General features: G+C 40.5%; 4 protein-coding genes across 8 annotated transcripts; 3 read left to right on the forward strand and 1 right to left on the reverse strand.

Moving 5' to 3' along the window:
• Nucleotides 1-4999: 4999 nt before the first annotated feature.
• Nucleotides 5000-82331, reverse strand: OSBPL1A (oxysterol binding protein like 1A). Of its 3 annotated transcripts, XM_066562467.1 has the most exons (29): nucleotides 82251-82331; nucleotides 81968-82147; nucleotides 76524-76646; nucleotides 71670-71755; nucleotides 69701-69775; nucleotides 68816-68927; nucleotides 67596-67681; nucleotides 64210-64354; nucleotides 63402-63469; nucleotides 63277-63321; nucleotides 61813-61886; nucleotides 61670-61733; nucleotides 60655-60756; nucleotides 59081-59203; nucleotides 57251-57332; nucleotides 54536-54642; nucleotides 34572-34734; nucleotides 27609-27765; nucleotides 22486-22561; nucleotides 20759-20893; nucleotides 17794-17891; nucleotides 16943-17125; nucleotides 16348-16455; nucleotides 16167-16256; nucleotides 15792-15918; nucleotides 12485-12601; nucleotides 11580-11703; nucleotides 9780-9870; nucleotides 5000-6159 (listed from the first exon to the last, which is right to left on the reverse strand). In XM_066562467.1, the coding sequence occupies exons 3-29, from the start codon at nucleotides 76642-76644 to the stop codon at nucleotides 6057-6059; spliced, it is 2862 nt and encodes a 953-aa protein (XP_066418564.1). In that variant the 5' UTR covers nucleotides 76645-76646; nucleotides 81968-82147; nucleotides 82251-82331; the 3' UTR covers nucleotides 5000-6056. The 3 variants fall into 3 exon arrangements, with proteins under 3 accessions (XP_066418564.1, XP_066418571.1, XP_066418576.1); XM_066562474.1 differs by lacking the exons at nucleotides 54536-54642; nucleotides 57251-57332; nucleotides 59081-59203; ... (11 more) ...; nucleotides 81968-82147; nucleotides 82251-82331 and adding an exon at nucleotides 51981-52073; XM_066562479.1 differs by lacking the exons at nucleotides 54536-54642; nucleotides 57251-57332; nucleotides 59081-59203; ... (11 more) ...; nucleotides 81968-82147; nucleotides 82251-82331 and adding an exon at nucleotides 39635-39741.
• A 6652-nt stretch (nucleotides 82332-88983) lies between these two features.
• Nucleotides 88984-102080, forward strand: IMPACT (impact RWD domain protein). 2 transcript variants are annotated; one of them, XM_066546471.1, is made up of 11 exons: nucleotides 88990-89089; nucleotides 89908-90036; nucleotides 90769-90821; nucleotides 91108-91170; nucleotides 93205-93290; nucleotides 94913-95041; nucleotides 95331-95425; nucleotides 97713-97786; nucleotides 99344-99434; nucleotides 101506-101640; nucleotides 101879-102080. In XM_066546471.1, exons 1-11 carry the CDS (start codon nucleotides 89054-89056, stop codon nucleotides 101948-101950), a joined length of 963 nt encoding a protein of 320 aa, XP_066402568.1. In that variant the 5' UTR covers nucleotides 88990-89053; the 3' UTR covers nucleotides 101951-102080. The 2 variants fall into 2 exon arrangements, with proteins under 2 accessions (XP_066402578.1, XP_066402568.1); XM_066546481.1 differs by lacking the exon at nucleotides 90769-90821 and having other exon boundaries at nucleotides 88984-89089.
• Nucleotides 102081-105088: 3008 nt separating this feature from the next.
• On the forward strand, nucleotides 105089-114372 carry LOC136564507 (histamine H3 receptor-like). The gene is made up of 3 exons (XM_066562516.1): nucleotides 105089-105571; nucleotides 108057-108223; nucleotides 110807-114372. Exons 1-3 carry the CDS (start codon nucleotides 105325-105327, stop codon nucleotides 111599-111601), a joined length of 1209 nt encoding a protein of 402 aa, XP_066418613.1. The 5' UTR covers nucleotides 105089-105324; the 3' UTR covers nucleotides 111602-114372.
• LOC136564497 (histamine H3 receptor-like) lies at nucleotides 111635-123857 on the forward strand. 2 transcript variants are annotated; one of them, XM_066562494.1, is made up of 4 exons: nucleotides 111635-113000; nucleotides 116927-117215; nucleotides 119822-119988; nucleotides 121795-123857. In XM_066562494.1, exons 1-4 carry the CDS (start codon nucleotides 112938-112940, stop codon nucleotides 122578-122580), a joined length of 1305 nt encoding a protein of 434 aa, XP_066418591.1. In that variant the 5' UTR covers nucleotides 111635-112937; the 3' UTR covers nucleotides 122581-123857. The 2 variants fall into 2 exon arrangements, with proteins under 2 accessions (XP_066418591.1, XP_066418600.1); XM_066562503.1 differs by having other exon boundaries at nucleotides 112919-113000; nucleotides 116872-117215.
• The last annotated feature ends 20322 nt before the right edge of the window (nucleotides 123858-144179 follow it).

Below are 144179 nucleotides of genomic sequence, written 5' to 3' on the forward strand. Positions count from 1 at the left end.
GTGTTGTCACTCTCCAGGACTGAAAAGATAATGTGAGAAGTTTTCTTGAGAAATTATGAAGGATTCAAGAAGCATTTTGTGGTGAGTATACATTAGCATACTTTCCTGTGAATGAACTGGAAAGTCATTCAAAATTAGCAGAGTTCTGCTGCAAGTATGTTACTTTTAAAAAGAAGCTGTTACAGATTTTCTAAATGCTTTAGCACCAGTGAGTTTGAAATCTTCAGTACTGCTGGAGTTCCCCTCAGGTTTGTGTAGAGATGCAGAAATCCAAGAATGTAAGAGCAGGTAGGTAGATGATGGTTTTCCATCTATAATGAAGGCTGATCTGCAGCAATGTTTGTGTTTAAAGTTTTTATCCCTCAGTAGACTCCTGATCATGCCTTGCCCCTGTGATCTTTCTGTCTTTACAGTCCTCCAAAATACAGTGGTAACCTTGAAAATACAGCACTACACAGTGACCTTTCTTGTGCTTGTTGTATTGGAACAGAAAATGATCTTCTGTGTACCTACTAATAATGTGTGCTGGGAAGCAAATGTCACCCACCCTGATCACCTGGGCAGGTGAGGTTTGTTTCAGGGTTTGCCCTTGCAATCATAAGATTCTGCAGTACAAACAAAGCCTTTATGAAGGAATAACCTGTTTTCTCTTGGGGTGTGGCTGAAGAAGTTACAGTCTCCAGCTGTGTCCTCTGAGCCCCTGCCAGAGGCCACCAAAGAACAATTAATTGCTTCTCAGGTGCCATATTTTGCAGTTTGTTCAAATCCCTTGGGTTTTGTATATCACCTGTGTTAAAAGGCCAGGCAGGAAGCAGGGGATGGTCTGTGCACCACAGGGGTGGGATGTGGCTGCAGCCTTTCTGCTTTCTGCAAGTTGCAGCATTAGATTGTGTGATGGCATCATAGCCTGAGGCTGAGGGGAAGAATTGCCCGGGAAGAAATGTCTAGTGAGGAAAACAGGTTTTGGCAAAGGCACTTGCTTAGAAGGGTTCTGCCTGTGCTGGGCATTAGGCAGGTCAGTGGCAGAAAGCAGGAGCAGGTTTCATGGTACTGTGGGGAGGGGGAAAAGGCAGCAGCTCATGGGAATGTGTGAATGCTGTGGGCAGGTGCAAGATCTTGCACTTGGCCTTGGCTGAACTTCATGAAGCTTGTTTGGGCCCAGTCCTCAAGCCTGTCCAGGTCCCTTTGGATGGCATCTCTTCCCTTTGGTAAATCAACTGCACCACACTCAGCTTGGTTGCATGTGCAAAAGTGCTGAGGGCACACTTGATCCTGCTGTCATTGAAGAGACAATAACAAGTCTGCTACAGACTTGTTACCAATAGTTTTGGTCCCAGTACAGACCTTTGAGGATCCACTTACTGCTGGTTTGTTTCCACCCTTCTAGCCACTTCCTTATCCATCAAACCCATGTATCTCCAATTTAGAAGCCAGAATGTTGGGAGGGACTGTTAAAGACCTTCCAGAAGTCCAGGTAGATGACATCTGTAGCTCATCCCTTGTCCACTAATGCAGTCACTCCATCATCCAAGGCCACTAGATCAGTCTGGTACTATTTGCCCTTGGAGAAGCTGCAGCTCGTGTTGGCTGTCCTTAACCACAACTCCATCTTCCATATGTTTTGATGTATCTTCTGGGATGATCTGTACCACAGCCTTACCAGGCACAGAGGTAAGGCTGATGGGCTGGTAGCTCCTACAGTCCTCACCACCTTTTTTAAAAAACAGATGTGATACTCCATTTTCTCCAGTCACTGGGGGCTTTGCCTGACTGCTGTGCCTTTTCAAATATGAGAAGAGAGTGGCTGCATAATTGAGAATTGTCACCTGAATGCCTGTGTTAAGGAAACATCCCTGTCCAGCCATTCAGGAGGCACCCAGGCAGTGACACTCACAGCACCTGGGCTGGCAGCAAGATTTCCTCTGGAGTCTCCCACCCACAGTGCCAGTATAGGATTTGGGACTCATGCTCCAGTAGGGAGCTAACTGGATTGCACAGCTGCAAGGCAGCCCTTCCTTTCTGTGGCATTGCCCAATAGTGACAGGTTATAAATGGGCCTGACTTGGCTTGGGCTGGCAGGGAGAATAATGTTTTTTCAGAGAGGATTTAGCTCTAATGCTTTGAATAATGTCTCTCATAATTTCTGATGTCATTCGGAAAGCAGCTCAGCGCTGAGCTGTGATGATGAATTGAAAGACTTGCCTTCTCCTCTGCTACTGTGCTGGTTTTACAGAGAATGATCACCTTTCACCTCCACCATCACCTGCTCCTAATGATCCATTACAGATTGCAGCTTTCTGCAGTGAAACCAAGGTTATCTCAACCTGTGAGGTTGTAGCATTGTGTTGGGATGATGAATTGATGATGGATGCAGAGATTCCATCTTTTATAGAGCAGGTTTCAGAGTAATTCTGTTTGTGGACCAAACAAATTATCTGTTAAAGATGAAGCAGCCATTAAATGCAGGCCAGGCCTCAAGTACTACAACCTTAGGTCCATCTGATGATGATTTATTTGGCATCCTGAGAGAGCAGAATCTACAGCACAACTGGAATCAAACTGAGTAAGTTTGTTTTGTCAGGTAAGAAAGTTTGGGCATTTATGTCACCTTCCCATTTCCAGCTTCCAGCTCTACAGCTTAGTGGTAAGTAAATGGAAGGTCACCTCTTGTCAGTGCAATGCAGGGTTATAGGTGACTTCTAAGAAACTACTGAACCAACACTGTCTATCTGGCCAAAATGCTTGTGTTACATTTCACTGCCTTTTGGTCCAAGAAATGGGACTCTGGCCAGGACTGTACTCCTGAGGGCAGGTAAGAGTGATGGCAAAGTGCCCATTAATGCAAAATGATCTTGCTGAAAACCTGTATTTTCTGAAGCAGGTGTTGGGGACCTTAGATGTAATCCCTGTGTCCTGTGGCTAAGGAGAGGAGCTAGTGGCCAGTTGGAGCCCTAGTTTTGATTCTCCTTGACTGAAAGATTGATTATTCCAGCAGTGACCTAAGTTTTTTCACTTAGAAAAAAAATGGTGGTGGTTGCCTGTGGTTGCTGGACTTGGTGAGTTTCTGCAGCCATCCTTCCACAAAGAGCAGGAGAGCTGGTGCCCATCTTTCTAGGTGAGGCTTTCACCAGCATCTCTTCCCTGTGGTGGCATGTGCCCAGCTCAGCCCTTGCCCAGCTGGAGAAATCCTCCAGCCTGGGGCTGTCCTGCCTCCCTTCTCCCTGGAACAGCAGAGCCTTTTGTAAAGGAGAGTTGAGCTTAGGTAGAGTTCTAGATTAACAGTTGCTTTTTGTAAAAAAACCTAAACTTTTAGGAAAGTTTGTCAAACTTCAGTTTCAGAAATACTGGACAAAATAGCCTCTGCTCTGACAACATTTTATTTTTTCATTTTTATTTTTTTAGGTTGCAGGTGTTTGTCACTCACATAACAAATGGTGTTTGCTGTCCCAGCTCCCTTCTGTATCATGCTTGCTTTCCCTAGGTCTAGGTGTGTTTGTTTAAGACATAAAGATTTACAATATGACTGGAACTAACTGCTCCTGATTCCCACAGCTGTTTGTGTCTTTTTAGCCTCAGGTGCCTGGGACATGCACACACTCTAATGTATGGACCTTCTGTTGTGTAACTTAGTTGAGACAAGGGGAAAATTACCATGAAGCCTTTGTCCTGCTGCAGGTGGGGGTCCTTATTCCTGGGCACTGCTCAGCTTTTCCAGGGGAGAAGATTAACAACATGGTCAGCTGTCACAAATACCTGCTCCAAATTATGTGATGCTAGAAAAATTAAGTCGGGAAATTCTCCACTTTTTGTTCAGGCCACCGTTAGATCAGACTCCATACCCAGAGCAGGGTACTGAAAAACAATGCTTACTTCCCACATAGGAACATGCTGCTGTTTGGATTTTGCTACTAGAAACTTAATTTATCCCTTTTCAAAATAAAATAGAGATGATTGCTTAAACTAGTTGTCCTATATAACACACCCACACTGCTTTCCTCTGCTTGTTATTGTTTCCAAGTCCTGCTCTGATTTTAGTCTCAAAGAACCACAATTTTAGCCTCATATTTATACATATCCTTTTGCCTGTAGCCTGAACTTTTAGTGTTTGTGTAATATTCAGAGTGGGGAAAAATACCCTCCCCTTGGAGTGCATTTAGGTAGCATCTAAAGTAGTTCTTCCACACTTACCTACTGAGTTAATGTTAATTTTTAAACAGGTAGAGAAGGGAGGCTGTTTGCACTTCAGGAAATGGTCAGGATGGATGGAGTTTACATTGCAATAAATCAAATAATGTTAAGCAAATGTTCAAAAAAAACCACCAGCAATTAGAACTGCATTCCCATGTTGAACATCCCCAGTGTTGGCCTTGTGTGAACTGTGCCCACTGCCACATCTGCTGGAGCTGTTCCAGTGAGGAGCCACCCAGCCTCTCACTGTGCTGACATGGGGAGCAGGCAGGAACTAAATGTTGTGCTTTCCTTGGCACTCAGTGTTCAGTGCTGTGTGACCTGCACTGGCCCAACAGCCAGGCTACTTCTCCAGATCTCAGACTCACACCTGGAAGCTGCACAGCAGTCCAGACATAAGCTCTGGCCCAAGTAGAGGCTTCCTGCAGATAGGTACTAAAATCCTGCATCTACTGGTCACTGTGAGAGTTGGCCCCTCACAGGAAAAGGTGCCAAGGAAAAAGCTTTCCCTTATCTATGCAAATATGTCTCAGCATCAGGACCTGGGTAATGTGAGAAGTGCCTAGAATAAAAATAGAAAGCATCTCATTGCCTTATTAACAGTTTCAGTAGTCCACTTAAAGCTCAAGCTGCAGGAAGCTCTCAGTTCCCCAGCCCTCCCCACCCCCTAGAAAGAGACTCTTCCTTGCTTATGGAGAAGAGAGGTCCATGGAGCACAGAGAAACAGTACCTGTCCTCACTACAGCAGGTTTTGGATGAAGCTTGCTCAGAAGGGGTCAGTACTGTTGAACACCACTCACTTTAGACTAGATGCAAGAAGTTTTGAAGCCTTTATTTAGTAGCAATTAAATTATTCAATTAACACTAACCTCCAGACAGCAGTTAAAATACTGTACAAAGAGCAGCTTGCCCTCTAGAAGCTCTGTACACAGTTCAGTATAAACAGACTAAGATTGAATGCACCCCACTGAAAAGGGGTAAAGCAGCTGTGCACAGGAGGCCTCACTGAGGTGCTGTACTACCTTTGAAATGCACAAGACTTCCTTGCAGGGAGTTTGCACAGTACAGACACAGTCCTGTCCCCCTGCCATATTCCACCAGGTCATTCCTGGACTGATTAGGTTCTTGCAGTGGTGCTGGGCACCGGAACTTCTAGTGCATGAAACAGATTCTTTTAAAACCTGTTACTAGTGTGCAGTTCAAATCAAATCTGTAGATATTTAAATGGCTCTTAATTCCTTAAATCATAAGGTTGGTAGCAAAACAGGAGAGCAAAATTCAAAACACACTGCACAAAACATTGAATAAATAACCTCTGAGTAATGTTTGAACAACTGCATTACTGCTCCAGAGATGGGAACACTTCTGGAATCTTCTGAGCAGAGCTCAGGCTTCAAGGGAATTAGTTTAGTAAAAGAAAAGTCACTTTATGAAAAATTACATCTTTACAGAAGTGACAGCCTTTTCTTCATTTAAGAATAGAATATTGCAATTACTTTGTGTGCTTTTTAAACATTCCCATGTCACAATAAATAAAACCAGTTTTACTTGTGCCAATGTTATCTACAAAATAAAGTATTCACAGAACAGCTGAAGGTGTTCTACTCCTCATACACCACAACCTAATATAGGTGTACTCAGGGCAGCTTGAAACCACAGCAACTTTGTCCAGGCAGGATCCACCATCAGCCAGAAAAGTTATTCCCCTACCTTTAGGACTGCAGATCATGTACCACCAGATTTATTGCAGAGATGCTTAATATTCTGTTTGATAACATGTCAGTATTTTCAGGAGATAAGTAGAACAAGGGAAAACATTAAAACAGATTAAGACTTATTTGTATCAGTCAGAGGCTCCTTACTGCATTTTAATAAATATCAGGTAAATTAAAGTAGTTTCTGTCCCAGTAGTTGCCAGAGTAAAGCCAGTCCTGTGTACCAGTGTGGGGATTGGGGCCTTGGTGGAACCATCTGCAAGGAAACACACAGCATGTTAGTGAAGCTATTAAGATTCACTTGTACAAGTTTAGAACTACTTTGCTGCATCTTCAGCAGATGGTATAAAATACACAGCACAAAATAATTGTTGCAGGAGTCCTCTTGGTTTTAAATTTGTGAGTTTAAAGTCATCTTCAGTGATTACATTTTCCCATTTGCAACACTACTTAAATGTCTCTGAGATGGAATTACTGACACCAGTGTTTTGCCATTTGAAGCTGCCAAGATTACTGCTTAAAAAAAAAAGGACAGATACAGCTTTATTTCAAAGCAGTTTTGAAAAACCATTCTGGCATGCACAAGGAGTAAGTTTTTGCAAGACATGTAAACACCACAAGCACTGCAGTCCTGAAAACAAATATTATATCCCTGGATCTAAATTACCCCTTGTTTTTTTAAAGCCTTGTTTTGCAATGCACTTCTTCATAGAATTGTAGAGTGACCTGGGCTGGAAAACACCTTAAAAACCATCACCATCTTTGACCTTTCTTTTCTGAATAACCTATATGTAGAAGCCCTTTGTGTTATTTTTTTTTTCAATGCTTTGCCAAGTTCCAGCTTTGCCTTGGCCTTCCTTACCCCATCCCTATATAACTCATCTCTGTTCTTCACAGGTGACTCGTCCTTGTTCCCACTGCCTGTGCATTAGCTTCCTCCCCTTCGGTTTGACCAGCAGGTAACTCAGAACAAGTGTGCCAGCTACCCTCAATGAGGATGAAACATCACCCACAGGCTGCAGGAGCAGTTCTGGATTATTACAAGTTAACTGTTGTGTTAACACTGTTGGCAGCAGGAGACTCAATCTCAATGCCCAGAAAGCTGATTCCATCTGCACGGAGCTACTTGCAGGCTTTTACTAAGCTTGTTATTAATAGAAACACTGATGTTGAGCACCTGCTTTCTTTCCTTTCTTCTCTCCTCCTGCTTAATCTGGAGGCACCATATAGAACACAGTGAATGCCACTTTCTGTTTGGCCCAGTTACTCAATCTTGTGCCTCAACAGCACACAGTACCAGACCTCAAGCATTTTGACTTCCTTCTGTATTTTGCCAAGCCACACTTATGGCATGAGCCAGCTTGGTAGAAGCTGTTTCTGTGGTAATGTGCTCCACAGCTTCCTTTCACCTCTCACTGACCACAGAAACCAGTTGTTTCTATGACTCACTATAGTGACCACACTCACTTAAGTAAATGATCTGTGTGCAAGGCAGCCTGTTTAACTCTGCTCTTCCCTTCTCCAGCAATGTTTCAGAAGAGTAAAAGCACATTTGAACCACATCTGACTTGATCTCTTTAAAAGGTAAAAACCCAAAGGCCACCAGTACTGCAGGGTTGTGTTACAAAGCAGGGCAGCTAACAGGCAAGTCTTGCTTGGCTCAAAGGATTTGAGAGAGCTGTGCTGGAAGAAATGCAACAAAAAAGTCAACAGAAGTCATTCACCCCTAGTACTGTACACAGATCACTCCTGCTTCTCCTCCCACAGGAGGAGTCAGCTATTCCCAAATAAGAAGTGTCTGGATTGGCTTAACTGTCCATTTCATTGGTGACAGCAGCTCATTCCAGAGCTAAAGCCAAACACTTGCCGTGAGACAGGGCTATAAGCACAGTGACCTCACCTCTCAGATTAAGAAATTCTACCAGCCCACAGCTCATTAGTGTGTCCTCAACACTTGCACAGGTCAGGACAGAGTGCCCCTCCTCCAGTATCCACCTACTTCAATAGGAAGGAGAAAGGCAGTGGGAAGAACTAAGCCTGAGAGACCTGTAAGACCTAAATCAGTCAGTGATGTGGGGAAGATGGGACAGGCTTCACCAAAATTAACAGACCACTGCTGTATTTCAAAACTGAATTAAATATTTTTACTCAAGACTTAAGATTACTGGTCAGCATCTAAAATAGTAAGTGTTCAACATTAATCACCTCTTGAGAAACACCAAGACTTCACTTGTAAAGTGGATTCAGAATAATAAAATTATATATTAAAAAAAAATTACTGTGCACTTTGGAGAATTGTCTTAGGAAGGAGGAATTCTACCAGACAAGGCAAGAAGCCTGTTTTTCTGTGGCAAGGAAATGGCAGCAGTTTAGATCTGAGCTCTGCTCATATGCACAGCAGAATAAGACCTACAGATGGGTAGGACACTTCTTCACAGCATGCACTTTTACCCCCATAGCACAACTCTCCTTAAACTTAACATTCATCCTTTATAGGCAGCCACACCTGGCATTCCTGCTAAAGAGATCAGACACCAGGAATTTTCTGCCAAAGCTTTAGAAACATCCTGGAAAGCAAAGAGTTCTTAAAGGATATCCCAGATTCGTGCTGAACAGGTTTACACAATCTGCACAACAGCAGTTGCAGAACCTTGTGAATGGCATCTGTGCTAATTATATAACCCAAAAACCACAGCTCCATGGGAATTCCCCAATTTCCAGCTTCAGGTGCTTTAAGCTATATTTAAGCTACTTCAGGCACCTGGAAGAATACTATGTAACTATCCCAGGTTTGAAAATACCTGGTGAGAGCTAGAAGCACTCTGAATTCAGGAAAGGAAGTGAAAGGTGCAAGGCTGTCCAGCACTTAGAAGCTTTACAAAGATGTTATTCTCCATCAGTCTCTATGCAAACAAACCCAAACACTTCAGGAGAGCAGGCATAGGAAAAAGACAAAGGCAGACATGTCCAAACCTGGGATTTTGGGATGATGGGTGACTTCATTTAAAAAAAAAAAGAAAAAAAAAAAAGAAAAACGTGATTTATTGTTACAAATATTTTAAAGATATTTAATCCAGAGTGTCTGACTGTATTAATAATACAGAAGAGAAGAACCTTGCTTATTTAAAGTTTAGCACTACTATTGTTTTTTCTGGGAGGATAATGCCAACTCACTACTATGCTTTTAAATAGACTTTGCCTGGTCAAACTTGATTCATCTGGTCACATTTTCACAATTTCTTCTTGCTTGTGTGCAAGAGCTCCCAGCTGACTCCTCATAGTTTAAAGAAAACCCCCAAAAAATCCCCAAAACATCCTGGCAGGTCCCTTGTATGCTAACTTCCCCTTAGCTCCTCTTTTGTAGTTAGGGGCCCCCTCCATAAGAAGGCAGGGTCTTGGATAACTGGGTGATAAACTGTGAGAACACAGCATTGTCAGCACAGAGCCACGGGGCTGAGAAGTCATGGGCAAGCTCACAAGGAGGGAGCATCTCCTCTTCTCTTTGGCCAGGCATGCAAATTTGAGGCAATTAAAACTAACCAGCAACAACAGTCCTTACCAGCAGCCGTCAGAGGTAACATCTTTGTCATGCCAGAAGCAAGAAGTGCTCAGAGAAGACAACAGTTTGTGTTTGCATATGGGTGTGCAAGCAGTGAGAGAAGGAACCAGAGCAAGCCTGGCGCTTCCCTCTGGAAGCGCTACATCCCGCTGGGAGCGAGTCTGCAAACACAACGGCAGCACTGCAGACCTGCTGCTGTCTGTCTGCTCTTCATGCTGGCACAACACTCACTGCATGTCACCAGTGGAGACTGTCACCTAGCTTGAATGTTCAAAGCCTTTATGTAACTACACACACACAGAGGCAAGGGCACCAACCTCGTCTTCCAGTCTTCCTCTGACTTGGAACGATTTTTGCGGGCAGTCCTCTGTTTTTCCTCTAGCCTCTTCTTTTCTTCACTAGCCAGATCTTGAAGGAATAAAAATACAGAAAAATACAGAAGATATTAAAGCATAATATATAAGACAGGGACATTACTTCATCTGACCCAGAAAATAAATAAGGGCAGTAGTAGAAAATGTCCATTTAAAAAGCCATCTACAGAACATGAAGGTTACTTTACTGGTTTTGTCTAAGAGCAAAGGCAAGCCAGCGTTTGCAAAGGATCAGCCAGTGGCATCCTGGTCTTTAAGACTGCTAAATATATATTTATCCATGGCCTGAGGACTATGGAAATATGTCTACATGATAGCAAATGTGAGCTAAGGGAGGTGGCATACGTAGAATTTATTTCAGTAGGAAAACTGAATATATGATCAATTTATTTCAGAAATCTGGCCACCTGCTTCTTGTTGAGTTTTGAGTTAAGTTGCTACTAGTGTCTAGTTCCTCATCACCAGAGGTATGGAATACTCATTTCCATATTAAAAAGAATTGTCTCTGCAGCATCCCTTCATTTTTTTTTGTAATGCACTAATGCAGCATCCCAAACAAGCAGAGCAGTTGCTTCTCTTTGCCAAGAAAGGATGATCAGAAGGTCTGAGGAGTAAGTCAGACTCAGAAGCAGATTAGATGAAAGTCAATCTCACTTTCCTGAATCCTCTAAAAGCATTTCATACACAAGTTTTCCAAGAATGATTTTCTTAACTATTTCTACCAGCCATTCCCTGTCAGCTACTAACCCACTGTGTATTACTAGCTGCAATTCAAACTTCATGCTGCTAGTCTATCATGAAGGAATATGGTCTGTTGCTAACAGCATAGTTATTTGCTCTTTAAATTTACACAGACAAATTACTGGGGATGCTCTGAACCAAATATATCCATCATCCTGGCCACAAAACAGTTGAGCAGGCAGGAGAGAGTGGTTGTGGGAATTCACTGATCTATTGTAAAAGACTCAAAGAAATGGTTATCAGCTTCTGAGTAAAAAGAAATAAAACTGCACAACTGCACTGTGTTACACCATGACACTGGTTTTTATTGCTAGATCTCAGACTACTTACCAGAAGTGTCATAGTTTTTGCCTTGTTATACAGCTGAAACCAAATCAGGATTTACCCAATCAATTAGCAAGCCAGAGAAAACATGAACCCCCATACTGTTAGTCTACAAAGCTTGCCATCCTGCTTTAATGTTAGTCTAAAAGCACACTGCTCCTATTCACTGAAAGTCCCATCATGTACTTCTAACTCACTCTTCTAGGACAGCAGAGTGTTCAACTCCCAGTGAAGTATAATTTTGTGTATTATCAAGTGTATTTTTTGGCATTGCAGTTTCACTTTAATAGTTTTGACTGGATTTCTCAGAACTGGCACAGCAAAACACTTCCTCTGCATCAGGCTGATGGAAACAGACAAACTGAAAAGTTCACGAGTATTTCCTTAACACTATGCAGATATTGTTAATCAACACTGCTTTGGTCACCAGTCTAAACCACAGCAGCAGATATGGGTGACTATGAAGAAGATCACCTCCATCCCAACCATCCCCTGTACAGGTGGGTGACACCCGAAGCTCAACACAGCCTGCAGAAGGTTGTGTTAAAGACTTACTGCCTGGCAGCATGGAGGAATGCATGGGGAGATACTTCCTCTGGCTGTTCATCTAACAACTGTTTTCTCAGTCCCTCAGTTTTAAGAAAAAACAAAACCCCCTTTGCCCATAACTGAAGTTACCTATTTCTCCATTTTCCATAGCTCTGATATCTGGTCGTAGCCGGCAGTCAGTTTTGGGAATGACACTCTCCATTTCTTTGTCCAACTCATTCAAAGCCATAGCAAAGCTTGTAAAATTATACATCTGAAATTCAGAGACAAAGATGAAAGGTGACCTTATGACACCTCTAGCTACTGTGTTAATACAAAAGGAAACTGCTGTCTAAAAACAAACATCCAAGTGCTTTTGTATTACTTAATCAGTCAATATAGGATTGCTCAAGATACCAACAAAACTGCACTGTTTTGGATCACCTACAGGCAGTGTAGGTGATCCTTGCTGTTTCTGCTTAAGGAGGCCAGCATCCAATTACTCAGTGCACTATTTCTCTCTTATCTTCTTTTTCCAGTCCTACTAGTATTTTCTCTATCTCCATAGAGAGATGTCCCCCTAGATTACTGCAGTGGGGGCATCTTTTCTGTACCAATTATTTGTCTTCTCAGCTGCACATAATATCCTTGTATTCTGCCTAGTGGTTCTCCAGCTTCACAGCCCTTCCCACACCAACTTGTGCCATGCAGGTCTGTCCTTGGAAATGTCTGGCCTCTAATAAAACCCTTCAGTGTGATTTCTTACAAGGCTGGTGCCTCAGTGGGGAAGCAGAGTGGAGAGAAGAGGTGGGGAAAGGCCCCATGCCACTATCTACATGAAGCATCCCATTTTCCAGAGAAATTCCACTGATCCTAGATTGATGTCTGTGGCAATTATCCTTCCAACCCCACATTAGAAAGTTACAGTTGTGGTGGGGAGGCTTGTTGCAATAAACAGGCAAATCCAAACAAAGTCAGCAAATGGATGTGCTGTGTGTAAACCATACAGAGTAACAGGATAGCACACACTTTCAATAAGGAGAAGCATAGCTGACCTGTGCTGAATTTGGAGGTCTTGGAGTTATCTTCCATAGCAAAACACTTCCAGGAATAACATACACACTCTCAGAGTCAGGCAATGGCATCTCATCTGATTCCTCGGTATTGCCCACCTAAAGGCAGCACACAAAGAAAAGAACGGTGCTTTGATGTCATGAACTATTTACACCCAATCATTCCAATACTGGAACTTACAGAAAATTATTTCCTTGACTAAAGGTGAGTAATTTCAGCAAAGAAACTTTTCTTGTCAAGGATTGAGGCATTAACATAGCACACATACTCCCAATTCCCTCCCAAAACTGTTGGTAGTTGAACACTACCAACAGTTTCTTGCATCAACATCTTTGTAGATGCAAGCTGGATGTTCAAGCGCTAAGAAATGTCAATTTCTCCGCCTCAGAGATGTCCTCTTTCCTCAAGTACAAGCATTTTCATGTCTGATACTTAACTTCACTTGTGCTTCATTAAAGGTGAAGAATGAAAGCCACATTTCTCATCCTTCCACAACAAAGAAACACCAGCACATAGTGCAGATGGTGCCCAGTTTGTGCACAACAAAAAGCCCTTTCTACTGCTCTGTGCCCAGCAGAAACTTCCTTTGCATTAACCACTGCAGCACTGAAATGGCAAACTGCAATGTGAAATTAATATCCTAAATTAGCTACAGCTTCTGGAAAGGGTATGAAGGGTGACACATACAACCTTGAGGCAGCTGTAGGCACAGGACTTTTCCCTGAAAGTAAAAAACTCCACAGAGGGTTACTGGGGCAGGAGAGTAATTGGTGATCCCAGTGTAGGTATGACCTGAACTAGATCTAAACCATTTCCCATTTTACACACAGCTTTAAAGCAGCTGGGCTCTGATGCTGCTGACATTAATTCCACCACAGAAGTGGATGCTGGAAGATCAAACTAAAGCCATGCTGGACAGTGAATAAGGCTCTCCCAAGAAAACCTGGTGTCACAATCACAGCTAAAAACAGCAGCATGTTTCAGAGATCATCGGAGATTAACACCAAACTTAAAGGCAACTAATGCTTTAAATGTTTGGCTACAGGCCAGCAGCTTTAATCCTGCTGCTAATAGGCTTTGCTAGGCCATGGTTGCATCAGATAATACTGAAAACATCCAGTACCCAACATGCACTCAGCTGTCCTCTGAGATGATTCACGTGTTGTACTTCCAAGAAAATCAGAAGTAGTAGTAAAGATTCTGCTTCACTGAGCTTTTAATAGTGAAAGTCAGGAGAACAATGTGCAGACCAGGTTCAGCCCCTCAGTTCTTAGGAAGACAAACAGGGCTTTTAGTTGACTGTATCTGAACTGTGCTGGCAACCCATCATTCTGTTCTTTAAATTATCCTGATCAATCCTTCAGAAATTGAGAATTTGAAGCAGAACACATCAGAAAATTATCCTTGTATCAAAACAAAGACAATTCAATATCACACTGCCAAACTCCAAGCCTTTTATAGAAAGGCTACAATACACAATGCAATTTCTGCCTTGTTGAATACAAGACTTTAAAATAGCTTAAGAGCTACAGAGAAATAGGTAAAATGTAGATTTTCATGTGCTCCTGCCACAATGATCCATGTTTTATGCTCAATGCTACTCAAGTATTCAGCATATTGCTGTGAGGATAGTTAACAGACCTGCCAAAGCAAAACCTCTAAAATGAGGTGTCTCTAAATGAGGCATGTATAAGGGCAATTGCTGTTGCCTACATTATTCTCTTCCATGTATTTGCATTGAAAATTCTGTATAAAATGCTTCATCTCAATTAAAAAAAGACTGCAGTTCATTCAGAGCAGAACCATCCTGGCCTAACTGTGGGTCTACTATAACTCTTCTGATGTTAGTAAAATATCACCTTTGCATACATGAAGGCTTTGTCTAGATCCCTGAAAAATTATTTTCCCCTCTGAACTCTCATCTGAGCAGGTTCCCTCAAGGAAGGCAGAAGCACTTCTTGATTGGTAGCAATGTAGCACTAAGTAGCAGAAGTAATATCTGGAAAACAACTACATAAATCTGGAAATTCTACTGAGAAGTTTAAAAAGCCATGTGCCTTCATGCCTGAATGAATCCTTCCCTACCATGAAGGGACAAACCACATCCAGACATTACACATGAGACTTGGCTCACCTAAATGCCCCAAAACCATAGAATATACCAGCTCCTCAGGCACAAGGGACAGTGGGAGTACATATTCAGCACAGACTACCTGGTTCATACCTAGCCCAGTTCATACAAACCCCTTTCTACATAGAAAGAGTTCTGGTAATTAAGTAGGAAAAGCATTTTCCTAGAGTCAGAGCAACACTGCAGCTTGAGCTTTATGCAACAGGATGCTGCATTTCAAAGTGAAAAGCAATGATCATCTTGAACATTGTTGGAAAATGCAAACAGGCAGCTGAACAAACACACAGGGTGTGTTTTTCTTTATTCCTTCTCCCTAGAGTTCTCCAGGTCAGACTCCCAGAGAAGCAGCAATCCCCAGTGCTTTACCACTCTCCTGATGACAAGCACTGGAGCAAGCTCAGATACAGCAACAATCTTAACCTGCACAGGCACAAGTGCTGTCAGAGTTCTCCATCTCTTTTCTTCATAAGTTTCTTCAAAAATTATCAACACCCAAACAAACAAAAAATAAAAAAAAAAAAAGGCTGCAGTGCTGCAGTCACCAAAGGGGAACAATCCCTGTTTAAACTACTATCCAAGTGACTGCTCTTCACCAGGTTGTGTGTTGTCACCATCACCATTCACCCTAAACAAAAAGCTTACTGCTAATTAGAAGTTTGGAAGAATTATGAATGAGGTTTTTCACAAGAGAAAAAAATCAATTGTGAAAAAAAAATTAAAAATTGCCAGCACTTTTACAGTTGTGAAAATTTAATAGAAAGCAATATAAAAATCCTTATAAAAGCTGGAAAATATGATCTTCCATCAAGTTAAGAAACTAATCTGTCCTGCTTCTAAGAATCAAAATTCTCCCACTAGAATATGGCCCAGAAATGGCCCAAGTAATGCATATGTTATTTCCTCCATGTAACTTTGGAGGAAGAAGCAGGTAATGAACTAGACAGTATTTCAATCATACCAAGTTTTGGGAAGTTTGAATATCAATTCAAGACAAAAAAAGCATTTCATCCCTTAATACTGGTACTTATCCAATCCATTTTGTATCCTGCCAGGAAAGAGAAGGTAAGTGAAGGAAATTGTAATGCTCTTAAATGCTACTAAAATATTTAGCTGTCTTATCATGCTTTTGAGATCTCAACTCTTAACATGATTAATACCTGTTTACTGCTTTTCTTCTCTTCTGTATTTTTCTTGTCATTTTTCTTGTAAGCTTCAAATGTAGCTGGGTCAACACTGTACAAACACTCAGTCCACTTCCCATACAATGCACAGAGTTTCTTTTTGCTGTCAAAAAAAGCAGACTAAGTTTACAAAGGAGCTTATAGAGATTTATTTCCTCATTTCAGACAAAAATATGTGAAAGAAGAACTTTTGAGGGGAACTTTAAAACTCCATTACTGGAAGTGCAGAATTCATAACCCTGCTGTTGCAGGTTCTTGCCCTTGACAGACTCTGTTAAAGGCATTCAATCCCACAGCTCCCCTCAGAACCAAGGGCAGTCATTTGTTTCCCATTTGGAATTAAGCTGTTACCTTTTGTCCTGAATGTAGCCTTCAACTTTGTGCAGTTCCTTCCCAAAGAGGCCACAGGGCTTGAAGCTTAGTACACATTTTTCACCAGTTCTAAAGGCAGAACAAGAGAGCACTAATTACTTCCAAATGCTTTTCCTTTTCAAACTTGCAGGAAGTGAAAGTCCTCACATTCCTAACTTACTTATGGTTAGTTATTTCCACATTTCCATACTGCTCAATCCAAAGTTTGCCCACAATAATGTTATGCACACAGCAAGTAGGGTTTGTCCATGTGTAGGCTTCGTTGTGCCTAAAGGAAGGGAATAAAAATTAAAATACTGTATCCGTGTACAGGATGTCTGTCCTTCAATAAGCCATCATCATTCCAAGTCTTGAAATGGGCATGGCAATAAATCAGTAAACCCAGGAAGTTTATTAACTACTATTGCTACTGATTTTACCAGCTCCTTAAAACAGTCATTTTGGTGCAATCACTGTTAACATGGAAAGATACGAGGAAAGCCAACAGGACTCAGGCATGCTGGCTTTAGCAGAACTGATGTCCAGGCACTTGGAGAACATCCAGGCCCAGGTCCCCACTGGTGCTATTAGCAGCATGCATGGGGAAACAACGGTAGTTCTTTTCATCTTCCCCTCCCCTCCTCCCCACAAAGTGATCTGCCCCCAGGCTTTAGGATGTGGGTACTGGACACCTCCATTCCTAAGCCTGAGACTAATTCATTCTAATCATCAAGGATGAGGCACTGTACCCCTTCAATTATTACTGATCCACTTACTCAAGAAGCTCCAAAGTCATCGTGCCTTTTGGTTCTGCTTCCACACTCTTGCCCCAGAATTTGAGTTTAGGATAAATTGATCCATGAAACACAAAATCATTATTTAAGCCTTCAGCATAGAAAGCACTTATTGGTGGATGATGGCTGACTTGCTCTGAGAGAAGTCTAAATCCAAGATCATCTCTGCAAAATAAAGATAACCAAACCATATACCTGCATATCAAGTTGTGGTTGGTTTTCCTGAGGTGAAAGGGATAGTTGGATCCATGCATAGTTGCTGTACTCAGTGCAAGACATAATTAAAAGCCTAGGTTAAACTGAAAAGATCAACTAAAACATAGAACATCCTCATCCTAAATAACTAAGGACTTAATATAAAAAAGAAACAAGAACTACCAGATCTGATGAGTCAATATAGCTACTTTTGATAATGATCTCTTTCTTAAATCTTCACCTAAACACAGGTCAAAACATTAATTGAAAGAAAAATCTGCCTTAGGTACAGCTACACAGTAATAGACTCATGCTGCTTATTAGGTACTCTGAACACTCCTGTACACTCTCTTATGTACCATGCACATTTTTCATTCATAAGATTTTGGGGGAAAATTAATTTTTGTAGCTAAAACTTGCTTTTAAACCTGGCAAATTTCATTTGCCTGCTCTGAATTGAAAAGTTAAGTAGTTTCTCTTCACTGAAAGGTCAATTGGTGAACATCAACACACAGTGCATGCACCTACAGCAGCTGTTGGAAGCTTACGAGCTGAAGTGCAGTCTGCAAGCCAGCTAACAGATCAATGAAACATCTCTGCCATGGAATACCCCCCTCCAGTGCAGCTCTGTTCATTACCTGATCAGTTCATAGGTCTCTCCAAGCAATGGGTTGAATGGCTTCCCAGTACGTTCCCATTGCGAGGCTACAGCAGACACAGCAAATGCAGCCACACACTGCTCAGAAGAGTAAGGTCACACAGTTAACCAACAGTAGCCATGGTCTTACAGAATATCAAAATACTTTCCTAGACTGGTGTCCTGGTTTCTGCTGGGATAGAGATGATTTTCTCCCTAGTAGCTGGTACAGTGCTGTTTTGGATTTAGAATGAGAATAATGCTGATAATTCACTGATGTTTTAATTGTTGCTAAGCAATGACTAGCAACAAAGCCAAGGACTTTTCAACTTATTATACCACCCCACCAGGCTGAGGGGAACAAGAAATTGTGAGGGGACACAGCTGGGAGAGCTGACACATTGACCAAGGGGATATTCCATGCCATATGACATCATGTTCAGTATATAAATAACCTAGAGGGGAAAGGAACCTGGCCAGGGGCTCCTGCTGCTTGAAAACTGCCTGGGCACTGGTCAGTGGGCAGTGCATGACTGCACTGTACATCACTTGTTTTTATTATTCAAATTATTATTTCTTCTCCTTCCCCCCCTTACCAGTTCTATCCCCCATCCCATGGAAGAGGTGGGGGGAATCAGGGTGAGTGAGGGGCTGTCTGGTATTGAAGCTGCCTGCTGGCTTAAACTGTGACAGTTCTGGTTCTGTACAAACTTCCACCACATGGGTCACATGCACCTGACTTACTGTGCACCTCTGGATACTTCTTGTCCAGGACTTACTGTGCACCTCTGCCCCTTCTTGTCCAGGGCATCATAAATCACCTCCAGCAGGGCTACTTCCCTCAGGTACTGATACCTTTCTCCAAGGTGCATCACTTGTCTGGGTGACGTATAACATCGCCCTTGAAGGAATATCTTCCCTTCACACCTGACATGAGTCACCTCCACAGTGACTTGTGTCACTTTTCCAATCCCTCTGCCACTGTCTCAGTTCCTAAAAAGGGATCCTACCTGATTGGCTTCCTTATCCTCCAGTTCCAGACTACTGGCTCTCTTATTACCCCAACACTGGAGCAGGCTGGTGACAGACAACGTGTTCACCTGGACGACAGCCGAAACCTTTTTGTGTATCTCACAGCTCACTCAGAGATAGGGATTGTGTGGTACTGCCTCATGTATGAATCCTTCATCTTCCTCCTCTCCAGTCAGCAGCTATCTCTCCTCTTTCTCCTGTTCTCTCATTACAGCCCTGTTTCAGAGTAGCCTGTTTTCTCTACATCTTTCTCCTGCTCCCTCTTGGAATAAACCCCTTTGTCCCTTACTAAATGAGCTGATTTTTGCTTCTGACACTTCCTCTTGTGTATAGGGGTGACTGACACCAGCACAGGTTGGTTCTTAGGTTCAGCAGTGGTGCCAGACACAGGAGTCGGAGTAGCTCCAGTGGCTCTTGTTTTATTGTCAGATCTGGAGGCCTTCTCTTCTCCTTGAGGGAACTGAATGTACTGAACAGAGCTCATTAGGCCAGGGCCAGGCCACAGCACCTTGCAGTGATTTCTATCACTATAGAATTGCCAGGGTGACAGCATACTTTTTCCAAACACTTTTTTAATTTCTCAGGATTCTGCACTTGCTTAGGAGTGAAATTTCAAGATGTTGGAATACCCACTATCCTAGTGCTTGCCCAGACTATCCCACACACCCTGCCACTCATAGCTTTCCAGCCCTGGGGCAGATCTCTGGGTCGTAACCCCAAATAGTTGTTTTACTGTAAACAAGACTGGAAACACATTCATGAGATACAGCAAAGGAACAAGTGGATTTGATATCCCGATGATATTGAAAATTCTCAAGAGTTAATTAGCCTGGAGGAGAAGAGGATGATGGAAGAAGCTATCTCCTACATGGATTGGCTCTCTGGCGAGAAAAGGCAAAAGGTGTAACTATGAATGGTTTCCTATAGATGGCTCCCAAGGTGTGGGAATGCTGGCAATGCTGAGTACTAGTGCCAGCTCAGACTCACCACCAGGAATCATAAGACAGTGTTACAAAGTACAACAAAATGCTAACCTTAACCCAGCCCCCAGAGGTGATAAAAACAGCGCAGCAGGGAACATATACAGCAAGTTAGATGTTGCATAACCCAGCTCCGAGAATATTCACAGCAGCAAATAAATCAACATTGCAACCGGAGACTACCAAACTAATATCATAAATGCTTATAACAAATTTGCTTTATTGTGCTCTGGTCAGATCCATTGTTATCTCAACCCTTCAAGCTCTGCTCCTTGTGGGGTGCCATTGTTGCAGTTTAACCCAACAGGATAAACACCACACATTTGCTCACTCAGCTTCTCCGTGGCACAAATGGGATGGGGGATAAAAAAGGTGAAATCAGTGGGTTAAGATAAAGGCAGCTTAATAGGGCAGAAAAGCAAGGGAAAACAATAATGATAAAATAATCACAACCATCACAAGTAATGCAGAGCACAATGGCTCACCACCCAGGGACTGATGGCCCATCAGATCCTGAGCAGCAGCCCCCTGACAGCTTTCCCTTAGTTTATGTCCTGAGCTTGACACCATATGGTATGGAATACCCCTCTGGACAGTTGGGGCCAGCTGTCCCAGCTCTGCCCCCATCCCTACTTCTTCTGTCCTTACTGGTGGGGCAGCACACAAGGAGCAGAAAGTCTTTAAATTACTGTAAACACAGCTTAGGCACAACTAAAACATCAGTGTGTTACCAGCATTATTCTCATTCTAAATCCAAAATAAAGCACCTTACCAGCTTCTATAAAGAAACTGAACTTTATCCCTGTGAAAACCAGGACAACAAACAAAACTAGTAAATGGATAAGAGAACTCAACATGCAGCAAGTTACAGGAGTTCCTCCTACAATGAGGCCAAGGAAGAAAAATCCCACAACACTGAGCAAGAGCTCACATGAACTAGCAAAGCCAACACACCTGCATCCTCTCGGTGGTGCTGGAAAGCGAGCTGGCTTTGTGGATGAGGTACGTGTGCTCCATGTACTCCGTGAGGCGCTGCAGGAAGCTCAGGGGCTCGTTGAATATAACCGGCATTGTGATCTTCGACAACTCCTGATGCACAAATGAAATTCCTGTTACAAACTGAATGATTAGATACCCTGACCAGCAGTAACCCAAGTGTAATTGGCTTATTACAAAAATAAATGATGCTCTTAGTGCTAATGCAATGTGCTTGACCTGGCTCTGCTAATACGGGAAAGGACAAAACCCTTATGAGCTCGATAAGCAGAGCTGTGCTGGCGTTAAGGCTACTTTTAAAACAAAAAGAAAACCAAGCATCAAACTTCCTATCAATGAAAGCATTAAGAAGGTGAGATGAAACAATGGAAAGAAGTATTAAGGACCCTTTTAAAGACTAAGTTATTTATTATTCCATAAATAGATACAGACCATAGGTCATCTAATTACTTAAACATATTATCTTTTTTTGGAGGCAGGTGGGCAACTGGGGGGAGGAGAATAAGAAAGAACAGGGAAACATGATGGTACAAGAGTAAAAAGAGGGATTTTGTATTCTGAAGAAAAAAGAGAGTTTGCAACAGGAATAAGAATTTAAAGGAAGCCCTACAGTTTGGATGCTGTCTGTTCTCTCTCTCCATTTTTAAAATGCTTGCCCTCCGAATGCATAACACAGCAATGGTTTAAACTGCCTGCAGCAGCAAATTTTTAAAAGGCTGTAAGTGTAACTGCTGGCCAAGGGTGAGGCAAACAGCACCGTCCTGAGCCATAACAGCAGCACCTGGCACCAGGAGCCCTGGAGAATGCTTTGGTACAAGCCACTACAAGTTCTGCTGCCCCCCACAACTACAACTTCTCTGCAGAATTTAGACCCTTTTTTCCTGCACATACCTTATGCAAGGCAGGCTTTCAATCTGTTCTTTGTATTTTGTAACACTTTTCCACTAAAGACACTGGGAGAAGCCTCAGACACTTCACATCAACTCGGGAGACTTGGAGCTGCTGATGCAGGCATTCCCCAGCATTTCCACACCTCATTGCTTGATGCTGCTCCTAACTACAACCAAGGGGAGGAGGAGAAAACAACAGCAACTAAACCCACAGACTTTCCCTTCTGTAGACTACTGTTAGAGACTGACAGAGGTTTATCAGCAGCAAGTATTTCCAGCCTATTGTAGGATCTAATGGAGAGAAGAGCTCCACTCAATTCACACCTAGCTGGAAGCAGATTAGGTGCCAACGAGCTAACTCTGATCTGGCCACCACCTGATCAGTAACACCATGGAAGGGGGAAGACTCAGATACTAAGGGGAAGGGACAAAAGCAAAATCAAAGTGGTTGTTTTTCTAGGGTTTTGTTTTTTCCACAGTCAAAATAAATTTTAAAAAAATCCAGCAAAGTACTTAAAAGGCTCAAGTCAAGACACTTTTACTGAAAGAATATTGCTCTGACTAGTTCCTACCTTCTTAAGTTAAGAAGGTAAAGCATAAAGCAAATTAAGCATAAATAAAGCAGCAAATTAATAAAGCATAAGCAGTAAGCAATTAAAAAAACAACCTAAAACAAACAAACCAACCATAAACAAACGAAAAACACATACAAAAGACCTCCCAAAAAAGTTTTCATTTGGACCTCAAAAAAAACAATCACTCCCCATTTTTTATCATAGCTTTCTGATTACCTACCATGCCAATGCATTTTCTTAAGATACTCCAGATACTGAAGTCATTTCTGGAAAACATTGGAGATGGTAAGCTTGTTCTGTGGAAAAGAAGAGTGGAAAAAAGCAGAAGTAAGAAAAGTTTTCCAATACTGACCATGACTAAGAAATGCAAATGCTAATTTATGAAAGTAACAGTTTCCCAATTTTTAAATTAAAATCCCTGGGGCAATGACAGTGCTACTTTGAAGCACTTAAACTGTTTTACCTGCAAAGAAACATGAATTTCTCCAAAACCAGAACCATGAATTTTGCATAACACCAACAGAAGAGAATGTCATCAAAACAGTTTTCACAATGGCACTACTAAGATATTTAGTTGTGTCTTTGTGAGAAAGTGGAAGTTAACTGAATAGGTACAAAAGTACATCCACTATATCTGAACAGATATGAGGGTTAAAACAGTGTGTTTGTTTTGGGGTTTTTCTGCTAGTCACCTTTACACTGACAATGAAGGACCACAACATTTATGGGCTATATTAAAACCAGCCCTCAGGAACAAGAGAAAAAAGCAGCATCATTAAAGTAGGGCAAATGGAGCAGCCTCTTTTACAGGGGGCTGACATATCCCAAAACAAGTCATAAGCACACTTTCAAGGACCAGCATTTAGGCTGAAAACACAGCGTGCGTTTCTCAGCCTCATGGGAAATCAAGCACGCAGTTTGTTCAGTTTTCTTACTGCTACTGACCAGCTCAACTGTTAATCCAATTTACTTCTGGAAAGGCATAAGTATTGGTCATAAGTCCTTTGTCCTTTGACAACACAAATCCATTTTTGGATCATGATGCTATTGCCAACAAGCAAAATTCACAATTTTTCTGTTCTTATCAATAAATAAAAATTACCTAGAGCTTACTCAAACTGCATGAACTATTGAAGTTTCAAAGTTTAGTTAACTCCAAATTATTGTGTTGCTATCCTAACCAAAGTTGTCTTGTCTCTGCTCAAGGTAGCTAAAGCAATCTTTTCAGAGAGTGTGAAGAGTCTGTACCTTCCTTCTCCACCCCACCTTTCTGATAAACAGAAACACCGCCTTTAGAAAAAAAAATACTCAGGCTATATTGTTTGTTTCAGTAACCCCACTTGCTGTGCTACCTCCCCTACTTATCTGCCACCGGAACACCTTTACCAGGGCTGATGCTTCAGTTTTCAGAAAGAACAAAACCAAGAAATGTTCCTTAAAATCAAACAAGCCCTATCCCATCAAAAACCCAGTTGTATGTCTGATCTCCTCATGGTAGCACACTACAGTGTTAGCAAGTAGCTACAAGCCCAACACCAACTTGTTTTACTCAGCTCCCCTGCAGAGGATGAGTGGGTAGGAGGATTTATTTTAATTGACCAACATACCACCACTCACTCTCCATTCTGACTTTTCACTGAGACACAAATGTTTTGTGAAAAAGATCATCCTGAATAATATTAAGTATAAAATACTTCTGTGGATGTTTTGATACATATGTCCAGGAGAGGACAGTGTCCACCAACTACTCAGTCTTATCTTCACCTGTAATGTTAACTTGTTTTTCCTGTGTATCCTTTAATGCAGGCACTCAGCAAAGTGGGTACTTGTGTTTTAGTAAGTCCTTCTGCATGTTAAAAACATTAACCCTTAGTTTGCTGAAGTATAAAAAGAAATTGCTTTCCTTACATACTAAAACTTGCATTTTCATTAAAGTTAACCTGCTTTTTTGTTCAATTTGAAGGTTGGCATTCAGTTTCAGCCACTTATCCATATTTGTTGCCTATATCAGTCAAATCTGCTGTGGGAGTCAGTTCTCTCCTCCCTCTAGAACACACACACACACACTGAAAGAACAAAGCAGTTTTAAGCCACCAAGGAAGATCCCAGGGACAAGTAAGGACATGTGGACAAATGACAGGCAGCCAAGACTTGAGGCCTACTAACCTTGACATACTCCCTGTGATTAAACAAATTATTTTTGAATACAAAAATTCCTCTCCAGATGTCAGTTTCAAAAACAACTCGGGAAGTTAATTTTAGCTTTAAGTGACAAAAACATCTGCTGGAATTTCTGTGCAGCAGACAGATGAGATTTATTTAGGATCCTTTACTTAAACAAAAAACACTTGCCCAAAGCATTAGCTATTACACATCAACTGCTACAGGAATCATCTTGTGGGGAAGGAAACATATGGAGTGAAAAAGGCACGTTTAGCTTGCTTTTCATGCCAACCTGAACAAACAGTCTCCTGGCTCCCATGAAACTGAACACCAACATGTTTGCATTCTGCAAGGCCCCCAGTGCAGGGACCAAAGGGAAAGCTGACAACAAAATTCAGCAACAAGAGGAAAACAGCAGTGACAAGTGGATATAAAATGTTGGCACTTTATACAGAACATTTTTATGCACTGGAGTTTTTGGGGGTTTGCTTGGACTTTTCTGAGGGGTGGAGGGTTTTTTGCCTTTTTTTTTTTTTTTTAAGTTTGGCTCAGATGAAAAAATTCCCCTCTTAAAAAGAAGTTATTTGCTTCCTGATTATTTACTGTACTACTCTGTCTCTCAAATCCTCTCCCAAGAAGTGTAACAAAAATTAGGTCTACTCTCAACTCTGTGAAAAATCAGCAGGACGCACACTACATAAAAAATTCAAACCAAACCAACAAACAAATAAAAAACCCCCACCAAAACAAAAAAAAAATCCCAAAACAACAACAACAAAAATAACTCCCTAGAATAAACATGCAGATTATATGTGGTACTGGCTTCACCTATTTGTAGATGTACTTCCCAACACTTTTAATTCCTTGGAACCAACAGATTTATTCCTACATTTCCAAACCTAAAGCATGTATGCTACCCCTGCCAAGCAAAAACCAACCTCCACTTCTTTGTGGAAAACTCTCAACTACTCAAATAATATTTAGGTGCACTTTAAAGCTCAGATTGTCTAGATGAAGACAGAAAATCTTATTTAAACTGTGGGCTGAACAGTGTCAGGTAATCTCATGTGCAACCTAAAGGCACAGATCCTCTACTCATCTGAGGGTATCAAGATTTTAAGCAAAAGAAATTAATATGGTCTATTTTCTAAGGGACTTGTTTCCATGTGGTTAACACAAATAGAAGTTAAAAAAAGTAAAAGTTATGAGCAAATTCAAGGGTGTAAGGATGGAATTAAGTGATGTTAAAACATTCTGAATCCCTCACTTTTCCTAGCATCAAGAGGTTACAGCTTTTGCTCTGAAATGGCCCCAGGTGGCAAAGCAGGCAGTGCCTATTTGACCACATGCACACAGTTAGAACCAGCCTCCTGACAAAACAGGCACAAATTGGAGCCAGCAGCTCCAGGCAGGTAACACAGCTCTGAGGTCACATGAAACAGATGCTGTACCAGGCCAAACGTGGCTACTACCAACAGCCTCAGAAAAGAGGCTAAAAATACCACACATCTCACAGCCCCTGAGAAGGTTCTCTTGGAGGTGAAGTTTAAATTGTCTGAGCTTCTGGGGAGAAAGAGTTTGGTGTCACACTGGGAGTTGTCCCCAAATATATTGATGCAAAGTGCCAGGTAAAAAAGCCTAACGTTACAGCTTAATCTATGATGTTGTTATAGTCATTTAATCCCATAAAATACAGCCATATAGTCTATAGCCATTTAGTCACATAAAATAAGGCCATACGTTCTTATCTAAATGCAAAATAGATTCAGAGAAGTTTCCACTTTTCTTTAGCAGTAAATTATTAGCAAATTTATGCACCCATTTTACTCCAACATCCTAGGCTCTCTTTACTACTAGAAGACAGGCAGCTCAGAGAAACAACTGAGGCACATGTATTTGTTTATTACTTTTCATTACTCTTCATAAAATCAGGAGCTCTGAAATGCTCCTCCAGTCACCTGTTCCCTGCAGTTCTGACAGCACTGTGCAGCATCACAAGAAGTTGCAAAGTAATTTTTTAAAGTAAATGGAAAAGTAATTCCTGTTTGAATTCCTCAATTCAATACAATACAACATGCACCATCATTTTCATGTTCATTATGTACTGCATCCTCTCTCCTCACAGTTTCCAAGGCAGTGAAGGCAATTCAGATGTCCACCTTCACCTACTGCTTCCTCCCCCACTCCCAAACTTCCTGCTCGGATTAGGGAAGGCACTTAGCCAGGGCCATAAATACCACATTGCAAACAGCACAAGAGCAAAACAGCATGCTTAGTCAGCTGGTTTATGTTATCTCTCCAAAACACTCATTACTCCACCCAAGCTCTCATTTACTTCAGTCTTTGTCTAGTATGAGACATGCACAGGTCAACCCTTGAAATATTAGGTCTGATGCTACCAACTCACTTCAATAGCAAGTTGAAGTGAAGTCTTAACTACCAAGACACCAAGTAACTAAAGCCGATCTAGCTGCCTTCTGTAAAATTAAATATTATTTTCCTGGTTTTACAGAAATGTGGTGTCCTCATCATCATCCTGTACATCCAAAACACTTCCAGAATAGTCTCTTTGAAACATGCTGAAGTCTGGCTTTATTTGTAGCACAAATGTTATATTGCCCTTTCACTGAAACTGGAGAATAGTGGTGTCTGTTACATCTCATTAACTCCAGACCTATTGTCCTCCTTTATCGGCAAGGAAACAAACAAAAATGGATCATTTGACAACGCAAAATAAGCACATAAAACATGGATGAGACTTTTAGAATAAGACTCCCTTTGTTCACATTTGAGTTTCTGATGCCAGGCTAGCAATATTTTTCATTCATTCCTGATACCAACAGAAGGATCAAATAACTCGAAATTAAAGAGGCAATAGAAGGTACAGGTCATTAAAGATAAATGAAGGAATTAAAATCCACATAGGTTTCAATAAGATCTAATAAAAAACAAGTGTGTCCATTTTTAAACAGCACATTATATTTTCTTTTTACTTATTTAGATTGGATCATTAAGATGCAAAGGAACACACCTTGGAAAAACAGTCTTTATAAAATCATAGCACAACCAATTACTTGTCAGTCATCCCTAACAAAGTTTTAAAATTAGTTTTTCAGAGAATCCTGTGGTCTCTCACCATTAATGAACATTATAGAACTTCAAGAATGGACAACATCCTACCTGTGTTTTTTGATTCCATTTGACAGCGACTCCCCACTGCCACACACCTTTTCTTCGGACATGCTTGAAGTTATTGTATCTTTTGAATCCATGCTGTCCTCTAAGGAGTAGGCTGCTGCTGTTTCAAACCCACTTAATGATTTTTCAGATTCTGAATCTGCAAAAGAGCAGGTGCATGTTAATGAATCTACCGCCTGTGCTAGGCTTCAGTCAGATCTCCCCGCCTTGTACAAAACTGAAACCTAAGTAGCCTACTGTGTCCTGATGACAGCATCCATTTGGTAAGTAACTAGTACTGCCAGAGACTGCTGCAGCCCAGCATCTAGACATAAAGAAATTGCACAATAAGCAAGACCACAGTACATTAAAAATCCTCTACCAAACTGAGCCAAAATCTGGCATATTTATTAAACTGAAGCTACTAGACCTTGCCTAGGACAAGTGCCAGTGCCATACAGATGCCAGTACCCTACTGAACAAACAGGTACCTTGAGTAGTGACTCCTTCTTCAGTTAGGTGTAAGTTCTTAAGACTGTCAGTGCTGTTCACCAACCTTCACTTCCCAACTCACTGAACAAGTATCAAAGAACAGAAGGATATATCATATAGATAACACCAACTACGTAGGTCCCAGCAAAGTCTAAGTGATAAGCTCACCAATCAACAAGATAAACTTCGTTCTGTGAAAGGCAGGTTAATAGTAAAATTTATATCACATCTCAAACTAAACCAAACATCAACAACAAAACCTTCTTTCCAACCAGTGTTTTGGTCAGGTAGTGTTTGTCCAGCTCTGGAGAACAGTCTTGCCCCAAATCAGAAGGTACAAATTTCCTGGCAAAGGCTGTATTTTTGGAATAGGTTTTCTTTCAAACCTGACAAGATTACCTAAGGCTTATCCAATTGCAAGTTCCAGGAAGTGAGGGAAAAACTTAAGACATCAACTTCTATCTCATTTGAAAAATTCTTTAGCAGAAATCAGGTACCGCACTGAATGGCAAACAGCTTAATGCAAGCCTCAATGTTCCTGAAAAATGTACACCCAATCTACAGTAGATGCTATTCCTGCTATCTACTGCTTCCAGCATATGCTGTTGCTCTTGGCTGCAAAACCCCAGAGAAATAATTGCAAAATTAGCCATTCTCTCACACACTCGTTCTAATTCAAAACCAGTAATCAAAATCTGCTGAAGTAGTACAGAGTCCAAAAGAATATCTCGCTCACAGCTGTCTACTGCCAGGTGCTTTCTTGTTTTGTCTTTAAAAAGCTATGCCAGTAGCTTCTCCAGAACATGTAAATTGTATATTGCTTTGCTGAAGAGTGTGTGTATATACATACATACATATAGATAGGGAGGACTTTCTACCACATCCAGATCACATAAGGGTCAGGAACAAGACAGAATCCTGATAAATGGATGGGCTGTGTCACAACGTCTCCATCTCTTCTAGAGAGAGAGATCTAGAAGCATAAATGAGATTTTTCACTTAAAACATCCATGCCTATCTTCATCAAGACAGTTCTGAAATTAAGCGAGTTGCTAGGGAATGAAAAGAACTGCCAGCTGGTGCTCAGGATATGTTAAAGAAGTGGACTGGCACTCCAGAGAATCTTCTCACAATTTTCCCCAAATTTGTCAGTCTAGTTCTGTGCCAAGTTATGACATAACATATCAAAGCATTAGTTTGGTGGGTACTATATTTAACAAGTAGGGTAAGGAAAAGCATTTTTACTTGAGACAAGTTTGTTACATAAAATACAGATTTGTCCAGGGATCCTAAACCCAGGTAACCAGGAAGACGGAGTTTTCCTGTACATCCAAATACTGCAGAGGAAGAGACTCTAGGAGTGTGACCCAAATGGGGCCTCAGCTTTCTGACCACACAACAAGCTATAAAGCTCCTTGAAGTATGTACTCCACCTCTCTTTTGAAAGAGCTGCTCAACAGTTATCATGACAAGAAAAGCATGAAGCCAACTCAGTAACATAAAGGAAAGTGCGGCTCCTGTAGGGTCCTTTCTTCTCTTGTACCATCCAGGACTGTCTTGCTTTCAGACTAGAGTCACAGTGTGCAAATTCCTTCAATCTGAGTCTCTGCAACAGACCCAGGACTCCAGAGCAGAAAGGCAAGAGCAGATAAGCTTCACCAGAACTGTCTGTCACTCTTGGATGTGATTCTCAGTATAACAAAGCTTTTTAAATACCATACACATTCAGTTCTCATGCTGACCTTATAGTGCCAAGAGAGGATTCTGCTGGACTGAGGTCTGCACCTGCAAACCTCTCCAGAGCTGTAGACACTGACCAGACAGCCTTCCCCAGGGCATGAGCCTTACCTAATGCAAGAATACCATGCTATACAAGAAGAAACAGTAGAAGAATGAAACACAGCTGTTATAAGAAACTGCTCCCTAGAGAAACCTCACCCATTTTCCTGAGAAACAGAGAAAGTACATCTACAACAGCTCCTGCCATCAAAGATCTCAGTCTCCAATCCCTTAACCTCAGCCACCTCCTTTAACCCAACAAATTTAGCAAGCCTTGAGAGATTGTTAGGGTGTCAGAGTGAACAAGCCTAGTACTGTACTGTGAGCACAGATCAACAGGCAACTCAAACTGAGCTTTTCCCTGTGCACTTGCAGCGAACTCTTTTCTGAATTAAGATTTGCATACTCCCCCGTCACTGCAAAAAAAGATTTATATTCACAAGTTTCTACAGAGCAGCTGTCAAACAGATGACTAGGAGAAAATGAAGGTTTTTTTTTTTAATTGAACTTAAGGGGTTGTGGGCTGAGGAGGGGGGAGAAGGAATAAGAGTCCCTGTACAGAAGCCAAAATTTTAAAGTGATCTCTGAGACAAGACCAGGCTGACTAGGAAGCTCTCCAGCTCACAAAACCTGAAAGAGTAACAGTCCAAACACCAGCTACATTTTGCAAAAGTGGGAGAGCACAGGGAAACAGCAGAAGCAATGACAGAAATTTAACTCAAGGGACTTCATTTCCTATTGCTACAACTGGTAAGTTTTCAGATGCAGATAGGAAAGTCTGGCCAATGTTTTTGATTAATAAATAAACCTGAGAAATATTGTGTTTAACCATTGGCACTGTTGGGTTTCAGTTCTGACCAGGTGTTTTCCATCCCTCTGAGATGCCCGAGTTCATTCTTTTAATTCTATTCAAGGCAAGAAGTGACAGGCAGCAGTGTTCTCACAGAGGCTGTGAAGTATTTTTGGTACACATTCAAAAAAAGCCACTTGACAAACTACTCTAAACATGGAAGGAAGGGCAAGAGGTTTGTTTGCTTTTTGTATCATTTTTACTTTTAAGTGATCTGATTACTGTAGACAAACTAGGAAACAACAAGGGATGTAGTCTGCTACTCATTGTACCATTTAGGACAGTTATTTATAAATACAGCACCCAGTAGTGCTAGATACCAGCAGAAGCTACAGTATGACAGATTAGCTTCAGTTTACCTAAATATTCCTTAGCTAAATAACTACTTTTATTGCAAGATTGCATCTATGCAAAGCCATCAGTAACCCTCTCAACACACACAAAAATCCTGTTTGCAAAAAAACCCCACTTCTCAGATAAAACCTGTTTAAAAGATAAAAACAAAGGAAGATCTACATTCTTCCCAAACTGGGTACACAATTTGCAAATGAGAAGGGTATCTTATCTGAAAGGCAAAAATCAAGTACCTTTACCCTTTAATTCTTGATGTGCTTAGCCATTTTTCAGCCTTGTGGATGATCTCAGCATTCCTATTCCATTTTCATATGCTCCTGGTCTGTATTAATCAAAGCTAATCGCTAATCACTTCTCCACCTCTTTAGGAGACGGCATTGGTCTTCTTGAATTTTGCTACTTGTTCAGTGCTCCTTCCCTTCCCAGAGCCCTCCTGTTCCACCCCACCCTGCTTTAAACATAGAAGAGTTTGACACATGTTAAGCATTCAATCCTGAAAGTGAGAGCGGCAGCACTCTGTGTGGTATCGAGTTTAATTACACATTTCCACCACGCCCATGATGAGTGGATCAGCGCACTGGGAAGCGCTGTTAACTGACCTATGGCTGTCAGAGTTCAGATTAATAACACCCTTAACTTTGCTCTTCTTAACACTGGATACTGTGCTTTGGTAAAACAAATAACTGGCATTTTCTCTAGGTTCTTCCTTTAATTTCTCTCTCTTTGGAGGGATTTAGGAATTACTGCAATAGTCAAAAAGTACTGACAACAGCATATCACTTAAAGATACAAAGAAAGGAGACTTCAGAAGATAAACTTCAACTCCAGCAAGCAATCTTACCACATTGCAAACATTTTCCTCACTCCAGTTTTGGAAAAGGAAGAGGATATTTCTGTAACTCTGGCCACAATTTCTACAAACAGAACCACACACCACAGACTTTAACAGTGAACAATTCAGTCTATGCCAACACTAGCAGGTAGCATGGCTCAGGCTGGAGCAGATTTGCAAGAGGAACAGATGGTGCTGAGGACTTGACAATCAAACCAGATACGTTTCTAGTGCTGTTCTCTTCAGATCTGCTCTTACTCTGCTGCCATGGACTGAGCTCCAATAGGAGCTGGACTGTATCTTCTGATTCAGCTTCATTCAAGAGCAATTGGAATTTTCTACAATGTGAACCAGAGCATGGCAAATGGGGACAAGTAGTTGCTGCACTGACTATAGCCTTTTTGATACACCTCTTCCTCAAAAACCTGCTTGAAAATTGCTCTGAATTGCCCCATTAGTGATACTTATGTTGAGAATAAACAAAAAATTATTTTTAAAAAATTAAAGAAAGAAAGAAATAAAGCAGCAGTGGCATCCTCTTTCAACCTGTCAAGTCAAAACTAACAATTCCTCAGCTCAAAGTGCAAGCCTACTTATGCAACACTCTCACTTCTAAACTTACTCCTACAGCAGGGATTTAAAAATTCATAGAACTGCAAGCAGAAAAAAGATGGCATCCTGACAGAAAAAATACTCTAAGTAGTGGCATTTTCCCACTGACAGACATTATAACTTGTTATATCACCCTGTTAAAATACATTGGTGTTTGCTCAATCTCCTATACTACTTAGAAAGGTAATTCATAAATATGGCTATTGGTCCAAAATCAATATAATTTGACACTATCAGTTTGCAAATCAGGTTAAGCAAAAGCTTTGCAGACAGATGCAGCAATTGAGATTTCCAGAAACACAAAAAACCTCTCCTCAAACCATACCAACAAAAAACTAATTCCATTCATGCCTAAAGTGAAAGTGGTAACATGTATTCAGCAGTCAGGAAAATACATCACATTTCCCTTTTTCTAGCCGCCTCCCTATCCCCGCCCCCTTCAGAAACAGAAAGGACCTTAATCTCTGCAAAGCACTAAATGTGAACAACCTAGAGAAGAGACTCTAACACCAGTCTGATTAAATTGACAGACAGCCAAGAAAGTAAGTCTGTCTCAGAAAATTATTTAAAATGCAATTAAAATGAATTATGTCACATAACTTCTCCCAAAGGAGAAAGAAATCATGTTTGGGTTTCTTTAGGTATGTTTGTATACATATGCACTCAGCAAGTTTCACAATTTTACAAATCCACTTAACACAATTTGTTTGTAGCTTGCAAGGACTAAACTACCACCTCTGAAAACAGGAGAGGTGGCTTTGAACCCTTTCATTCAACAGTATTTAGAGATCAGGTCAGTTATGAGATGTGTCAACTCGCAGCTCTTTAAAGCTTAATATTCTCTCATATGCACAAGGCAAGCCCAGCTGGAGAGACTACATTCCAACTGCATCAGATAAAGAACTGTTCTCTGCTTTGTTGACAATCAAAAAAGCCTGAGGTCTTTCAGAAGAATTGTTCCTTTGGTTCCAGAGGAAGAACCTGTTTTAGTGCTCCTCAGTCTCTTGTACTTGAAGGCTTGATAAATCTGCTGCTGGGCCAAACAGCAAAGTCTCCTTCACAAAGTTGATTCACTGTGTTCCTGTGCATAGACTTCCTTTGCCTGTTTTTTCACGGCTTAAGTTTCTCACTGCAGAACACCTACAAGGAGTCTGGGAACACTGCTTTTCTCATCTGTCAGAAGCATCAGACAGTTCAGTTCACAGAAAAAGTAACCCCATCCTTGCTAGTGAAGTTTGCCATCACAACCCAATTGTCTGCTACAGTTAGATTATGTTCACCCTCAAGCTTTTCCAGATCCTTTGTAGTTGTAGACAGGCGTGTGCTGCCGGATCACCCAGTTAGAGCTACTGCTGAGCTGCATGCACTATGTACAGCTTCTCTATACAAATGCATGTTGCAATCATTTCAGGCAGTTCAGAATCTTCCAAAACTACTATTGGCATGTCCTGCATATGAAATTATGAAAGATACTAAACTGAAGAACAAATAAGGAAAGAAAAGACATTTAAGAAATGCATGCGGGATTTTGATTCATCCTTTTCTTTCACGTTTAACACTTCAGGTATACAAAACTGAAATAGAACAAGCCTTTCTTAATACCATTATCCCTAAAAATTAGGGATTTTTATACTCTTAGTCTTAACAATATAACAAATGAAAAAGCACACACCACCACGGACAAAGCAAGTCAGAAGGCTATAAGATACAGTTATCCCTCCCAAAATAGGAGGCTTATGTTTTGCTATTTAAAAAAGGGGTGTAGACTCCCAAGCAATCAGACCTTTCATTTCTGTCCTGTGGTTTTCTAACCTTTGGTCACACTAAGGTGAAGCAATACAATTCTACAGGTGAGCTCTGGCAAATTTTTACAGCCCTGCTCATAAAACACACCAAGCTTACTTCTAAAATCAGGTCCGTGTTATAAAGGCAGAGATTTCACTTACAGTTAGACTGCTTCCACCTTCTTCCCCCACCCCACCTGCTCTCAAGGCATTCACTACACACATGTTGTCTACACACTCACATCCTGGACATCACCACTTACCTGAAACAGCATCATAGAACTGCTCTTCACTGAGGATGCTGAGAGGTGGAGATCCCTTAACCAGAGACTGCTCTAGTTCATGGTGCTCGGTAGCGAGTGTCTCTAATGCTTCTGACAAGATCTTGTTTTTCTCCTGCTCATGCTCCAGTTTCAAATTCCTCACCTATAAGTAGATACATGTATGAATAAAATCTCATCTCTCTGAAGAATGTGTAGCTGGAAGCTATTCAGAAAATAGACTCTAATGAATAAATAACTAGCAAACAGCTGGAACTGAAACCACATGGATTAATGAGAATATTACAGTACTTGTGTGATGACAATAAGATTGTTAGTCAGCATTTTTAGTAGCTGAAAAATCTGACACGTAAGATCTGACCTAAGTATCAATCACAATTCTGTAAGTGAATTCAAGCCAGATAACTATACCCTAAAACTGAGGGGAAATATTTACAGCTCTACTTGGATGACCTTAACTACGGAGTCAGTGATCAGTTTCTACACGCACCAAGCTCCTTCTACTAGTCTGCTCCAATTTAGGCCAAGCAGCATCATCTAAATTGAATTACAGAGCAAATGTGAATGCCAGCTACAAATAACTACAACTGAACTATGAGCTGAAAACATTTAACCCTGAAGATTACAGAAGGAGGTTAAGAAAGAGATTCCTCTGGTAACCGACTTAACGTTGATATAAGCAGCCCTCCCTCTGAACTCCCCAAACAGTTTACCAAGGAGCCAGAAGTTAACAAAAAGAGAAGTCCAGCCACCAGACAGTGGACCTTTTTTAAAACCCAAACATGCAATGGACTCCAGGGCAGATGATGTTATCCATGTTTTGAGTTCAGTACTACTAATGGGAAAGCAACATGTCCTTCCTATTTCCTTTTTTTTTTTTTGCTGGTGCCTCCCTGCCTTCTGTGCCTGCCAGCAGAGGGGAAAGGGCTGTGACTGAAGGCTCAGAAATGGCCACCTCTCCCAGCCCAACTAGGCTTCAGTGTGCTACCTCTCCTTCAGTCCCTAAACCATTGAGTCTTTCCCTTTCTCCCTTCCAGTCCCTTTTCAAAAGCATCCCCAACCTGTCTTGTCCTCTAGTTTACTCTCAAAGGTCAGTTTACAACACTAATTCCCCCTCCACTAAGAACATGCAAGGACATGACAATTAATCTCTTGGAACAGTTACAGGGACAACTTACACATATACCAACATTACCTTTTTGAATCTAATTTAAGAACTGTTCATATGTCCTCTCTGGTTACAGTTTACATTAAAGCTTTACTTTGGAGGCTTCAGCCCCCTCAGTTATAACCACTTCTCAAACAGTGGATTCAGAGCTGAGCACAAAAGGAGCTAGTAAGGAGATATTAAAAGAGATTTACCACTTCCAGAAAAGAGCTTCTATGCTGGTGGAAACATATCCTCTAGAGAAAGATTTATAGAAGAAATTTTCACCCTCTCAGTTGTGCCAAATACTAAATCAGCTGTTTTGGCTGCCAGGCTCTGAGTATAAGGGGGGAATCCAATTAAATGATAATTAAAAGAGTATAAAATTGGGTTGCTAATTGAAAGCAGAAAAAGCAGTAAGTCACTTACTGTCTAATAGTTTTACTCTGAACAAAATGAAAAAAGTCTGGACTAGTTACTGTCACTTTCATTTAAAGTTCACTCTGACAGTACCAATGAAGCCAATTACTACAATGTTTCATACAAATCAGACATGCCATTGCAAAAGATCTGTTATTAGGCAGTTTCTGCTAAATACATTTGGTATGCTGTCAAACAGTTATGGAACCACCAGCTTAGAGAAACAGCATCAGTATTTTGGTCTCCTGATTCAGGGAGGATAGAGGACTGAAAATAAAATGGTACTTTTCATTCTTATTAAACAGCAAAGTAAAATCAGTTATGAAAATGCTATTTGCAATAATACTGTATTTGTAGGATTGAATTAGATGCCATTATGCTATAATGCTTTGGTAAGGGATTTGAGTGATTTAAATCTTTATCTAAAACTTACAGCAAATTGAAGGAAAATTGAAACAATCTAAAAACCTGGACCCTTTCACCATCCTTTAGTCACAGTTGTGTGACTAAAGAAGCAACAACACACACAGGCCTGAGATCACACCTGCTCCAAAAAAGTATTTTCTTGACCTTAAGGTTCCTCTGTCCTATCATAATGTAGAGCTATTCAGAATTGCAGAAGGCGTACTACAAATAAATTCTCTTTCTGTAAAATCAATTTCCAGCTTTACAGTAAGGTTCACTTTTCTGTGTGCTCCCAGACCTCCTTGTTGCCAGAAACTCACTAGTACAACAAAAACCCAAACTTTTCATCTGTTCCATAAGCAATAGGGTGCTAGCCAGAAGCTAAGGAATAAAGAAAACCCACTTAATTTTATTGCTTGCAATTGTTGGGATGTTCATTCATAACTGAATAAACTGGATTTAAAGCAACCCTAATCAATATCTAGGGGCTTGAGATGGAAAGTTATAATATAGCATTTTTTTCAACAGTGTGGAGGTTATGGGATGGACACACACATTCAGACAGAGTCCAGAGATTGCCCTACCAATCTCTGCAGCCTGGCACCTCTACATTAGTCATTCCTTGAGGGCTGTTGTCAGGAAATACTGCAACAACACCACATCCTTAAGCACCAAAACAGTTTCACAGCATCAACATGAGAACGAAAAAAGATTTTAAAAATGGTTCTACTACCCTTATGTTATTGATTGTGCCTGTAGAGAAGCAATGCTGGGAGAGATAAAGCTAGCACAACCCTGACATACTCAACAACACAGGAGAAAGAACCTTGCTTGAAATAAGCAGATTTTTTTTTTAAACACCAAGCAGCTTTAGGAGACACTTCCATTTTGCCAATAATAAAAGTCAAAGTGACGAAGTTCACCTCCTAAAACCTACTTGCATAAATTGAATGTAAAGGGACGATGCTGTTTTGTTTTCTCAGAATTGCACACACTCTCTTCCCAGTTTAACATGAAACACTGCAGACAGATTGGTGCTGCTTTCAGAGCATAAGTTTATTGAACAATGTAATTGACCAACTGAGTGATAGGTTTTCCCAAAATGTAAGCAGCAGATTGCAATTTTGCATAATTTTGCCATGCTCTATTTCTCATTCACAGGACATGGTCAATGAACAGGATTCTGAGGTGAATTAGTCCCTCCACCTTGCTACCCCACCAACCACTTTTGGAGATGGCATTTCAGCTTTATCCCTTTTGCAGAAGCTGTTTCTTTCCCATTGTGTCTTTCTTCAGTGGCCCAAGACAAAAAAATCTGCAAGATTACAGAAGGAACTTACAGACTAGTTTTAAAAATTGTTTTTAACACAAAAAGTGTAGGATTCATGTAATAAGCAGGAAGAAGAGCATAAAACAAAGTTGAGAAGCATTTCAGTCTATTAAACTGGATGCAGAGAGACCAGTATTCTTCAGTGAAGTATCACCTGATTTTGTGAAGTTGCATCAGCTGAATACTAAATCATTTTATGAACTGACAGAAATATTCATGTAATGCAGTAAATATCACACCAAAATGATGCAGATACCTGTATACACACAGTTTTGGAAATCCAGCCTGAGTGAGAGGAAGTATTGGAAGAATCATTTCATTGACAGCTTGAATAAGGTACGGCTTGTAATACAGCCATGGTTTCTGTACCTTTCATGGTGGTGCCTGAGCTGAGAGACAGATGGCAAATCTTATTGGGTTCACCTCCTTATCTTCCAACCATGGAATGGCTGCCACCTATTAGACTCCTGTCACTGGTGCCCACAATTCCCATGCCACCAGCAGCATTATCAGCTTTCCTCTGAGCTTTATGCAGAAAGTGGCACTGAGTGCTCAAGTGAACCCAGCATGAGGCCAGCTGAGTTCCCAATGCCCAGCTGGCCAGGCCTTGTACCTTATCCCTGTCAGGAGCTGTTCTGAACAACAGCAAATAGTTATCAATAAAGCTGGGCTTGTACTCACACCGTTAGACAAGGACACTTTAGATCAGTCCTGCTTCCAACTCCAAAGAGAATGGTATTACAGTCAAACTTCAGATTTCCTATTTCTGATGGAAGCTATCTATCCTTGTCTCACAGAAGCAAACAATCACTCCATCATTATCCTTACAGCTATAGACACAGCTATAACCTCAGACTGAAATCTTGGTGGTTCTCTGTCAGTGTATCTAGGTCAGTGCAACAATTCACTTTTAAAAACATACTTCTCCAGCTGAAGATGTTTGATATCCACGGTCTGGTAACCAGTTTCACTTTTGGTTTAATTGAATAGAAATCTGCTTCCAACAGCTTCCTATATAACATTCCTGTAAACACTACAGTAAAATTTGCTGCTGTGAACACCACATTGCAAGTTTAAATGGTAGAAGTGAGTTATTTTAGCAATCAAACTGCCCTTTCTTTTGTTAAAGGAAAGTAACAAACTATTTGCAGATACTCCTATTGCCGTTCCATGTTATCTGAAATCCTGCTAAGCACAAGAGCAAAGTTTAGAAGTTAATTTCTTCATTGTGTACTACTGGCAGAAACTTCATATGCTTATTCCAAAATATCAAAAAGCTTATCTGTGTGTAACATACACCAGTCCCACTCCATTCTGTACCCTCAGTCTTACTTAGGTAGGTGGGAGACCAGTAACAAGCACCAAACCACTCTTTTTTATTCCCTTTTTTCTTTTTTAAAGGGTAAAGTCTTGAACTATATCAGCACAGCCTGTAACCAAGGCCTCTCTGTCCATCCTGAAGACATCTTAGTACAATACACAAAATACTTGCTTTGTTTGGTGCTGGATGCCTTTAATTTAAATTAATGCACAACAACAGTGGCACTTCTGTGGGGTTGGAAAGGATCACACCACTCTATGCTCAGCTAATAACTGATCATCTCAGCAACATGCTACTGCAGCTGCAAATAAGCACTAAACCAAACATACAGCGAGCAAGGCACAAAACAAATACAGACACCTCAATAATATGCAGTGCTACATGCTTTCAACATTCGAACAGTAAATTAAAAGACAGCATACCTTTAGATCCTACTTCTCCTGGATTGAGAAAAAAGACAGATTTCACAACACCGCAGTGTGATTTAGCTGAATTTTATTTTCAGGCACTCAACTTCAGTGCTAGGAGCAACTGCCCAAAACACAGACTTCAGAGTTGTGCTGAAAGGAAGTACCTCCTCTTTCACAGAGAAACCATGAGGGGATCTGAAGACAGACTCTGCTGGAATGTCAGAACACTGTGTACCAACCCTGCTCTGCAGTAAGCTGAGCACGGGAGAGCTGCCCGTGACACCGCCTCACCAACGGCTCTGATGCCTCAGAAGGGAGGGCTTGCTTTTCAAAATGAATGGCCTTGTCCAACTGCCACAGAAATTCCTTTCCCCCCAAAATGTCGTTTCTGATAGGATATTTGCCACAAAGCACAGAAATGAGGTGCAAGTTTCAGCTGGAGGGTAGGGGCTAGACTAACACCTGGCTGGAAATTAAGACATAACCAAGGAATTAGAAAAACACTGCTATAGTAGAACTAGCATTTTTATGTGAACATCTCCTGATGCTTTCTGTAATAAAGTAAAACAATTCAAACCTGCCATTTGTTTCACACTACATCTATTCATCTGAAGCTGATAGTTTCCAGGGTCAGCTTCTCCAACAGGACATACTATACTGAAAGACAGAACTTACAGAGCACTGCATTGTAACACATTGCACTACAGAAAACTCGTCACAGAAATCACTGGGAGTCCAAAGCAAGAACTCTGTCCCTTCTGTGATTTTCATACCAAACGAAAACCCCTACCAAAAATGTAAGGCAAAGAGTGGAAATCACAACCTCGATGCAGAGTTTGATATGTACACAGTTTGTCTATTCTAACAAGCACAATTGTAATTTTGCTGTTAGTACAATACAGTCCCTATTGCTAGTGCCTTCTTGCATTAGCCAGTCCTTTGTGATGTCCAGTTTGAACTAGTGCTGAGTAAATCTATTAATGTAGAATGAGAACTAAAAAGTTTTATAAAGAGCCAGGCCTGCCTTTCTAAAGGTAGAAATATGAAGACTGATTCTTTTCCTTGAGGTGTATCTGTTTAGAAATGGAACAGTTCTATATACTTTGCTAACTTCAAAGCATGCTACTGCAGCACTAGTTCTACAGGACAGACTTCTAAGAAAAGTGCTGTTAAGACTTTCTGCTACCTGGAATAGTACCAAATTGCTGCTTAAGCTGCTACTGAAGTGAAAACTGAAACCAGTTGTTCTCAAGGAGAACTCACTCCAAAAGTTCTCATAGTTTTAACCATAATTGAACTTCAATACTTCCCAGATGCTTCCCAGAAAGAAAACAAATTTTAGAAAAGGATTGATTTTTACCTCTTCTCATGGGACTTAACTCCAACTAAGCACACATCAGTATATGATATGAATATGTATAATCATGCTTTTCTCTTAATCTTCCACCCCAAAAAGCAGGAACAGTTCTAGTTTCAGAATGCTGCTTTGCAAGTATGCCTCAGGTGTTTGAGGCACTAGATAAAGGAATGAGTGACTTATGAATACTCCTATGGCACATCAAAAAACTGCAAGTGTGACAGCACACATTAAAGCAACAACAGAGTGTTCCCAAACAGATGCAATCAATTTCATGAAGACATCCCCAGATTCCTAAAGCATGTAAATATTTTACACAAACCTTTCAGAGTTCTGATCTGTTTATACACAAGCCCTTCTACAAAGAACCTCTTGCTGACTCACTACTCCCCAGCACCATCAAGCACAAGGGACTTGTGACAAATGTCTGCTATGTAAACATATGTTAAAGTCTTGCATCCTAACTCTTCATTTGCTGGAGTAAACCAGCTCCTATAAACTTCAACACAGCCTGGGCTTTTCCCAGGGAACAGAGGACTGATCCAAAATAGGTCATGATTTACTTTAGCCATTACTTCTTGCTCAGGTTTTCCCCCTCTCTGTGCCATAAGCCTGTCAGTTACCCAGCTTCAGAGATCTATCACACCTAAACCCAGTATAGATAGAAAGTGAAAGTGACTTAAACTACTGCTACTGCAACTACTGAAAAGCAAAACAAGATGTGATCACTTAATCAAGGAGGTAAGCTGAGCTCACTGGTGATAGGCAAATGGTTATTTACTGTATCACAAGACAGCATCAGTCTTCATCTCCAAAGTCCAGCCAGCTGACTCTACAGCATCAGAGTACCACATCTTACTGAAATCATCATATTCAAAAGAGAAAACACACCTGGAGGCAAACATAACAGCTGGCTTGCTTTCAGACCCATATACAGAAAACATCACCAATACAGTTTCTTTTTGTACAAAGGCTGAAAGACCCACATACTCACAACCAAACCCCATACATACCAATTTAAAGTCCTGGTAATCTGGTCTCTTACATCCCAACTCGAAGTCTATAGAGGAAAGCAAAGACTTTGTAGAACAAGTCATACGACTGCCTCAGTCATTCCCCAGATGAACACAAGAGTTCATTGTTAGTCAACCACGAACATTCACATCAAAGTTCAAGAGGACGAGTTTAGCAGGGCTGATTTGGAATGGTCATTTCATTCTTCTGAGCACACAGTTGTAGTATCTCCCTATACTTGATTTATTAATATAATTAAATTCTGCTGATGAAGGAAAGGATCAGGTATGATCATAAAACTTAGAAAAATACAGCAGAAGCACCAGTGGAAGCAAAAGTCATGCTATCCGCACAGAAGGAACTCTTACTTTGGCAGGATCATGTGAACTCAGGCAGACATTTAGGCTGTAAGAGAACTGATATTCAAGAGCAAAGCCAGAGATGCTGAGAGCACGCAGCAGCCTTCTCCCAGCATATATATCTAATATAAAAATTCATAATTCAAAACTGCTGGGAATAACAGTTTCTGAACTAGCCACATGCTAGGGACAAGGACTGTTTGCCTCCCACCTTTCCCTCCTAAGACGCTAACACTTCCTCCTCAACACGGACCTTGCTGCCTTCCTTCCCCTCTCCTGTTTCCACATTTGGCTATGTCAAAGTCTGTTTATTCAGAGGCTGCTGAAGCACTGCAATTTTAACCAGTGGAGAATGTCGCAGTTCCCAGCCAGGAACCTGTCTAAGAGCACATGAGCAAACTGCAGAGACTAATAGCTGATTGCAGATTAGAAGGCTGGTTTTGGCTTAAAATCTTGGATTTAAACTTTTCTATCAGAGAAACTGCTTTCTTCAAAGTGTTTCTGCACAGTCAAGACCTAAAAAAGCTCTTTCTGGCCTGTTTCTAAAGTGAGACTCAATGGCAATTCCAAGTCTTCCTCTCAAATGTATTTGTTTTTCCCATTTTACTTTAACGATTTAACTGTAATCTGATAAATGTCATGAGGTCTACTTAGGTTTGAGAGCTGCAGAAGTTGCCAGTCTCCAGAGCCCATTCTGTCCCTACTTGAGTTCCAGTACTATAATACTGATTAGTCAAATATCAGGACTTCAAAGAAAAAGCCTTCTGATTTTGTCATTTTCTGTGAAGTATTGTTTCTATTCTGAGTAATGCTGAAATTAAATATTGCTGCCATTCACTCTTGCCAGTACTAATGCCAAAACAAGCTGGGAGTCAATGACATCTGAGCGATGCACGCATTTGGGAAGCACACTTTGAGCTGCAGACTTACACGATTACCAAGAAAAACCACACCCCAAGGATATTTTGCTGCCCCAGTGAGTTTAAGTGAGTTTATGTTCTCAGAGGCATATGCCACAAGTAACTTTCCTCAAACTAAAGGCCTCATTGAAGCTGATCTATTATACTGATGCCAACAGAACCAGAACACCATACTGCTGCGTGCTTTCAGATCCAGTAGAGACAATTTTTTGTCTTCTCCTTTTGAAAGGCTGGACATCTTTGAAGTTTGCTTGTCTCACAGAGAGACCAGATTTTAAGATGTAAGTGCTCTTAAGAATGCATACAGGAAACATCTTCTTTTTATTCTTAAGGACTGTTTTGAAAATAGATCTTAAGGCAGTTTTGATCTAACTACTTCCCTTAAGTATTCTTCCATATACACCACTGATTACTTTGATCAACCCCTTTGTAATCTCTCCCCCACACTTCTTCCCAACTGGACTATGGCAAATGCATGCAATGTTTTCTCTTTTGAAGCAAATGTCACGTTTTTGCCATGTTTTTGTTGGCTCTTACTGGCTTACTAGTGCTGCTGGACTCAGTTGTTGACTCAGAGTGAAAACAGCTTCCTATTAAAAAAAAATTAACACTTTTGAAGCTGGCTGTCTGTTGTACAAGCTCTGCATTGGGAATCTTGTTAATTATTCGTCATTCATTAAGTCTAACTGACAGGTTTTTTAAGAAGAAATTCCAAAACAAACATGCATGCCTGTACAGTTGTTCTGCATTTCTGAAAAACTCAGATGTCTCACTTGCCAGTTTTTATTTTATTTTGGATACTAACCAAATTGATGTGAAAAAATGTTACATAGGCCAGAAATCAACAGTGAGTTTTACAATGCAATGCTGGAGTTCTTATCTCAAAATAAAATCCACCTTGGAAAGCATTCTTTGCTGTTTCTGCTATAGTCCAGAACACGTTCTTCCCACATTTCCAATATTAAATATCCAGACTTCAAAGACCAATACAGATGCAAAAATCCCACTTCTACTTCAGATTTTATAAGACTTGGAGCATTAAGAAGATTGCCCCTTCTAAGGAATGATTTTCCTCTGAGACACTGTTTTTGTCCTTACTCCTAAGCAGGCAACAGCCAGCAGACTTCAGCCAGGCCCTGGGTAGGTTAATAAGACATTTCCTGAAATTAGAGTAAGTCATGCAGACATTTGTCCAGCAGTTACAGCAGACAGATAAATATGCTCTGGAATACGGAAACTCAGTGCAGAACTAGATAATCCAAATGTTCTCATTAGTGGAACAGATCCTTTCTACTTATGAATGATCTCAAACACTTTTGCCCTTATGTGATAGAGACTTCATACTGTTGTTGTGTTTGAGTTTTTAAAAATTTTTTTCAAGAACATTGCAGCAAAGTTATTTACTGTTAAGTCTTCTATTTACTACTCTCCTATATGGAATCCAGTAGTATCTATAGTTCAGAGGAAGAAGTGACCCCAGATTAAACTTCTAAATTCTCCCCACTACAAACTGAAACAGAATCTGACAGTCTAGAATGACATATCATTTTTTAGATTCATTAAATTGCATGTGTAAACAAAGACAATCGTAGAAAAGCACTGACCACATATTTTCAGCTGATCTTGGACACATGGTTCCTTGAAATTTTCTAACACTACTGTACTGGACTGCCCCTTAAGTATTTGTATGTCAAAGGATTGTTCAAACTAGAGAAGAGGGGGCTCAGGGCAAATCTCATCTATATACATACCTGAAGGGAGGATGAGAAAACAGCTGAAGCCTGGCTCCTCTCAGTACTGCCCAGTGGCAGGAGAGAAAAAAAGTGAGCACAAGTTGAAAGGCAGGAAATCCTCTATGATTGTCAAAATGTCTTCTTTTCACTGTGATGGTGACAGAGCACTGACACAGGCTTCCCACAGAGGTTATAGAGCTTTTATTCTTGGAGATACTCAAAAGTCATCTGGACATGGTCCCGAGCAACCAGCTCCAGGTTGCCTTGATTGAGCAGGGGGGTGGACCAGAGGACCTCCAGAGGTCCCTTCCAACCTCAACCATTTCCATTTTGCTCTTCTGTGAAATTAGGGTTTAGGCCTTAGTCGAAAATGTCGCTTCAGAGGTGAAGGAGATTCAGGTCAGACAAAACTAGATTTCTGCTATCCGTAGGCACAGATGCCTGCTGTCTAAGGTTTCCAGCTGTCTAAAACAGCCAGCTCATTTTAACCTCAATTTGATTTGTCTGACCTTGCAGCAAGGTGTTTCACTGGAAAAACACACAATTCAATTTGGATGCATAGCACAGGACACATCCACAATTAATAATATTGGCATTTCCAGAAAGGTATAAACTACTGACAAACATGGATTACCACATTACCTAGAGGAGGTATACTACTATCTTGACAACTCAAGATTTGTCCTCACCACAATGATCAAAGCCTTGTTTATGGGTGTCCTATAAGTTTATGTCTATCAGGGGAAAACCATCAAGTTCCTGCAGATGCTTTTCTGCTGCTGCAGCCCTGCACAAGACCTGGAGGCTGATACTCTGACCACTTACACTGAATATTTCCAGAGAAGATTAGAGTAGTTTTGTTCTCTCACCATAGTTTTTCACTCAAAAAAAAGGGATGTGCAACAGCACCACTATTATATTTCAAGACTAACAAGAAGCCGTATTCCTATTTAAAGGTCAAACATATTTGAACAAGATTTTGTTGTGGAAGCTGTGTAGCTTTGGCAACATAAAACTCCTTGAAGCCGATGAAAAAGTTTGCAATCTACTTCTATGTTAAAAAGTACCCCTACATTATGAAGGTACACTGCAGACCCCTTCAAATAGGCATGCTCTAAAGCCATTCTCAAAGTCTCCTAGCACACCTAGGAGACTGTATCACAAGACAGCATCAGTCTTCATCTCCAAAGTCCAGCCAGCTGACTCTACAGCATCAGAGTACCACATCTTACTGAGATCATCACATTCAAAAGAGAAAACACACCTGGATCCAAGAGTTATTGCATTGATGTCCACATTTTAACATTGATAATGTAGCCCTGCCCTGACAAGCATGAGAGGAGGGAAAACATTCCTCCTGAGTCCATTTATCTTACAAATGGCTTAACATGAAGCTATGCAAGCCAGGTAAGCACATCACAGGTGTCACTCCCAAAGACAAGATGTTCAGATGAGGGCTGTGCTTAGAAAGCCAGGCATCATCTTTATACAGGACTCATCAGGATGTTCACAACAAATGGATACACTCTGTTTGTAAGAGGAGCTCTACCTTACCATTTATTTGCAGTAACATTCAGTTCCCTATAAATGGAGCATAATTTGTTTTGTGTGTGCTAGTCAACCAACCTGGAGAGCATAGGCCTGTATTTCCCATTTATACATAACACTGAAAGCATTTATTATTAAAGTGTATTATTGCTGCATTTCAAGGAGAATGACGTTAAGAACAATACAAACAATGTAGAGAAGGAGTTTACTAACATTCCTTTATGAACAAGCTTGGCATGTACCTTCAAGGAAAACTTCAACACCAGTGATTTATTTTCAGGGTGTAAATGCTTTCTAAACACAGTCCATTTACCAATTCTAGTGATATTGTCAGTGACTCAGCAGCTAGCATTATACTGAGGCATTTCATCAGTGGACAGCAGGGCAAGCAGAGATAACACACTTCTGAATACTAATATTAAAACAAATAAAGCTTTTAAAGTCACTGGCTTTCTAGGGGGGTGGGGAGAGGGAGGCCAACAAGTACACATTTGGACACAAGATAAAAAAAAACAGACAAGAGATCAAACTCCACAATTGCTTACCCTGATTATAAAAATGGTATCAGCTCTAATAAGTCAGAATAAAAAAAAAAGTGCAAAAAGCAGTTTTGGTTGAAATACCATGACTGTGACCTGGTGAAGTTTAGGTTATAAACAAAACACAATGGACAACACACCCTCCCCATAAATACTAATACTGTCTAAATGGAAATCATCCCTTTTTTATTTTTACTTCATAGCTAGAAGAGCCCTGTATTTCATGGAACCAAAGTGACTAAAATAAGCCAACTAAAAAAATGAGAAAGAACATCAGAAAAGTAAGTTTAGATTCAGTCAACCTCCTTTATGCAAGGACAGGCTACACATGGACAGCTTATTAGCCTATAAGGCAACAGATCTGGCATCACTGATGTTTAAGGAAACCAATAAAACTAAAATATACAAAAATCTCACTACATGACAAATTTAGGATGATGGAACAACTGTTAAGTGACACAAAGCCTTAAGTAACTTACGCTGCCCAGAAACACTGCTTTTAAAACAGCTTCACACACAATACATGCATAATAAAGTTAAATGTTCTGTCTCCCCCAAAAGCATGTGTTAATATCCAGTACTGGATAGACTACACGAAATTTGTTTTTCATATGTGTAGAAATTATTATTTTTAATTATTACTGTCACAAAATAGCTTTTCTCAGACTTACATAGAACAAGAGGCCTTATTTTCTTATATATTAATTTTTCATAAATCAAGTTTCAAGAAAGAGAGGTCAAGAAGAAAGATACATCTTCAGAGAATTAGTAAATGCATTTGACCACAGTTATCCAGTTTGGTGTTCTGATGTTTTATGCAGCTGAGACACAAAAACAGACCACTCAGCCAGATTGTGACTGCAGTCAATTAACTAACACACTTGCCAAGCAAAATCCCAGCAAACAAAGTTAACAGATATGCTGATATGGATAGAGGTTCAGCCTCCTGGGATTTTTTGGGGCCTAATTTTTTTCCTGAACTGTTACCAGTCCTTAACTGATAATACACTGGTTGGCTGGGAGCAAACAAGTTTTTAGAACTCTGCTCTTCAACCATTCTTCCAAAACACATCAGGTACAAATTAAACCAGATCATGGAAAACAAGCTGATCAGTTTTACATGCCATGATACATCACAATGACATCAGAGGAATAGAAGTGTGTACCCTTCTCACTCCAGTTTGTTTTCTAAGCAGGAGAAAAAAACAAACAATATTCTCATAGCATTAAGTAGTGAAAACACTTTGAGAAAATATCCATCTTATACATTTCTTTTTCTGTTTGTCTCCATTAGCTGGGAGACAAGGGCATAATTTCACAAATACATTCATAGAAAACAGAATTCCTAATTCATATTTGAGAAGCTTACTCTATCAAGAACTATTCCATTAAACTTGATTGCTGCTCAGTTTTTTCCCCCTGCAGCCTCAGCTAAGACTGTTTTCTCAGCATTAAAAATTAAGTACTCAAACAAGTGGTACACAAGACCTTAGAAGTAAACCTCAGAGCAGGAGCTGCAGAAGCACATTAAGGAGGAGTCTCATTTCAAACCAGTATGTTTTTACACTGTGTTTCCCCAGAGGCCCATGAATGGATTCCAAGTTAGTTTACACAAGGCTGCTTAACAACAAACGCCAACAAAAAACACATCTATGGGCCAAGCATTAACCACTGTGGGAAGTGCAAGAACAGCTTAGCAGTGGGCTTCCAGCTGGGCTACAAAGTGAGTAGCAGGGAATGCCTTCAGACAAGCTGTCTGACCAGCTTCCATGCAGACTCTTTGAGCTACAGGTCAGTAAGAGTCTCTGTGTCACTACAAGTCAGTATGTCACTCTGTACACTTCAAAGTCAACCTCCTTCTTGCAGGTGGTGATATGTTGTATCAGCAATCTTGAAGAAAACAAACTAATAAGAAAACAAAAAAAACCCCAAACCCACCAAAAAAGTCTCTAGAGTTGGGACCCTGCAGTATTAGAAAGACCAGAAGCACTTGCCTTTTACCCTATAGTAACATCTGAGCATCCTTTTGTGAGCCAGAACCATCTTTCACCCAGAAGCCTTTCCAATATAGCACTTGCCCAAGGATCTTACCAACTGCTTCAAAACCTATCAAATGCTTCAAAAAAAGCACTCTGTCAACACACATAATACCCTTTCATAAAAGAACAGCAGTAATATTTACTTATCTTTCCCCTGAATGGAGACTCAGTATTTCTTATTTTAAAAAGCTTCTGTCTAAGGCTGCTGCTTAGCTTCACTTCCCACTCTGGTGACCTATTGAATCTTGGCTGCTCTAGGGAAATCTCAGAAAAAAGAAGTTATGCTCTTTAACTCCCCCACCTCTGAGATACTTTGGACTTGCTAAACTCCTGCCTCTACTGGTAAGGACATTGTCTTCACAGATCTGTAGTTGGCTTTATACCTGCAAGGCTGCAGTACATTGGTAGAAAGTAATGCTTTCAAAGGAAGAACACTATGCCATTCACAAATATCTCACTATCAGGTTACTCCAACTTTAATATCTTCACAATAGAGCTTTAGCCCAGATGAAAAATGTGCATATAGAGAACCCAAAAATTAGTATAGCACAAATCAAAGAACTGTCAACATTCTAGCAGGAGAAAAAAACCAAATGACTTTCCTGTCAGTAGCTTTGTTCTCTTATACACCCTGCCTATACAGCATTCCCCAACATTTTATATCCTATGCTCCTTGCATAAGGGAAAAATACCATTCTTTACTAGGGACCCCATCTGAGCATAGAGAAGCTTCCAATGAACTTGTAACCTTCAAACAAGATTCAAGCTGCACTAGGTGCTCCTAGTACACTTCCACTCATTTGGAGGAGAAGGGAAGAAACAGGATCAAGTCAGTTACTGACCAAGAGCAAATAAAGGTTTTCTTGATGTAGGTACACCTTGATTCTCTCAACACCAAACAGCTCTTGCTGTGTTCAGTCCAATCATCAGCTGTCTGAAAACTGTTCTCCTTTCCACAAGCACACAACCTGAACAGCATTCCAGTTGCTCAGGGCATTGCCTACAGGCCTTGACACACTGAGGTTTTCCCTCGATCTCTGCTACTTTCAGCAAGAGCTGAACAGAATGGACAACATTAGTTCCTCTGTGCTCCAGTGATTGAAAGGAATAAAAATTAAAAAATAGGGCTAGCTACTTGTTTCAAAACACAAAGAGAAAAGATCAGAAAAACAAAGGCAATGGTTTTATCAGCTGAGGGAGTATGGATTCTATAGTTCTAGGTCTAGTTCAGAAGCCAACCAATACATGATACCCTTACTAGACCTAACTCAGAAATCTTATCATTAACCTTTTTTTTAGCTTCTCTGATTTTATTTCAGTCCCTCACCCCTCTTCATCTCTCCCTCCCACACACACCAGAGGCTCCCAAGACCTTATAGAGGTTAATGTAGCTGATGATATTGCCAGATGGAAGAAAAGGACTGCTGATGGATGCCAGGACTTCTCTAGCAGATTTGCACAGGGTGCCTTTATCAGCATTTCTCCCTTGACTGCAGGTTCTCATCACTGCTCTTCTCATCTGCACCCCCACAAAGAAACAGATAATAAAATTTCTCATTAAGGAGTCATCTGGACATAGCCTACAGGCACCTTCTTCATTCACAATACAGTAAGGTAGGAAGGAGGTTTAAGTGATAACAGCCATACTCATACCTGTCTCCCAGAAGACAAATCAGAAATATATTAAAGACAACTATTTATATGCCAAAGAGCGTGCAAGCATTCACTCACAAGAACACACACAGACACATCTAACATTCAATTATGTTTCCAAGAAATCTGAAATAAACTAAGGCAGTGCACTGATCTTCCAGAGACTGGTATTTACCAGTTGAACTGTGTGCACATTTTTTATTTACAGGATGTACATACAAGAGATAGCACATTACGCCATGGTAAAGATAACTAAGTTCAAGGACTATGACCCACAGTATATTGACATTAAAAAGTTTTTGTGGAAGTGACAAGCTTAATTTGTTATGGCAAATTCTTTATAGCTGAAATATACAACTCATTTAATGCAAAAAGTGAAGAAACCTTTCCTGTATTCCTTATCTCATCAGCTAAGGCTTTTCACCAGCTTGTAAACAAGTCCCCTTTTTAAGACAAAAACAAACTGGAAAGAATGACAACTGCAAAGGCTGAAGATCAAAGCCACAAACAGACTACAAATGAAACCAGCTTACAACTACTACACGTTCTACACTCATGCAGCTCTTAATTTACTGTTACATATAACCCTTGATGGTAAAAGTGAAACTTAAGAGTCAAGATACTCATCTACACACTTTACCTAAGCACTGGTTAGTGAAGAAGCAAGGCAAAAAAAGGAAAAGCCAATTTCTTTAAATAAATAATTTTTTTCTATCAATTTCACACTGCTTCAGTACAGGTAATTCAAGTACTAGAGATGAATTTTAAACTCATTCAGAAAATCTAGCAGAGAGAATACTGTGAAAAGAACCTTAAGTTCAACTCCTCCTACAACTACATAAAATAACTCAGGATGCAAAAACTACTAGAATCAAACTGCATGTGGTTTGTAGGTTCTGATATTTGCTAGAAATAGTCCAAGGCAAATCCTGATTTGAAACACTACTTACTAACCTTGTGCCAAAGTCACTGCAGAAAACGTTTCAAGTTGTGCAGGCTGGCTCCGACACCAACGCCCCAGTATGTACTCAGATTAAAGCAACCAAGTTACATTCCCTTTTCCCTTCGCATGTTTTAACTATTTGGCAAAAAGTATCTGTGCTCGCATTTGTTTGACACTGACGGGTTCATCCCAATGTCAAGAAGGAAACAGAGGCACAGAGATCAGCCCCCAGCCCATCACGAACGTGACATACCGCGGGACGATTCTGAGCAGCGCCGTTCCGAGGGAAGCCGCCCCGGCTGTAGCAGCAGCGGCGGCAGCACCTGCCGGGCGGGCACACGCCGCGGGCGGCCCCTTCACCTTGCACCACACGCCGCGGGCTCCGCGGCCGCCCCAGCGCGGCGCAGGGCGGGGCGGGGAAGTCGCGGCCGCCCCGCGCAGCCGGGGCGCGGCTCCGCTCAACGCCGCTCCCGCCGGGCTCCTCCGGGCGCGGGGCGGCGGCGCAGGAGGAGAAGGAGCAGGAAACCAGCCCCAAACGGCGGGGCGGCCACGCCGGCTCCCAGCCCGGCTAAAAATGGCCTGACAGAGGGAGCGCGCCCGCCCCTGCCGCGCCCCCGCCCCGCCGCCGGGCTCGGGCGCTGCCCGGCGCTCACCGCCGCGGCTCCCGGGGCGGCCCGGGGGCTGTGCGGGCTCCCGAGCCGTGCGGGGCCGCCCCGCACGGAGTCCCGCCGCAGTGGGTTATTTCTGGAAGCTCCCCCCGCCCCCCGCTCCCGGCTCTGCGGCGTCACAGCCGCTCCCGCCGTGCGGAGCGGGGAGGTCACGCCTTTCCCGGCGCGGGGCCCCCGCGGCCGCACGGAGCCCGCACCGCGCCGCGCTCCCCGCGGCCGCCCGGAGCGCCCCCGCCCCGCCGCGCACGCCGAGCCCCGCACGGCGGCACCGCGGGGAAGGAGAAGCGGCGGGCAGACGGAGCGATCGGAGATTCATGCACCATTTCTAGCGCAAGTGGAAGACGGCTGAAGCTAGCTGGTTTAGTGCTGCGTTAGCAGTTTCATCTGCAGACTGCGCGATTATGCTACAATTGCCAAAGCACAGTGATAAGTAACACTAAATAAAGTTTCCTCTAGAGAGCATAAAGTGCGTTCACTGTGGTTATCCTTACTGAAGTGAGGAGCCTCTCCTCCTAAGTCAAGCAGTAGCTTCTGGTATGCTGACAATTTAAATTAGAGGGAAAAAGAATTCTCCTTAAAGAGGAAAGATAGAAAGGCACCAGGCTTGAGAAAACATTAATTTTAGAGATAACTGGATTTCATGGGACATGCACAATACGACTGCAAGGTTATAAATATATTGCTTTTCAAATGCCAACAAAGCTACAGTCTTGAAATCAACCCTGAGCAGCAAAAAAACAGGGCCCTGACTTATAACGGACAACAAAGCCAAATGCTGTGGGTTTAAGAACAGTAATGATCAATGAGTGCAGCTTCTTGGAAAGCTGCAAGTCTTAGGAAGAGATTATGGCATTTTAAAAAGCCTGCACTATATTTCTGAACTTAGTAGTTTGAAGTTTAAAAATACCAAGAAAAAAAAATTCTCCAGGATCATATCTTCTCCCTGTCATGACCAACTGATTTCACTAGCTATGGTGGAAAAACAAGTTCACACCTCAGCCTATCCCTCTGTGCCCAAATCTATGTGCTTCCAGATTAAAATAAGGCCTCTATTACACCTACAGAGACTATTCAAGTTCAAGTAAGGTGACATTACAATTTCACCATATGTTTTGCCATACACCACTCTGGAAAGCTATTTTAGTCTGGCTTGAAGCAAGATGCCAACACAATTAAGGAATACTAACTAACACTATACACCCACTGTTGTAACAATTTCCCCCTCATCCGCAAGTGAAGCTGGCAACTTTAATATCAGACTTTCTTAAGGAAAAAACTCAATGTGAAAAAAAAAAGCAATGGTTGTTCCACTCTGCTAGAACTTAAGTAAGTCTAAAAGACTCGTGACTGGAAACAAAGGACTTGGAAAGGAATGAAAAAAAACCAAACCTAGACAATGGAGCCAGTGTTTGTAGCTCACTGTTAAATAACTGGAAGACAAGCAGCACCAACACAAACCTCATTCTGGAACACAGCTTACTGAAGTCAGTAGAGTAAGAGCCTAACCCAGGGATTACAGTTACCACAGTACAGGAAGACAAGCTTATTCCATGGTACTAGGGTATTGTCAAGAAGGAAGAAAAATACCAGCTCTCCTACTCTAGGAACTAGTGAATTTGACATATATTCCCAAATTGAAGTGTTTGCATTATGTTTAACACTATACAAGATATTTGTTACTGGGAAAGCCAGAAGTTCAACAAATAGCATTTGCACACCCACCAAGCACATGGTCTGAAAACAAATTCAGAAGCAATATTGTTCAACACTTCAGTTAGCTAGCAGAAACTAAAAAAAAAAATCCAAAACCTAATTTTCTCAATATTTTGACCTTCAAATCAGCAAAGCAACAGCTTTATTGAATTCAAGCATTCAGTTTGAACATTGCAAGCAATAGCTTGTAACCAAAATGTCTCTTTTCTGAACACCCAAATACTAAGACATCCTTTTGCAAAGGCATATACCTAGTCTTTCTCTAGAAGATTAATTTTTTGTCTCATTCAGTATGCAAAAGGACAGCTTATCAGCAACATGAAGTGGTATGGGTTTGTGTATTTATTTTTGTAACAGGTAAACAGGGAACTAGACAAATATGCTAAGCTGTTAAACCCTTTATAGCCCCAAGCAGCACAACACATACCCCTTCTTGCTTTGTGAACAGGTTAAGGCACTCAGCCAGAGCCTCACACGTTTCCTGGGATACTTCAGAGACCACATCAACTTTCTGCAGGAGGGGAGAAGATATTCCTGAAAGCACAAAAATATTAGTAATGTTAGAAGGACATTGTAAATGTCAGGATTCTTGTAATTATTTTTTCCTCTAAGTAATACAGACATAACATTCACATGTTACAGGAAGGCTGGTGCATTGCAAGATCTGTGGGAGGGTTTTTTTTGCATCCTTTCCCTAGTGGTATAAGAGGCACAAGAATAGATTGAGTTTCTCTTTCAGCATGGTTTAGAAAGTAGAGGCAGTAAGCCATGGCAGCAGGACAGTGGGAAAGGAACTAGCAACAAACTCCTTTTAACCACTTTCTACATTTTAAAGCTTCAGGTGACAGAATTTAAATAAAAAGGATTCTGCACTGGTTTACTATAAATAGAAGTGCAAAATGTAGATTTTTTTGCCTTCTGCCATGTATTACATAGAAGAGAAAGAGCTTACCACAGTGCTCAGTGCAGCTGAAAATTTAGGTTTGAGAAAAATAGATTGAATTGTAACTACAAGCACACTGAACAATTAAAGGGGAAGACTTTATTTTCATGGACTCGTGTAAGTAGTACAGCTTGTCATGTCACATCCTGACTTCTATGACCATTTACAGAAGGAACTGCATGTCTAGAACCAGCAGGAAATCATAACTCAATCAGCTGGTAGAAATGATTGGAGTCAATCTGTGAAGTTTTCTGATGTGCAGCAATTCCTTGGAAATCAAGTAAGTAATTTTCTCAGGAAGCATAGTTGTTGAAATTAAAATAATTGCAACATTTAGTGCCTGTCGACTCCAGGATCAGTTGACACCATTTAGTAACCCAGGTGCTTCAAGCTGATGTCACACCATTGAAGATTAAGAGGTCCATCAGTGACAGTACCTGAGTTTATTTTTCAACTTATACTGCTTATGCCGGACAAGATGCAGTACATTTCCACACACTAATTGTGGTCTCTGAAACCAGAGCTCACCACTGACTCAAACTGACTCTTCCAGCAGCTGCTAAGAACAGCTAGTGCCTCTAGAAGGAGGGGCAGCACACTGAGTGCAGAAGACATCTTTATTTGTAATATACAAGATGCATAAGTCTCAAAGATTCAGAATGGCATGCCCAGTCTCTGGACTCAGAATAGCATGTTGAAACAGGGAGAGAATTTCAAACACCAGGTGCCAACATAGCCATTTTTATATTACTCAAACCAATTTAGGGAAAACTCCACAAAGAAGGGTTTCTAACTCAGAAATTTGCATTCTTCTGGAGCCAGAGGATTCAAATACTTTAAAAATACCACAACAATGGGAGAACTAGAGCAGTTCTCTCTGCTGCAACCTACAGAAGTTGCACATGATTCCAGAAACAGTCCACTGACCTAGCAAGTTACAAACATCCCTTGGAAGGAAAACAGGAACTTATTACTGCTATTGGCCAAGACAAGTAGTTTCTAGGAATGGAATCTGCTTTTGCTTTACTATGGGTATTGGTTGTTTAAGTTGTGTATTTCCTTTAAAAAAATGTTTTTCTTCTTTAAAAAAGAACCTCACTTTTTCTACAGAGTCAGGGAAACTGCCTCTATAGCTACCAAAGGGAATTTATCCACCTTATACTAATTTTCAAACTGGGTTTTTTTGTGAAAAAATCTGTTTTACTGTAACAGTAATTACAAAAGCTTCACAATAAGACATATACATTATGAAATGTCCCTTTGCCTTGTGAAATAAAAATCTGGTAAAAATTCAGTTTATGAAAAAGACAGTGTAACATCACAGAGTAACTTACTTCATTAGCATGTGGAGAAAAAGCTGTATTTTTAGCCTTCTTTTGGAAAGGCACAGGGATGAAATACATTTTTAATTCTCAAAACTAGTATTCTACTACAGACTAGGGATCTGTATAGACAAACAACTGTTCTCTAATCTGAGCTACAAAATTTTACCCACAATATATAACTAGGACTCAGGTCCAAAGGACCAACAGTTAGATGTTCTTACAAAATTCATTTGTGTGTTTAATACATGAACAACTTCTCTACATGTTTAAGGCATTTAATAAAACAAGTACAAATCTCTAGCATCTTGATGCCCGTGATATATTTTAGCAGTTATGCTGCAAAAATCTAAGTACGTGTTAAGAATTATAACTTGAAATGAAACCTGAGAAGTTCAAATCTGGCATAAAAGTCATAGCAAAATCTGTGGAATATGTCCCATCATATCATGCCTCCAGTTCTCTGTATAGTTTTGTGATTTCACTGCTCTTTGTACCTGTGAAGAGACACTTATGCACTACAACAAGCTACCAACCACAAATTTAAAAAAAAAAAAACCCTTGAAAGCAGACCCCTGTGTTATATTTTTATGATACTATTCAATAAGGACTACAGCTAGAAGCAGTTTCACTGCATTTACAGCTGCTAATAAAATTTCTTTCAATCAGCATACTTCTTAGTTGTTTCTCCAAATCTGAAATCTTAATTGTTAGCAATTACTGTAATGCTACTTTATTTGAATCTTTTTTCATGGGGAAAATTGTCCTCCATTTTCAAGCTCCTGAAAATTTGATTTTGGGGAAATAAAAGCATCCTGTTAAAAAGAAAAAATTAGTTTCTTGGTAACAAACTACATTTTAAATTAATCAGCTTTACCTTTTGTAGCATCCAAAGATTTAACCATTGCAAGGAAGTCTGAAACCTCTTTACTGAGTCTTTGTTGGCACACTTGTGCTTTCTGAAAAAAACAAGGATAGCTAATTCAGAAGTACCTTGTTCTAAGGAAAGTGTATGTTTACTTTATTATAGTGAAATTTTAAAATTTGGACTGCCCAGAGACTGATATATTAAAACTGAAGCAAATTACTTACACTACCTTCAAGACACAAAAGCAAACAGAGTATTTATGAACATCTTATCACTGACTAAATTTTTTTTAATTTAATGTAGCAAATCAACCCCAGTCAAATTTGTTGTATGTGCCACTTTTGCTATTCACCTCATTCTTTATTGAGCAGTTTAAAAATCTGGGAAGAGCAAGTGCTTATTCTTTGAGAAACTTAAGGACAAAATAAGCACATTCATAGGTTAACTGATAAATGGCAAGTATAGTGACATGCAGAAACCAGCCCCAAGATCACATTTCAAGCCCGCATTCAAACCTGGAGACAGTTATCATAAAACCATAGAATGGCTTGGGTTGGAAAGGACCTTAAAGATCATCTAGCTCCAGCCCCTGGCCATCCACACCTTCCACTAGCCCAGGCTGCTCAGAGCCCCATCCCACCTGACCATGACCACTTCCAGGGATGGGGCATCCACAGCTTCTCTGGGCAACCTGTTCCAGCACCTCACCATCGTCACAGTAAAGAATTTCTCCCCAATATCTAAACGAAATCTCTCCTCTTCCCACTTATACTATCACAACTACATCTAGTGTGTAATCACTACTACACAGTTGGCCTGTGTAAAAAGTCACTCCCCCTCTTTTCATAAGCCACCATTAAGGTCACAGTGAGGTCTCCCTAAAGCCTTTGCTTCTCCAGCTCTCTCAGCCTGTCTTCAAAGGAGAGGTGTTTATTCATTCCTGGTGGTCACCTTTGTGTCCCTCCTCTGGACCTGCTCTAACATGTTCACATCTTTCTTGTGCTGAGGACCCAGAGCTGGATGCAGCACTCCAGGTGGGGATCTCATGAAGGCAGAAGAGGGGGGCAGAATTGCCCCCTTGCCCTACTGGCAACTCTGCTATTGATGTGACCCAGGATGCAGCTGGTCTTCTGGGCTTCAAGTGCACTGTTATCTATTAAATAATACCATATTCTGTAGGCTGCTAGGGACTGCCAGTGCCAGTTATCCTCCCACCTCTGCTGTGCCATGAGCTACTTCATGTTCTTGTACTAAAAGGAATGGTACAAGCTGCTTGGAGTTTAGCCACATGAAGATTTTTGCACTGCAGCATCAACCTTCCATTAAAATAGAAGGTTTTAGCAGTACACGTATAGCAAAAAGCAAGAATCACAGGCTGAATTACCAATGCTAGAATTACCAAAGACTACTCAATTCCATTGCAGATATGAGCAGTCACTATACAATGCATCTGATGTGATCTGAGGAGATAAAAGATCGTTTCTAAAACACTTCATTGCCTGTTCTGTAGAGGCAGAACTCGATGTGGGTTAGCTTTGGTGACACCGGGACTGGAGGATAACAAGCCGAGTACACAAGGCTCCCTCTCCTGGCTGAAACTCTCAAGCAGTTTTCTATCTTACAGTAGTGCTGGCAAAAGTGAAATCACAGCCCTCTAGCTATGATAAACATGTCATCTTAGCCACATAGTCTGAGCAGGAATACATGACAGCAAGCAGTGCAAACACAAGTGCATCCATGGGAAGAATCATCACTTTTAGTCAAAGGTATTTTAACACAAAACAAGGCTAATCTACAACTGCCCAAATGCATGAGCCAGGTCAAGTATTCAGTACATACTTTTAGAGTGTCCTGTAGGTCTGTAACAGATACTGCATCATCTTCATCATCACTACTTAGCTGTTCCTGTGTGCAGTAGTGAGTGCTATATGCAGAGTGGTCCTCTATTGCTTCTAGCCAACTCTGGAAAGGAAAAAACAGAGCTAATAAACTTTTCAAAGGTCATCCCCAAAACAAAGGATCATGTAAGCAGAACAACAAATTTTTCTCTTTATATAAATAAGATAGCCATTAGTAAAATGAGACGTCTCAATAGGCAAAACATGGTTTGCTAGAAAATGTAACATGTATTGCAGATGAAATACTCTGTAGGCAGAGTACCACAGACTTAACTTATTATTAACCCTTAAGCACAAATGTAACCCATGCCTCAGTCTATTCAAGGTCACATTAAAAAATCTTATTTATTAAAAGACCATAGGGAATATATTTTGCATCTTTGGGTTTCTGTTCAGAGAGCAAGGTCCCTGTGACAAAGTCTGCTTTCTTATGCATGACAAACTTTGCGCACAAAACCTCAAGCACTCTTATAATTAAGAGGTAGATTCTTCTCCTGTTCATTGGATCACAGAGTGCCTGAGGCTGGCAGGGACCTCTGAAGGCCATCTAGTTCAACCCCTCTGCTCAAGAAGGCCCACTTAGAGCTGGGTTGGCCAGGACATCCAACTGGCTTTTGAAAATCTTCAAGGATGGATATTCCACAACTCCTGTGGGCCCCCTGTGCCAGGGCATGGCCACCCTCCCACTTTTTTCTTATGTTCAGAGAGAAATCCCTCTGCTTCAGTTTGTGCCCATTGCCTCTGGTCCTGTCACCTGGCACCACTGAAAAGAGCCTGGCTCTGTCCCCCTTAGCACCTCTCCTCAGGCATTTACAAACATAGGTAAATTTCCCTGAGCCTCCCCTTCTCCAGACTGAGCAGTCCTAGCTCTCTCAGCTTTTCCTAGTAAAAGTGATGCTCTGATCCCTTCAATCACCTCCATGGCCCTTTGTTAGGTTCTCTTTAGTATGTTTGTATCTCTCGTGCTGTGAGAAGCCCAAAACTGGACACAGAACTTCAGTTGCCTCCACCCAAACTCCATTTCTAGTTAGTACACCTGCAGAAGCACAACAGTGAATGTACTACAAATAGCCCTAAAACTGTTTCAGAGCCACCTTTTGAGAAAATACAGTTTATTAGATCATCTGGGAGTATGGTTAAGAGTAGACTGTACCATTAAGCATTCTTTTGTTTGGGATAATGAACTATGAAAACTCAACAGAAGGAGGTTCCAACAGAAATTTACCACACAGAGAAGTGAATGAAGAACAGGAAGTTAGATAACGGGCACATAATGCGGGCACAGAGCTGGAAAACAAGGTAGCACTTATTTTAAAGAAGAAGTAATTACAATGGGCTGATTTTTTGCTGTTTAATCTGTAACCACGCTAAAAGATTTAATATCCGCAGCAATGCTACCAAGTCCTGACGATCAAAATATGAAATACGCTGCTACTAATGCATCCAAGTAGTATGCAAATTATTAATTATGGAAGTTACTATATTTTAATGCCTTTGATAAAGAGTCATTATTACCTCTCTTGTTTGAGAAGGAAGGTTATTTTTTGGAATCTTGAAACGATGAACAGTGTCATCAAAACATCTGACAGAAAAGAAGCAACTGTCTGTTGATTTTACCTAGAGCAAAGTGGAGAAAAAACAAAATTAGTATAATGAATCAGCCAGAAAAAAAAGAAGTGTATGCAAAGTATAAAATTATGCTTAATTCAGTAGTTTTTGCCTCAGCTTTGATCCAAGTAATTGTAATTTATAAAAACCTTGGTCAGAACAGTTTTCCAAAGTGTGTAATTATGTTATTAATAGCAACATAGAGGTTCTTATGGTTAAATATCATATTTGCATTTATTTGCACCACTTGATTCAGACAAAACCTCAGCAACGGTTCAAGATCACCAATATTAAGGAATTTGTAGACACTGAAAAGCAAGTCACTTTTCCATACAATATGAGTGCATATATAAGTGCAGTTTAACTGAACTTGTGGTGCAAAACTAGGATAGGGCAGTTATAGAAATTATCTTAAATGCATTTTTCTTAAACACTTCATCTTGCTGGGCATTATAAATGACACCTGGCCTTTGTTTTCTCTGTTCACCCCTTCCAAGATGGAGTCCCACAAGCATAACAGAAATCAGGGAAGTTTTCCAAACATCACCTTCAAGACTTTTTAGTCTTTCAACTGAGATCAGCTTAAGTTATGCAATCGGTCACAAGCAGCCAGGGACAGCTAAAGAGGAACTGGAGCTTTGGCTATTCCAGATCACATGTTTCAAACTGACCCGGTCTGCTTTCAGGATACCTTGTGTGTCTAAATCTTCAATGCTTTAGAAAGCAGTGAGGGAGCTTTATGGCTACTTTACATAAAAGAACACTTTGCTGGACAGGAACAAGCATTTCTTTCAACAGCACAAGCTTTCTCCCTGTTTTATAACAAAGATCAGGTTACCAATCCAGCAGAAGTTTTCATTAACCAGGAATGGAATACAATGGAACATAAAAAAACAACTCAGTAGTTACAACTCATTCCTACCGTGCAGACAGCTTGTGTTAGATGCTTGCACCCCTGACGATGATCATTATTCACTGCATCAGCTCTTTGAAAGAAGAAGAGATTTAGTGAAGAAGACAGGAATTATTTAAACTGCTGTTCAGAAATTTAATCACAGAACTTACTGTCTCCGATACCAGGAAAGCACTCCATGTTCTAGAACTATCCAGTAGAGTTTCCAACCAAAAAATCGTGAGCTCTAAAAGAGGAAAAAAAAAGGCTAGGTAAGCTCAACAGAATACTTTTAGTACAGAGAGCTCAGTATGCAGCTGCAGTGTGAGCTGCAGAACTGAGCTCTGGGTGGTAGGAGCCTGAGGCAAGAGACCATGAAGCCAAGGCAATGACCCTTGGCTTAGCCGAAGCCACAAGGACTTTGTGGTGTCAGGAGCTGAGGACTCAGCAGGAAGACTCCAGACTTTCACACACTTAGACTGCAAGGGCTGAAAAACCCAAGGGCTCCTTCGTTTGGGTACCTCCTCAGAGGCACCAGCTCAAGCTGCTATCTTGTTATTGCACAATGATTAAAGTAAGGATCCAGACATCTGACAGTCAGCTATAGGAAACCAAGGGTCAAGCTGGTAAGGAAACCTTGTCTGACTGAGTGTAGGGAGTTTAGGGAGCTAAGCTGGGCACCTGTAAACTCCCTGGAGCCACCAGCTGCAGAGGGGCTTCAGTCCCAGCAATTAAAAGTCTCTGATGGAAGAAGTGTGATGGACAGAGTGACTCCTGCATGGTCAGGCAGAGAAGCTTCCTTAACACTTAAAACTAGTAAATATTGCAAAAACCTTTTAGGTTCTGCATATCCTGATGATCACTGCAACCTGCGAGTATTTTACAATTGCATCACTACTCTTGTTTTTGGAACCACCTAAAGATAAAAGTTAAACCTGCTATTCAGTAAGGACTGAAATATTAAAGTGTTGTATTTTTTAATATTACAGGAATTGTTGGTCACCACACAATTCTATTTTATTAAATCAAATGAGAAACAAAACACACTGACTTCTCCAACGACAACATTTTATCATTCTCAAGCTCTAGCACACAGTTCTTTTTTAAGAACAGTTCCTTATATTACAATTGTATTATAGGAAAATTTACACTGAAGAAAACTTTAAAGATATCATTAAGCAAAGAATTAAACATTCGTGTAGACCTTAGATTCACTTGAGCAACACAGCAAAATGAGCTTTAAACTCTTTGAATGCCATCTTCCCACTAAGTTTTAAAATTTTCAGAAGATGATGGCAAAATATTAGTCACAGTTTCTTAAAGACAATGTATCAGTCAGAGATTATCAAAGTCATCTATTGAGGAAAGAAAAAGCATTTTGCCCACACAAAAGGAACAAAGCCTTATCACAGTGCAGCTTTGCCACAAAGATTACCAAGAAATAAAGATTTTGGTGACTAAGGTTAAGATCACGGTACCATGAATCTGGTAGCTGCTCCACTCAGCCAGCCCATCTATAAATATTAGGCAAAATTACTATTCAAAAATCCTTTCATTCATCAGTTATCACTGAAATATAGAAAAAGGACATATTTTGAAATCTTACAAGCTATTTTAGAAAGGGAAATAAGCCATACCTTCCACAGGAGACCTTCATATCGCCTCAGGGGTTTGTTGATAACCTGCACAGAAATTAAAGCTCATATAGGAATAGCTTCAACTAGACAGCCTTGGCATTTTAAATTGATACAAAAGTTCCTACCTTTCCAGTTTTACCTGCCAGTATCAGTTTCATTTCTGCACCTTGGGCTAGATCAAGGGGTGTCTGATCTGTTTAGTAACAAGACGAGGCATGAGAATTTGATGCAAATAAACTTAGATGTACTTTAAAATAATTTGACACTCATTACCCATCAGTTTGGCCTTCAAGCATCTACACTTACTTATAATTGGGAACATCAACTCCTCTAGGGCAGAAGACTAAAAAGGTATTGAACTTTAAGGCACTGCACTGCTTGTCAGAGTTCTACTAACCACAGAGAGCCCTTTGCCCTTACTGATTTAAATTTGGTTTTAGCTTCCAGCTATAAAAACCAGTTTAGGACACTCACAAACACCAAGACAGAGGCATCTTTAAACAGAGGACAAGAACACAGTTTGCATAGCATCTGCATCAAGTTTTCCTCTTTGTGGTTTCATTAGAGGCCTCCTTCTGAGAAGTCACTTTATCTCAGGCACATTTTCAATCTTGTTTTTTTTTTTTGTTACCTGTGTTCAGTGTTTAGCATCAAGAAAACAAAAGCCAGGCACATTTTACTGTTAAGACAGTCAGTAAATTTTCCAGATAGGGGTAAGCTTGGAAAATAAAAGCACACACAATAAGTATTTTGCTACAGTTCTCCAGCCTCTTGCAATTTAGTCACTGTTGGCCTTCCTTTATTAGGGGCACAAAGCTTGTAAAGCACTCTAAGATTTTCCCTGAACACTGCGTAGTAAGTAACACAGCTTGCAGAAGATGTTGAATTTGTGTCTCCTTTTAACATTTAACATACTTTCCATTTGGTACTCACCATTTTTGTTTTTTATTTTAGGATCTGCTCCATTTTTTAGAAGTTTCAATGCACAGTGCTTATGAGCACGGTATGCTGCACAGTGCAAGGGCGTGTTCCCCATCTGATCTGTACAGTTGATATCAGGTGGCTTGCGCTTGTTTAACTGGAAAAAAAACAAAGTTCTGCTTACTTATCAGCTTTCCCCCCTCTCCAGATGCCATATTTTCTTTTTTGAAAATTAGCTGTTCCTAACTAGGTTGCTTTAGTGTAGATCTGGCAAAAAAGAGGGCATTTAGCAAGTGTTATGACAAGGGCAAGGAGTGCAACAATCAAACAAGACATTCAGCTAGAGTAAGGAACTTCAGTGTTTTGCTTGCTATACCCCTTCCACCTCTGCTGTACAATATGGACACATTTTTCTGCTCAACTGCACAGTGCCAGGGAAAGTTGCACAGTACTGCAGTCCAGTCATTTATATGCTAGAATGGCCCTGCCCAGCTCTACTGTCAAAAATCTGCTGTTCATCTGCTGTTCTTCATAGAAGACTCCCAGGCAGAAGTTAGCACAGGCCAGTGCTGATCCAGAAAAAAATTGTGCAGCCGCCCTGTTTCAGAGAGAAAGAACTCTGTACTGAAGGGTGGCAGATCTGCCAGTCTCAATGCCAGATATCCTAGGCCATTTAGAGCTCCTAGGATAGGCAATCTGTTATACAAACAGTTTTGCTGCATTCTTAAATCTATTAAAATAAAAGTAGCTATGTAACCAAGGGGGAAAAAAACCCAACCCAAACTGAGTTTTACTTGCACACAATGTAAACGTTTTGAAAACTATCCCCTTCAAAGAGAAGAGTCATGAAGCATGAGACTGCTAACCACCAGAAAACATCTCTACACTTCTACTCAAATATGTGGCTACTGGATGCATACATGAGGGCTGGACTGAATGATCTGTAGAGGTCCCTTCCAGCCCAAACCATTTCATGCACTACCAGCCACTTAAGCACACAAGCCAAATGGGAGTGCCTTACTAGAAAGGCTAAGTTACTGATAAGCAGCCTTAGGAGACCAGAGTCACCAGTGCATGACAACTTTTGAGAAACTCAGTTTAAGTACTCACATTAGGCATATGCTATCTTAGACAAAATTACAAAATAATAACAGAATTCCCATGGCCACAATTCAACATCAACAGCAACTACTTTTTATGTATCTCAGAAGTAGTCCTAGAAGGGATAAACTGCTTATTCCTTATATAAGCTGCTGTTTACAGATCAACTGGTAAGAGAACAAAAGTCAAAAAGAGGGAGTTTGTGGAAGCATATCCTCATTAACACTCTAGTCAAATACTTGCATTCCTGAGGATTCCTAAGCTTTAGCTCTTTCCAACCAGCTGTTTTACATTTACTTCCTCTTCTGACTTCTTGCCTACATAGATTTTAAGCTTTCAGCACCTTATGCCATGTTACAAGGGAATATTTGGAAGAAAGCTTCATGCATCAACTCATTCAGATAAAATCTCTCCAGTCAGTTCAGGAAATGTACAGTACATTTTTGGGAACTCACAGGAAGAACACACTGGCTTTGCCTCAAGTAGACTTAAGGAGCCTGGGTTAAGATTCAGCTGCTGAAGATCTAACTTCTAGTAAATAACATGTTGTGGTGTTAGGTGTCACAGTAAAAGTAGATATAAGCAGCTAAAGTTCCAAGAGCATCATAGTCTGCTAATAAAAAAATTTAAGTAGGAGCAAAAATGCCTGAACAATCAGTAGGTAAAATATGGTGAATTTTGGAGCTAAAGGGCAGTTCTGAAAAGCTACACAAATTCTTCACACAGGTATTAACCTAAGGGTAGGAAAGTCAAAGGGGTTTACACCATTGAGCTGTAAGTGTATTCCAAGGAACACCTGTTAAGGACTGACTTAAAACCGACTCCAGGTCAAAAACATGACAATACTATGAAAAGTTTTAGAAGTCAATATATAGCTGTCTTCACATATACAGAGCTCAAAGATAGCAAATATAAAAAATAAAATAAATATTAAAAAGAAATAAAAGAAATATCAAAATTATTAAAAATAAATAAAAGAAATATTAAAAATATAAAAATATTTTTTAAAAAGAAAAACACTTAGAAATTACAATGCTCACAGGGAGAATTACATGCTCATGCATAGTAACATGCCACATGAAAGAAAGCAGAATTTTTTAATGACAGATTTCTAGAAGGAGTCACTTTTTTCCTGATTTTATTTTCACATCAGCTTAAGGATTAGTCAGCAGACATGTAACAAGTATTAAAATTATCAGAATCAAGAACAGATCACTTATGTCAGTGTATTCATTACAATTAGTACAACTGTGCAGTGTATTAATGCTTTTTTTTTAATGCATATTTTTCTACATCTTAGGTGCTGTGTACAGCTCTGGTTCTCTCTCAGTTTCAAAGAGGACAGTACAAAATCTCCAAATAAGAATTACAAGGATGACCAAAGATTTAACAGGAGTTACCATGAAAGGAGTTAGAAAGACAAAGTGCTTTGGGCAATAAGAAAAAAAATTTAGAGTGGGGGAAGTAAATTGTGAAGAGATGGTCACTTCTGGCTTCCAGGCAGAAAAATAAAGAACATCAAGTATCTCAATATACAAATCTCACATTTGTGAATTTTGATGCCTGAAAAGGCATTACTAAAGGTACTAAGTAGGTAAAAACCATTCCATACTCCATGTCTTACTTCCAAGGACACTCTTCAGGACTTTAAAAAGTGTGAGTTCAAGCATTGGGACTCTGCTTCAAAACCCAGCTGGATTTGGTCCTGAGCAACCTGGTCTAGTTCATTCTGCTCTGCAAACAGAAGCAGGACTGGATCACATCCAGAGGCACCCTCCAGTCTTTCTGTGATCTACTTCTGCCACAGCCTTACCAGGCCATCACACCGTTCATCTGGGATTACTATGAGTGTGCACACACAAAAATACACAGTTTTTCAATTTCTGCTCAGCATGAAACTGTGCTGTGCAGACAACTATCCATTAAAAACTACAATGGATGCTAATGAGAAAGAGCTTACTTTCAAGATTAAAGACAGACCACACTGTGGTGAAAATCTAGACATCCATGACATTAAAGTATCTACAATAACATAATAAGCTTATCTCAGCAGACCATGAACCATTACACTGCTGTTTACAACTAACTAGCTAACTCTATCTAAAGGATTTAAAAACATGAAAGAAGTTGAAAACTGTTGGTTTTGCAACCTCCAACAAAGAGGGTTCAGCACCTTACCAATATAACACAGGGCACAGCACTAATATTCCAAAGTCACAGCCTTTGAAATGCAAAGCACAAAGTTATATTTTGTTACATTAGCATAATGGATTGAATGACTTGACTTGAATTCTTACCAAGGCAGTCAGTTTCCCTGTTTCCCCCTCTCTTGCTGCTCCTAAGAGGAGTTCTTCCAGTTTCCTTTCTTGTGTCCTTTCCACTGCTTAAAAAAAAAAAAAAAGTCATTCTCAGTAAAGTACATATAAAGTACAGCATTCAAACAATGCTGTTTGTATAGCAAACAGTAGCAGTATAGCAAAACAAGCCTAGAGAAGCAAATGTTTCCAGTATTATTTAATTGGGACAGGTATAAATAGAATATTTACTCAGAAAAGTCTGTGACAGAGCAAAAATATGTTCAAAGCACAAAAAATCTGATAAGATGTGCAAGTTTGTATACACATATACATATATATTATTATTATTTCAACACTTAGAACCAAGCCCACTCCCTGCAGAAGGGAAAATGGGAACTATGCAACACCCTCATCTCATATCTTCCCTATGTTTTTTTCAGCTTCTCTTCTACTCTTCTCATCACCTTACCAAAATCTTATTATTCTCTAATGATTCAGCAGATGAGCAGTGGAAAGGAGTTATTTGTGCATTTGCATGTAGAATCAGAAGAGAGATCACTTCTTATAGGCAGTCTGTGGTAGTGGACACAGAGTTCCATCAGTATTTAAGAGTACTACATAGTAATACGAGGAAGCAAAAGTTTCTGAACTCTCCAAAACTATTATCAGTGAACTAGATTAGTATTTGGACACCATCTGCCTCATCTCTGACACCTGTGAGGCCATGAAGGAAACAAGGGGAAGTGTTTTTATTTTTTATGCCTTTTGACACAATGTCTAAGACTGCAACAGCAGGTCCTAAATCTGATCCACAACTGGGTCACCTTTGCAAACTGTTGGGAATTTTGCTCTCTAATGATTTGTTTGACACAAAGTCACTTACTGTTCTTGACTTGAGTTTTGTCTCTTCCAGTGAGCCAAGGCTTTGACTGCCCATGTACCATTCAAATCTGTAGCAAGGACTGCCCCAGCAGGACTGAAATAGTAACCTGAACAACGCTATTTGTATTCATAATACTTGACTCTCAAGTCCCAAAAAAAACCCCACTTGTCAGTACTGCAGACAAGAACCAAAAACCATGACTGTTTTCTTTCTAATAACCAAATTTTAAAACAAAATTCAAATGAGCTTCTGTAACTTGCAGGAAAAATAGCAGCTTTTAGAATGCACACATATTTAAAAAAAAAACCCAAAACAAACTTTGACCTATTAAAGTTACCTTCCAACATATTCCTTATGTCTTTGTCATAGGTAACTTCTTTTGCAGTCTCTCCACTGCCGTTAACAATAGAAGGATCAGCATTATGCTGCAAGAGTAACATCACCACCTCCTGAAAAACAATTTGAAAACCACTGCTTATCTGTCTGTGTAACTGCAAGGCCACAATCAGGCTTTCCAGCTATTGACATCCTGTAAAATGAGCTTTGCAACCAACAGCTTCTCACCACTGCTGGTTTCTTATGAAAACAGGAAGGGATGTTTTAGAGAGATTGAAGAGTGAGACTGACTGCAACATTTTCTGTCCCATCAGTCAGCTGAAGGAATCAACAGGAGGTAAAGCTGAACAGACTGACTCTGAAAAAGCTGGTGTACCTGGTGTGAATGCTGATTTGGACAGATAAAAATTGTACAACTGGCTCTTTTGACAAAACAGTCTCTCCTTCTGAAGGGCCAAGATGTTATCCATAGAGGTAGTAGTAGTTTTGGAATGATGGTGGCAATGGTGGGGGGTGGGGGGGGGGGGGGGAAATCAAACTAGTGTCACATTATAGAGGCCTACAAAAAGCTCTTTAATTCTAATTAACTATGAAGAAACAACACTTCCAGACACCAAATGGGCCTGTGTGTCCTAATTTAAGAGATTTCTTTCCCCTCCAGAAGCTACTAAGATAAAAACAATGTGGTTTCTCTCTGTGGTTTGTTTTTTTTTTTTGGACAGTTATGCAAGCTAGGCAATGTGCCTAATCCTTCAGAACACACTGTACCAAAACAGACAATAAGTCATTTTTAGACTCTGTAAAAACATCTTTTAGAAGTGATCTTATTGCTAGCACTTTCTTAATAATTCTACAAGTGAGGCTTTAAAAAGGCACCATACTTTACCTTACGGCCTGTGAAAGCTGCACGATGGAGCGGAGTGTCCCCCATGTCATTCAGCACATTTACATCTGCACCTGCCTAAACAGCAAGACCAACAGACATCTGAATATCCTTCCAACAAGAGCTACATGGCTATTTCCTCTGCCAGGGGGGAAGGGGAGACAGGACACTAATGTAGACCTCGTGGTAAATCAGACCGGAACTGTAATACAGTTATCCTGGAAACAAGGATAAAGTACGTATCTAAGATTCATAGCCAACATTCTCTCAATTGCTTCAAAAAGGAAAAGCCCCCTGCATTTTTCCAGGCATATCTAAGACCTTTAAGAAGAGAGTATATGGAAAGTAAGTTTAAAACAAGGGGTGGGGGCTGTTGTTGTCTTGGTTTTTGTTTGGCTTGGGTTGTTTGGGGTTTTGTAGATCTTCCTGTTAAATCTCCCTTCCTTTTGTCACACACTTTCTCCATCCCATGCCTTTTATCTGAAAGGAGGAGTGTTTGCCACATTGCACAGGCACTCTTCCAAGAAACCAAGAAATCCTATCCTTCTTTCATTAAGTATTTCTTCTACACCACTCTACCTAACCTCTCAAAGGGTCAAAGAGAGGGCAGGGCATACTTAACTTCATCACATATGTTTAGATCACATGATTTAGCCAGGTCATTGCTGCCTGGCTCAAGTTAACTGATGAACCTGACTATAGTTCCAGAGCTCTGTTTCTGATAATGCCTCCTTCACTTGCTCTTTGCACAAGTACATACACACTTACATGCCTAGCTTTCAAAAGTGCACAGCCTCACTTATTTCTCACTTTGTTCTTTAACTAATACCATTTCAAGAGCCCTATCAAAAGAACTAAAAGTATTTGTACTTCTATACTCTATACTTTTCCAACTCTTGAAGCTGGATGCTTGATAAATGCATTAAGTGCATTAACTTTACCTTCTCCTTTAAATAGCCTGCTTGAATTGAAAATGGCTTTATTTACTAAGCAAGTGTATAGGCTAGAGAAGAATTTCTCAAAGAAATCTCAAGTTTGTTTCCTCCTTTAAAGTCTGGATTATGCTGGCAGCTTTTATTCTTAATAAAAACCCAGTTTAGATTAGTTTTGCACTTGAGCCTGTTTATCATACTCCTGCTGTCCAGCAAAATGTTTCAAATATGAAAGAGGGTCTAATATAGTTAAGGTTGGTTGAAGCTATCCTGAGAGGAAAACCAAAGAAAATTCAGTCAGAAACCACATAGTCACTGCATTTGCTGTTGTTATGCAAATACAAACACATCAGTTTTGATAACACCAGTCCATAGTTCCAGAATTCATCACGCAATTCATTATTTCAAAGATGTTAGAAAGAAATAATGAGTACAACTGTATTAGCCTGTGCCTGAAAGAAACACATACAGGCTACTTTGCACAAAATTCTGTGCATATTTGTATGCACAATATAGAATTAGATAATGCAGCATTTTTTGTATTTGAGACACTTTAGATTTTTCTACAGCTTGGTAACTGAAATTGCCTAAACTTAAGCACTTCAGGTACAACAGTAAACTAATCAAACTGTTGAAGTCATTGCATTACTAGTATCACATGCTGGCTTATTATACACAGATACACACTAAGCTTTAAAAAAAACCTGAGCTTTCACAAGTGAATACCTATACATTGCACATCTTTAGTTCCTACATGCAGATAGTTACACTCCAAGAGAAAACCAGTTAAGTACCAATAATTGTAAAAACTGCTCAGAGTAAGGGCTGTATGCTACTGTATAGACTTCCACTGTCACTATTTTGGGTCCTTCTAAACCAGGCCTATCTTAATGTCACAACAATCAGTTATGTCTATGTTACATGTAGATAAACTGTAGGGGTGCCTCTGCCTCTCTGCAAAGCTTCCTCTCTTCTATCTCAAAAACCTGAACAAACACTAACTGCTTCTAGCCTTACACAGGGAGGATAACAGACAATACCTTCAGCAAATCCTCTACCACAACAGCATGTCCAAAGTAGCAAGCAAGGTGAAGAGGTGTCCAACCCATATTAGACTTACTTCTGCCTAAAAGACAAAACAGGCAAATTAAGTTTTGATCACATAGTACAAAAGAGATACTGTCATGTGCTTGGAGGTTGTCATGGATGACCATTCTCACAGCAGCAGAGGAACAAAGAGGCTGGAAGCATCCATACTACTCATTATTTAAATTACTAAATCAGGAGGCAGTTTGAAAAAGCTGAATTCAAATCTAAAAAAAAAAAAAAAAAACCAAAACTCAAAAGAAACCCTAACAAACCCAACAAAATCAACCCCAAAAACCCAAACAAAAAAACCCCACAACCTTCTGAAAGAGAAAAGTCTTGTCACCTTACTGAGAATAAAACTGTTCTTTGCATGTAATACCTTTCAATACTAGCAAGTAGCTTCAGTTACTTTCATTCCTCATTCACTATGAAAATGGCACATGCAAGCACATTTTTCTCTTGTTTATCAAAACACTCTTTGGTTTGCACAATTTTATTTTCTTCACACGAATGACAGGTAAGACAACCCTTTCAACAATCCTTTCAAACAAAGGATTCAAAATGAAATAGGTGGAATGGCCTAATGTTGAGGCTTTTTGTTGTCAGTTTTTTTTGTTGCCTTGTGCTTTACTCAGTTTTAATAAAGACAGCCTCACTAAGTAATATGCTTTGAAATCTTTATGCACCGTAGAACTCATGTATCATCTACAGCTCTAAGTTGCAGAATTATAAAGCACAGATAGGAAGCTGGCACAGAAATGAACATGTAAAGGAAAATATGATTTATACTTTAAAGAGCATTTAAAACATGACCTGAAAGACTGGCTGTATGAAGTTCAACAATTTTCCTACAATAATTTCTTTAAAAGCAAGATATTAAAGCATTAAAGATTACTAAAGTTAACAACTCACTTTACTTTCCAACTGCAACACTCAACTATATCAAGCAAAAGAAACCTGTACCTTGCTTTTAACTAAGCAATACACCCACAGCATTACAGCGTCACCTAAAAGCTATCATTTTGTACTTGGAAGAAAACTGAAAATAAGGCAGTAGAAATTGTTTTGAAATCACTGCCACCATTAAGTTTTCCCCTGTCACATAAGCTCAAGTACTGAGGCATGGAACATGCACAACATACGTTTGCCCTGAGAAAACAAGCCACAAGCACAAGGAAAATAAACTGTTCATCTTCAAAGTTCATCATCTCTCTTGCTTTCATAATAAAAATTAACATTAGAACGTAGTTCAGAGCTGAAATATTTTCCCAATTCTTATAACTGTTTCCAGCAAACATTTCTGCCCTTTATTGACAATTTCTTTTGCAATTTGATTCTCTTTCTTCTCAACTCTTGTTTCCAATCCCAGATTTAGATCTTTCCCTCATTACAGTATGGCCTACAACAGAGCTCCTACCCTACGTTACTGATGGGCCAAAATATCACAGAAGATAAATCCTGTGTGAACCACTAACTCTGGGGGGGCTAGTTATGTTGGATAACATACTAAAGGGACATCACTCATCCCTCAGTCCAGCAGGGAGTAATGTTCATTCAAAGAATACAAAAGAGATCTGAGTTGCACTGAATTCATACAATTAGGTCAAAACATTTATTAGTTAACAGCACTGACAAGGCAGCGATGCTGCCAAGGAATTCAGTCATTAAAAAAATAACCAGGAATCTGTCCAGATTTATAGTTCTTACTGAATAAAGTAAGAACAGGCCCTTGTTCTGCATTCACTTTGAACGTCTGCATTTCTGATGTTAGCTGACCATTTATTTCTTAAGCTTTTGAGGTGTTACTTCTCTTCAAAGTGACCACAAGTGTTTATACTTTATTATTATTTTAAACCATGACAGCATTACACGAGGGAGAATGCAAGGATAGGAAAGGAGAAACAGTGTAATTCCAACAAAAACCATAATTCCTTTCCCTCTTACACACAGCTCTTTGGTTTAATGCCACTTAACTCTAAGTCCCAAGTGTTAGCATTTGCTTAGAGAATGGAGACAACGTAGGCAGCTATTTTCCAGCTGTGGGCTGCTAGGCCACTGTGCAGTGATTCAAATGTTAATTTTACCATAACACACTACTGACCATTACCCTTACCTTATGGAGTTTTTACATTGAAAATTCCTAGATACCCTGTTTTCTTGTATTTAAGAAGAATGAGCCAACAAGAGATGGCCTTAGAAAACACAATTATTTTGGATGAAACCTGGCTTTGGTACTGTTTTAAAGTAGATTCCTTCTTTCTAAACCAGTGAACTGAGGAACCCAAAAAGAGAAGTTCAGATAATTTGGCTGAATTTCCCTCAAGCAAATCCTGCTTATCTGCAAGCACAACTGGGTAGAATACAGTCACAGCTGAGCAAGTACAGGAAGCCTAAATTTATTTTCTCTTCCTTCACTTTGGTAGAAATTGTGATGTTTAGGGTCACTGTTATCAGATTTGACACTTATGAAGATACAGCACACACAGCCTCAGATGTAGCTCCCCTCTGAAAAGACAAGGAGAAGATGTCAAAGACAGGCTTTGACACCCAGACACATCAACCTGTCAAACTTAGGGCTACCAAGGCACATCCTGCAGGAAGTTTGCACCTGCAGTGTAGCCTCCCACCTGCTCCAGAAGCACTTTATTCCAAGCCAAGTGGCACTGCTGTATCAGAAATCCCGAAGGAACTGCTACTACAGCACTGAAGACATTCCCTATACCCTGACTTTCTAGGGACATCTATTATCCAACATAATGACAGAAGCACAAGAGGCTGTCAGGAAGAGAAGGAAGATAGTTACAGTCTACAGTGTGTACTTTAGTAATTGCATAACAACCTGATGATTAACTATCTGGTGATACTCAACAGATCAGAACTTGTAGCAAAACACAGTGGTTTAGCTAGTGAGGAGGCAGAATGCCAGGGCCAGTTATACAGCAGAGGCTGTTTGGCCTGAATTTGTCTTAGACTGCTTCCAATGGAACACTCTATGAGAGCAAAGTGAAACAAGTCAGTCTCTGAAAAATGACTACAGAAGAACAGAGATTTAACTCTGAAGTTTCATACAACTAGAGCAGTTCCCCCAGATAACACTAATTACACTTCTGAGTCCTCAGACATTTAGAAGAATTGAAACTTCAAAAGCAGAGATTTCACAGTGAACAAAATCCATATATGGAACTAGTTTAGGTTAAATATAATATCACAAGCACATTTCCTCTAGCTTCCCAGACCTCCCGTTAGCAAGCAAGTATTAACCAGCTGGCATGTACTTCTAAACTAAAAAAACAGATAAGCACCATCTTTCACTTCATTACCTGACTCTCTCCTATGCTGCAGACTTTCTGACCAGAGACCCATTTGCTTGATATAATAAACAGCAGAGTATGCCATTTCATTAAGCATTCTTGACTTCAGATTATGTGTAAGAACACATCAAAGACACTCTGAAACCTCTTCTAAGCACAGGAGACTTCAGGAACTTATTTATGGGCACTGTTGCATGAATCTTAAGGTACTTTTATTCCAATTGTTTAGGCACTACACATACTGAATATTACCAAGGATATACTTCTGACGGTGGAAGTTTTCAGCTTCATCAAAGTATGTTTGGTTCCCCTTTAAATTATGAACTAGCTCCCCAAAGATGAAGTAGAAAGAGCTTGGGTTTCTCAACTTCTTTTCTGAGGTAAGCACATTAACCATTGAGAAAACACAAACACGGCTGAGTAGTCAAACAAAATTCTAAGTAAGCTAATGATTGAGAATGAGACTTGGGAAAGAGATAGAGCTTGTTCAGGTAATAGGAATCCCTGCCCTTTAGGGCAAGGTGTTCCCTTCTGTTATGGTTGAGAGGAAGCATAACAGAATGTTATGGATCTCTTCCCTCTCCCTCCGCAGCACTTTCCTCTCAGTGCTGCTAAACAGTTAAATGACAAACAATGGAATACCAGCCTGGGTAGAAAGAGTGAGATTTACACCCACATCTTGGAAGCAACCAGAAACAAACTCATGTAAATAAAAAGAAATATAAATACTAAAATTACAAAGACTACTAAAATAACAAAGAAGTAAGGTAGTCTGCAATGGCTAGCAAGCTTGCGAATCTAGTCCCAGTTTGAAGTTTTAATGCACAGCAAGCAAGCTGCTGAGCCACACCTCTGTTAGCTGCACATGAGCAAAACTTCATCAGTGATGGCCAAAGACCCAGACAAAGAGCAGAAGAGCAGTCTTAGTTTCTTTTCCCAAGTAACCTAGTATTCTACCAGAATTAAGATGTAAACATTTGTCCCAAACATTTTTGCAAGTGGCAAGAAATATAACAGTTCTACTGTGTGATAACAAAATATGGGTCTAAAAAACCCCAAAATAATAAACCCCTACACTTAGCAGAGCACAAATGGCTGACCTGATCTAATATTCTCTGCAGCTCTGATGAAAGCTACTTACCTCCCTAAACAATCCCCAGGCACCACAATCTGTTTTGTTTAGTATTCTAAAGCTTCAAAGTTGGCATAAGCATGAACACAGGCAAAAAGAGGTACTGATTCTTTGTCTTGTTGACACTTCCAGTGTCTATGAATTATGCTGAGTTTTTCTGTACACTGCAACTATCCATACTCTTTTATTATTATCTCTCCCCTATGCAAATATGCCCTTAAGTCACAGTGTAAAAGTTGTTTAAGTAGGTTTTTATTACTCTATTGGGCACTCCAAAGAAAGCAAGATTATACTACCACTATCAGTTTCACTACATGTGACTTCAACAGCAAGATTACAAACATTTGAGGAAGGCTACTAACCTTTACAGTTGATATCAAAGCTTATTTCTCCTTTGTCCAAGGTATCCAACAGCTGTTTAACTTCTTCAGCATTTCCATTTCTAGCATCATGGAGAAGCTGCTGTTCTGCTTCTGTTGTCATCTCTGATAAAATACACAAAAGAAGAGATTTTGCAATTGGTTCTACTGCTGTAAGTTATGGCTTAAAATTACGTCACTTTTAGCTGTTATTTAATACTAACCCTGGTATGAGAAAGATAACTATTCTCTCTGTGGCACACACTTAATGCCCAAGCTGTTGCAACAGCCCAGCACTCAGGCTACTAAGAAGCATTAAAATTCCACATACAAAGCAGTTAAATAACCAAATACCCATGTTTTGTTGCTTCTCCTGTTTTCTAGGTTCTAAGGTAGGCTTGAGAGTTGAAACTCTATGCCACAAACAAGGCAAGCTTTGCTACAAGCATAACCAGTAAGCATTTGCTTTTCCTTACAAGGCTTTCACCCTTATCCCTTCAGGTTCCCAAAGGCAACAGGAGTGAAAAAAAAAGAAAGTAACTATGTACATCCATTAACCCAAGTATTACCTGAGCATTAATTGACAATTATTTTGGCTGCCAGCCCTGGGGAACAGAATGTCTTTGCATGGAGATGTCAGATACCCATCAGTGATTAGCACTATCATCTCTTGAGCCTGGGTATCTGAGGCCCTGCAACCAACCTTCACTTGAAGGGGAATGGGGGACTCAAGACAACTTTGTAGATTTGACTTTATCCTTAAGAAACACAATAGCACAATATAAGGAAGTTAAAACACAACTCTAAAAGATCACTAATTAATTCTAATCCTACCATTGCACTTGAACTGCAAAGGAAAAAAAAGAGGTATTTATGTCTTCCAAAGAAGGGAGAAAACAAAACCTTTTAACATGACTATTTTACAGCTCTCTACTAGATGGGGAGCCTTAGATCTTTGGGTAAGCAATACTGCTACTTACCAGGTCTGTTAAAGAATACAGTTACTAAGTGATGTCTTAACCAATCTTTTTCCACTCTGAAATCACAATCTGAAGTTGGTTTGACTTTTTTTTTTAATGCTATTATAACAGCTATCATGTAAGCTTCATGTATGAAGCTTAACAAGTGCAAGTGCTGGACTCTGCATCTGGGACAGGGCAACCCTGGATGTGGACTGGGGAGTGAGATGTTGGAGAGTACCAGTGCAGAAAGGGACCTGGGGGTGGGTCCTGGTCAATGCCAAGCTGAACAAAAGTCAGCAGTGCCCAGGCAGCCAGGAGAGCCAACTGTGTGCTGGGGGGCATCAGGCAGAGCACCACCAGCCAGGCAAGGGAGAGGATTATCCTGCTCTGCACTGGGACAGTCTCACTTCAAGTGCTGGGTGCAGTTTTGGGCACCACAATATAAAAAAGGAATTAAGCTATTAGAGAGTATCCAAAGGAGAGCAATGAAGATGCTGAAATATCTGGAGGGGAAGCTATATGAAGGGAGGCTGAGGTCATTTGGTTTGCTCAGCCTGAAGAAGAGGAGACTGAAGGGAGATCTTGCTGCAGTCTTCCACATTCTTATGGGGGAAAGTGGAGGGGCAGGTACCAATCTTTTCCCTCTTGTGTCCAGTAACAGGACTTGGGGAAAAAGCGTGAAGCTGAGTCAGGGGAGATTTAGGTTGGGTATCAAGAAAGTTTTTCGCCCAGAGGGTGGCTGAGCACTGGAACTGGTTCCCCAGAAAAGCAGGCACAGCTCTAAACCTGACAGTTCAAGAAGTCAAGAAGACAATGCTCTCAGGCACATGGTGTGACTCATGGGGCATCCTGCAAAGCACCAGGACCTGGACTCGGTGATCCTGATGGGTCCCTTCAAACTCAGCTTATTCTATGATTCAACTAGACCTAGATACAGCATTTCCCTATTTAAATACACTGCTTTTAAGTGGCATCAAGGAACTATGTTAAAAACAGCTTCAAAAGACTGCTGCTATAGACAATTTATTGCTGTTGATACAATAGGAAAACAAGAGACCCTGTCCAAATGTAGTGTCTCCAGTTTAGTATATTCACCCAACACACTAGGTTTACCAGATCCTGCAGTCAGTTAATGATTACTGGCCTCACATAGGTAGCTTTCCTATACTAGCAGAGGTTTTGAATGGTCCCACAAACTGTTTACACTCTGCTGCTCTGGACAGGCAGCTTGATTGCACCACACACACTCACAGCTTAAATAGATGCAGGGAGCTCTTTGACTATGGTAAGATAAGAAGCCACTCAGCAAGAAAAGAGACAGTGAGAACACTGGGTAAGGAACAAAAAGCCTGTAACAGTGGCAGATCCTGCAACATTCAAGACTGAGGCAGAAATTAGAACAGGACAGACTGCCAAAGAGCTAACAACACAGCAAAAAGGTTTCCCTACCTTTTCCTCAATCAGCAAAGGCAGAGAGACTCTGTCTTCAAAGAATTTGATAGACTAAGCAAGCCCTTTCTAGCATATTTCAGAAGAACAGACTGGATCAGTCACCTGCAATCTATCACAGACATAGGATACAAATGCCTTCTCCAGAAGCAGTTAGTCAGCACTCTTGCTCATGCATGCTTTTCAGTTCTACCAGAAAACAAAACAAAACAGTACTAGTTCTTCTAACAGTCCTTCAAGCCCTGAAGCTACTTTCTCCTTTAAACAGCAATCAATCCAGTTATGGAGGCAACACAGCACAGTTTATTGTTACTGGGGCAGGTATAATTTTCCTCTGTGAATCAGTTCTAGCAGTGTCTAGAGAATGATCAAAATCATGTATGTTAATGTACTATCAGCCTGTAATACTATCTCTGAAGCTGAGTGATACAGTTTCAGCGGGACACAGAATGCAGCACTGAGAATCACACAAACCAAAGATAAGGGGACAGTTAGACTCATTTTGCTGGCTTTTGCTAGCCATCATTGGGGGGGGGAAGGGGAGAAGAAAAAAAGCAAAGCCCATCATTCATTTTCACCCCCTCCCACCCAGTATTGCTTTAGCCATGTCTCAGATGAGAAACAGTCTCCTATCATTACCCTGTATCGTTTGTCAGCATCCCACATACTTAGCAGGTACGAATAGCAATGCACTTTCAACGCACTAACAACCTGCTGTTTCCATTTGATATTGACAAGAAGGAAGAAAAGACTGTTTGGGAAAGAAACCAAGACGCTGATTCAAGCAAACAACTCTTGCATGCACAGCAAGGCCTGTTATGCGCATGAGCAGAATCTTAAACAGATCAAAATACACAGAAAGTTCAACCACTACATAAAATAACTTGCATACTTTTTCTACCACTGAATAGTTGTAAGGTTAAAATCACTGATTTGTTTGTACTCTTAAAGCAAACATTAGCAATAGAGTAACATGCATAGTAACATGGTCTGCCTGCTTCACTGGCTTAGTCCTCAAAGACCTTGCTGTTCAGGCCAAGCCTCCAATTTCAAATACACTTTCTAAGCCTGCAGCATGCAATGACGCAGAATAATTACAGTCTGGCTACTAATCACAGAAGGATCACTCACGTGAAAGTGTTTCTACAATTGGGGCTGGAAAGTGCATCTGCATGCAGTTACCCATCAGACAAATGATAAAGAACATACAGCTTCAGCTAATAAGCTAAATGACATGCCTAGATAAAGCTGGCAGCAAAGAGACTCTTAACAGAACCTTTTATACTGTTGTAAACTGTTTTAAGCAATAGAATTTGCTCTGTAATGGAGATGAGAAACCACCAACAGAAGTTTGAGCGACAAGCTTAGAGTATGGAAACAAATCAATGCACAGGCACTCAGGTGGTGTGCACTTGCAGCTGTACTTTGTACAACTATACTCCTGCACAGACAGGAGTTTATTTGGTCCAATGACCCATCACGAAGAGCTCTAAAATCCCCACCCACCAGTTTTAAGGCACCAATCCAGGCCATCAGCACTGAGGGAGAAACTTAATAGTTTAGTTTGAATTATGAGCCTTACATCTATATGGATTGTGCTGCCTCTATGCAAATCTACTGGCCACTAAAAAGAGAACACATCTTTCATTCAGCTCTGCTGCCATCATTACCTCATTCCATCAATCAGCTGATATAGGTAAACTGCTTTTTATGGCCCCTATTTAAGCCTTGTGCCCTTGAAAGGCTTACATGGCAGTCCCCACAATCACTGGCACATCATGACAGAACAACACCACAGAACATTATTCAGCATCCCCTCTGCAGCTGAGATGTGACTGCAAGGCACTTCTGTTGAACTCATCAGGACTACCACAGCAGTACTTGACTGCTAATTTAATCTTATCCTTTAAGAAGGTATAAAAAATAGCATTGAGATGCTCTGCTTTTATCTTCTTTGATGAGACCTGTGCCAGAGTGATTCTGTCACGCTACTAGAGAGTCTATCTTCACACAGGGGCTGCTTCCAACATAGAGAACACAGGTTACCATTCTGCCTGCATGCCTGCTTAAGGGAGCTTTGCAGAATACTTCAACACAAAAGACCAACCAACTATATACAAACTACCAACTTTACCCAACTGCTAGGATAAAGTCCAAGCAAAAAAAAAAAAAAAAGCTGCTTTTCTCAAAGTGACCTACAAAGATCTGAAGTGCCACTTATGACTATGAGGCACTTATTTTTTAAAAGCAAGCCCACTTGCTTTTACTTTGGTTTCTTCTCCTGCTGAATCCTCTAGCTATGTACACAACCCAGAACAATGACAATATATACTAAGGAGAATATGAGTGTGTTTCACTCACATACAGCTGGAAAAGCAGGAGTAACAGCACTAGCACTGGCCAAATTAAAGGCTCCAAGGCAGTGGCCATGGGTTGCATAGGAAGTTTTCTCCTCATGACAAACAGTAAGGCTGGCAAAAAGCACAACATCATCTAGTATTTCAATCGATCTTCCTCTAGCAATAAAAATTAGATTCCTGTAGGAGAGGCTGATACGTGCTCAGGAAGATTTCTTACGTGTCCCAGCACGCACAAGTTATGATGTGTTGCTTGCAAAGAAGGCGGGCAAAATGCACTAAACTGCACAAACAGACAGAACCTGTCCACAAACCCACACAACACACTGTACTGACAGGAGCTGCTCCAAGAAGAGTGGCTGTACAAGAAGCATGAGTGATGTTATCTAAAAATACTTGTTTCAGTCTTTGAGTAAAGGGTTGTAGAAGTTAGACGCTGGTCATGCTTCTATGACACAGCCTCCCTGTGAAAGCAGCACCTCTCTAAAATCAAGATACTGTTTGTTTAATAGCAATTAACACATCTGCAACAACACACCTATTCAGCACCACTCCCAAGTAGCACCACTACTTAAACTAATCCCCGTTCTTGGGCATCTCCTGGATGTTTTCCGCACATATTTCATTTCTGTTAGATCAAAGACTTTCTTTCAGCCCAGGCGCTCCGAATTAAGCTTACCCACAGTTTGTGCGAGATCTCACCCGGATCAGCAGGCAGGCACAGTCCCAAGCAGTGAGAACTTCAGCAGGACCGCCGGAGTTCCCTACGCCCGCCTGGAATCGAGCGGCTCGTTCCGGTCCCGGGAATTAAACACTTTTTAAGGGGAGCCAGGCGCGTCGCAGCAGCTGCGCTCCTTGCCTGCGGGGAAAGGTGCGCTCAGACCTGCGGGCACCGGCCAGAGCCGCGCCCGTTCCAGGGAGGGGAACAGCGGGAACAGGAGGAGGAATGAACACCCACACACAGCGGCAAGCGAGGACACTGCTTCCCAAGGGCGAGAGACCACCCCGGCCCCCGCCTCCAAGGCCGCCTCCGCTTCGTGCCTCGAGCCGAGCCTGGCTTGGGGCCGCCCCCTCAGCCCGCACAACGGACTCCTGGGGGGCAACAGCGACACCCCCGAACACGCTCCCGCCGGCTGCGGGGGAGAGGCGGCCACGACAGCAACAAAGCCAACGCCGCCGCGGGAGAGCGGCGCATCCCCCGCCGGCCCCGCGTTCCCGCCGCGGAAGCAAACCCGCCCCGGGCGGGCGGGCTGGCCCACTGCCGGCCTCGCCTCACTCCGCGAGCAGCTGCCGCCGCCCCGCGCCGCGCTACGCGCACCGGGCGCGGTTACATGTGACCGGCAGCGGCGCCCCGGCAGCTCCCCCCGCCGCGCAGGGCGGGCGGCGCGGCCTCCCGGCGGGGCGGGACGGGACACGGCTCCGCCCGCCTGGCCGCCGCACCGCCCCCGTGACCGAGACCGGCGCCAGCGCGGGGGCCGGCCCCGGGGGCCGATATCTCGCCGCAGCCCGCCCGAAAAGCCGAAAGTAGGGTCCCGTCCAGGGCGCTGCGCCCGCCCCTCCGGCCCTCTGAGAGAAAGGGGCCTGCACCGGGCGCAGCCGGCGGCGGCCGCTCTTCCCAGGCAGGGACAGTGACACCCCTGCGATCCCGCGGTACCTGTGCCCGCTGCGGTTTGGTGTCACACACGTTTCAGCTGTGCCCAGCGACAGGACGAGGAGCAATGGCCATAAACAAAAACACGCAAAGTTCCACCTCACCATTAGGAAGAACTTTACGTTGAGAGCGTCTGAGCACTGGAACAGATGCCCGGGGATTCTCCCTCTCTGGAGACATGACGAACTCACCTGGACGCGTTCCTGTGTCACCTGCCCTGGGTGACTCAGTCTTGGCAGGGGTTTAGACCAGATGATCTCCAGAGGTGCCTACCAACCCCAACTATCCTGCGAGTGCCACTATCCTGCGAGTGCCTTCGCCGCCGCTCGGGTGCGCGGGCTGGGCTCCGCTCTGCCCGGGGAGCGCCCCCCCCTGGGGCGGGACGCGGCGGGGACGGACACCGAGGCGCTCAGAGACACGGGGGACAAACCGGCCTCACTACGAGAATGTTGCATCGACAGAGGGGAAAACAGGGTCTCTTTGGAAGTCGCTTTGGTAGCGACTTCCGTGGTGCAGGTGAAAGAAGATTGTCAGCACACACTGCTTCTAAGAGCAGCACAGCCAAAAGCAAACTAAAAGAGAAATTGGGTGCTACTAGCGACAGAAAGTGAAGTACTCGCTTTTTTTTCAAGGCCCTTTCGTCCACGTCTCCTTCCCCTCTGTTTGTCCTACCCTTATTTATTCTCCACTACACCTTTCAGCTGAAGAACTGATACCTTGTTTTTCTGCCTTTAGCACGTGAGAGGGGTTTTGCATATTGAAAACTCCCACAGTGCCTCTGAAATCCTGCAACAATTTACTAAGGGAGCAGAGGAGCTTTGCAGTGTTGTGAGATGACCAAGTCTGTGTCATACGCTGAAGGAGCACTGAAGAGGCAGGGCTGGAGCAACAGGTGCCGTGACAAACTATCACAAAAGATTAGGATGAAACTTCTGTTCCAAAAGGGGGCAAGTTTAGACCTGAACAATTTTTCTGAAAGTCTTCATGCATAAATAATGAGGCTTCATGAAGTTTCATTTTTCTGTATTGTCTATAGCTACCTGTATTTTTAATCTTTGAAGAAAGATATAGAAAAAAGAAGAAAAGGAACAGTTTCATGCCTGCAGATAATACAAATGTAGCATATTTGAACTTCTACTGCCTTTTGTTATTTTTAATTAGTTTGTCTTACTAAAGAGATCTGCTTCCAGTGATGCTTTAGTAATAAATATATAACATCTGAGAGGCTTCAGGGAAGGATCACATTGGCTTTCTTTTCTTAGGAGCAGAGCTTCAAGTTGCTGCCCTTACTTTCAAAGCAGTAGCTGTGTCATCCTTATATAGCTTTTCCTTTATTTCTTCCTTCTGCTTCTCACTTTGGGCCATCTTTCACAATGCCATAAATGCTTTAAGCAACCTCACAATAAAACGTTTCCCTATTTTTGTATTTATTTTGCGTACATGAATACAAAATTAAAATATCTATATTATCAGCACATATTTCTTACAAGTTTTATGATGAAGTAGAGGTATTGTCACCCACCTACTCTATAACCCATTGCAATGCAACACAGAGTTTACAGTTCAGTTTCACTCTTCAGCCAGTTAGTGCAGGGTTTTTCTCTGAATCTGAGTAAGAAAACAAATAATTTAATAAATTTAATTATTTAAAAAGAAAAGGAAAGGCCAACAGAGATAACAAGTAAATCAGAAGCCATGATGTCCATGATTAATCCTGGATGGACTTCTCCTTTAGCAGCCTGCCATTCCATCTCTGGAGAAAGGCTCCTCTTTGCTTGCAGTATTTTAGTTTTCCTACAAGAAAGCAGCTATACCATGAAGGATGTTCACAAGAGAGCTTTACTCCTTGTATGCTTCTAGATAAGGGCAAGGCCATGCAGTTGCTCTAATCACCTGCACTCTGTGCCAAGGAGCTAGTGAAGCTGGTCCCACTTCCAAAGGTTTTGTGCACCACAACCCAGGCCCAGAGTCAGCACAGCACAGACCTGGGCCTGCTCCACTTAACTATACCGTGAATCACTGACTCCTGGATGTACAGGGCTCTCTTGGCCAGGATCACTACACTTTCCCTGCTTCCATCATCTCCAAAGAGTGTCTATTTTTCACCCATGTTTTGCCTCCTTGCACATCCCAGATTAATAATGCTGCAGTGCATTTTGGACTTTGAAGTGTGGAAATGAGAAAGAGAGTGTTGCTGATATCGAGGTTTTGTTCTCTTTTGTTTTGGTTTGGTTTTCATGTCATTCCTTTTCAGATAACCTGCTGAAATTAATGATTCAGAAAGCATGAAACACATCCCATCTTAGGGCTGAACACACTGGCAAACAGCCTTGCACAGAATCACTGAACTGTTTTGTTTGTGATTTTCACAGTATAGTATTTTTTATATCCTCTCTGTGATGGGACAACCTTTATTGCACTGACACATTGTGTTCTTCCTCTTCAGACTAGAGCATACTGGTCAAATTTGAGATGTATGACTGGGGAACAGAGTGCACACAGAGAAATGAGAAGTGGAAATAGTAAACTATACGTGATGGGTTGTATGTTTGTTTTCACGCAGTAACATGTTAAATGACTCTGTTAGCTCACCAGCAGTCCTAAAAATTTGTTCCTTAGCAGCTTTCTTGCACCCCTGGTTCACTTCTTGAGGAAACTGCTCCCCAACTCTGAAAAGCAGTGCAGCAAGCACAGGTCCTTGCTGCATTTCCATACAGATTTTATTTACTAGGCTGGCAAAACACAGGAGAATTAATTAATGTGCTGATGCTCTCAGATGGGATTCTTGTGGATCTCTCTGGATTACCATGAGCAACTGCCAGTGAGTGATCAAAGCAAATGTTCATGTTCTGAACTGCCTGCAATAGGAATTCTTGCAGTTACTAGTCTGTTGCTGAAGTTTCTTTCATACTTTGAAGGCAATAACCATATAATTTGTGGATGGTGTGAGTTGGATTGCCTCCTGAGCTGAGAAATGCTTTTTGCTGCTCAAAGCAGCACTGAAGCAAGCTCAGGTGGTTTCTTGAGGTATCCTGTAGCAGGGAAAATATTCCTATAACAGAGAAAAGTTTATTTTTGACAGGCCTGTTTTTATCTGAATGCAGGTATGGCAGGAGAAAAAGTGAGAATTCACTGCTGGTCTTCTCTCAGAGGCTCCTAAAACCTGCTAGTAGTTACTTCATAGAAAAGCTTCTGGATTTCTGTAGCTCTGCAGAAGGCAATTGTACCCTGCTGTACCCAGCACAAAAACTGGGTTGTGGCTAAATGAGAAGAAACATTTCTAACCAAGGTGTTAAATCACCTGTACATATGCTTCTCCTTAATCTTACCAGACATGTAGTTTTAGGACAAGAACAAGGCTTGTTTAATGCACTTTGTTTTTCTTGTGACTGAACCAGTTTGGTTTGGTTTTAGTTCCAAAATGAGAAATCAGCTGCATGTGGAGTTTATATCTATGAACCATATAGCTAATTTATGTCAGTTTAGACCACAAACTAGCAAAATGCATCACTGTGGAACTGAAATCAGCTGAACTACTTTATCCTCAAATGGATAAATGGTCATTATTGGATGGCCCAATTAAGATTTCTATTACAGAATGAGATTTCTATTGAATGTAGAGTGGAATTGGAGCATTAGAGAAAATTTTGTGTTTTGTTGGTAAGTAACAGTAGCAAAATGCTCTCCTTTAGCTATTCTTAAGACACTAATGGAATAGTTTCAGTGGAAGAAAATACTGCCCAAAATCAGGGTCCAGAACTGAGGGGATTAATCATTAGTACATGACATGACATGACATTGTCCTTACTTCTTCTCAATCTTCCTTTTTTTTATTGTAAAAGAGGAGTTGAAAATGTTGTTTCATCTGTTGTATGCAAAATAAAGTGGGGTTATGGATATTTTACTCAAACTTTAATTCTTCTGTATTTCTTAGTTCTGTGTTTTTCACTTATTTGTGATTCACTCCTGATTGAATGACTGTTATTTGTATCTCATTTAAGCTTTTCATGCTCTAGTATTAGATTCCAGTTGCACAATGAAACAAGTAATTACCCAGTGCCCTGACAAGACAGAAAAAAGAATTTGAATTCAAGGTAGCAATTTGGGCTGCTCCCTGACCTCAAAGCAGCACTGAAGCAAGCTCAGGTGGTTTCTTGAAGTATCCTGTGGTTTCTTTGGCTTAATTGATTTGATTTGAGCTTTAAATGGTTTTCTTTGCTATCTGTGGTTCACAAAGCAGTCTTTGTGAACTGATGGACCAAGGTTAGACTTTGTAACCATTTTAAATATCAAAATTAAAATTAATGCATTACTATGAAGAATATAATTTTGGGAGATGCCTCACCATAAAGAACAGTGAGGTTCAGTTATATTCTTTTAGAATTCCCCAAATAGTTTGGAAAACTCCACTGTGCTGTTAGCCTTTGTTTGAAAGCTGTGGATATGTATTTCATATCTGCTTTAGTAGAATGTTTCAGACACACAAAGAGAGAAATTATCTGGTAAATAGTCCTGTGCACCATATCAGTTCAGATACTCTGTTATCAATTTAGTACCTCTAAACATGCTGGAGATTCATTAGCCACATTTATCTCCATTTCTATTTACTAAGACTTGTCACAAATATAAATGACAATGAAAGGAAATTAGTGAGTCCTCTGAAATCTGTCAGAGATGTCTACAGTCCATACAGTTTTTGTGCTTTATTCTCTGTGCCTCCTTATCTGGTACATTTTCTTCCTGGCCCAATAGCAGATTGCTGAAGTCTTTCATATCAATGCTTTTATATGATTTAGAGAAACACTCATAAAAATAGCAATAACATTTTAGAGTTATTTAATAATAAAAAAATGTGTATAGTAATGTAAAGTCACTTGTTCAGCTAAGTCAAAACTAGCAACTTATAAAGCACAAGCATCATACAGAGATTGTTGTGTGAAAGTTTAAGTCTTGTCATAGTTCCCTATTTAGATTTATAAGGCAATTTACTATTGGGATGAACAGATGGAGCAGTATCTTTTCTAGGTCCTTATGGATTAAAGCTTTCAGTTATGCTTTGGTCAGAAGTTAATTCATTAAACAATAGGCTCACTGTCTGTCTACATTTCTTTCTCTCTCTCTTTTAAAATTAACTGGAATATGTGACTTTGTCTGATAAAATATGCATTTTTGTCATGTTCTGAGACTAGGTATGTATTCTTTTTATTATCTTTTCAAAAATAATTAAACCAACTCTGTTTGTGACACCGAAGACAAAGATGGTCTTGGATTCACTCTAACTCTGAAATAATTTCTGCAGAACTGCTGTGCAATCAGTAGCTCTCCATCCACAATGGATGTAGTTGATAATACAGTGCTAGTATTGTCCATATTCAGGAGCATCCGGGGTTGTTTGGGTTTTTTTCTGTAAGTTGTTATTTTGTTTTAGTTTTGTTTTGTCTGTTTCGCCTGATTGTCACAATCGTTCTGAACTCTAATCCTGTTCTCCGAATTCTCTAAGTGCAAATTCTCTAAGTTTTCCAGAAAGGCAAAGTGAAGTTTACCTTGAATTCTTCCCAACTGTGTCAGTATAAAATTACATTGGAAAAACCCATAAATTACAAAAACTGCAAAAACGGTGAAATCCATGCTTTGCACACAAAAAGATCTTTACTGATCAGTGCCGTCTCTAAAAGAGATGCCTTAAACTTCCCGAGCTTAAACAGAAGAAATGGATTTCTAGAACGGTAATGAAAACTGCTTGAAACACCTGTTACTCTTTTAAATAATTTTTAAAGGAAATGTTGTCGTTATGTCAATCGTTGCATCCCGAGTGCCATAAACGCAAGGTGAAAACGGCTGCGTCAGTGAAATCCTCAGTGAAACAGAACGGCTTGCACACTTTTATTTAACAACAGGATGTAGGGAGCACGGGAAAAGTTCCAAGACGGATACAAAGGATGCACGGTAACGCGAGGCAGGAGCGCACGACCCGTCCGCTCCCGCTGTCCCTGCGGCGGAAGGAAGGAGCCGCAGCGTCACCGCCACAGCTGCGCACACGGCGCGGCTGCCCGGGGCTTTTCCCTGCTTCTCCTTCCCTTCCTCCTGCTCCTTCCCTTCCTCCTCCATCTCTCGATGGCGGCGAGTGACACGGAGAGGGCCCAGCAGCAGGTGAGCGGCGGAGGGGGCCGCGGGGGGAGCGGTGACTTCAGGGGGCTCCTGGTGAGCCCCGGCCCCCGAGCGGCTCCGTGCCCGCTGTGGCGCCTGCACCGCCACACTTCAGGTGTTTCTTTTCTAGGTAAAAGGCACTTCCCTGGTTTTTCTTTATGGGAATTTGCTGAGTATCCGCTCCTCCTCAGGACGAGCTTAGTGCCGAACCCTCGGGGTCTTTGCCCTGCCGGGGTCCGACCCATCCAGCCAGGAGCAGCGCCCGACTGGGAGCTGCAGGGAGCGTGTTGGCACCTGCTCTCTGTCACTTTGCTCGCCTTGTCACTGCTAAGGTGACGGGATTATCCAGAGAAATTCAAAAGCTGTTGTGTCTGTGTGAGAACTGAGCAAAGGTTACTTACAAAATCACAGGATCAGTTAGGTTGGAAAATACTCTGAGATCATCGAGTCCAACCTGTGGCTGAACACCACCGTGTCAACCAGACCAGGGCACTGAGTGCCACATCCAGTCTTTCCTGCAATACCTCTGGGCACAGTGACTCCACCACCTCCCTGGGCAGCCCATTCTAATGTCTAATCACCCCTTCTGTGAAGAAATTCTTCCTAAGGTCCAATTTAAACCTCCCCTGGTGCACCTGAAGTCTTGTGAATCAGGACTGGATCCCCAATACTTAGGGCCTTCCTGTGAAGTGAATCTTGTCACATCTGTCAATGAGTTGTAAAGAGAAAGTCTTTAAAAAGATGAAAATATGATTGCCACACAGAGTTGTGTTGGTTTTATGGGGGGGATATTTAGTTTTGCTTTTTTTTCGTTGTTTTAGATAGATGAAATTGAAGCCCTTTCATCGATCTATGGTGATGATTGGTGTGTTGTAGATGAAGATGAAAAAATCTATTGCATTAAGATTAGTGACTGCCTGGATCAACCAAAATGGACCCTCTGTTTGCAGGTATAGTGGTGGTAAGAAGTTTAGCACAAATTTTTCAGTTAGACTGATGCAGATGAAACCCTTTAAATATGGTTTATTATCTGAATCAGATGATTCAGAAGCTTTTGGATTGAAGTCTGTGATAAGATTTTCAGTGATTCTTCATGTAACACATTGGTGCGCTTGTGACATATTCAGTAATTGCATATCCTAATTCCACACCTAACCAAAGCATTTCAGTGTATTTCACCAAAGACTAATTTCTTAAATACTTTTACACTGAGGACTTTGTGCCTCAGTGAATCTACTGCAGTTGCATCTAGATTTGCTTTCTGGAAAGTGTTGAGACAAAAGGAAATTTGGATCAACTTAATTGATCCAACTCCTTACTTTATGTTTCAGAACTGAAAGCAGTAAGTTTACTTAGTGTAAGAAACATGGAAGTGTCTACTTAGGGAAATGTGGTACCACTTTTTTAAGTCCAGTAACCATGTGTGCAGCTTCTTTCAGTTTTTTTCTGTACTTTATTTTGCATCCATATGAATTGCCCCATAAAATATAATTGTATGCATTACCACTATTGGAGTTTTAAATGCAGATATTCAGTGTTTCTTGTAATTCTGTGATAACATATCCAACTGCTTTCTTCATTTGTAACGCTAATGTGGTGCTGGTGCATGACATCGGAGTCCTTCAGTAAAGCTCATCTAGCTGAAGGTAGTGCAGTGAATACATATCCTGATTTTATTTCAGGTGATTTTGCCACCAGGATATCCAACTGCAGAGCCACCTATTTATCAACTAAAGTAGGTGATGTTTTCTTGCAAACATTTGTGTTTGATGAGTTGCCACTGTTAATTGTTTACCTGTAAGTGGAAGTTTAGTTAAAATACTCCTTGAATTAAAGTATACCAGCAATGGGGGATGTTTCCAGCAAGGATATTCTATTCTTTATCCTGCTTTTTCCAAGATGTTTGCAGCTGGAATCTTGATGGTTGGCAAAGTTATATTTTCAAGGTGTTCATCACATTTATTTGGGAATGTCGGAAGCAGCATATAGCACAATTTTCATTGCATTTCTTTTCATTCTAGTGCTCCTTGGCTTCGAGGACAAGACTATACAGAACTAGCAAATAGCTTGGAAGAAATATATTTGTAAGTTTGAGACTGTGGAATATAGTAAAAAGAGACAATGTATTTTCAATTTCTATCTGTTCTGCACTTGAATGTTAAAACACAGAATGTGAAAACATTTGGTTGTCTTAGAGCATAAGTGGAATACCAGTTTTTTTTAAAAGTTAAGGGATACCTAGGTTTTAAAATAAACACATGCAGAATCTCTTAACTGGAATCTGGAACATTGTGGACTGTTTATTATCACAGTGTGCAGCTAACACATAATACAGGGCATAATGGATGCATGAGAATAAACAGCATTTAGAAATACTCAAATTGCATGATTTTGAATTGCTGTGAAAGGGGGGTGGAAATGTAGTAATTTTATATGGTTTATTTATTTCTTTTAGATCTCAGAGATTATATAAAATAAATGAAATGAAAACATAAGAAAGCACAATCATGCCCCAGACAGTGAAATCTGAGCATCTTGCATAAGAAATGGTTTTTTAATGCCATAAGGAAGAGACCACTTAGCTTCCATAAGGGTTTTTTACTTTTATTAACTGGTTTCTTAGTTAATTAAGCAACAGATCATTTAAACAAGTAAAATTTAATTCGAAGTGTTAAAAATGCACAAGGATTTTAAGTGAAAAATTCTGTGTGATCATATTCACCACAGTTGTTCAGTGGAGCAAAAAGGACAGAGGTTGTCCTTAATGCTGTCCAGATTCAAAGGATTTGATGGAGTCTCTACCACAGGTAGAGCTGCTGGTTCCTTTGTTGTTCCCCCTGTGCAATCCTGTAGGCTGTCAAATTGTGCTGGTTCAGCTCCCTTCTCTCTCTATCAGCTGCTGGTCAGAGTTCTCGCTGGTCTGCTCTCGCTTCTGTTTGTTCAGCAGGAAGTGAAAGTGTTTGTATTTTAGGCCATATATATACTTTAGATCATTTTAATCAGTTTGAAAACCTGGAGTAATCACTGATGTGCACAGTATTTGTGAAAACCTTTTATCAATTCAATAACTGTCAGATGAACAGAGATGCTCTGCATCATTTATGTTGTGTTTGACCAGGTTTCTAGTCTCTAGGGATCTAAGTTGTGTAGTTCTGCAATCTAAACCAACATGAACTATACTGTCAGTTACTATGGAAAAAATGGATATTAATAGATCACAAGTCTGTTTTAGGAGACACAAAGTAATTTACAACTATTCAGAAACTGTCATTGGGCAATAGTTGGACAAATTGCTGTTTACTTTTTAAAATGGGGAAATTTTATTCTTCTTCTAGTCTCTCTCCATCGCTAAAAAAAGTTTTCTGATGTTAAAACAGTGCTTCTGTACAATAAGCTGTGTGAAATCAGGATGTTGAATTGTTCTGGAGTCAGTCTGGATTTTGAAGTGAGAGCTACAAATTCATAAAATCCTTGTTTTTGCTTGAATATTTTTTCTTAAAATATGTATGCTTATTTGAATTTGATTGTTTCCAGCAGTAGTGCTGTATACATTAAGCAGAGTTTAAATATGTACTTTTGTTACTTACCTGGTGCCCAGATGGTGGCAGTAAGAATAAAATTAATGAGAAACCATAAGATATCTATGGCCCTAAATCTTTGGTTTTGTTTCTTAGACAGACATGCACAGTTCATAACCATTTTAACCATTTGAAATATGTTTTGAGTTGTTTGGGTCCTGCTGCACATAAAGGAAGCATTTATTAACTCCTAACATGCTTATATAAAATGTGTTCATCCCATTCTCCTTCAGAACCTCAATACACACCTGTGCCCCCTGAGTGAAGCCTCCTAGGCCTAAATCTTTATCTCCTGTCCTATAGCACTGCCTATTACCCAAACTGTAGTGTTTCATTCCAATGCTCCACTGACCTACTATCACAGTCCACTGATAAGTTTTTCACCCAGTGAGCTACTGAGACAGAACTTCACACAAGCCTCTTTATCTCACTAGCTTATGTTCCATTTCTGTGTGTCTGAAATTTGTATATTATTTTATGTACTTTCCAAGTGAAATTTGCAAAAGTGATTCTTCATTTACCATGACCTTTTACTTCCAGACAGAACCTTGGTGAAAGTATACTGTATTTGTGGGTGGAGAAGATACGAGAAGTTCTGGTAGAAAAGGCACAGTCTTCAGATCCAGGTATTCAGAAAATACATGGGGCTTTTATTTTCCTTCTTCTTTCACTGCAAAGTAAGATTTCAGTAAAAGTTACTTTAGGCCCACTTTTGAATTGGATCTAAATATCAGAGAACAGTCTCCTGTGTCAGGGCTTACTGTTTTACAGTGGCAGTGTCCCTTTTTAAAAAGCAGTAGGTGGGGGTGGCCCCTGAACTGGAACAAGGTTCGCAGTTCTCTCAGGAATGAAATTATTTGCTTGAAAGGACAGTGCTGCCCACAGGTACATTATGTTTTGCCCTCCATTCTGCAGAGGATTATTCATACCAGTAATTAATTTCTGGTGTTGAGTGCACTGTTGGAGTATTGGGATTCAAGAGAAGATCACTTCAGTATATTATGCAGACAAATGACCAAGTATTCCATCGTTGTACTTTTCTGTCCTTCCATTCATTTTAATGTATTGGGATAAGAAGTACATAATCAGTAGAGCTGCAGTGATTCTTCTGCTCTTATTCTTACAGAGTTTGTGTAAACTCACAGTTGTTGTTTCAAAAAATGGTGGGAGGTTTTGTGCATTAAAATGCTAAACTGCTATGAAATGTGTGAGTGATGTGTGCATGCACTGTGGTAAAAGGAAACTGAACTACTTTTGTCTGTCAGGGGTGTTACCTTTGTCCTATGAGAAATAAAAGTCTGAAGAAAAAAAAATTCATTTTCAGTGTGGTTTCATGGTAAGGTCTAGTGTTAGTCTTTTGATAAACTATGCATTTTGTTGCTACATCACAGACATTGGAGAAGTCATTCTTCACTGATGTGACTAAAAGTGGATGCTGAGAAGTGAAAATTTTACTGACAATATTGGAAGTTTGGGTATTTTGGCCACAACCTTATGGCTTCCGTCTTTGAACGTGCTTTATTACCCTTCTGTTTTTTCATGGAAAATACATATATTATAAAACCTGCATCATAAGCACATCATAGCCCTCTAAATAGGAATGAAACTGTGATATATTAATTTGGCTCTAAATACAGATGTCAAAACCCTGTATATTTCCTCCTTTGTTATTGACTGTTATTTTTTGGACATTCTATGAATGAAGGAAAACAGGATTTTTGGAATCCCAGAATACTTGAAGCGTGTTGAGAGAGATGTTTCAAATCTAATAATTTTTTATCTAATAATTTTATATTCTCATGAAGTAGCACTGAGCAACAGCTCTACATTTTGCCCCAAATGATCAGTAAATGGCTGGAGTTTCTGTGAAAGATCAGCTTAATTTGATCCCTAAATTCAGATTAAAGATAGCATTTTGAATGTTTAATGGAAATAGTAAACACTATTGTTCTTTTTTTAATTAGAAATTTTTTAATTTAGAAATACTGTTACTTACTATTGAAACAGAAGGTCTTATGGAAAGATCCCATATTATGAGTATTTAATTTTTCATTCTCAGGAATTTTTAACTTAATACTGGGCTTAGTACTTTGGGTTTTCTTGTAATTGCTATTCTGCATTTAATAATTTTCATGTCAAACTGTTTTGAACTGAGAAGACAGAGACTTTTGAGAAGAAGAGTTTGAAATTTTGTTTTGCTTGTCTTTCAAAAAATGCGTAATAAATTCTACTACTTGTATCTTAATAGAACCAGATATTAAGAAAACCACTGAAGAAGTTGATGAAGATGATGGAGATGATTTTCTTCTAGACTATCAGCCCACTCAGGAGGATCAAACTAAAATGTTAAATTTTATGACATCTGAAATTCAGGAAGGTAAAAAATACACTCTGTTAATTCTGTTGAAATAATTTAAATGAGACCTGAAGATTCTGGTCTTCTACTCAGCTTTAGGATAAAATTAGTGACAATAGAATTACAATAACATTTAATAACAGTCATTAAAAAATGCAATATATTATTGGTGGGTTTGTACATTATTTTCTACACTTCACTTTAATAAGTCCCTTTTCTTAAAGTTGAGACATTCTTTACTTTTGTAGCCCCAAGCATTGTTTCTGTCCTCTTAAAAGAAAAGAAACACTCCCTTGTTTGTGACCCATAGATGAAGAACTGCCCCCCATACATCATGGAAACCCAATCACAGATCGAAGGAGCACTTTCCAGGCACATTTGGCTCCAGTGGTGACAACCAGACAAGTTAGTAGAGATCAGTTCTTCTCTTTTTGCCTGTACCTTGAGCTTGACAAAGTATTACTGGAATATTTGGGATTTGCCAGATATGTTGGTCTGTCTGTGCATCTTTCTGTGCTAGTACTGTCTGAGTAGTCATTGGTTTCTCACTTTTGCTTTTACTTCTGTTCCTGCTATTCTTCACCACTCTGTGCATTAGATGGAGGAGAATAAGAACGCTGCAGTTTGACTTCTGGATGTTGTCAAGTTTATCATAAGATGTTTGGAAGTTACCAAGTCTATCCTGTGTTAGCTGGAAAAGCTAACACATAAAATGGATTTATATACATCTTCCCTCCTTCAGAAAGGAATTCTGTTGAAAAGCACACTTGGATTGTGCATAAGTAAATCTTTATCATGACCTAATTGAGAGGGGTTTGGAGCTTCTTTTGTACATTACTTTTCATCTGTTACCATCAGCCTCCTTTGATCATCCCCTTTTAGTGGGGAAACTACTGTTCTTTTCTTTTATTAACTCAGAGCTAAACCTTGAGAGGATTTTTCTCTTTTTATGCAATTTTAGGGTTTTTTAAAAGAATTTTTGGTGAGAGATCTTGTCAAGTGCTTCTTGAAGTTCCATGTAAGCTAGGTCAACTACATACTCAGTGGCTATTACAAAACACTGACAGGTTGATAGTGTTTTTAGGCTAATTTCTCTGTACAAAAGCTGTAATGTTTGAAGCCATCTGTGTTTTGTTTTGTTTTGTTTTTTCTTCCCCCTCAATAATTTGCCTAACATGGACATAAGAATTGGTCTCTAAATCCCAGCATCCTTTCTGGAGCACTTTGACCTTTCAAGTTCACATACATTGTATATTCATGGAGTTTTGTGTGTTTAGGAACAATCTTACTCACAAATCATGACAAAGGGGTGAGAGTATTTTAAAATGAAAAAGATACATTAAGCCAATGATTTCCATTTCTTCCCTTTCTAAAGTAACAGAGTTCATTTATTATATATATATCATCTGTCTGTCTATCTATCTATCTATCTATCTATCTATCTATCTATCTATCTATCTATCTATCTATCTATCTATCTATCTATATGTTAAAGACTCACTTAAAGAAGAGGCAGCTGTAGCACAAAAAATAATCTTTAAAGTTTCCAGGAACCAGGTAGCTGGGAAATAAGTAATGTCAAAGGCGATGATCATTTCATATGAATTGTCCTTTAAGTTCCTGGATTGAAACTTATTGTTTTAACATACTGTCCATGTTTATGAAAGTGTATTAAGTAAAATGAGTTGTCTTCCTTCAGTGTTCAAAGTAGAAGTGTTCAAAGAAGATAAATGTCTGAAGCAATATTCTCCATTAATAATAGGGGTTTTTTAATTGAGATATCCTTTATTTGAGGTGATTTTTGTCAGTTGATTTCTTCAAGAAGAGTTGGAAATAGCACAGTATAGCTAGGGCAGATATTAAATATGTCTGTTGATTACTCCTCTGAGACATTTGTTTTTGTACGGAAGGCAGTTTACTTGCCAGGCATGTTTTCCCAAGCTTTCTCAACTTCAGTAATGTTTTGTAGTATGCACTAAAATGATGTCTTAATCAAAAGCTCTTCTTTTTCCTAGACCATTGGAGGGTTGAACAATTGCCAGTTTGTTTACTTAGAAACATATGATGAGCTGATATTGGTAAATGTTTTGAATTTGGTACTTAAGAGCAAAGAGATCATAGATATGATGGGAATATCTGTTTTCTGGGAAATACTGACACTGTCAGACTCCTAGTAGGATGGTTTTTGTTTTTACTTTATTTCTGTGAAGTGGAAACTGAAAAAAATCATGTTTGAGGGAAAAGGAAAAACTTGAAATGTAGTAGGGCTTTCTAAACATCATATTTTTGTGAAATAAGTAAAAGCAGTGTCTAGTGGAAATATGTATGTTATGTTCTTTTCCACCTTAACTTTATTGTTGAAAAAAGTAAGCAGGTGCAGTTGATACTGAATACTGACTAAAAATATTTTCTGGATCTTACGGCAATTTGACACTTCTACATCTTGAGCAATAATATAAATATACACAATGTAGAAATTGAAGAGACAAGCTGTTTTCAGTATCCCAGGAAAATTGTTTAAAACAAGTATGAGAATACTGAGAAGCTGCTTCTTGAGTTTACAAACATTTTATGTCAAAGCATAAAATTGTTTCAGTGTAGTATTAGAGAGATGTTTGTTTAGCAGTGATATTGAGAGGGATGTATGAAAGCTCTGTTATAAAAGGAAGGTTTTTTCTGTTGTTTTTTATAGGTTAAAAGAGTTCTTGAAAAATTATATGAGAACAAGAAAATTGCAAGTGCTACCCACAACATATATGCATACAGGTGAGATACAAATAGTGATTTTTCATTTTTCTTTTTAGTGTTCTTTCACAAATGAGTGCAGGACATGAGAAAGAAATTCCCTCCTATTAAATTTCTTGCTATTAAAGAGATTTCTTGCTTTAGGGAGTAGGTTTCTTATTTGTATAGTTGGTGTTGCAGGTGTTATTTTGAATTTGAGGTCAAGAAAGTAGAACATAGAGTAGGAAATAAGACAGTGAAGCAGCATTAGGAATAGAAAAAAAAGTGGATCTGAACGTGTGTTAGTATACTTTTGTAGTATGTCTGAGCATGGAAATGCTACATCATCCTGAATTAAATGTGTTTTTATTTGGGTGAAGTAACTTCTTTTTTCCCCAACCTTATATTTAGAAATAGCTGAAAATGTTCAGTTGAAATAAGAGTCGAATCAGAAAGCCTGATGCAGACATCTGGCATATGAAGTTTCAGCTGAAATACAAGAAACTTCAGGGATTATGAGAAACAGGTAAAAATGAGTTTGGCAGTCACCTGCCTCTGGCAACTTTTCTGAACATAGTTTATGTGAAATGAATTAGTCTCAGTCCAGTGTAGGTTTCTCCAACCAGTGTAGGTTTTCTGAGGAATGTAAGTGACAATAAAAGGGAGGAACTGTAGGAATCAGTCATCTAAAAAACCATGCACAGGTACTTATCCATTCATGCCCACACGTCCTGCTGTGATCCTAAGGAAACATGAAATGAGAGCAAGTGAAAGCTTATTTTACCAAAAAGTAAAAGCTTCTACCTAAGTAAAAAGTTTCGGTAAAGAGAGTGTTTCTGTTCTCAGAGATGATGATCTGGCTTCCTTCACTCATATTACCCAAATCCCCTTAAAAAAAACCAAAGAAAAAAAAGGAACAGGCTCATACTTACTGCTTCCTCTTTTTCATCTAGTACTAGAAGCCTCTTTCTCATTGTGTCACCTGTAACTAAGTTCAGAAGTTAGGAAGTAAGTTGGTAACAAATCAACTTACTTGTCAGTAGACCTCTGAGCATGACTTATGGAAAATTAGGCCTGGGCAGCTGTCTTCTTTATGAAACAATACACCCAAAAGTTTACTGCAGTGCCCCCTGAGGAGGGAGATGACATGGAGAATACAAGGGCAAATTTCAGTCATAGTTTCATGTTGCTGCTGAAATACAGACATAATTAATTATTAATAATATTTTTGTCCAACTTTTACTTCTAGGGGTATACCATTATTTGAATCTATATCTGGTAGAGTTGGTTTCAGCTAGGTGCAATTATTAGGCTAAAAACCTGGGTATTTTTCTGTTTAGGGACTTTAAACTGATAGTGACTGGAGTTTACCAGAACTAGCTAAAGTCTGTGTAAAAGCTTCTCAAAACTTGTTCTACTGTACAGATAAACACTTGTGGTTTACCCTGTGCCTCATCCTGTTTTCATGTAAATATGTATAATAGAGAATTAGAATTGATGCACACGTGTATGGAAGATATAAGACTTCATTAATCATGTAGAAATACTCATTGATTGACATTTTAAAATCTATTTTATGGGTTTTTTTTTCTTTTATAGAATATACTGTGAAGATAAGCAGACATTCCTACAGGATTGTGAAGATGATGGAGAGACAGCAGCAGGTGGACGTCTTCTCCATCTCATGCAGGTTGTAGAAATTAATCTCTGGCTTTTGGAAATCTTGAATTTATATTGATTTTAAAAATCACTATAATGTAAATAAGCTTGTAGAAGACTATTTTGATTTCTGCTCTCCTAGCAGTCAGCCAGATGATTGCTTTCTCAAGGTGAAAGGAGATACACAGACTGTAGCACTTTCAAGTCTCAGATCATAGCAAAAAATGATGTTTCATAGGTGGCAGTAATAGTTTAAATGGGTTAAAAGATAACTAAGTTTTAAATGCTGTGCTTCCTGTGTGGTGTAAGGTACACAGAGAATGAGTACTGGGAAAAGCTGACTGTCACCATATAACAGCTGACCTGTGCACAACCTTTCATGTGGTTCCCTTGAGCAGGCATAATAGTGAGGCACCAATATATGAACTTGCAGAGTAGAACTTCAGATACAAAAGGAATGAAGGAGCTAAGTTGTTTGATAATTTAGTCTGTTTTGTTGTGCTGTTTTCTGTTCTAGGTCCATAGCCCTCATATTCACATATATTTTAGTCTTCAAGTGTTGAAATAAGATTTGGCAAAGGTGCTACTAAATGTGAGTGAGTTGAGATTGGTAAATTTGGTTCATAATGCAAGCCCTAGTAAAACCATAATTAAAGTAGCACAACTACATGAGACAGCTGTGTGCATCTTAATGCTGTGCCTCAAGTCATTTAGCTGTGTGAACAGACAAAATATTTATTTTTGTTTTAGATTGATGTTCCCTTCACAACAGGAGTTTTATTTTCCTGTCCTTTTTTTGCTTGAATATTCTTCTGCTTAATAAGTTGCACTCTTATTCCTGGAAACTTTTCTTCCCCCACCCATGTTTCCCTTTTTATTTTTCTGAAAAAAAAATGCAGTTGATGGAAACATTTTGACATTTTTAATTTTGAACTTTTTCAGACTTCTAAAATAACTCAAAACAGACTTGGGAAGGTTAAATAAATAAACTTAGGTTATGTAATATATGCAAGTATATATGCTAAGTGTGAAGACATTACTGTTATGAAAATAATGTAAAGCTACAATTTGGCAGTTACTGTGCCTTAATTTGTTCTGAGATTATCAGCTTTTTTTCAGCATGTTAGTGCACACTTTTGAAAGTTGTCTAGGCACTTAATATTCCATAAAAATCCCATTTAGAACATGACATGAATGTCACTTTCAAATGTGAATGTATGTAAATTATGAGGATTATCATTCTCCATCTGTAATCCTAGTTACTGGGAATATTTCCATTCTGGAAGAATAGTAAGCTAAGGATAAGAAAAGTTCAATTTTCAGCCATAGGAAAAGATTAAAGTAGTTTATGGGCTGATTTCTGGATGTTCATAGATCGTGTAGATTTTTTTGTTTTGAGCTCTTATGACATGTGTGTATGAAAATTAGGTAATTTAAAACATTTATTGTTGCTGAACTTGTAGGGTTTTTTATTGTTGTTGTTGTTTTGGGAGGGTTTTTTTTTTTAATAGAAATTAATCTTGTTTCAGATCAGACCAGCATTTCAAAATAGCACTTTCTGGTTACAAGAAACTGTATTTTGGATTAGTACCATCCTGTTTACTGCTAGGAGTTGTTATGCATATACTTTATGGCAAATACATAAATGTAGAGTAGAAAATTCCTGTCACAGAACATGGCCCTAGTCCTTTTTAGAATTTTAAAATTCTAAGAATATTCCTGTTTTCATAAACAATGATTGACTCTCTGAAAGTATTGTTCAGATTAGTCAGATGTCTGTTTTTTTTCTCCTTAACAGAGATGATTAATGGTTGTTAACATGCAGATATTAACAACACTAGCTTGAGGCATTTTGTATATCCATATGTATAATGCCTTTGGCCTGGCTGTTATTAGTCTCATCCACCACCACTTCAAAAATGTGAATAGATAATCAGCTTAGTGACAGGGTAATAACTAATCATACCAAAGGATAAAAAATGTAACTCAGTAATTTTTAAAAATAAAAGATAGTAGACCTTTTCTGTGTTTCAAATTGGTGTCAGCAGTAAACTAGGATCAATTAAAAGATAACAACTTCTATTGCTTTCTATTATTCACAGATTTTGAACGTCCACAATGTGTTAGTTGTGGTGTCCCGCTGGTATGGAGGTATTCTCTTGGGACCAGATCGTTTCAAGCATATAAACAATTGTGCAAGAAATGTACTTGTAGAGTACGACTATGTACCATCCACGGTATGTCTTGTCCCTCCAGAATGGAGGCATTTGCATGTGAACTTAACACTGTTAGATGAAGCCAGAAGATAAGTAATACAACCTGTGTGAATGGATAAACATGTCCAAATTTTCGTAAATCTCTGTGAACTGGGAATACTGTTCATGTTAAAAATAATTCCCATGGGTAACATTGGGAGGATACTTGTGGTTTACAAGAATATTTTTAAAATTTTGCAATGCATGTTTTTCATTTCAGGAAGAATCATCTAGACAAGCTGGAAAGAGCAAAAAGATAAGGAAGGACAACAAAAAGAAAACAGAACACTAATTTATTTTTAAAAAACTTTAAAATTTTTGCACATATTTATACAAAAAACCCTGGACCTTATTGCTTTATCTTATAGAATGTACATGTTGTATTCAGAAGAGAATTCAGTAAAGCCATAGATATATTTTCACCTTGTTTTGTGATTTTTTCTGCTGTTCTGAAGTAGAGCTTAGACAAAAATTTTCTGTTTCTTACACATGTAAGCTCCTTGTTGTGAGGACAGTGCAGCATCTGTAACCATTGCTCCATCCCACCCCTTCCCACCAAACAACTGACTAATTGAAAACGTGGATTTCTCATCTTCTCCATTCCTGGACTCAAATATATGTCTTGTATTAATAATTGAATTCTGTAGTTTGTTGTACTGAGAGTGGGACTAGAGCAATTCATATTCCAGGTCACTTAGAGAGTTTTAGATACTCTTTTGTGAAAGGAAGGCATGGGGTCAAGTGTGGTGTTTGGGGTGCCTGGTCCTGCCTGTGCAGTTCCTGATCAGATGCTAGACAGGGGTTGCTTGGTGACATATAGAAGACTGAACATGGGCAATGAGCTAAGAAATGTGATGAAACTGCTACAGAATTTCTTTGAGGATTGTTCTGTGATGGTTGGCACACCAGGAGCCTGTTGAAAATATTAGAATTTCATGTTGCATAATTAAAGGAACCAGTGAAATAGACCATACAGTCGGTGAGAAAGATGAATCCCCGGTCCTTTAAAAAGTCTGAAAATGGATCATCAGAGTGGAAATGCATTTTTTTTTTCACACAATTTCTTTCAGAGAGAGCATGAAGTACTGTCTAACTGTCTTGTGGACACTTTTGTTTAGAGAAGTTACAGTCCCTTCCTGGTTTTGTTTGCAAGCATTTCCTAAGTTCTTTATTCTAAGAAGTAGATACAAGACAAAGAGATTACAAAAATGTCTTGTCTGACAACGACTCTTAACTTTAAAAATTCTTCTGGGACGTTATTTTTAATGCTAAACTGAAGCAGCAGTTTTAACCATTTTTGTTATCAAGTACTGTAAGGTTTTTAAGACATACTGCTCACTTGTGGAAGAGTTACAAATTTCATTACCTGGCAAAAGAAAAAAAGAAAAGAAGGATGATAGAATTAATTTATAGCCAAAGTACAATTGCCTGTCATAAAAATATGTCAACAAAACTCAAAATATTACCAGGAAAGGGTGGATAGTGGCTTTTATCTTTTTCCCACTCTGTTTTAATATCTTTTTACTTTCCTGGTTTGGTTTTATTATTCTGAAAATGAATCAAGAGTACAGCTGAACACAGGTTAGTCGTTACAGCATTAGAGTTTCCCACAAGGCAGTATCAGAATGATTTTTTTTTTCTTTGTGTCGCAAACATAAATGAGTAGACTAAGATATCTGCTCTCTGATTGGGGTATTTCATTAGCTGAGTATCTTCTGAAGAACTGCTTGGTGGTTTCAGTGTCAGTCATTTCCTCTAAATGTTCTGCATGCGTCTGGAAATCTTCCATGCTTAAATACGAAAAGTCGCATTCTTAAAATCTTAACTTTTAAAAGAGAAAATAATTGTTTTTCTTACAGCAGAATACCAATTCTGGAGTGTTAGTAATTTCTTCATATTGCAGGTAATTCAGGGTGGTAGTTCTACTGTTCAGTATGTGTTTAATGTGGGGGAAAGAAGGATGATAAAGATGAGACATTTACTTGTGAATCCTTTTGGAGTGTTCATCTTTGCTATACATTTATTTCCTAGCATGTCTATTTCAGTAAAACATGGAAGTAGTTTAGTAGCTACTTCAATTTTTCTAGCTAGACATGTTCTAGACTGATTGAATCCTTGTCATAGCCACACGCACAGAAAAATTCTGCTAAAAGCTCATGAAGTTGATCTCCTATCGAACTTCACTTCATATGTGTAGATGCCTTGCAACACACAGGCTTTCCAAGCATGGTGTGGAGGAATTGGGTATTTAAGACTTCAAGAAATCAAGTTAGATCTAAGATCCAATAATAAATTTTGAGGGAGGGAGGGGGAATACAATTAGGCAGCTATATACTCCAGGAAAGCACTCTGAGATTTAAGCTATGTGGCAAGGTCAGCTGGCTCTCATGAACAACAGTGAAACTGCTGAATTTTGTTTTGGGGCTTCAGTATGGCTAGCAGAAGAAAAGCCACTGGTATTACTTAGTAATAGTGCCACAGTGTGTTTTCTGCAGTACCTGGACACGAAATAAAGCTAAACCAGTGATGGATGCACATGCTATGAAGATATTTGCATGGATAATAAAGTTTTGCATTTTTGTACTACTGACATTCAAACATTCAGTAAAAGCCCTTGCAAATGCTAATGAATTTGATCCCACAACCGAGCAAAGACATGACAGCCAACGTTTTTCAAATTTAAGCATTTTAAATTAGACAGCAAAGTGTTTTTAGAACCCATGATAAAAATGATCAGATTTTTACAACTGTAGAATACTTACAGCTCTCTGCAAGTGGCGTCATTACTCATACAAAATATAAGAATTTGTGGAAGGCACATGGTTTTTCCCAGCAGTGTGGAAAGAAAAGCTTCATCCTGTTAAAGTTAATTGCCAAACTCTCATTCTCATTCAGGGAGTCTGTATTTAGTTCCTGGGTTCTGGGGAAACAGCAGCCGGTGATGTGTTGCTGAAGCTGCTGCTAAGAGTTTTGAAACTGATTTCAGTGAGAGTTTTGAACTTATCCCTGAGGATTGGATCATTACAGGTAACTGCTCTGGTAAGCCACTGTATGTATACTTATTTACATCGTATCAGTTTTCAGCCGCAGAGTGCACAAAAAGGAGAACAGCAACAAGGAAGTCGACCATGCCTTTCCTCAGCAAAAAGTATCAATGTATAAATAGGGAGGGACCAACGGCTTGCTGAATTGCAACGATGTCAGATAAACAAGGATGAAATTTAAAAGTAGTTTAAATTCTCATTATGATATGTACACAGGTTGGAGAAAAAAAATTAGAAAAAGTCGTATATAATGCTAGCAAGCAAAACACATCAGGAAGGGAGGGAGGGAAGCAAGAGGGGAACCTCAAATCAGCCCTCCTGACCTCCATAGATAAGGATCATGTTGCTTAAAGAAGAACTTGCATTTTAAAATACGAGCATGAAAAAGCAGTATATTTCTTAACAAGAACTCTGCTGGAGTTCTGCTTTAAGAGAACCTTAGGAAAACTATATTTATCCAGTATCAAAAGCTTTTTATTTTTTCCCCTCCTGAGAAAAATTTTTTTGGGTGCTTATTGGATTTTTGATCCATCCTATTTTAACTCCTTATGAATCTCACCCTTTTGGATAACTTTGGCAGACACAACTTCCTTCCCAGACTGACCTGACCTGGACATCCACCATGCACAACAGCACCGCCGAAATTCCGCACGCGGCTGAGACGCGTAACGAGACTTGGCTCATCCAGTCGCCGAGCTCCGAGTTCTCCCTGGGTGTGTTGGTGCTGCTGGCTTTCCTCATGGTGTTGCTGTGTCTGCTGACCATCCTTGGCAACATGCTGGTGATCCTTGCTTTCATTATGGACAGGAACCTCAGGCATCGGAGTAACTATTTCTTTCTGAATCTTGCTGTTTCTGACTTTGCAGTGGGTAAGTGAGAGCTGTGGAGCCATGTGCCAATTGTGCTGTAGGACTCTTAGGAGAAGCACTGGTGTTTGTTTTCTATGTGTTTTCTTCTGAGAGAACTATTTCCCAGCTGAGTCTGGGGGAAGGATGGGGAATGGTGGAAGCTGCATGAAGTGTTTTAGCAGGCTATTATTTTTTAGAAAATAAAGGATGCTTTGTTTAGCGTTTCAGGATAAAATACTACTATGGGAATGCATGGATAACAAAGAATGGGAGCTGTTTGTGAAGAGTTTTGGCTGAAATTTAGATAGTCTGATCAAATACAGCCTATATTGTCTGGCAGCTCTTGCATACATGATCAATATCTTCTCTTTCAGTCTGCTATCACACAATACAGATCATCGCCTAACGTTTGTGACTAAATAGCGATGAATGCTATTTTTAAGCATTTTGCTGTACATGCTCTATGTAGAGTAATAACTTAGGAATATGTGTTTGTATAGGCAAATAAAAAATTACAAATAAAGCAATTTCTAAGAAGTTTGACGCTACATGTATATTTATACATAGGGACACATTTAGTTTTGAAACTTGTACTGAGAAAAAGTACAATTAAAACAGTAGTGTGATGTTTAGTTGGAGACTGAACTATTGCAATATTCTGTGAATTGTTGGGTGTTTTTGCAAAAAGCCTTGGTTAAATTATTGTGTGTGTAGAATGATGGTTTTAAATAGTTTTGGCTGTTTAATGAAATCTGTATTCTGACTTATCACAAAAAAAATTTTTAAGTACACTTTTAAGAAGTATAGTGAAAGAGGAGAAGAAACTTTTTCTAAAAACTTTTTTGCCAGTGCCAGAAGTTCTGTCAGGGGCACAGCTTCTTATAGTCCTATCCTTGTGATGTCCATATCTCCTTGCAGAATGTTTTGATACCTCCCTGCATATGCTTGATGTCTTCTTCCAACTTATTTCTCCCTTGCCGTGCTACAGAGCTCTTGCTGCCTGCTCTCCAGTTACAGTGCACTGTCAAAAAACAGAGCAGTGAGCAGAAAACCAGTGGACAAACTGGCATTCTGTCGTCTGATTCACCATCTGGCATCATACTGAACAAACACCAGCTCTAGCTGAGAACTACAAAGTAAATAACTTCTCTGCCAAAGAAGAAAATACAACTTACTTGGCATTACCTACTTTCCATAATTTTTTGTTTTGTGATATTAATGTTTACCTGAATGTCTAGTTTTTAATTATAAATTTTGTTAAAAGGTATGCCTTTGTCTTAGTTTGACTTTAGAGTCAAACTGATTTGTATTTTTGTAGCTATATAATTTAGATTTGGGGTATGCCTAAATTATCCTTACTTACTTGATCTAAATTGCTAAAAGCTTGCAGAATCATTTGCTTATTCTTTTAACATATCTAATCTAGCTGCTTTTGACATTCAGCAATTTTTTCCTTGTCTCTGTGCTTCAGTCCTCTAGCTGGGTTTGAATAGAGATCTCTTGATTCTTAGTACAAGGAGAACAACAGGAAGATTTTTATGGAAATGGAAACTCTCAAGATACTCTGTTACAGGAGTACACACTATTAAGTAGTAAATCTAAAGTTCAAACCAAATTTTTTTTCCTGATGTGAATGTTAAAATCTATAATGTTTTACTCAAAAGATGTGATGCTAATTGCACTGTAAATGCAGTGATTCCATTTTGTTGCAGCCTTGATGCTGTTCACTGCATTTCTGCATCCCAGTTGACTGCACTGTTAGTTCTTCTTCAGCCTCCCAAGGCTGTGTTGTGATTCTGTGTAGGATGATCACCTCAAAATCCATTAAAAATGAGGTCATATTGGCACTTTCACAACATTTGGATTTAGCAGCCTAAATTTAGGTAGCAGTGGGTGTGGGTTGGTCACTCATGTGTTCCCACAGTCTGTTGAGTTCCCATAGATAATATCCTATCAGCTCACCCCTGAAAAGTGGTTATTATCAAGATTTAAGATGAGGCGAAAGGTTAGGCTGGGTGCATTTAATTAACTATGCTGTTCTTGTCAGCCTTTTGATCATATAGTTTTTAAAATTAGTCCAAAACTCGTATTTCTGTAAGAAGTTAACTTCTGAAACATTTTTTGACACCTATGCCTCTAAGAGGATAGAAACATGGCAATTTGTTATAGAAAACAGTGGATTTCATTGGGGGAAAGATGTTTTTGTTTGTTTGAATTTCAGCAGATAGCACAGAAGAATGTTTACTTCAGCAGGGAGAGTAGTCAGCTGCTCCTTCTTTTAGCAGGTGGTGTTAGTTGGAGAGGTAAAAATGATACATAATAAACATGATACACCTTTCAGAGGGGTATTAATTATAAGAATGTGACTAGTACCTAGTTTGTAGTAAAGGTTCTTTGGTTGCAGGGTAATACAAAGCCATCTATGTGGCAATTCCAGCCAGTATTGATCAATCTTTTATCAGATACTTCTCTGCTCTCATGCAGTGCATTTGGTGTCTTTTCACAGGTGTGTTCTGTATGCCGTTGTACATCCCTTACGCCCTGACAGGGACATGGCACTTGGGAAGGAGCCTGTGCAAGCTCTGGCTGGTCATGGACTATCTCCTCTGCACAGCATCAGTGTTTAACATCGTCCTTATCAGCTATGACCGTTTCCTGTCAGTTACAAAAGCTGTAAGGCTAGCATTTCTATTTATTGCTTTATATATGTTGGGATTTCTATAAAACTCAGATCGTTTCACAGTTGGAACTTTGAGCTAAATGGTGCTTTGTTATTGGTACCATTTTTTAATATAAAAATGACGGTGCTTCAATGTTGCATTAGGACTTAGGACATTGCCTTGCTATGATTTCAATGTTACCTTTGTGCCACCTGCACTAGAAGTTATTTAATTACGCTACGCAGGAGATGGGAAGGTTCAGGTGGGAAAGAGACAGCAGGCATGTGGAGAACTTGGGCTTTGGCCATTAGAAGAGTTGGTGGTGATGAAAACTAGGTTGAGTCAAGGATGTGCTTAGGCTTGGATAGATTTTGTAAGAAGAGCATTTGGAGAGACAATGAGATGGACTGAGTGAAGATCAGAGGGGATCTGAATTACTGCAGGGGGTGATTGACATATGCTGACAATGAGCAGTTGAGTGGAAACTGATCCCTTGAAGCAAAAAGAAGAATGAATCAAAATATGTGGAGAGGTAAGAGATGTTTCTTGAACGTTGTTATTCTTTTGTTTCAGAAGATATCCAAGGAATCAAGTAAGAAATATTATCATTCACCATTTCTAAGCTCTGCTTGGTGCTTGGTCATAGAATCTGAGAATGGTTTGGAAGAGACCTTAAAGATTATCTGGTTCCAACTCCCTGCCATGGGCAAGGACACCTTCCACTAGACCAGGTTGCTCAGAGCTCCATCCAGCCTGGCCTTGAACTCTTTCAGGGATGGGGCATCTACAATGTCTCTGGTCAGCCTGTTCCAGTGCCTCACCATCCTCACAGTAAAGAATTTCTTTCTAATATCTTGTACCTACTCTCTTTTGGTTTAAAGCCATTGCCCCTTGTCCTATCTCTGCTTGCCCTTCAGATCCTGGAAGGCTGCAGTCAGGTCACCCCAAAGCCTTCTCTTCTCCTGGCTGATGAGCCTGCTTGCTTCAATGACATGTTTCATATTAGACTGGGAGGTTCTCATTTGGGAGATGCTGATGCAATACCTAATCACTTTCTCTTCTTCCCTAGTGGTGTGGTTTTTTACAGTTGGTTTTTGCTAGTTTGTTGGTTTTGGTTTTTGGCTTTTTGGGTTTTTTTAAGCTGAAAAGTATAAGAATCCCTGTATTTAAGACATTAACGAAGCTGCAGAGCTCAGAATAAGAATAATGTAAATTAAAAGGGCCTCTGTAACCTAGTTGAGATCCACGTTCTTGTGCCATTGCTGATGGTCTTCATTTATATGATCACATTCCGGTTTTCTTCTTTAGGGCATTAGGATGGAGTGACTCTAGGAACGTGTAACAGGGCTGTTAGGCAAAGAAAAGACACCATGCTTCCTCATAGACTTGGGAGCTACCTCTGCCTCTGCTGCAAAGCTAGCCTGTGGTCAGGTTCCAGTCACTCCAGACTTAATAATTTGTGAAGCTGTGCCCAGCTTCCTGTTTTCTGCCTCTAAATTGAGCTGCTTGTCTTGCACAGAGTGGCAAATTCATTACTGCAGACCTGGAGCTGTGCATGGAGTTAATACGATGCTTTAAGATATAGAGGAGTCTGAATCTTCAGGCTACACATATTTAAAACAGAGAATCCAAACCAATGTGTGTAACCCTGAGCTACTGCTCTGATACTTGCTGGTGAAATAGGGACAATGCCCTTTGTGTGCTGTGTGGCTGTGAGGGTGCCATTCATTATTACTTGTGTATCATGCAGATGCTTTTCTAATGAACAGTATAGGAGGCTGATGAGAAAGGCGGCAGTTCTGAGGAAAGCCTGAGATGCCAAATGTTGAACAGTATAGAGGAAATAAAATTATCCAGCTCTTCATTAACTTATCTTCTTATGGTATGAAAGATGGAGGGGACCAAGAGTATGAATGAGCTATTACAGGGTGGGCTTAGCTCTTGTATTTCCTAACCCTGGATGATTTTATTTTAATTCTTAATGTGCTGTCTGGGTAGACATAAAAGCATCAAGATATTCAGTAGTGGAATGAACTGTTTACAAGGTAAGGCTAACATTAAAATAGAGTGATTCAATAAGTCTGGGGGTGTTATAGTATATATCTGGGATTTTTCTGCTATGGCAAGAGGAAACAGTATGAGAAATTATATTGTCTGGTGTTTGCAGTCTCACATGGCAACCTGTCTAATATAGAAGGCTTCTTCTTTTGCTGGGCATGTAGGAACTCCCACAGCTGCTTTCACTCTCTGCTGAGACTGGGCTGATGAATCATAAACCAATTTCTTACCAATTCCTTATTGCTGCTTTACTCTTGGTGGAAACAAGCTATGTCCTTTCATACCTGGAAGCCAAATGAAAATTTAGCCATCATAATTTCTGCTCCTCTCCTATGTCCAGTATTAAAATAAATCACAGGGCTGCAACGTAAGGAGAACAAGACTAGCAGTTTTTCAGAACCTTACATAGTGAGGACATTCTAGGTATCTGGGGAAATACAGAACAAATACTATTTTTGGCTTGATTACGCATGTTTTTTTGAGATAATTTCTCCCAAAATGTTGTCTGAATATGTGACATGTCCTTTTCCCCTCACAGGTATCTTACAGAGCCCAGCAGGGAATAACATCCAACCCTGCCATCAAGATGGTGGCCATCTGGCTACTTGCCTTCCTCCTGTACTGCCCAGCCATCCTGTTTTGGGAGCACGTGGCCGGACACAGCGTGGTGCCGGTGGATCAGTGCTACGCCGAGTTCTTCCACAACTGGTACTTCCTCCTGTGTGCATCCACCCTGGAGTTCTTTGTGCCCCTGCTCCTGGTGACCTACTTCAACGTGCACATCTTCCACAACATCCAGCGGCGGCAGCGGCGCGGCAGCGTGCAGGACTGTGAGCCTCCCAGGAGCAGCAGCCTGTCCTGGAGGTTCTGTGGCTTGCCAAGGCCAGGGGCATCATCTCCTTCATCAGAAGCAGAGGACAGTGTTTCATCACTAACGAGGTCATGGAGACCAGTAGCGGTGGCTAATGGTCCATCTCGAACAGAAACCAGTTCTACGGCTCTCAAAAGGAACTTTTCTGCTTCTTTCTGTTCAAGATCTGGATCAAAACTGCAACAGGACAAGAAAATAGCGAAGTCTCTTGCCATAATTGTCTGTGTGTTTGCCATTTGCTGGGCCCCATACTCTTTATTAATGATTATCCATGGGGCCTGCCAAGGAAAGTGCATCCATAAGTCCCTCTATGAAGCAACCTTTTGGCTTTTGTGGATCAATTCCTCTTTGAACCCATTTCTTTATCCTCTCTGTCATATGAGGTTTCGAATGGCTTTTCTGAAGATATTATGTCCCAAAAAGTTTGCAGCATTGAGATCTGGTAACACGCCTTCTATTTAGAGGGGTAAAAGGAATGTCTTACAGATAAGGCTCCTCTGTTATTGAGTGATACCTTTTCATATGTATCGTTGGCATTAATAGAGAAAGAAAACATTTGTTTACTAAATGTTTTCTTTGACATTGTTTAAGAGTGCAGCAGAGTTATGTAGTTGCCCTGATATTGCTAATTTTCAGGATCTCATTTTTGGTTTTACTGGTATGGTCCTAGATTAATTATCCTCTAGTGCATTGAAAAGAATAATAAGCTTCGCTGGATGTCCTCTTGGTTTGTGAGTGTGAGGTATATTTTTTTCTTTCTCTTTTCTTTTTTCTTTCCTTTGTTTAATACATAGAGCTGGCACTGTGAAAGAGCTCTGCTCTTCCTGTCTCCATAGAGAGTCACTGGAGGGAGATACCTGCTCATGTATGTGTTGAATTAAAATTTATGTTCTATTTATGAATATAAAGCTATCAGTGAAGAAGCAATACTACTACATTTTTAAAAGATTGTAAAAATACTCACAGAAGCAGTATATTTTCATTTCATAAACTATTATGAAGACAAGAGAGTGCCCTCTCCTTGTTATAATCCCTACAGTGAACAATACACAAGTGAATGGATTGCCTAACCTGCCATATCTGTCCTTTTCAAGTTTTAATGTAGCTCATACCTGGCATTGCAGGACAAAGTACATGTAAGTTAGTAATTCTGAATGATTTTCAGAGAATGAAATTTTCCATGCTATGAGAATTTTGAGACTGGTTATCAAAAGTGTCAGACACAAATGGCTGTTAGTCTTGTCACCCATGTCTTGTCACCCATACTGTTTTTTCACCTGACAGTGGCTGCCCCTTTGGTCATCTTAAATGACATTTAGTGCCAGATCTGTGCACTATGTGATTACCTGAAAGATAGGCCAGGCTTGGGCACGTGTTCACATTCCTGTTGAATTAGCAGAGTAAGCAATGCTAAGTTCATACTGGATTTATGATTTTGGCTGTCTGTGCAAAAATAGACAATAGCCTCTAGAGTATAAAGCTTTGCAAGTGCAAAGATATTCCATCAAAATGTCTGGAACAAATTTGATCTGACAGAGTGATTTTTATACTAGATCAGTGCTTTGTGTCCTGTTACTGTGACATTATATGGATTTTCTCTGCCACAGAACAAATATCAAACTTGATTTTTTCAATTAGGGAGCAAGGGCCATATTCACTGCTTGAGAATGAAGTTTACAGAGGTCTGGAAGCTGATACAGAGATATCTTAAGCAGTTCTTAACAAACAAATGTCCAGTGCTGAAAGGAGTGAATAGAGGTCTTGGAGGAAGCAATGGAGCTTGATTACACCCCATTCCATGTGCCAAACTTTCTTACCATGTGTTGAGTGTTGCAACTCCCCAGAAGGCTTTCATGGATGGGTAAGTGAGAGTCACTGGCTACATTTTTTTCTCTCCTTTTGTGTAATTTTATTCCTCTTTGTTTATAAATATAATAATGTATGAAATATGGAAAGAGAAATCTGATGCACAGAACAATGAAGAGCAGTAGTGAATTTAAACAGTTTTTGATCTAATTTGAAATTGGCTGTAGGAGTGTTGCCATAACAAAGTACTCCTTTTCAAACACAATTCAAATGCATGGAAGCAGCCTAATTATAGCACAAAAGTTGATGGCTTTGAAGAGCTAGAATGTCTTTCTGTTCAGAGGTCTGGAACTGAAGACTTCTCTTGCCAGTTTTCACACTGCTGGAAGATTATCTTTCACCATTCATTCTTGCTATGCTTCCTTGCCTCATGTGGATCATGTTATGGATTGTGAGCCTGATGGCTAAGAGAGGTGCAGCTTCAGGAGGAGGTCATTGATTCAGCACAGCTGTTTTTACTGTCATGAGCTGTGGTGCTGGCATAGATTTTGTGGGGTTTGTTTTTCTGTGATGCTTAAAACAATCTAAACACACACAGAGTTAAAACATTTATAGAAGAGCTGGTGTACTAAACATCTGTTAAATAGACAAACTGAAGATGGGCCCAAGATAGAAATGTATTTGGGTTGTCTGCTTTCTATCCCTATGCTTTTAATATAAAAATTCAGTTTGCATTTTGTGCTTAAAGAATGTATGGTTCATTTTGGAAAAATAACCTACCAAATTATTGACTAGATAAACTAGATAATCCACGTTTTGCAATGCTGGAAAACTAGTTAGTCAGGGAATTTGCCAGGCAGCACAATCTGCAGTGAACTTGAAACAACATAGCATGGTGAAGCTACTAGAGATCAGTGTTTTTTAGAGTCTGTTTTACACACACAGTGTTCAAACTGTTTTCTCTCAACACTCCTTTGTATTAGATGAATTTGTTGTTGAAAATTTTGCTTCGTGCTTCCAGGGTAAGTCAAGCACTGGGTTGCTGTGCACACCCTGTCTTGGTCAGGGTGGCATCATAAATATTCTCCTTTGTAAATCACAAATCAGATATTTTTCAGGGTTATGGTAAGATACTTATTCAGCATTTGTTCTTATGCCCCCATTCAAGTGGATGTTTCTTGACAAAGGGTTTTCTAACCGAAATCTCTCTAACCAGTCACTCATCCATTTCACTATGTCATGTCCTTGAATTTTCTTCTGTCTTTGCAGATGTTCAGTAGGCCTTCTAAATACATGGTGACAGTAGCTTATATGAGCTTCAACTTTGTGGGCTTCAACTCAAACCACACCAGTTTTTTTCTAATCTGACCCTCTCAGATTTAAAAGAAAAAAAACACTCAATAAATAAAAGTACATGTTGAAAGAAATTGTGTTATCTTTTTTTTATTTCTGAAACAAACATTGAACCCTAATGGTTCTCCTAATGTCCATGTCCTTTATTTTCCAAAAGAAATACCGCATAGATTTCCCCCTGAGTGTCACACAGAGCTATGATTAAAACTTCAACATTTGATTTATTTCCTAGTTACAAAAGCAAATGATTACATTCCCCTTGTCCACTAGTCCAGTAATTTTATCAAAGAAGACAACCAAGTTGCTCAGGCATGATTTACCCTTGATAAGTCCATGCTGACTGTTCCCAGTCACCATCTCCTTCCCCAGGTCCTCAGAAATACCTTTCAAGGGGACTCACTCCATTATTTTCCCAAGGACTAAAGACAATCTGACCTTTTGTCCTTGTGGCAGCATTTGAAAATCATTGCAACATTTGCCTTTCTTCAGTTGTTGGGAATCTCCCTTTATCTCCAAGACCATTCTGAGAGGACAGAAAGTGGCCTTGCAAAGGTGGTATCTGGTTCTCTTGATAGCACAGTGGATAGTTCCATGGACTTTTATGGGTCAAGTCCCCTCAAGTAATCCTGCTTTATTCTTACCTGCTCATGACAGTTCTCATCCTTGAACTCATTCACTAAGCTTGGAGGAAAGGGAGACCTAGTTAGTGAGGAATGGAGCTAAGGAAGCACTGGGTACCTCAGCCTTATCTGCACCTGCTGTCACTGGATTACTGGTCCCACCCAGCAAGCTACCAATATTTTTATTATTCACCATTTTGCTGTTAATGGGGTGGCTGAAGTTCTTCATGTTGTCCTTGATGTCCTTTACAAACATCAACTATAGGCAAGATTTTGTTTTCCTAACATCATTCTCATGTGGCCAGACAACATTTCTAAATATCTCCTTTGTGTTCTGTCCCTCCTTCAAACTCTTTTGTGTTGCCTTTTCACATTGTAGTCTCCAGGGTTAGCCACTGTCATAATACATCTGCTTGTTTTCTTGAGACCAGGGATAGACTATTCTTATGCATGGAGGTTGCTGTCCTTAGAGGCCTGCAGCTTCCTTGAGCTCCTTGACTTTTGGATCTGCTCCCATGGGATTCCCACTAACACTTTCCTAAATCTGCTCACCTGGAGCCCATGGTCAGCACTGCTGCTCTCCTTCCTCATCCCCTTTAGGATCTTGGGTTCCACTACCTCATCATCACTTCGTCTGAGTCTGGCACTGACAGCACATCCCCACACAGCTCCTCTTTACCACTGAGCAGGTGTTTCAGCTGTGCATCACCCCCATTAGCTCATGCAGGACTTGTGTCTGAAAGTTCCCCCTGACAGCCTCCAGGAACCTTGTTCTGCTAGCACCTGATGTGTTGCACTTCCAGCAGATGCCATAAATGCTAAAGTCCTAAATAAGAAGCAGGTTTTGTGATCAGAAGCTTCCTTGAATTGCTTAAAGAAGGCTTCATCACCTCCCTTACCCTGAGCTCTGCAATGTGCTCTCACCATAATGTCACCCATGTCAAGTGTGGCTTGGTGACTGCACAGGAAGATCTAGTACTTCCCCTTTGCTTCCCAGGCTGCAGCTATGCACACACACCTGAGGCAGCTGTGTCTCGTTGCCACATTTTGCCATTCGTGAGGTCTCTTTTTTTTCTGTCATGCTACACTTTTTGCTTTAATGACTCTTTACAACAAAATTCCTTTTGTTCCTCTATATAGTAGCAGAGCACTGCATCTTTCCTCCCCACATTTTGCCCACCCTCTCTTTCCTTGTTTCTTGCCCTGTATCTTCCCAAGTACCTGGCATTATGGCTGCAGCTTGAAATGCTGGTCACTCAGTGTGCTATGGTGCTATAGAGTCAGTGAGCATCAGCCACAGTCATGGCCTACCAAATTCTGTGCACTGCCACCATGGAGTTGTGATGAGGAGGGGGTGTCTTTTCTCACACCTGAAAAGGGCTAAAGGCTTGGTACTTCATGGAGTTAGAGCATATCTAGGATTACTTGGAAGGCGCAGGATTAGGTGTGCCACACCATAAAGACCTCCAAAGTCCAAGTATTTGGTTTGTTCTGCCCAGAACTTCTGGTTAGGGTGAGCTGAAGAGGTATTGGTGATACTTCTGCTGTATGGACCTGTATTACAAATGCTCTTTAAGCAGCAACACTAAGAAATATATCTCTTTTATTAACTGTAAAATTTAAAAAGTGGTATAGCAGCAAGTGCAAAAGTGTCTACATTTCACTGTAAGGGAAATACAATTGTAATAATTTTAATCCTGTTCACCACTGTGGAGGTGAAAATGAGATATGGCTTCAGCACAATTTGATGCGCAAAACCACTCACACATTGCACGTATGCAAACTGCTTGACTGTGAGAAGAGTTGTTCCATGTCCAGGAAAGAAACTAATTGTGAGGTGTCTTTTCTAAGGCCAGTAGGTGCATTCAAATCAAGAAATGTCAGAGAGCCCGGGTCTTGAGTTCTTGTGTTCCATTTTTTTGATATTGTGAATATTTTCTTTTTATGTTTCAGTATTAAGCCCAGTCTGTTAATAGACTTGTCTCAACCTTTTGGATAACTTTGGCAGACACAACTTCCTTCCCAGACTGACCTGACCTGGACATCCACCATGCACAACAGCACCGCCGAAATTCCGCACGCGGCTGAGACGCGTAACGAGACTTGGGCCAGCCAGTCGCCGAGCTCCGAGTTCTCCCTGGGTGTGTTGGTGCTGCTGGCTTTCCTCATGGTGTTGCTGTGTCTGCTGACCATCCTTGGCAACATGCTGGTGATCCTTGCTTTCATTATGGACAGGAACCTCAGGCATCGGAGTAACTATTTCTTTCTGAATCTTGCTGTTTCTGACTTTGCAGTGGGTAAGTGAGAGCTGTGGAGCCATGTGCCAATTGTGCTGTAGGACTCTTAGGAGAAGCACTGGTGTTTGTTTTCTGTGTTTTCTTCTGAGAGAACTATTTCCCAGCTGTGTCTGGGGAAGGATGGGGAATGGTGGAAGCTGCATGAAGTGTTTTAATAGCCAATATGTCTCAAAATATGTTATAATGAGAAATGCATTATTTTTCATACAAATACTTTTGATGTTGCTTCAAAAAAAAAGGAGTGACTATTATATGTGAATACTTCTTGAAGAGGTTGTTTGCTGCAGTTTATGATTTACCATTGTCTTTCCAAATATAAGGTGTTCATCACACACTTCAGAACAGCTGACACATATTTGACAGCTGTGTGTGATACATCCAGGTAAATTAATTGTTTCTCTGCATAGTACAAATGGTTTATGAATGTTATTACACTACAGCAAGACACTTTATCACCGGGACTTTTTACTGGCTTCAGCCTAACACAGGCTATTGATCTGATGGGTTGTTTGATACTAGTTTGACACCCTGCTGGCATCCCTCATCTATATTCCTAATTGGTCCCCTCTTCCCATAGCGTCACTGCAGAACTCCAGGAGAGTTTGTTGCTGGAGCTGCCATAGATCCAGTCCTGGCTGGTGATGCCAAGTGAGGTGACGGTGGAGTGAATGCCTTTTGCAGGCACTCCTCCATGGCTGAAGCCAGGGAAACAGCCCATGTGGCAGAGAAATCCTGAAAAACCATAGTTCTGTGGCAGATGTGCCAGAAAATGTCTTGACTTGAGGCTGGCGAGGAGGTACTTCTGCACACAAAGGCTTTTTCTTCAGGATAGTCACAGAGACCAGTATGCACTGAACTGTGAGAAAGGAAATTGTGGCCGCAGACATACTGCACTTCTGACAATACCATCCCCACAAAATGCTGTTCCTTTGTCAGTGCTGTGTAGGGGAAGTGTATTAGTTTAGCCTTTAAGGTTTTCCTTCATTTATACCATTTATAACATGTGTTGCCTTATTCTGGGACTTGCCCCATGGAGCAGAAAATGATGCATATGATGAAGCCTTTGCTTTCCTGCTAAGGCAGACAATTTGCTGGAGCTGCTATTTCATTGCTCAGGTCTTCTGCAAAAGTCTGTTTCTCCTCATATCTCATAGTTCAGTAAAAAGAGTTAAATATCTACCTTCAGCATCTGTTCTTTGAGGCTGGTGCCTCATGCATTCTTAAATCAGCCAAGAGGAAATGATTGCCATCAGTATTAGATTGGCCTATACAGATTGTAAATCTAAGATTTTGTCTCTGATATTGGCAGGAAGTGCTTTATTTTCTGAAATTGTGGTGGGGTTGGTTGTTTTTTTTTAAATTTATTAAAAGTCTGGAATATTTATGGAGATGTGACTCATGTCTTTTACATCCACCAATTAGTAAAAGTAAGAAGAGCTTCAAATATCAATGCTTAAAACCTGGGGTTTGCCTCTATATTTATATGTATAGCTAGAAGCAGTCATTACTTTTTGACATGGTGCCAAACATCGATCCAATTGAAGTTCATGAGAACATTAGCTGTTATCAGCAACCATGAAAAATGAGCATTTAGTACCACAGTGATGCTGCTTGTATTTAAGGAATATGTTAAAATAAGCCATCAGTATTGAAAGTGCTGTGAGCATTTCCCTGTTGATAACAGTCCAGCAGCTCATTGCCCAGAGTTTTATTGTCAGTAGACCACATCACCCTGGATATGTTTAGTAACTTCTAAGATCTTGATGGACTTGTCAAGAAAGGAGTATTCTGGAGAGTTTTAAATGGATCTTGATGCAATATATAATTTTCTATTTGTCTCTGGTAGATCAGCATTTTCAGGAACATAGAATCAGCTATTGTACCACACTTTTGAAATACTGTTAGTGTTAAATGAAGAAGTTGCTTGATTAAAAATAAAACACAAACATGATTTTCTTAATGAAGTACTTCACTGGAAAGTCTTTTGGACAAAACACAAATTTAACAAACCAAAATAGTTCTGGAGTTATTCTCAAGTAGAGAAGAAGCATGAGATTCTTAAAAATGAGAGGTTCATACTTCTGCTGTGTCTGCTCTATCTCTGGTAGAACACCACACAGACTGCCCAATATGTTGTCTTCAGTTTACAAATGCTAACCAATTTTGCAGGAATAACTGCCATTGGCAACACCTGCAGATGTGTTTGAGGGAAAATTCTAATACAGATGAAAGAATAGAGGAAACAAAATGATGAGGTTACCTATCAGAATGCAACCACAGTGCATATATGCTGCAGCACTAATTTTATACCTTTAGAGTCTAAGTTGGTTAAACTTGGATTTTCTTTCTCAGTAAATCCTTCTTTGCTGAATTGCTTTCAGTTTATTCTCAGCAATCAGCATACATAAATCACACTAAGATCTAAGTCATAGAAAGTCACCATCAGATTTAATGAGAATTTAAGAACTTATGTATATAAATTACATACTCACCTTAATAGATTTGTTGATTTTTTTAACCCAGATACCAAAACAGTGTGTCTCTCTTCTTCCAGGAGTTTGCAATCCCTATGAACCTCATGGTGTTTTTGTGGTTGCTGTCTGCAGGTGTGTTCTGCATGCCCCTCTACATCCCTTACAGCCTGACAGGGAAATGGCACTTGGGAAGAGGCATCTGCAAGCTCTGGCTGGTCATGGACTATCTCCTCTGCACAGCTTCAGTGTTTAACATTGTTCTTATCAGCTATGACCGTTTCCTGTCAGTTACTAAAGCTGTAAGTAACCTGTTTAGAGTTTCTCTGATTTTTTTCCTTGGATGGTTATGTTCACCAACTCTTGCCATGCTGATGAGTATAAGCCCAAATTTAATGAAGATAATACCCCTCAAAAATATACTGGCATGTGGTGATTATTAGATATTTTGTAGCCAGATGGGGTGAATGTTCTACATTGGGCATGCTTCATTGCAGAGCCAGTCAACCAGGAGTTTTCTAACAATTTCTGTTGCAAGCTGCTGTCATGTTACTGCCTGAGGAAAAGTAGTCTAGGGAGTAAAAAGGGTAAGGAAGCTGACTGGTAAAAACAGGGCAGGGAAAGAGGAAATTCAGAGCAAACTGGATTTGGGTTTGGACCTAAAATCAGGCATGAAAGTTAAATATAGTGGAGCTAGGGCAGTAAAATAAAGGACACTGGGGAGGGTGTCTAGACCTGAGATGTGGTCAAAACTGATTCTGGATAAGACCAGGAGCAAGAGCAAACAGGCAGAAAGTGGAAAAAAGGGCAGACTGCAATCACTGCCTCTAGATATGCAGCAATAAACTCCTCTTTGTGTCTGGAGAAGAATCCCAAACCTCAGACACATTCTGTCTCTGCTTTCTGCAGAGAATCCTGCATACCTGGTGTGAGCTTTATGTCTTGGGCCATGCCAGGGGTGGAGGCTAGCATTTCTCACCAGGCACTGTTAGCTCAGGTGGCAGGGAATGTCACAGAGAACTAAAGGTTCCAGCTCTTTTCTGTGTATGAGACTGTCAACAAAACTTCATGCAATAGAATTTCAGTCTTATTTGTGGTAATTAATTTAACTTCATGTAACTGCCTTCTTTTATTTTATTTTATTTTATTTTATTTTATTTTATTTTATTTTATTTTATTTTATTTTATTTTATTTTATTTTATCTTATTTTTTATTTTATTTATTTAAGGAAAAAATCTTGGAAATCAAACACCAAAGTTTTTGGTGTGTAAGAAACTTTATGCTGGAAAGCCAAAGACACAGCATTTACGAATTGCAAAATTCACAGCACCTCTACAAATGCAATTATGACCTATGGACATTTGTATGATAGTTCTAGTGACAGTAACTCAAACTTTTGTTATCAATTGGATGTTTAAGCTTGCAGAATTACACATTCCTCCTGTGAAAGGGATGAATCAGGATGTGAGCCACATTGTATCTATATGTTCTGCAACATATAGTGGAAAATATGTACTGGCTCTGGAGTGGATGTAGAAGGAAGAAAATGGGTGATTTTTTTAGTTTCATCAGCTAAGGGCTGTGGTGCAGGTGTGGTATCTATTCCTTCATCCTTATGAATTTTCTAGCAAGTAATTTTCTTATAGGTATAGATCTATGTGCCACCTTTTTTGTTGAGCACCATGATACATACTGTTATTTGTTTGTAAAATGCTGTAAAAAGTAGTGCAGTTTCCAGTGAGTGGGATTCATGCTCCCCAACAGCTATAAAGTGCTAATTCCTCTGGCACTTCAGACCATAAGTGTCTCAAACAAGGCATACCAAATTACTAGGCACTGATGGATGACCATGTTTCAACCCCTGGACCCGGACCCTGACATTAGCAGTGTCAGGACCCTAATATTACAGTGACATTAACTTGTAGAGAGACAACCCTAAGCTCTGTCAGCATCAATGAAATGAACGTGCTTGAGTGAGCTTCAGCTGATCCGCAGAGCCACATCTCTGTGTTACCAAGCACCTCTTGAGTTCGTCTCTGGCTGCTTCTCTTAGTCCCAAAATGGGTCTCAACAAGTCTGAACTTTTAATGTTTTTTTTCCCTCACAGGTATCTTACAGAGCCCAGCAGGGAATAACATCCAACCCTGCCATCAAGATGGTGGCCATCTGGCTACTTGCCTTCCTCCTGTACTGCCCAGCCATCCTGTTTTGGGAGCACGTGGCCGGACACAGCGTGGTGCCGGTGGATCAGTGCTACGCCGAGTTCTTCCACAACTGGTACTTCCTCCTGTGTGCATCCACCCTGGAGTTCTTTGTGCCCCTGCTCCTGGTGACCTACTTCAACGTGCACATCTTCCACAACATCCAGCGGCGGCAGCGGCGCGGCAGCGTGCAGGACTGTGAGCCTCCCAGGAGCAGCAGCCTGTCCTGGAGGTTCTGTGGCTTGCCAAGGCCAGGGGCATCATCTCCTTCATCAGAAGCAGAGGACAGTGTTTCTTCTTCCATGAGATCAAAGAAAGAGTCTTTGGGAACTGACTGCTCATCTCCATCCACAGACAATTTTGTAACCCCAGGAAATGACTTTTCTGTTTCTTTCTGTGCAAAGACCAGATCAAAACTGCAATGGGACAAGAAAATAGCGAAATCTCTCGCCATAATTGTCTGTGTGTTTGCCATTTGCTGGGCCCCATACTCTTTATTAATGATTATCCGTGGGCCCTGCCAGGGAACTTGTGTCCATAACTTCCTGTATGAAGCAACCTTTTGGCTTTTGTGGATCAATTCTTCATTGAACCCATTTCTTTATCCTCTCTGTCATGTTAAATTTCGAATGTCTTTTCTGAAAATACTATGTCCCAAAAAGTTTGCAACATTGAGATCAGGTTCTTTTTAGAGGTCCAAGAGGAGCTGGATGAAGGATGTAGATAGCCACTGTTTGAAATTAGATTTTGTCTTTTCCAGGAGATTAAACTAGTTGGAGAATTTAAATAAGCCTTCTGTGAAATGTCCTCCTGCAGACAAATGTGCATGGCCAAGGTTTGGGTACTTTTCCCAGCTATTTGAATTGGTCAGTTAAAGGCTATTGTCTCTGTCTGACTTTCCCAAGTAGTCTATCCACATTATCTTAATTTTGATTGCTGAAAATGTTATCTTCAATTGCAGTACCTCTTATATTTGTGTTCACAGGTGATAATAAAGTAAAAAACACAATAAAGTTGTATATTACTCTTAGGGTCAATAGTGTTCTAAAGTTACTATCTTCTCTGTTCTATTTATTTTGAACAATTTGCATTCAGAACCTGATTTTTGTCTATATGAAACACCCAATGAAGTTATGATTTTTGTTGCCAGGCACATAGCAGGATTAATTCCTTTCACTAAAGGTTTTTGGCCATCAGAAGCAAATAGGAGCTACTTTCAAAAACCTGGATATATGTGTTCTCTGCAGAAGGGCATTGCTCACTATCTTTGTTCAGATGCAAGCAGTAGAGAATTCAGGTGTGTAAAGCATTTATGTGGATGTCCAACTATTCTGCAAGAAACCAGCCTTCTTCAGACATAGTTTTGAGAGATCATAGAAAGAGAAGTGTTTGTTCTTACTCCTTGGGGGGAAAAATCCAATTCTGTTTCTGTTACAAGCCTCCAGCTGGAGGCTGTGATAAATGGTATATTTCTTACACACTATGTAAGGCTGTGTTTGTTTTTCTGCATGAGTCAGGAAAATGGCTGGCCTGGATGCTGCCTGTAGTATGTGTGGTGAGAGCTGAGACAGCTTGGAGGTGATCTTCTTTCAATACACACTTTCCATACTGTTAAGGACTATTTACTTGCATGGCTCTGGAATTACCAGGTATTAACTTCCTTAATAAATAAACAGGTGTAACTTTAAAATGTAAATAATTTCTTTTCATCACATGGTCAGTAAGTATAAGTCTAGGAAATAAATGGAATAATGAAAACTAAAGAAATGTGAGAGGTATTTGGTGTCCATTTTATCTTCTGGGTTTTTTTTGGTGTATATTCATATAGTATATTAGTATATTTTACTTAACAGCTTTCTGAATGTTCTTCTAGGCTGAACTACTATTTAATCACCATTATATGTTTTGTTATGCTATATGATAATTTATACTCTTCTACTTATACAAATTAAACATGTATTCAGCAATGTAAAAAGTAATGTCTCTCAAATATGAGAGGAGAACTCTAATATTCAATACAAACAACTTTGAAGAGCAGCTTTTTGCATTTGTTTTAAGATTTTGGCCAGTGAGTTGGGCTTGTAATTACTGCTAGAAGTCAGCATTTGTGCATCTCCAAAGCATGTCAGAACACAAAACACAAGAGCCACTACACCCACCTGTTTTCTTTAAGTGCAGCATGTATCAGTCCTGCACCTGCAAAGATTTTGTCATTCTTTTAAAATACAACTTGTAAAGTCAGTAGCATTGAGCACATGCAAACAGATCCTTCTGTGTCAGCTTTTAGAGCAAATCCTCCTTAAAGTTTACAAGACATACTTTTTGACTGTGTCAGCAATACAGACTTAAAGATTTCATTCTGGTTAGCTTATCAAAAAGATATTTTTGAAATTTAGCTATTTCCATATGTAGATAAGAACACATAATCTTATATCTATGATGTGTTACGTTTTTTTCTGTTCTTCCTCTTCCTTGCTCACATCTTTTGCTTTCTTCTTGCACCAGCCTGGTCTCTGCCACAGCTCTTTGGTACAGGCTACAAGAGCTGAGTGCTGGCATCAACAGAGATTTATTTATAAACTGACCAAAGCCCTATGAATGCTGCAGCAGGGCCCTCTGCAAAGCCAAGGAAAGGCAAATTAAGGTTAGTTGATACAAGATATGGAGGACAGGCTTAGGTGCTCTGAGGGGCAGTGAAACACCTGATTCTGCCTCCATCTGGGCTGAGTTGACATGTTAGAAGTTGTCAGAATAAACACTCCAACAGGACTGTGCTTCTAGGTGCAAACTTGGTTTTAGAGGTGTGGGCAGACATACCAGTATTACCTCTGGCTTACTTTTGTCAGCTTTTGCAACTGTACTGGGAAATAAGTTGTGAATCTAGTTGGTCTTGTCTCCCTCACTTTTCCTGAGCTACTGTTAGTAGGATAGAGTAGTCAGAAAGAAGCTGGTGGGAGAGCAAAATGGACTTTGTTTAGGTGAGGGGCTAGATTAGTCTCTTTATTCTTCTGATGGAGATATTATTTCCAGCAGAGAAAGGCCCACAATCATAGCATTGATGCTATGGTTTGGGTTGGAAGGGACCTTTAAGATCATCTGTACATGGGTAGGGACAACTTCCACTAGACTGGGTTGCTCAAAGCCCCATCCAACCTGGCCTTGAACACTCCCAGGGATGGGATGGGGCATCCACAACTTCTCCGGACAACCCATGTCAGTGCCTCACCACCCCTGAATTTATTCCAAATATCTAACCTAAACCTGCCCTCTTTCAGTTTAAAGCCATTGTTTCTTGTCCTATCACCACATGCCCTTATAAAAAGTCTGTCTCCAGCTCTCTTGTAGCCCCCTTTAGGTACTGGTAGTCTGTTTCATGGTCTCTCTGGAGCTGAACAACCTTCTCCAGGCTGAACAACCCCAACTCACTCGGCCTGTCTTCATAGGAAACGTGTTCCAGTCCTCTGATCATCTTTGTATCCCTCCTCTGGACCTACTTCAACAGGTCAATATCCTTCTTATGTCGGGGACCCCAGAGCTGGATACTGAACTCCAGGTGGGGTCTCACAAGATCTCTGTACCTTGTACCCCTTGCCTTTCATCCAGGCTGTGTAAACACTTGGAATTGCCAGGGGAAGGGTTTAGACAAAGAAGACTCTTGTGGACAGTGAGTCCTTGTGGGAATTGCACAAGTAATCTGCATTACTGACCTAAGGGATGCTTTCATGCTGATGGCATGAGGTTCTTCCTATGCCTGCTCTGAGCCCATGGTCAGTGCAGGTCCTGCAAGCCCTGGCTGGGACCCATGCAGATGAAAGGCATCAGTAAGGCTGATGGTTAGAGGGAAAATCTGATACCACTGTCAGATGCAGATTTCACTCCTCCCTTGGACTGATAAAACCATAAAACAACCCAAAATTCAGATGTGCACCTAAGACCAAAATCAAAAGTTGGGTAAAATACAGTGCCATGCTTTTTAGGAGGAATTTGTCTGGACCTTGGAGAGGTGCCTTTTTAGTTTCATTCATGAACATCACCTTAGTCCTTCATGAAAAAAATCTTATTTGGGCTCTGACAAAAAGAAGTCATGCAGCACCTGTTGCTGAGAAAGCTAAGTCAAGAGCAATTAAGTCTTACTCTGTGTGAGGGCCTTGTGGGCACCCAATAGGACTTAACTGCCATGGCGTGACCTCCCCTGGACCTCCACTCCTTACATCAGCCTTGGGCCTAAGAGCATCATTAAACTGGGCTGGTCCTCTCCTGAGATACATGAATGCTTTTAGGCTGTTCTGAGCACTGCCTTCCGCATTTTTTGAAGTCTTAACTCGACTGCTGAGATTGGCCTTGGACCCAGCTTGTCACCTTGTGTTTTGCCATGTTCTGCCCCGGCCATACCTGGGGAACTGAAGCCATCCACAGCAGCATAGTGTGTCTTATCACTCATCTCTCAGAAAGAAACCACACCAGTGGGTCATATCTAATCTGATCAAGGACTCCTTAGGAGTTCTCAGTTCTGCCTGCAAAGGATCTCTTGCCTTCTTCCCTCCAAAAAATTCCAGATCCAACTCTTTACCTTTTTTTTTATTTTTACCAGTGCTATCCTAATATTTTATCATTATATCAATCTTCCCTTCACTTGTATCATTCAGTGCTGCATTCCTTTTCCTTGCAGACTCACCACATTTTTTGTATTTCCTGTATTACCAGATTTCCCATTTTGCAACAGGTAGTTCATGTTCCTCCATACTGTGTAGTATCGATAGATCTGCTGACACATATTTCTCTGTGCCTTGCTCAACAGTTCCCCAGTCATATTGACACAGATTTTTCACAAAACATAAAAGAGATTTTAAGCCAAGAAACACAAAAAATTAATCCAGAACAGGATTTTTTCCTTTCCTTTTTTCCTTTGATTTTGTTTTCAACTTGCAGGCATCTATTTTAAACACAATGTTTTAGCAGCGGTGTTAATGAAGTGCATTAGAAGCAGCTTTCCTAGTGTAAATAGAGTAAACTGGCATAAAGTGGAGTGGCTGGATTTTTGTGGGGCAAAAGTGGAACAGCATCATGTAATGAGGTGAAATTCATTTTTTTACTGTGCAAACAGGGAAGTAGAAAAAGCAGATTTTAATATGTCACTGGTAATCAATAGGTATTGTTCTCTGAAGACTTTCCCCTTCTAGCCCCTTTTTTTGGTGATCTAGCTACTATACTTCAAGCTGGATCAAATTTTCTTGCCTTTAAATGTTGGCACAGTGCTCTGATCTTCGCTTGTGTGTATACTTGTTAGTTTACTTTCTCTCCTTGCTAAACAACTCTGCCCAAAATTTTTATCTTAAATATTCCCGAGTAGGCTTTCGTATGCCTGGAAGGCAGGCACTGTGGGTACATCCTTACAATAGCTTCTCAGAGAAGCCTCATTTCGGCATTTTTTTCCTGTTGCTGTTCCAACCAGCATGTTCCTGCAGGTGTCACTGGTGCTACACGGTTTCTTTAAACCTTGTAAATCCGTGGGTTTTTCAAAAGGTGCCATTTATGTGCACAATCCTACATGATATGACACCTTTCTGCTAGCACCTTTCTGCTAAAACTGCCACCAGATCTGCTGTATTACATCTAATATTTACTCTGCTGCAGGAAAGATTAGGGGAAGGGCTTATCACCTTGGCAAAGAAAGGAAGACTTTAGTCACACAGATAATCATAAGTCAGCACAGAACTTCTTTCTAAGTTGCTCTGCATAGAAATCATCCTGTGCTCAGAATTTGAATCACAGCCTTATGTCACCCATGGAAAAGGAGGGAGAGTCACAGTGAGCTGAGAGCGGGTCCTCAGCATTGGCTTGTCAGAAAAAAAGTCCCCTCTCTTCTGACATATGAAGGTTTTTTTCTTGTTAAGCTATTTAAGCTATTCTACTCGTGGGTTGATGCTAAAGTCCATCTCTCATACCCTTTTTGCTGCCCTTTGTCAGCAGCTTACTTTTGGGTTATCTTCAACTACCAATGAAGCTGCAGCTTTGGATATGAATACTTGGTTATGTTTCTCAGCCATTTCCTATGGATCAGAGTTTTAGCTTTGCTAAAGTCATTGGGGACTTACCAAGAAAGCCAAGTTGTGACAAACAAGAACAAGGGGAAGGCTTTTGCTGGATCTGTACAGTGGACAACTTCAAGGGGATCAGCTCAGCAGAGTTTTTGAGGATGGAAAACTTCCCCAGTAAGACAGACCTTGGTTCTAATGCTTTCCCTGACATTCTACAGATCTGAGCAATTTGAACTCTGTCTTGAACCTTTTGTACACAGGAAACTGTTTGTAACTGTTGAAATTTGTGGAGTTACCTGCTGGGACATTTACATTCAGCTGGTTCTGCTGCTTTTGAAAAATGACTGTAAGCAGAGTCAATCCTCAGGTATAGACAAAGACAGTATGTCAGTGCAAATGCCTTCTTTACAGGACATAAGCCAAATTAGTTTCTGGAATAAAGCCAAGGAAGTTAATGGATATAGCCTCTGAAGTTTATATTATTTGTATTCTATTTCTGTAATAATTTCTGGTGTATATACATCGATCAGTTTTCAGCTTGTTCTACTAATGCCATCTCAGGTTAACTCACCACCTGACTTTTGTGGTATCATACTGATGCACTGTTTCTCTCTGTGCTCTGTTGCTGGGTTGTTCACACTATTTAATGTCACAATATAATTTTTTCATTAATATACATCAGGTATAATGAGAGCAAATTGCACTGGCCTCTGACTCAGCCCCTCTTACAGCCTTGCAGCTGGTGTTGTATTCCTCCTCTTTACCATGCTGGAGGTACTGGAATTAGACTGTTTTAAGAACCTGTATGTAAATGCTTGTAAGTTTTTTCATGATAAGGAATGGCAGTATTATTTTTTAAAATATTTTTCTCATCTAGCATTCAGATTTATGTCTTCCTTGCTGCTTGAATCTGGGCATATAAGAGACTGAAGAAAGAACAGCTTATGCCAAAATTGAAGCAAAGTGGTGATTTCATATCTTTCCAAGATTCTTCCTATGCTCAGAGCTTAGGCCCTGGCTTTTGTGCAAGTTATTTCTTGTGAAGTCAGAGTTTTTGTTGCTCCTTGGTGGGATGGCATATCTGCACAAGTAGGAAATTTGAACCAAATGGGGATGTGAGGAGCAGTAGTTGCCTACTAAGACAGCAAACAGACAAAATACAACTCTGGTTTTGGTAAAGACCTTGGGCCATATTTGGATGTCTCATTTCACATAGTTTTTCAGATGTTATAAAGTGTTTGAGTGAATCAATTACCATAGAGAGCTGTAACAGATTTCTTTGGATGTATTTCTAATGAGAAAGGGAACCAGCAGAGGGACAAGTGCAATTCAGTGCTATGTTATATCCATTTCTGGGCTGGAAAAGCTCTGAGAGTTTAAATAGAGTTTTTTTTTTCTTTTTCCCTCCAAATTTGCTAGATCCTTAAAAAGGATGCTAGTAACATGGGTGTAGTTTACTAGATTGCCCATTTAAAAAATGGGCTTTTTTCCCCTCATTTTTGACATGTTGGCTTTGCAGAGAGTGAAAACTGTGAGCTGAACTTTTGTGCTGCTGAAAATGTTACAGGTTTCTGGCCAGGTTGTGGAGAGGGTATTATCTTACTCACAGTGGAGCAACATGAAGTCTCTCTGTAGTGATTAGTATTCTTAGAGTGTGTTTGTTTATTTCTTGGACTTGAAGCCTTTGCATCCTCTCCTTCCTTCCCCTGATCCTCCCAAAGCAAAGATAACCATTCTAAGAGTTCTTGTGGGTGCTTCCTGGCAGACCTTGCTGCTAAGATCTTTTCATCTTGGACTGTCTTTCTTTCTTGCTTCAGGCCATTAGCCTTTGCCTTGTCCCCTTTGACTGCCCTGCATAATTCCTGCCTCTCCATGGCTCTTCCCAGTTCAGATATATTAATTGAAAGGGAAGCTGCCTCTGTGGCACCTGAAGGGCTTCCAGCTGAGCCTGAGGTGGGGCAGCAGCCTGCAAAGAGAAGTGGCTGCCTGGTGGCTCTTGCTATCAGCTGTGCTTTGCTGACAGTCAGGGCACTTAGCCTCCAATTTAGCTTTTCTTAGAGGCAAAAAGCTCCACAGCTCCACAGCTGTGAGGTGAATTTGAAAGCCATGCCCTGCCCTGGAGAGAGGAGGGCAGAGGTGTGAGGTGGGCAACAGAGAACCAAAGGAAGCAGCTTTCCAGAGCTGGCTACCCTGAGCACAGGCACCTGGATGACCCAGCCTGCAGGGTCTCCAATTCTAAATTATCTTTGCAAATAATGACAAACATCGAGGGCAGGTTTATCTAACTTATGATCTTCCTTGGGCTTGTGTGTTCCAAGCTGGGCAATGTCTTCTGATTCTTTTTTTTTAGTCTCTAAATGTCAGGATTTGAAAAAAAAAAAATCACCTGAAAACTTTTGCTTTATTCCTGCTGCAATTTATAGCCAAAAGGTATTTACTCATCTTTAATACCTCAAATCAAGCTATGGATCTTGTCACAGGTGGTTTCCAGACCATAATTTGTTTATTTACTGATCAAGGGTGAATGTGGTTGAATTGCTTGCTGGAAGGGTGAAGCAGAGATGAGGGCCAGCATGGAAAACCTTTGTCTGAGCACACATTTTGGCTGGCTCCTTAGGCTGCCCCATCACCCCTACAGTTTTGGGGGTATATGAAGATGCTGCAGCCCATTTTCTCTTCTGAGCCATTAATTCCCTCTCCACTGTAATGTTCACAGCTCCAGTAACAAGAGCTGCTAGTCATTTAAAACCTCTTTTCTTTCCTTTTTATTTATTACTCTCATCTTTACTGCTCTGGATGTGTCCTTGGTGCTGGGGAAAGCAAAGTTAGTTACCTTTCCATCTGTGCGGTTTCATTAAGGGAACAGAAAGAAAAAGCAAAACTACCCTTAATTTACAACAAAAGATGTGATAGAAGGAAGTTAAAGACTACATAACACTGAGTAGGGAAAGTTAAGTTTCTCTGGAAGTGAGGGAAGAGAAAAAGAGGCTGAGGGGAGACCGTATTGCTACCTGGAAGGAGACAGTGGCAATGTGGGTGTTGGCCTCTTTTTCCAGGCAACAAAGGATGGAATGAGGGAAGATGTCCTCCATTTGCACCAGGGGAGGTTCAGGTTGGATATTAGGAAAAAATTCTTCACTGAAAGAGAGATTAAGCATGATAAGAGGCTCACCAGGGAAGTGGTGCAGTCACCATCCCTAGAAGTGTACAAAAAAAAGAGGGAAGATGTGGCACTTTGGGGTATGCTTTAGTGGACATGATATTTTTTGGTCAAGGGTTGGACTTAATGATCTTGGAGGTCTGTTCCAATCTTACTGATTCTCTAAGATCTGAAAAATATATCAAAATAGTAGCTGCAAGCCTATTTATGTTTCACAATATGTGTGGTTATTGTGCAATGTGCCACTAAAACTCCACTGAAGGACAACAAAATGATGGAGTGCAGTTATCCATACAAACTTTAAATATTGTGGGATGCATTCCTCAGTCATACAGACAAAACTGGTGTGGTATTGTTTGATTATTCTTTATTATAGTGGCCCCCTACCTCATAAATAATAAAGAGGAGTCCCCAAACTGAAGGGGTGTCTGCAATACAGAGAATAAACTGTCTCTGAAGTGTGAACGTTCACATGAATGCACATTGCCTTAGCAAAGTTGGCTGAGAGCCACATTTAGTCATGACTGTTCTAAAACCTCACAACTTTTTAATAATGTAAAGCCTAGACTTTTATCTGCATAAGTTTAATAAATATTGATCAGATTAATGCTTGATACAGTGACACAGGGAGCTTAAGTTCTTCTATTTTAAGATCTTAGGTGAGCTAAGAGTTTAAGGTGATTTAAGGATTTTAGATCAGTAGAAAATAATAAATGGTCTTTAAACCCTTAACGCAGCTTAGCTGCAGATTTGCAGGCCATCCTTCAGGCATTAAAAAAAATATTAAGCCTTCCTCATGCAGCAGAGTTTGTGTCAAATCCAGCAGGTTTCAAATCTGACTCAGTTACACATTATTATGTCCCTCTCAAAATTTTCAATGTCACTGAAATTACTGTTACCGAAAGTTTAGTGTTTTGTCCCTCAAACATTCATGAGCTTGGGGATGCTGTGAGCAGTTTTCTCATGGCTTGGTCTTGCAGCGCCATTCTTGTAGGTAGACTGTATCTGGCATTGAATGGAGCCTTTCTGCTCCAAACTGTTTCCAGCTTCCATGGGAGGGGTCAGCTGGGAAAAGAGGCTGACAAAGCCTGTAGCACCACTTCACAGAACTGCAGAATAATTTTGGTTGGAGGTGACCTGTGAAGGTCATTTAGCTCAAGAGAGAACACTTTAAATGTGTAAACAAGTTAACAAGTTTCACTTTTTTTTTTTTAGTAGTTTCTTTCTGTGTGTCAGTTCTGATTCTCCGAGGAAGTAAAAGCAGAGGAAGTAGAGTCCTACAAACCACAATTGTTTTCCTGTGTGGAAGGCTTCTAAAGCAAGACAGATTTCAACTGGAGGGGAATGTTTCTGAAGCAGCAAAATGGGATCAACGATAGTGTGCCACTCACCTCCTCATCACACCCTGCCCCATCAAAACGAGACAAGAACTTTTCAATGGCCAGGAGGATCCTGTCAACAGCCAGCAGCAGCTCCTGCCACTAGCTAAATTAATAGCAATGCTAGTTTTTTTGCTAGTTTGTTAACATGAACTAATTTGAATAAGTTGGTTTGAAAGTTAGTTCAGAGCATGTGTTTTATGTAAAACCATAGCAATTGCCTGAAATCATTGAGTGGGAACTGAGGAAATCTTCATTGAGAGTCTTCAAAGTGACACTGGTCACTTTGTTGGGCCATCCTTTCTCACATACCTGCAGCTCAGCCTGAGTTGTAGTTAGCTTTCTGTGTCTCAACTCTTGTTGGAAACATTTGCTCGAGCTGCAAAATTTTGCAGGTTGTTTTCCTTCCAGCCTGAATTTACTTCTGACCACTTTGTAGTATACATTCTGTCCCAGTGCTCTTTATTTTAGCTAGGTCTCTGTTTGCAGACACATCCCCAGTCAGCCACCCTTTGTTAGGCTGAACAGCCAGACACCTCACATCTATTTTCCTAACCTTCCCACTGACCTCTCCGTGCCTCTTCCAGCTGGAAGGTATCTCCCTGAAACATGGGTGACCAGGATTGTAGCAGTTTTCCATATGGTATCACCTGGGCCTCATACAAAGACATGAATGCTTCCCTATTTTTCCTGGAAATACCTCCCCTGCTGCCCTCATAGTTCTCTTTTCAAAAAACGAAATTAAGTGAGTCTGGCAAGGTCTACCTTTAGTAAACCCATGTTGCATTTTATCCCATATTGCTTTTACCTCTGCATCATTAATTAGACTCCCCACAGAACACTATTTTAAAGCCTAGCTAGCTATTCAAGTGGTTCTAATAGACCTGTAAATATGGGTCAATTTTTTCACCTTCTTTATTTGAGGTCATACCCTTGTTCCCCAGTCCAATGGCACTGTCCACAACCTTATTACTTTACCAGAGACTTGCTAACAGACTTGAAAAATCTTGTGGCAAAGCTTTTCTAATTTAAGGCAGGATATTATCTCATCTCTCCTATTCTAGCATGCTGGTCACCTTTGTCTTAGGGAAGCAGAACATTTTCTTTATATTTAATATTTAGTTTGGCTGCCTTACCTGCACTTTTGTTCTTTCAAGTTAATGACTTTACTTATAAAACTTCTTTTCCTGTGTTTCCTATTTAATTTAAGCTGAGACAGTTTGTAATAATGCCTTAAAAGATATTTTCTTTAATCATCTCTCTTTTACTGTGCCTCAGATATGAACCAAATCAAGTCCAAACTGTGATCTTCTGAATGAGGGTTGCTGAGGATGAGGATACTTGTTGATCATCTCAGTTAATGCTATTGTCAGACCATATTACCATTAAAAGCATTTGTTTGCTAACCCACATCTGGATTGTCACAGTTTGCCATAATGACATTTCTGACAGCACGTAGCTCTGAGATTGTAGGGTAGAGCCAAATCTGGTGGTGAAATTTAGTATCTGATCATTGGAAAAAGCTTCTGCCTCCCAAAAATATTGTTTCTTTTATTTTTTTTTTTTGTCCTCAAGCTCTACTTGTATGTTGGTGCCATCAATTTTTTATTTTTTTATTGTTATGACTTTCTTTCTTCTCATAATACTGCTTCATAAAGTCCAGGGTATTTTTTAGATTTCATGGTGAAATTCGGTGTTCTCAAGAACAAAAAGAAAAAAACCCAGACTGTATTCATCTCAGAAATAATACTGCACTCTTTAAAATATGCCCCTGCTGTGGATTTTGGAAAAATGAGTGAGGCTCAATGTATTGTATAAACTTAGTTAGAAGTGTTCTCAGTTGTCAAAGTGGGTTTCTTTTATTTATGGCTTTGATTAGCTATTTTTCAGTTTGGGGAGATAGGGAAAATTTGGGAAGAGTGTGAGCCCATAATGAATGGCCAGGAGAACACATTTTTCTAAAACAAAAAAGCCTCTAACCAGACTATTCTACAAGCAAATGTGCCCAGTGGAGATAGTCCAGACAACTGCACCTGGACACCACCTGGATATAATTAAGGTCCCAGAATGGAAGATGTGTTAAAATAGATGCCAGGAAATTTAACTCTCTTCTTTCTTTATTCATCTGCTGCAAAGGGATGGCATAGATAGTACAGTACAATGGACCCATAGAACTCTGGATATCTCCAAGACTTTTTTTTTTCTTCTTTTAGATTCTGCCAGTGTCTGTATGCATTGGATTTTTGCTGCTTCTTGACCCTACAAGGTGCAACCACACACCAAGGGTATTTCTATGCCTAGGGCATTTCTTATTGGCTGTGCAAGAAGGAATTGCTTTGGTTCTCTCCCATGCTCATATCCACAGGCCACACTCAGCCCCTGTGGGTTTCCTATTATCCTCAAAAATGTTAATTCTTCTTAAAATAGCACTCACCATGTCATTTCTTTCACCCATTACTGACCACATTATTTTTTTTCCAGTGTGTTGTTCAGCACTGAACTTCAGAAACATGGCTTTCATGTGCTGCTTTATTATCCCTAGGTGAAGAAAATGCTAGCAAATTTGCAGATATTTAAATCTGGTCTATTCAGAAACCAACTTAGTTGAAATGAAATGTAATGCTTTGCCTGAAAAAAAGTAAAGGGGAAAAATAAGGTTCAGCTATGCAGAATACAACAATCAGTTGGTTAAAATCTAACATAGTGCCTTCATTAATGTTAAAAATCTCTGTTGAAACAGTATTAGCACAGCAGGGTTGTGAAGAGCCAGAGATAAATAATGACTCAGAGCAAATAGCCTCAGCAGGAGAAAAGAGGTGTTTCACCTTATTGTGATCAGAAGCTGTCCTTATATATGTTCAAAATTACCCTTAATCCCATTATTATTACCATTACATGTGACCTTGCTAAGTTTCTATTGTAAGAATAAATGGTAAAAAAAGGAAGTCTGAGTGAAGACTTTCTACATATTATCAAGTTATATTAATTTTGTAGAGGAACTTGGGAGAGGAGTCTGTTGCAATAGACAATGCACAGGATGACCTGGTGCCTGATTGACTTTCTCGTATTGGAAGCCCCAAGAGAGGGACAAATGGAGAGGCATGCAATCAGATATTATCATGATTTGCATAACTGGAGGCTGACAGACAAGCTGTACTGAGATTTAGTTGGGCTAGGTGCTTTATAACCACAGAGGGATCTGGTCCTTGCCTGAAAAGGAGTTACCAGCCTTGATAGGCAACAGAATGAAATAAAAGTAGTACATTAAAAGCATCTCAGCCATCTGCAACTCCTTACCAGACTTCAGAGATTCTGGAAGAAATGAGTCTTGAAGAGGGATCTAGGATGGTGGATCTAGGATGGTGGATCACACCTATCTTGTCTGCCTGTTGTTGGGCTCAGTATCGTTCCTCATTAACAGAATTTACCACGTTAAACAATTATGTGGTGAATTATAGACAAGGGCAATAGCAACGCTAAAATCCCTGCCAGCATGCAGGGCCTTCCAGTACTTTGCTCACCTCTGGGGCTTGGATCTCCATGATGCCTTGATTTTGGTGATTCATTCTTGCTGGAGGAGCTGGGAACAGCCTGGGGACACGGTGAGTGACCAGTGTTGTGGTGGGGAGGTTGTGCTCCAGGAGGAGGGATCAGCACAGAAGAAGTTGTGAAAAGGAAAGAGGAGGGAGTAGTAGCTTCTTGTAGCTTGTGTGGGAAGTAAAGCAGACAGAGAAGCAGGGCCCTTAGGAAAATGAGAGCAGGCAGAAGGGGTCTGCAGCTGGGGAGCCTGGACCTGGTACAGCAAAGAACTTTAGGGGAGAAGGTGAATTTGAAATGGAGAGCAGTGTAAGTGAAAAGGTAGACAGCTAGAAAGATGTAATGAAATCTGTTTTGAATATGCACAAGAAATAATGTGTATCTTGGATTTTATCTCAGAGAAAAACTACTGTAACGTATGTAAATGATGATTAATTCACATGTATAGAGTTGTTTCTGGTTTAAAATTTTTTTTAGACTTGAAGTGACTTCAGATATAGACAATGACTATAGGACTGGAAAGAGGGCAGTGGTGTTTCCCCTCAAAAGTGATAAATGTTGAACATCTTCACATGTAAAATGCCTGTGTGAAAAAGGGAATCTGTCTTATTTCTTTGTGTGGAAGTATGGCTCTATTCCCAGCCATATGTGCATGGCACGGGTGAAGTTAGAATAAAAGAATATCAAGAACACAGGCAAAAATAAGGCAAAAAGTCTTGAAATGTATATATTTGGGCAGAGTATGAATGTTTAAAGGATATTAATATACCCTCTGAGAGATGAGGAAAGGTTCTGCCATCTCCTATTATCTGGCTTAGTAGGCTGAATAAGTGAATAATTCAGGGAGCAAAGTTTCTCCAATGAATGAGTCACCTAGACTCCAAACTATTAGCATGCAGCCAAGGCACACTGAAAAAGCAGAGTTCATCCACACTGGTTTTAGTAACTGCTCCACTCAGTGGGGAAATAAATCAGTTTTTCCTCAGTTAACACAAGATCTGAATAACCATCAATTCCCCCCACAGTATCTGCAGCACAAATGGTATCACAGATGCTTGATTGTAGGTATAAATTAGCATATTAAGTCCATAGGGGGAGGCTGGATGATCATGGCTTGGTAGCTGAAGCCTGCTGGCCTCTGGGAAAGTGCAAATGTAATGTCAGATGACTCAGTTTGCCAGGTGAGCAAGAGAAGCTGTGCCTCCACAAAACAAAAAAGGTGAAAAATGAAGACAAATTGTAGAGTAGTGCCTGTGGTCATAGATATGGTGCTACCTGACATCCCCACTGACTGACATTTAGAGGCAAGGAAAAGCACCTTTGGAACTTACACTGATACAAAGGAAGGATTGAGAAGTACCTGGGTAAAATATCATTGCATGGATCTTTTCTCTTACCTACTGGCCCTTCCTGGAGGCAGGTAAATGACAACTACTTGGAAACCTTATGAGTTAGAAGGAATTGTAGGAATTGAAGGAACTATCTGTGCAAATTCAGACCTCCATCTGAAGGTAGTATTCATGTCTGAAAATCCTGACACAGGTTAAAAGCAAAAGAGAGGACCAAAAAGAGGGGACCAAACTCACCACACCAGTCTAACTTCTTTACTGTAAGTTTTTTTCTCTTGTATTTCCTCACAGCAGGTTTTCCTCCCTGTCTTTTTTTTTTTTTTTTTGCTATTCTCATCCTTTTTGTTCTTGCCGCCCACATTTTTTCCCTTTAACAAAGAAGAATTTGATTCCTATAAATCTTCCAATGCTCAACACTTCTCTCCTGGTGGCCCGTTGTTCATGAGGCAGCATCTGCACAGTGCCAGGTGGGATCCTTTGTCAGCAATTGACAGGAGATGCTGCTGGTAGCTATTACACACACGAAAAGGAAGAGGATGCCGAAATGGGGTTGTTAGAGAACCACGCGGCTCTTCCCTCATGTTGGGAGGACAAGTACACAGATTTCTCCTTCACTGCTGCCTGCCAGCATGTAGCTGTCAATTACTGCCTGTGCTCTGACACCCGAGCAGCAGCCTGGCCTCTTCCTCCTCGGCCATGCCTGCCTCCTGTGCTGCACAGAGCTGCCTCTGCAGGTTAATGAGGTGCTGGTGTGATTTTGGCACCCAGATCTTTGCTGACAGCTGTACCCCGGCTCCAGGAGTCCTGGCGCGTTCCCACCACTGTGGCTGGCCGGGCCCCTCACTGGAGCTGCTGCACATCTCACAGCAGCTGCTCTCCCATGGGCTTCTCCCTGTTAGGCTTGGGGGAAGCCTCCTACAGCAGCAGTAGCCAACACTGTTACACGAGCAAATTGTGTGAGAAAGTTTTTTCTTACAGACCGGGTCGGTCCAGCTTTTACTGCAGCTGCTGTGTGAGGGGGGAAAAGCAGAGTCTGTTCTCCTTCTCTCCAGCCTCCACACACAGAACAGTTGTGGGTGCTCTGCAATGGCAGTAGCTCCATGATGAGGTCAGGGGCACATCCCTCTGCCTGCCCATCCTATGACAGTGGCAGTGGTAAGAAGTCATTTTATCATCATGAGATCAGTGGCATGTATTCCCTGCAAGGAGGGTTGCCTCTGGAAGAGGCACCTGTCCTGGTGCTGTCTCATACAGGATGGGTTCAGCTCTGCCCATGTGCCCATGGCATCCCCAAAATATTTGCTGCCATTGAGGAAACCTCTTCCAGTATTTCTAGAAAGAAAGTGATCCTTAGGAGACAGGAGCGGGGCTGGAGCAAGGAGGGTGTCCCAGGCACTGTTGTGAGGGGCTCTAGCAGGAGATCTGCAGAGTTTCTGTCCTCTCTGAAATCTACCATGTGTAAGGTTGAGGTGGTCTACTAAAGTCCTGTCAATGCCTTAAACCTGCCTGAGACACTGAAAATTTAAAAAAGAGGGTTCTCTCTCTGTGGCTTGAGGTTACAGGGCTTGACCTGTAACAGCAAATGTTTACTTCTCAATTAGTTATTGATTTGTTTTCCAATTCACTGACAGTCCTGAATGTCCCTGGAGCAACTGGGATATCTAGAAATAAAGCTACTATTTACCTTAATTAATTATTTGGGATTTTTTTCCTGTCAGGGACCAAGAAACCACTTCTCAACATTCATGGGTCATGGATTCCTCCCTGAGCATCCATGTAACATATTTAAGTGTTAGAGCTATGATATCTACAGTGCAGCCAGGGATAATGAAATTGGGAAGTGGCTTCTCATGTAGTTACTCCAGTCCTTCATCTTTAATGCACAAAGAATGACTCAGGTGCACAGAGCCCTTCTCCCTCCTTTATGATGGCATTTTTTCCACCTACTGAGTATTTTTTACTATTGTAGATCTTGTGAGAGGAAAGATTGGTGTAGGAGTCATGGCAAATTACCTTGCAGCACTTGTAATCAGTTCTATTACCAGTAAATGCATAATCTTGGAAATACTGGGCTGCTGCTGTATGAGGGATCTTACAGGCAAGGGTGATGATGAAGGGTCCCTTTGCAGCAGGAGAGCAGAGCTGGTGCAGCCCAGCAGCACAGCCAGAGCTCACGGGCTGAGCTTCCGAGGGAGGAGGGTCAGGAGGAAAGGCCACCGAGGCTGAGCTGGGGCTGCCCCAGGCACTGCTCCTGAGCCGAGACTGCTGCCTGTTAACTCGCCTGCCATCACTCCTTCACAGGAACTTTTGCTAGTACAGCTAATCCTGCTCTAGGGATTTACCAGGAATAAAAAACAGGAATAAAAATGTCACTGCTTAAACCAATGTGGTTCCAGAGATAGAGGTTTCCAGTGCAGACTTAGCCTCAGGTTGGATTTTTAAGGGTAGCTCTTGTCATCATTTACACTAAAGCTGGACTGTTGGGGGAAAAAAGTCGGAGAGGTTGCAGCATCACTGACCCTTTGATTTTGCCTGTTTCCCTGTACTCACTATTTTGGAGCCAAGGTTCCGGTGATGGGCAGATATCAGGAGAATCACAGCATTTGCCTTTTTTTTTTAAGTCCCTTTACTGTAGCTGGACAATTTACAGGCACAATTGTGAGGTTTGAAACAAGGAGATGGAAAAACACCGCCAGGACAATTTCACTCATGTGAGGCTAGTCCCCATCTCTTTTGTGGTTTTGGGGGGCTAGTGGCCACTTCCCCTTCAGAAATACTGTCTCCCCCTCACAAAAGTCTTTCTGCCCTCATTCGTCGGGCACTTTCTGATTTGCCCTGACTGACCTGCGACTCTCCAGCTGCCTTCAGGAGCGCACAGGTTTGCGGCTGGAAAGCGAGCCCTGTGCGTCCCTTAGGGCTGCGCTCTCCCCAGCCCGGCAGGTCTCTCTCTGCACGCCGGTTTTTTCCCATAATGAGGGCAGGGCATCCTTAGCAGGAATCCCATGGTTCGGTCGGGTGGATGCAGCCACTGGATGTCACTGTTGTTCCGCGGAAACCCTCCGAAAGCCACGGGCGGAGGAGCGATGGTAGCTATGGGGTGGCAGAACACGGATTTTCACACCCACTGCGGGATCTGCTGCTTTGAGTGGCTCCCAGCAGCCCCGTCTCGGGCAAAACGTCCATATGGATTCTGGGAGGGTGAGGTAGGGATGCTCTGGGTGTCGGTGCTGTTCATTGTTTGTGGTAGCTACTTATTGATGATGGAAGGAAACAGTGATGAAATTAGGATCCCCCAGCAGTAGCTTTAGAGTGTCTTTGACATTTCCTGTGGCTGCTCACTTCATGGACTCATAGAATCATAGAATGGTGTTGGAAGGATCTTTAAGATCATCCAGTTCCAACCCCCTGCCATGGGCAGGGACACCTTCCACCAGCCCAGGTTGCTCAAAGCCCCATTCAACCTGGTCTTGAATACTTCCAAGGATGGAGCATCCACAAGTTCTCTGGGCAATCTCTTTCACTGCCTCACTCCCCTGGCAGTGAAGAGTTAATCTCTTCTTTGCATACAAAGGTCTGAGGGCAGTGGGAGTCCAGCCAGGATGGGAAGGCTGCATCTTGTGGACCTGCAGAGCATCAGGGCCGAGCTGCAGGATGCCAGGAAGGGAGCCAGGAAAAGCACATCGTCCCCAGCCTGCACTCACTTCCTGGGGCAGGCAGGGCGTGTGGAAAGCAGCGTGTGACTGCTCTTGCCCAGATGAGCAGCTGGGTGCAACTGGGCTGCCCAGCCAGGGAGCTGGGAAGTGTCCTCAGGTGCTCCCAATGCAAACAACATTTGACAAACACCAGTGAGCCCAGAACAATGAGTCTGTCCAGAGAGGATGGTTGCAGACAGTACAATTTTAAGGAAACCTGTGAATACTTCTTTGTTTAGAGCATTTAGGCCAGAGCAGACTGTAAGGCTGGGCAAGCAGAGAGACAAAGGCAAAGGAATTTCACTCTTCTTTTCCTCCTCTCCAATACTTGTGTTAAACAGAAGCTCCTTATGAATGAAGACTAGTTCCTAGATCTAAGAGTCCAAAAGACAGCTCTTGAGCATTTGTATTTTATGGAAGGATTTTTCTTCCAGTTGCCAGTCTGGCTTTAGGTTAGCTCTGCAGGGATGTCAAGACTTTTCTTCTGTGAATTGTCCTACCTTTCTTAAGATAAGAGGGCAACTGTTGTTTTCCCACTAAGTCTTCATTGATTAAACTTCCAAAAGTGTTTCTAGCAAGAGAATTTAGTTAAATGGAAAGAAAATACATCTGTATAATTAATTACTTAAATAAAACTTCAGAAAGTCATAGGCTTTCCCAGAAAAAAATGTTTTGGTAAACAAGGTAAGAAGTTGCAAATCAACCTTGATCCTTAGGAGATATTTATTTTTATCACATTCCCTTTCACTGAAGTCTTGACTCAATAAGATATTTGCATATGTGACTAAGTCATTTGGATCTAATTCCCTTGGGTATCTGCAAACAAAGGACAGTCCCAGGAGTGACACTCTGAAGTGACCTTGATTGCACTTTAATAGTAGCAGTATTGAAAGAAGTGAGGGTGATGCCAAGGAAAAACGAAGAGACAAAACTTACTATTAAAAATTGAATCTGGCAACAAGAAAATGAATGAAAACATCCAGCACCTAGCAGTTGACCTAATATATTTGGTTAAGTGGTCATCTATGCACAATGCAGGCATTCCCCAGTTAGTGTTAATTCCCCAGAGAAGCTCCTATGGCATAATGAGGCAGTCAGGATATCCCAGCTCAGGTCCAGAAACAGCAAAGCCATCCCTCAGCATATGCCCCAAATGCCTTTGGAGGAACAGTGACCTCCATGGATCCCATGTCTCTGTGCTCAGCCAAATCCTGGCTGTGAGATGCCCAGAAGCTTGTGGCAGTGCTGCACTGCCCACAGGCCCTGCTGACAATCTGGGAAATAATTGGTACTCATCTTGCTACTGGGCCTCTGGGTGAGGTCTGACTCCCTTCTAGATGGCTGTGAGAAAAGTGAGTCCTGCCTGTGTGGATTAGCCCTGCAGATGCTCTCTCTCACCTGGAGGCCTCTGTCCCCAGAGAAATGTGTTTTGCCCCATAATTTTTGTAACCCAGGAGACTGCTTGAATCATGATGGGCCACTCTAATAGAAGGAAATACCCAGACTAGTGACTTCTTAAGCTTTTTTCTCCTTTGATCTTTTCTTCCTGGAGGCATTTATTTGATCTTGGAAGGACCTTAGGGCTACAGTCTGCCCTAGCAAAGATATGACAGAGAGCAGAGGAAAGATTTGGAGTCTTTTCTTCTGACTATTCCTCTACATAACACAGGCAAAATATTGACATGTTTCTCCCAGGAGCATAGGGGCAAGATGTAGCAAATCAGAGTGGAGATAAACTAAGTGAAATTTCTAGGATAAAAACAATCATAAAAGGGTATGGCTCTGAGAAGTAGGATACTCTTCTAGAAAGTACTGCATGGGTCTCAGGAGGCTTGGATCCAGGAGACCTGACAGCCAGTGTGAAACTATGTAAAGGCCAACAGATTGCTTTGTTTCTCAGGTCTCCGCCTGTGAAATATCCCCTGCCCCTTCTCTGTTTTGCCTTAGTGGGACTGTGGCTCTTCCAGTTAATACAGCAACAGAGTGAAGGTCTCTCACTTTCTCTTGGAGCCACTAGATGGGACCAGAGTAAAACAACAAACATAATTTCGACATACAGGCCAAAAAAGACATGTTATCTTTGACCTTTAAATCTAGTCTCAGGATTCAATCCAAATGCCAGTTTAGGCTTTTGGAGTTCCCTGCTAAAAATTAATCATCTTCTCTGCTTCTTCTTTTTTCCTTCTTTGAAGTATGCTTCATCTACATAGCTGGTATTTGCATTGCCTTGTTATAGGAGCCAAATGGTGTACATCTGTAGACATGAAATATGGAGGGGCCATTTGGGCTGCTGAAGTGCTTCCCTTCCCTCACCACACTCATTCCTGAAAGCACTGAGAGAAGCATTAAAACCAGAGGGAGATCAGATGTGGACACAAATGGAGAAAAGCTGGGGAAAGCAAAATGAAGCACATCTTCAAATTTCCCTCCCCACAGGCTGTGGCTAGGAAAATAAAGCAAACTCAACAGCTGAAAGAAAGGCAGGAGCAAGGTTTGCAGTCCTTTCCCTGTTACTTTGCCCATCCTGGCACTCCATTCCTCTCTGCACACCTATTTGCCATAGCCAGTGAGGATGAGTGAGGCTGGGCAGGGCCCCTTTCCCCCAGCTCTCTGTGGAGGGAAGTGCACTTGGCAGTGCTGCGGGTTTAGCAGCACCTCCTAACTCGCATTGCTGAGAACCAGTCAGAAAATGAAAGTAAACAACCTATTTACATGTATTTTAAACACAGCTCAGTGATTATTTTGAGGAAGAGGTTAAAACAGACACTGTAAGGCAAGGACCTTACATACCAAGCTCCAGCCCTCGGTGCATTAATATGGCTGAGTGGAGATACTAACATAACCTTACCTGTAATGGCATGAACACACCACTGTAATAATTCATTTAGAATGATGACACCTGAGACCTAATTTAAAACTCCTAGATGAATACTGTTCTCACATTCAAACCCCAAGGCTGCTGCAAACATACCTAAGAAATCCTAAGAACTATAGTGAGCCTAATTGAATTGGACTTAAATGGACCATTGAGGTGGCCTCACAGAGCTCTGGGGAATTTATATTGTCTATACTGTATCAGAATCACAGCTTGAACTGAATAACGGGTTACATCCAATCATGTTACTGTAACTCATGC

Source organism: Molothrus aeneus, chromosome 1 (genome assembly GCF_037042795.1).
Source record: "Molothrus aeneus isolate 106 chromosome 1, BPBGC_Maene_1.0, whole genome shotgun sequence".
NCBI classification, from domain to species: Eukaryota; Metazoa; Chordata; class Aves; order Passeriformes; family Icteridae; genus Molothrus; species Molothrus aeneus.

Coding starts and splice junctions, on each gene's coding strand:
- LOC136564497 (XM_066562494.1), top strand. CDS start 112,938: ATGTGCCAAACTTTCTTACCATGTGTTGAGTGTTGCAACTCCCCAGAA. Junction 117,216..119,821: donor TGTTTCTGACTTTGCAGTGG/GTAAGTGAGAGC, acceptor TGCTGTCTGCAG/GTGTGTTCTGCATGCCCCTC. Junction 119,989..121,794: donor TCCTGTCAGTTACTAAAGCT/GTAAGTAACCTG, acceptor TTTCCCTCACAG/GTATCTTACAGAGCCCAGCA.
- OSBPL1A (XM_066562467.1), bottom strand. CDS start 76,644: ATGACAACAGAAGCAGAACAGCAGCTTCTCCATGATGCTAGAAATGGA. Junction 60,757..61,669: donor TAACACAAGCTGTCTGCACG/GTAGGAATGAGT, acceptor ACTTTGCTCTAG/GTAAAATCAACAGACAGTTG. Junction 20,894..22,485: donor TAAGAAAATGCATTGGCATG/GTAGGTAATCAG, acceptor TTTGTGCATCAG/GAGTTGTCGAAGATCACAAT.
- LOC136564507 (XM_066562516.1), top strand. CDS start 105,325: ATGCACAACAGCACCGCCGAAATTCCGCACGCGGCTGAGACGCGTAAC. Junction 105,572..108,056: donor TGTTTCTGACTTTGCAGTGG/GTAAGTGAGAGC, acceptor GTCTTTTCACAG/GTGTGTTCTGTATGCCGTTG. Junction 108,224..110,806: donor TCCTGTCAGTTACAAAAGCT/GTAAGGCTAGCA, acceptor TTCCCCTCACAG/GTATCTTACAGAGCCCAGCA.
- IMPACT (XM_066546471.1), top strand. CDS start 89,054: ATGGCGGCGAGTGACACGGAGAGGGCCCAGCAGCAG. Junction 90,822..91,107: donor CCACCTATTTATCAACTAAA/GTAGGTGATGTT, acceptor TTTTCATTCTAG/TGCTCCTTGGCTTCGAGGAC. Junction 91,171..93,204: donor AGCTTGGAAGAAATATATTT/GTAAGTTTGAGA, acceptor TTTTACTTCCAG/ACAGAACCTTGGTGAAAGTA.